The sequence below is a fragment of the Nicotiana sylvestris genome, chromosome 8, assembly GCF_000393655.2.
Source record: "Nicotiana sylvestris chromosome 8, ASM39365v2, whole genome shotgun sequence".
Taxonomy (NCBI): Eukaryota; Viridiplantae; Streptophyta; class Magnoliopsida; order Solanales; family Solanaceae; genus Nicotiana; species Nicotiana sylvestris.
Genome location: NC_091064.1, coordinates 89,985,672 through 90,129,850, shown reverse-complemented (window position 1 = coordinate 90,129,850; position 144,179 = coordinate 89,985,672). Strand labels below are relative to the sequence as shown.

General features: G+C 40.2%; 1 protein-coding gene across 1 annotated transcript; it reads left to right on the top strand.

The window, feature by feature from the left end:
* The first annotated feature begins 112,922 nt into the window (after nt 1-112,922).
* Nucleotides 112,923-113,369, top strand: LOC138875365 (uncharacterized). Its single transcript, XM_070154191.1, has one exon. The coding sequence runs from the start codon at nt 112,923-112,925 to the stop codon at nt 113,367-113,369; it is 447 nt and encodes a 148-aa protein (XP_070010292.1).
* Nucleotides 113,370-144,179: the final 30,810 nt, after the last annotated feature.

Sequence of the window (144,179 nt, the reverse complement as noted above, 5' to 3'; positions counted from 1 at the left end):
CCAAATCGAGGAAATTTTCGACTTTTCCGAATGAAGTCTGCGAACCAGAAATTCTAAGTAAGGAATTCTGTTGACCCGAGGGAAGGTGTTAGGCACCCTCGAATCCCGTGGTTCTAGCACGGTCGCTTAAATTGTTATAATGGCTAAATATCTGATTCAAATACATGTTATGACTTATGTGCTTCTGTTAAGTTTAAATCGCTTTTATTATTGTCATTTATTTTTTATAAAATTGCAACGTCGTGAAAATGCATCTCGAACCACGTCACAGTCAATGCACCCGTAGTTGTTAACACATTTCGGCTCCGTTGAGATTGGGATTTGGGTCACATCAATGTGCACCCGAATTTAAGAATGTAATTTAATTAAACCGCGCCTAAAAAAGTCTAACGCGTTATTGTCTTTTGAGAAGGCGGGGAAATTCACTGGACAGTCCATCACAAATTCTAAATATTTATTATGATTAATTATTGAGGGCCCCGCAATGTGTATCTTTATTTGCACGAGGCTCATCTCATTATTGTTTTTAAAAAAAAAAGGATATCCTAAAGTGGCTACATTTCTAATGTGTTTGTCTCTAAAAAAGTAGAAGAAAAAGATACATGCTAATTCAATTATATACTTTGGCCAAATCCGGATTCTTATTAATTATCTGATTAATTATTACTAAGTGAAGAAATATTATACCTCATGGAACATGCTTTTAATTTGATAAAATTACATACAAGCTGATGGAACACTACACTTACTCCAAACATTTCTCAAGTTGAATTTAAATAAACTCTTTTGGGCTAGATTAAGGGAAATAACTTCTAAACATTGTTACTAATGGGATTCGAACGTGATCCTACATACTGCCTAACGGGACCCGATAAAAGAAAATAAAAACAAAAACAGAAATGCGTTGTATAAAGTCAGAAGTATTCTATCCTATGCATATTATAGCAGAAAAGGAATCTAGTCAATCACTATGTCAACTATCCATGCATTCTATGGGTTGTACAATTACATACTTTGTACAAACAACTATAAACCAAAACACAAAAAAGGGACTAAAACTCAGTTAAGTATCAATTAACTATCCTTTCTTGCTTTTGAATTACAAACTAGTCAATTATACAAACCCATCAATATACCATGAGTATTACAACAGATATTTAAACTTCTTCAACATTTTTCATTTCATGCTTTCAAACTGTTTCAGTTACACCAATATGGGACTCAAAATGTGTACCTGGAATGTTGAAAATGCAGAGGAGAAGAGGAAAGAGATGGGGAAAATCAGCAGCAGCAGGGCACAAAGTAACAGCAGCATACAAAGTAACAGCAGCAAACAGAACAAACAGCAAAACAGGCTTAAGTGCAAGAATGCAACTATAGCCGATAGAAAAAGTAGACAAATGACAGCAGCACACAATGGAGTAGAATCAGAACTCCAGGCAGACCAAAACCAATAATAAACCAATGAAAACACTCAACCAATAAACTCAATTAGAACTTCAAAGAATCAGAATTGATTGAAAAGGCTGAAAACAAATGAAGCCCAAACAACAAATAGGAAGAAACAGTTTCTGAATTTTCTGTGTGTTTTTCTCTCTTGTGTATGTGTCTGTATCTATCTAACAATCAAGTCTCAAAAATTCTGAGTTCAGTCTAAAAATCTATCTGCCTTTTTCTTTTCAAAAATCAGTCTGAGTCCCCCCTTTCTAATGGAAGTTCTCCTGTTTTATAAGCCTAGCATCAGCCCTTTAACAGCCTGTTAGACAAATCAGAACCCCTCCCATGTGATCTGTTTTCTTTCCACTCAACTACTTAAAATAAGACCCTCCCATGATATTCCCTGACAAACCTCTTTTAATCACCTTATTAAACTAAAAAGCAGACATGGGCAGCAGGAATATAACCTGACAGCACATGCTGTCAAGTTATTCCTCATCTCAAAAGGGCCTTTATGCACATGTTGTGCACAAATGCACATGCCACCAATTCAGATGGCAGCTAACAATCCAATCTTTTTCATTTTCAGATTCAAATATAGCAACTATAAGTAGCCATACTTGATTCTTACTTTGATTCAAACAAAGTTCCAGCAGGCAATAGATCAAATTGTTACCATTCGAACAACTGAAATTAATCGACGACATATGTCGACTCGACTATACTAATCATAACATGTACAATCGAAAGCCATGATCAGACATCTAACAATATCAAACACATCATTCGAATTGTACTGACTAAGCAAAAATTGTACTGGGGAATCAATTAATCAGTCAAATTTAAAGTTCAATTGATTGCACAGCACATACACATATACACATTATCAGTGAATAGAAGAAAGACTCGATCAAACACAGAGGTTCAGGCAAGGCGGACAAGACACAGTCGACAAATAATTCAAAAATACAATCAACTAAACATTTTCGGGCAATAAACAAACGTTTAACTACAGCAAAACTCACGAACTGATAAAAAGGAAGACACAAATACCTGAAGTCTTGAAAAATCAGCAAACCCTAGTTCGGATTTGAATCGATCCTTCTTGGGGCTGAATGGACTTTAATCGAAGTGTTCTCTACTGAGAACACTTCGATTAAGGTCCATTAGACCCTAATCATTTAGTTCAAACGGCCACAGACCAAGCATCAGGACTTCTAGGGTTCCTAAGGGTAGATTTGGGATCTAAGTTTCCCTGGTTATATTCGGACCAAACCAAGCATGGTTTGGTCACGAGGGAGGTCCGGGGACTGTCTGGTGTGAAACTGGGGTAGATCGGGGTAAGTTGAGGTCCGACTTGAATCTTCAAATGAAGATTCGAGAAGGTGGGAGGGGATTCGAGCTAAATGGTTGATGGATTTAGGTTCAGGATGGTGAGGTGCATCTATGGTGTTAAGGCAGGGGTCACTGGCGTCCATGCCGCCGGGTTTTTGGTGAGGGGAAAGGGGGGCAGCTCTAGGGTTCCGGGGTTGGGGTCTGTGAAGGGGACGACCTAAGGCAGGGGGGTTTGGATAGGGGGCAGGGTAAGGTTTTAGGTTTATATAGTTAATGAGGGAATAGATCCTGGCCGTTGGATGAGGCGAGATGAAAGGCCAGGATCTTACAACTGGTGGGGAAACGGTGTCGTTTCAAATGCCAGGGTTTGGGTTGGTTTGGGGGTTGAACGGGTCGGGTTCATGGGCGTGACCTGAGGCCATTGGATGGGATCGGATTTAACGGTTGAGATTAGACGGCCTCATACGACGTCGTTTGAGTAAAGGATTGGCCAGATCTGGGCCGTTCCTTTGAATCAATCAACGGCTCAAGAGGTGATGCCTATACGGCGTCGTTTGGGCATCTTGCAGAGGGCCTGGCTGGACTGGGTCATTTTGGCTTAGGCTTTGTTTTTTTTTTATTTATTTGAATTGGATTGGCCCAATCCGAACACCCTTCTCTTAATTAATTTGTCAAGTAATACTATAAAAAACCAAAATTAACACATAATTAATATTTAATAAAAATAACATCACTTAATGACAAAAATGAAAGATGCATTTTTTGCGATTTTTCCTTTTAATAACCGGATTACGGTTCAACTACACACGACAGATTTTTTTGTATTTTGTTTTAAAAATAAAATGGGCAGAATCACAAATAATTAGCAAAATGCCACGTAAAATCCAAAAATTGTACAGAAAAACCATTTGCTATTTATTTTATTTCTTTTGGAGTGATTGTCGCGTAAAACAAAAATCACGTGCTCACAGTACCTGCAGTACCACCTTTTCTCCCTATCCGCAGTCTCTCTAGACTTGCCCGAAGCTAGTCCGTTCATGGTGCACTCTCTCTAGACTTGCCTGAAGCCTACTCAACTCCTCTTCCTTTCGGGCAGAGAAAGCCTTTGACTCCTTTATCTCCGAGGTGAGCTTCTCGAGCTCCTCCTCACGACATGAAAGCTCATCTTGAAGCTTAGAAAAAGCGAGGTCATACAATTTCTTGACCTACAACAAAGCAGAGAAGTTAAAAAGGCAAGGGTAAAAAACACTACTAGGGCATTGGTCAGACCGAACGACATAACCTGAAACTCAAAGTGCCCATATCTAGTCCTGAATGTTGTCTTCGGAATATCTTCATCCTTAACCCTTACTTGATGGTACCTGGACCTCAAGTCTATCTTTAAAAAACACTTGGCACCTTGCAACTGATCTAATAAATCATCAATTATCGGGAACGGTTACTTATTCTTGATCGTCACCTTATCCAGCTGCCTATAATCAATACACATTCGTAAGGAACCCTCTTTCTTTCTCACAAACAAAACAGGTGCTCCCCACGGTGACGTACTAGGTTTGATAAAACCTTTTTCAAGCAAGTCCTTTGGTTGTTCTTTCAACTCTTTCAGCTCTGCGGGGGCCATTCTATAGGGAGGAATAGATATTGGGTGAGTATCTGGTAGTAGGTCAATAGAAAACTCAATTTCTCGCTCTGGCGGGAGACCCAGAAGCTTATTGGGAAACTCCTTAACCACGGGGATGGACTGAATGGTTGGTGACTCTACTTCCACATCCTGAACCTGAACTAAGTGATAAATACATCCCTTTCTAATCATCTTCCTTGCCTTGAGATAGGAAATAAATCTACCTCTCGGCGATGCCTGTTACCTTTCCACTCCAAAATTGGCTCCCCTAGAAATTGAAATCAGACTATCTTTGATCTACAATCAACGTTGGCATGACAAGAAGCCAACCAATCCATACCCATTATAACATCAAATTCTACCATATCTAACTCGATTAAGTCTGTTATGGTAGGTCGACCATGAACTACTATTATGCAACCCCTATATACTTGCTTAGCTATCATCGAGTCCCCAACAGGTGTAGATACCTCAAAAGGTTTAACCAATTCAGGTTTTATTCCAAACTTACCAGCAACTAGTGGAGTAAAGTATAATAAGGTGGAACCTGGGTCAATTAGTGCATATACATCATATGAGGAGACTGATAATATACCTGTAACAATATCAGGCGATGACTCATGGTCCTGTCATCCTGCCAACGCATAAATGCAGTTCTGAGGGTTGCTCGAGCTAGATGCTCCGCCTCTGCCTCTACCACGACTCATTGGTGCTTGGGGACCTTGCCCAGGGGGATGTACTGATGATGACGAACCCGCTGCAGATATCGACGGCTGAGCTATGCTTGCATCACCTCTCATCGGACAATCCCTCATAACATGGCTCGGATAACCGCAAGTATAACAAACACCTAACCCCATACAGCACTGCCAGGTATGCTGCTTACCACATTGAGTACATTATGGCAAGGGTGGCCTCATCTGATTTGACTCACCCCTATACTGAGAACTTGAGGCCTTGAAATTCTGACTAGACCCTGAATATGTGGAACGGTCGGATCTCTTACCACCAAACTGAGGGGGCATGCTAGCCGAGGGTTGGGATGGATACCTCGAGTACTGCTGCCTCTGACAACCTCGAAACGCACCATAAGGACCCGAAGACCTTGCTCTCTTATTTTGGGCCCTATTATGCTCACGATCGACCCTCTATTTCTGTTTACGCTCCTTTACACCCTGAGCGTATGCCTGAATATAAGAAATATCCATGTCTGGCTGAAGTGAAATCGACATACAATCGTTAAGCAAGTGAGGCTCTAATCCCGTCACGAACTAGTGAACCCAATCCTCCATCTTAGATACAATAGTGGGAGCATACCTAGCCAACGAATCAAACTGAAGACTGTACTCCCAAACACTCATGTTACCATGTCGATGGGTCAAGAACCTATCAATTCTGGCTCGCCTAAGCTCTGGTGGCAAATAATGACGAAGAAAAGCTTCTGTAAACTCCTGCCATACCGCTGGAGGGGCATCCTCACCTCTGGACAATTCCCAAGACTCGTACCAATTAACTACAACATCTCGGAGTCTATAGGAAGCTAGCTCAACTGACTCGGTCGCAGTGGCCTTCATTACCCATAACGTCCTCTGCACTCTATCAATAAATACCTGAGGTTCCTCATTTGGATCTGCTCCAGTGAATACCGGAGGGTCTAAATCAATAAAGTCACGAACCCTCACACTCACAGACCTATCTGCGTGACCAATACATACTTCCTGATGCCAAGCCTATGCGGCTACTAATCGGGTCAATAACTGAATAACATCTCTCATCACCTGACCTGGCGCATCCGGCTGAGGTGCTGAATGTATAGGGGCGGGCGCTGGAGCTGGTTCCCCTTAGAGCTCTTCTGGAAAGGGCGAGGTATGTGAATTCTGTGATGGAACCTCACCATGAACTCTCCCCGAGCCCTGGTAACTTGTGGCGCTAGACTAGTAGTCTCACTGGCCACAGACTTTCCCTTCTGGGCAGCCATACTCTTTGGAGGAATTGCTGAAAATATAGCATATTGTTAGGTACATGAATTCTTGTATCGCACGATCTGAGATAAAAATAAAGGATAACATACTATATGTCTTGTAGCCTCCTGTCTATAAGTGTTGTGTACGACACACCCATAAACAAGACTCTACTAGACAAGGTCTGTAGACAACCCTAGGATAGAACCGCTCTGATACCACTTGTGACACGACCCAAACCGATAGACCGCGACGGGTGCCTGAGTCCTAACTGTCAAGCACCCGTAAGCATGTGTCTAAGATATAAACCTGAGTAACATCTGCTGAATTACGAAAGTAACATACAAGAAGGAAACCTGCCTTCAAGGCATATGTATGTATACATGCAGAATACAGTGGGCGAGCCAGCAAGGCTGCTATAGACAACTACATATCCAAAAACTGAAAGCCGACAAGGCCACATACAACCCAACAAGATATACTGTCTACAGACCTCTAATAGAAACATAACTGTACAAAGACGGGACTAAGCTATGTCATACCCATATACATATATATATATATATATATACAAACGTGTCGTACCAAAATCAAAGCAACTCCGCATCAAGTGGAGCATGCCAACTCTCGCTGATCAGGGATCCTAAGAAGGGGGACCATCAGCTTGCCTACCTACACATGCGGTCATGAAAAGCAAACCCCGTGAAATAGGGCGTCGGTACAAAAAAATGTACTGAGTATGTAAGGCATGAAAATTAGTACGTAAAAGACATAGATGAAACATAGAATACAGAAACACATATTTAAATCTGAATAACTTTATAAATTCTGAAACGTTTATAATTTCATGCACGTGCGTATAAATGTCGTGCCATGCATAGGTATGGGTGTACATAATATCATCAATCCACTGAGGGCATCCTATCATATCATCTCGGCCACTGTGGGCAACATCATCAACATATGTCAGCTGATCAGGTGGTGGTGCGTATATAACGCCGTAACCTTTTTCCATATCCCATATACATATATTTACATATATATGCGTATATAACGCCATATGGTTATGGGTAAATGCACATGTATAAATGAGTGAGGTGCATGAAAAATATGTAATAATCTCAATATTCCTTTCGGATAAACTTTTTCAACTGTGTATTATTCTAAGACCCATGAACAGACGATAATAATAATTCTCATGGGGAATCAAGAATACAGACACCCCTACTATTTCTTTGAATAGAGTAATTTATGAAAAATGTGTGTTCGCTCATTTCTTCAGTATAATTTGCACCATGCCAAAAGAAAAAAGGAAGGGCTTTAACATACATGTTCCTAGAATTATTCGAATGAAATGAAGCTTCTGATTTAGTGAAATATGTTGAACGAGATTTTTGCTTGAATCCTTTGAAATTTTTGAAACGAAATTGTTCCTGCTTTTCACGTCTTGGTGTAGTATGACAGTTAGCTTTTACTTTGTAAAATGTTTCTTGCTTTAGAACTTACACGTTCTTGGTTGATTTGTGTGTCCAAAATGAGTGGAATCAAGACTTTTGCATATTAAATTCAAAAAAAATCTTAGATAGCCACCTAGAATTATGACTACCTAGTCATTTTCTAGATTTGCGGCTTCTTGCCACGTTTGGGAGGAGAGGAGGGATTATTTTATTAATTATTTATCCACTTATTAGTTAACTGGGTAATGTCCTGTTATCAGTTAATTAATCAATTACCCGCATAATTTAAAAATTACCACAAATTACTTAAAATTCTATTTATTTTTAAAATACTTCATATATACTTTATACATATATACTATCGTGGTCATATGGTACCTTGCATGGTACTAGTTCATAATTATTGGATATTATCACTTGACCCATATTTTATTCCAAATTCGCTACTTTCAACAATACTCGTTTTCTTTAATTCGTGTACCCTTTATCCTTCATGACACTTATTTATCGCTTGTTACAAATAGCGTAAATACTTTAACCTTAAAATAATCTCATCCCCGAGTCTACATCGGTTAACTGAAAGCGAAGTTTTAACGTACGAAAATGCGAGATATAATAGAAATTCCCAAGGCATGTGGTTAGAGCTGACCAAGTCTACAAGAATAGTACAAGCCTGTACCGTGATATTAAATGGTTGCACCGGCCGTATATCTTTGTAATAAATGCATATGTACTATGTTGGGATTCCCTATCCTATATTAAGGGGACCTTTATCAGTTTGTAAGATATATGATATTCAATATAAGAACAAGAACATTCTCTGCTATCTAACTTAAACATTCTTCATTCTCTTTCCTTTGATTTATTGTTTACATTTATTATATTTTATTGATTGTTACTCATTTATTACTCATCATTGATCATAAAGCGCCATCATTGAGGCCCTTGGAACTATTAATCCTTCATCGGTCATCCCCACTCAAGCTTTTTAGCTCGACCTCGAGGCCCATCATAGGCTAGATCGGGACCCCGATTCACCCCAGTTCACGGCTATTCGATTTGCGTAACATACTGTCCTTAAGCCCTTATCTCATCTTCTTAACTCACATTTAACATCTATCGCTTAACAACTAGCATTAAACTAAATCACGTATTTTTAGAATCACAAAATCAAATTTAATTGTAATTACCATTTTCAAGGTAAACAAGATGAAAAAAAATGTTGTAAGTTGAAATTGTGTTTGGTGTATTTTATTTGAATAGAAGTTGAATTTGTGAGTAGAAAACTTGAAAAACTAGTCTAAGCTAGAGTTTGGCTATAGATTCCCAAATTTATTTTGCAAAATCTGATTTGGATGAAATTTAGTTTGAAGATGAAAATGTGTTTGAACATAATTTTTCAAAACATGTTTCACCTTTTTTTGTTGAAAAAACATGAAACATGACTTATACCCACAAGTTCTAAAAACTATCACAAATATCCAACAATACCTTCATCAATCACATTCTTTATCATTATCACAAATCATAGTCATGAACATAAATAAATTTAGTACAAAATTATTATTTTATAATGAACTACATAATGCACTATCGGATGACTGAGAAGATGAAGCAGCATTGTTACAAAATAATAAATGGTGGACTATTTTATAAAATATAAAAGTTTGGGTAATTTTTAAAAATTTAAAAAAAATGTAGTATTTAAATTTTTGGCCAAAATCAGCTGTTGAGTTGGTTTTGGGATTTGGAAATTTGCCAAAATATGGATAAAATTTATGAACAAACATGTATTTGCCAAAAAATGGAAAAGAATTTGCAAAATCTATGACCAAACGGGTCCTAAGCCACTTCTGAAACTTGAAAGTTTTGTCTTCAAAAACCGTCCAAGAACTGATCACTTTTTATACCCATATAATGTTTTCAATTTTTTTTAAAGCAAAGTAAACTAAAGTTATGATCAAACGGGAGCTAAGAATATGAATAATAACTAGTAAGCTTACTTAAAAATACTAGGTTGAACACATAATTCATCACCACAGTGCATTACAATAGATACACAACTTGTAACAACTTCATCACCACAGCTATATGTGAGGACCTTCTTCAAAAATTGTACAGTTTATAGGAATGTCAAATGTATTCCATATTTTAAAATCTGGGATACAAGTAGTTCTGAAGTCTAAACTATTCTTAACCAGGAAAATTGTAGTAAGTTATATGTTAAGATCCCAATTTTCCCTCCGTAAGATGCCGTGATGACACCTCGCTTCTAAGATTAGGTAAGCCTAACATACATGCAGAATTTAACTAAGACAATGACAAAACCTTCAAATTAAACAACAACTATCAATAAAAGGATTCTGCAACTCAACATAACAAACTCCCAAAATCCGGTGATACCAAGTCACAAGCTCTACAAGAGTGCACTGAACATCCCTATACAACAGTATCTATAAAAAAAGGAAAATGAGATAGAACTAAATAGAGGGTGACGGTTTGCGGATGCTGGCAGGTATACCTTGAAGTTTCCAAATCCAAGCTCGACTCACTGGTGCCTAGGCTAGTAAGAGATACCTAAATCTGCACAAAAAGATATGCAAAAGCGTAGCATGAGCATACCACAATGGTACCCAGTAAGTGCCAAGCCTAACCTCGGTAGAGTAGTGACGAGGTCAGGCCAAGACCCTACTGGAATAAATAAGAAGACTGAACAGGTATATGAAAGTGTAATGATGATAAACAATGGAAATGAAACAATGAAGAAATATACCAAGAATAGCTACACTGAACTAAGGCAATTAAAGCATCACGGAAGAAAAGAAGAACTAATATGCCAAGGAAACAAAGCAATCAAACATAAGCAATGTAATAGAAAAGTATCAACAAGAATTACTACTAAGGTACCGCCTCGTAGTCTCATATCACAAAACAAATCATAATCTTTTCTTATATCACCGCGGGAGCCTTGAATTTAGTTTTAAAAATTATTTTTCCGAAATAGCTACCTGCATTTTAGCCCACCTTATCACACCGCGTGACTTCAAATAGTTTTCCTACCAACAACATGCGTATCAAGCCCACCTTATCTCACCGCATGCATTTCAACCCCAAATCCTTATACCACCGCATGCGTATCAATATCACAACATATCACAATCACAAATCGCACCTCAAGTGCTCATATTATAACTTGCCAAAGAAGTCAAGAATAGTAGTGTTTCCACAAATAAAAAGCCCATGGCTCAACCACAGTATGTACAAGAGTCTCAACAATAGCAACCGAAAGTGAATAGTTCAACAAGAATGGTATTTCAACAATTTTACAACGTTGCCTCAATATGAATCATGACCTTTATAACTTCAACACCAAATTCAACATCAAGAATATTTCAAGAAATAACAACTTTAAGTAAAGGAACTCAATAGCTAAATAATAAATAAAAAATGGAGACAGCAATAACTTCAAGTAAATATGTAAAAATAATTAGCAAGTAAGAGATAAGACAAGTATTAATTATGCCAAGTAAGGCATGTGAAGATAGACTAATGATGATAAATATAACATATTATGACACTCAATTAAAGGCATGAAAGGAATTTATATAGCTAAAATCGTTCAATTATCACATCTATCCCGTATACACACTCGTCACCATGCGTACACGGCTTCCGCATATCGCAATTAACACAAAACAACACCAATCCTAAGGGGTAATTCTCCCACACAAAGTTAGGCAAGACACTTACCTCAAAATATACTAACTCAATCCACTAGTAAGCCTTTCTGGCAATTATCCAACTCTGAATGGCTCGAATCTAGCCAAAACAACTTCATACTATAGATACAAACTATAGGAAGCTATTCCGAACAATAAAGTTGCAATCTTTAAAGAGAAACAAAAAGTCAATTTAAAAAGTCAACCCCTGGCGCGTATTTCGAAACCCAACTAAACTTATAAAATCTGAACACACATTTGATAATGAGCCCAATCATACGAAAATTACTCAAATCCGACTTCAAATTACCTTTCAATTCCCCAAAATTTAGTTTAAGAAGTTTCACAAATTTTTCCAAAACTTTCCAACTCAAATCACTAATTAAATGACAAAATTAACGATGGATTCATGTAATATAGCCAAATCCGAGTTAGAATCACTACCCCGATGATTTCTTTGAGAATCTCTCGAAAAAGTCACAAACTGAGCTCTCTAGGTCCAAAAGATGAAAATGAGATAAAACCCTCGACCTAAGCCTTTTCTGCTCAGCAATATCCGCTTTTGCGGTCAAACAGTCGCACCTACGAAAAAATCCATCACAGATGCGGTCATCACTTAGGCCAGCTCTCTTCACTTCTGCGGAAAAATGGATCGCATCTACATTCCTTCACAACTCCCCCACAGTTCCGCTTCTGCGGAAGAACCCTCGCACTTGTGGATGCGCATCTGCGCCCAGGTGTCCACACCTGCGAACCCGGGCCTGGGCTGCCCCTTTTCGTTTCTGTGCTACATCACTCGCACTAGTGAGTCCGCACCTTCGTCAGTTCCCACTGCAGGTGCGATGACACCAGAACAGTTGAAGCTTCAGCAAACACCAGGTCCAAAAATCATTCCAATTTCAATCCTATTCATACCCGGGGCCCCCTAGACCCAGTCCGAATATACTAACAAGTTTCACAACACATAACAAACCTACTTGAGGCTAAAAATCACATCAAACAACATCGACTCTATGAACGACAACCCCATTCAAGCCTATTGAAACTATGAATATCATCAAACAAGATCGATTCTACGAACGGCAACCTCATTCAAGCCTATTGAAACTATGAATATCTGACTTCCAAAACTAATGTCGTTCATACCAAAACAACTCCGATTAACCTCAAATTTTTCACACAAGTCATAAATGACATGATGGACCTATTTCATCTTCCGGAATCGGAATCCGACCCGGATATCAATAAAGTCAACTCCTGGTCAAACGTCTCAACCTTCCAAACCTTCAACTTTCTAACTTTCGTCAATTCAAGCTAAAACGACCTACGGACCTCCAAATCAATATTCAGACACACTCCTAATTCCAAAATCACTATACAGAGCTATTGGAACCGTCAAAACTCCATTTCGGAGTCATCTACACAAAAGTCAAACTCCGGTCAACTCTTTCAACTTAGCCTCCAACTTAGGGACTATGTGTCCCATTTCACTCTGAAACTCACCCCAAACCAAAACCAACTACCCCCAACAAGTCATATAACCATAATACAACATAGAGGAGGCAATAAATAGGAGATCATGGGCTAAAATACTCAAAACGACCGGCCGGATCGTTACATCATCTTAACACCAATGGCGAAGCGGAGTGCTTCATCAATAGAGAAGAACACAAGCTATATATGAGCAACACTAATAACAGCGACAAACCAGCAAGAAGTGATCAAATTAATCCATCACTACAATTATCAAGTGAGTTCTAAGTGTTATACCCGTGGTGGAGTAGGAGATAAGCGAGCTAATTCCTCAAGGATCGTCCCTTCTTTCAGGCTGGGGTGTGCTGGACCAATATCATTACCGTCTTTAACTTTTGAAATTTTATGATGTAGAACATTAGCATTTAATTAAGGATGTATTATATATAAAAAAAATGTAATACTGTATATAAGGAAGATTTACCGCCGAAGACATTTAAGGGTGTTGGCATGAAGGAAAATATTTTTCAATTTTTTCCTTATTTGGTTAGAATAAGATGTAGGAAAACACTTTCTTTTAGTTAGAGGAAATGACTTTCCTTAAAATTCTAATTTACTTTTGTTCCAATAGACATTTATGGGACGGTCCTTTCTCGGACCCCGCGCATAGCGAAAGCTTCATGCACTGGACCGTCCTTTTTTTGTTAGAGTACTGAACTTCTTGTAACGCGATAATTACTAGAAGAGAATCAAACATATCTACTTAGATAAATATAGTGCAACGACTATTAATTCACAATATATTCCTATGTTAAATTTTTGGGAAAATGTTTTTCTCTTACCAACCAAACACAAGTAAGAGAATCACTTATTCTTTAGACAACATTTCCTTGGTTCGTACCAAACATTTCCTTGTAGATCCTCTTCATGCCTACTTCGTTCTACCTATGAGGATGGTTTCAATTTGATGTATTTAAGAAACAAAAAAAGGTGTGGACAATTTGTAGTGCAGAAATGCTTACCTTTACATATGTTGAGGATTTTTATCATAAAAAAATACTGCGCAATGTGAGATGAAGCCTTGCAAATACCTGTAATGACTTTCATGGTTGTTAGTACTATTGAAGTTGGCTTGCACGTAATCCGCTAAGGTTTTCATGCCTAAAAGTCTGAAGTAATTGTTAGTATATTAATGTTGGAGAACAAGTCAAGAAAGGCATATTAATAGTGTCTTGCCATGATTAAAGTACAGCTACTAATACTATTAGAGTTGCTTGCAAAAATCCACTAAGCTTTCATGCCCAACAATTCGAAGTGTTTATTCTTATGTTGGAGACCAATTCCAGAAAGAATAACAGAAGAGAAATATCTAAAACTAACTCAGACAAATTCTAAACGGATCATGTTGACAGTATTCCTAGTAGTTTTGAGACCAAGAAAGAAAACTAGAGTATAAGGTATGGATTCGGTCGAACTCAGTAATTTTGGTAAAAATCTTGTATTTGTCTAGAAAAAATCATTAGCATATAGACTATTAGTTTTAAATCCAACAACTTAAAAGAACTAGAATCTCAAACACATATGTTTGAAATCCTAATTCCGCCTCTAATTGAAATGGAGGATGACCAAAAAAGGAGTCCGGAATCCAATTGTGGTTCTTTTGGACTCAAAATACATAAATAGGTGATAAAAAAAGGTGACAATTTTATATATAGTGCCACAATACTTGGCGCTATACATTAACGTTAACTGTGTCGTTAATGTATAGCGCCAAGTATTGTGGCACTATACTGAAAAAGCTGACACGCCCAGGTATAGCGCCAAAATACCTGGCGCTATACATAAATTTTTATATATAGCGCCTGGTATTTTGGCGCTATTCTCCTTTTTCTTGGCCCCACCAATAATTTCTGGCTTCAATGATTCAAAAGCATATAGTGCCAACTTTTTGGGCGCTATATATATATAAAAAAAAATCCGGCTAATGATTCCCTATATAAAGAGGTTAGGATTGTATAGAAATTCATTCAAAAAAATTTTTAACTCTTGTTGAAACGTTTATTGTTGTTAAATTCTCCAGCTTTTTTTTATTATGTCTGAAGAGCGTAGAATAAGAGTTTCATTATATTGGGGGGTGAGGTTGTGATGGAGAATAACTCTGTGGGCTACAGTTTACCTACTCAGTGTCATGTTAAATTGCCACTTACAATGGAGTATGATAAATTGATATCGTTGTTATGCAAAAAAATGAGTGTGAGGAAACGTTCAGTGATACTTAAAGTAACCGGAAGATATTCGCATTATGTCACTCCGCATGGGGTTGCTTTTTACTCGGAGTTTAACATCGACGATGATGAAACTTTGATTGATTTTCAGAGGGCTCCGGACAAATGCCGGAAATTTCTTGTAATCACAATGTTGGAGATGTACGTGAAGGTCGAAGACGTTCCAAAAAACAAGGTTGTGCGTAGTAGAGATAACCCCTAGTCATCGGGTGGTTATTTTGGAGCAGTTTTTGCCGGACAAGTTCCGGATGAAAGAGTTTTCCTTGATTTAAACTTATCACCGCCGGCGAATGAGCAACGAGAAAATAATTTATACCCTGCTTTCCATAATTCACAAGAAGAGTGGTAAACTTCAATTTTCATTTGTGTTAATTATGTATATTTTTGGCGTATTGAATTTGTATTAACGCTCATATATTTAATAGGGGGTACCGGCCAGATATGAATTTTACAAGTGGCCCATCCGGTAGTCATCACCTAATTGAAAATGTTCATCATGGAATTTCATCACATTACGACTTGTAAGTGAAGTGATATAGCCATATGGAAAGCATTTATTAATTCAGTGGCTTATATTTTTGTTGGTTGTTCAGTAAAAACGAGCAAGTTGAACTACCCGTACTCACTCAATTGACTGAAAACGACGTATTACATCGGGATCTGGCAGATGCACAGAGTGAGGAACAGAACAGTGATTACAATAACAATGTTGATGAATCCGGAGACGAGACACCATTTCCTCGTGAGGATGGTGATGAGCAGGATGAGGAGGAAGGACCTGATTTGAAGAGAGACCCCCCTAGACGAAGAGTGTACGAGTCTGAAGTGTCGTTACATTCAAGGAAGATTCCTTACATTGATAACTTGCCAACCGTGCCGGATGTGTAAGCTCTCACAAGGGATTTTGATGAAATCCGGACAGCAATGTGGGATGAGTCTAGACCAACAGTGCTTGCAAAGGGGATGTTTTTTCGTGATAAAGCGCGCTTAAGCAGGGCTTGTAAAATGCACAACGTAAAAGAGTGTCGTGAGATGCAGGTACGGGAGTCAAGTCCGATGGTATATAAGGTTGTTTGCCACAGGTGGTTTTGGCCATGTAAGTGAATGTTGCATGTGACCAAGAAGAACACAGGTATGTGGAAAGTGGGTAAATACATTCCCACCCACACATGTGAAATGGACACATTCAACGGGAATCAATTCAACTTGGATATTGACTTGATTTCTCTTGTACTTATTCCGCACCTCGAAGCATCCATAATGTATACAATCAAAGAGTGCATTGCATCAGTCCACCAGGAATATGGCCATACCATTACGAAAAGAAAGGCATTTCTCGGGCGCAAACGAGCGTTTGAAATTTTCTACGGTAATTGGGATAAGTCATTTGCATCTCTGCCAAAGTACATGGACGCACTGCAGCACTTTAACCCCCGGACAGTGTTGAATGGAAGCTTGAGCAGAGTCCGGGAACACCAGAATACATAATCAATTATGTGTTCTGAGCGTTTAAGTCAGCAATTGATGGTTTTTCGCATTGCCGGCCCATAATATCCATAGACGGAACTCATGTCTATGGAAAGTACGATATCAAGCTATTGATAGCCGTGGAAGTGGATGCTAATGGACAGATATTTCCTCTATCTTTTGTTGTTTGTGCCAATGAAAGCATAGAGACGTGGACGTTATTTTTGAACCACCTGAAAGAGCACGTTGTCAAACAACATTCAGGTATTTGTCTAATATCTGATCGGCACGGTGGTATATTAAGTTCTGTGGAGAACTTGCCTGTATGGCAAGAACCTTATGCATACCACCGTTACTGTGTGAGGCACTTGAAGGCCAATTTCCAGAAGGCACATCCCAACAAGGATCTACATGATTTGATGTGGATGGCAGCAACAGACCACCAACAACATAAATTCCAGAGGCATATGGATTCTATCAGGCAAGAAGACGAGGTAGCCTATCGTTGGTTAATGCGACATGACCCTGAAAATTGGACGTAGCATGCGTATGGTGGCAGACGATGGGGAATTCTTACTACAAACGTGTCAGAGTCCTTCAACGGGTTATTGAAGTCGGCAAGAGGATTGCCAGACACAGCCATGGTGCGGATGTCGTTCAAGTAGATGGCGGAGAGGTTTGTTGAACGGTCTGCAACTGCAACGAAATTGATGGAGAGGGGTGTTGAATTTATGCCAGTGCCTATGAAGAGATTTGAGAAATACAGACGGCGAGCACATTGGCATTCATTTCTGCAGTATGATAACGAAAGAGGTATTTTTGAAGTTCGCACCGCTATCCATAACAATCGGGGTAATAATGTACATACTGTAAATGAATTTGCAAGGTTATGCTCCTGGGGGAAATGGTCCATCTACCACATGCCTTGTTCACATTCCATCAAGTGTTTTCAATGTGTTGGTTATGCGGAGACCAACTATGTTGATCAACAATATAGTGTTTCCAAGTACCTAAACACATATAGTGGTCAGTTGCAGCCAGTGGGTGCTGAGCATTATTGGCCTCCGGAACTATTTGAAATGGTGTGTAACAAGTCCTACTTGCGTAAAAGACAGGTGCAGAAGAGAACGCGTATACGGAACCAAATGGATGTTAGTGACACCGTTTATGCGCGCAAATGTGGTATATGCTCGCAAACAGGACACAACCGTTAGAAAATGTCCTTTGGGTGGCAACAGTAATCAAGCTCGGGGTGGGTGTTTTTCTAGTGTACCTAACTCATGAGTTGATGTTGTAATAATTAGTTGTTATGTCTATGTTGCAAGATTTATGAAATAAAATTATGCTTGTTAATTATGATTTGTACTTTCCCATTTTACCTATTTAAATAATAATTTAATTAAATTATCTGTATATTTATTATGTGTGTGTTGTCTTGTCGAACTGAAAAAGCTAACCAGCTGACATAAAGTTGTCTTGTCAACATCATGATATTTAACACGCAAAATATAGCGCTATTAGATAGTACGTTATGTGTGTGTTGTCTTGTCGAACTGAAAAAGCTGACCAGCTGACATAAAGTTGTCTTGTCAACATCATGATATTTAACACGCAAAATATAGCGCCATTAGATAGTACGTTATGTGTGTGTTGTCTCGCCTATAAATAACGGGCTCATTGTAGTTATTTTGTGTGCTCAAAATAACGGTGGTGAAGTTGGACGCCGCTACTGCCACTGTATGAACCAGTTTTATAAGGTTCCCGGCGAACCTATTTGTGATTTTGAGGAATGGGTTGATGAACCATGTTATCAGGAATGTTACAGAGAACAACTGCAGTTTCTTCATAATATGTGTTTAAGACAATGGGAATATGAAAAAGAAAGCAATAGAATTATTGCAAACTTGAGGGCAAAACTGAAGGATGTGGGAGAAGAAAAATGGAAAACATAATGGAATTGTGAAGCACAAAAGGAACGTAAAATAAATATAAACTGGAACTTGCGGAGGTGAAGGCTAAACTGAAAGAGGTAGAAGAAGAAAAAGAACAACTGGAAGAACGATATAAGTGGTTGGAGCGGAGAATAAATGGCAACCGGGTCTAAACATTGGCATATATGTGTTTAATGTATTTTTCATATTTCATGTATTTTTATTATGTTGGTCTGCTATGTTTGTGTTTGTGTTGTAGTAATGTTTTCCTTGTTTGTTGTACTAAATTTTATTTTAATTGAAGTGGAAGTTAAGTTTAAGTGCTTGTGTTGTACTAAATTTTATTTTAATTGAAGTGGAAGTTAAGTTTAATTGCTTGTGTTGTTCTAAATTTTATTTTATTGAACTATCAAACGAATGGAGAACTCAAAAAAGTAATGGGCATATTCGATTAAATATTATTGTTAATGTATACAAAAATATTGTTTACACCATGTCAATGTGTCCCGCATCCGGTGTGTCTCAATGAAGCCGCTGGCCTGAGGCGCATTCCCTCCCCCCGGGTACGCTATCAGGATCATCATCATCAAGTCGTCTTCTTATAGCCGGATGCGGCGCAGGATGACATGTATCGGTGGTGCTCTCAGCTCCAGTAGAAGGATACATAATAATATGAAACTTAGTATAGAAAACTACATAACAATTCACAACAACTTATATTGTCTTACCATCATCGTGTCTAGATCCTGAATGTAGTCATCTGTCACTGCATCGCATGAAGCCTTAAAAAGGGAACTAATAAAGTTAAAGAAAATAAATAAGTTACAGTTAAAACAAATTCAAATTCAATACTAATAAACTCATACCTGCGCATGTGATGTGAAGCCATAACTCAGTCGGCGCCCACTATAAAAATCTCGGGTCGGTCGATCCTCAACAGTGGTAGACGGGCCTGGGAAGTATCTACCCCAATCCACTCCTTGAATATCCGAGCCCGTGATCAATAATTGACCCGATGGGGTCACCTGCGATGGCACTGGAGTGCGATAAATTCCAAGGCTGTAAGACGGCATGTCCGTCTCATGCATGCCACCTGCCATATCAACAGCAACATCATCAACAGAAGCCTCAACGCCCCCTTGCTGGGGACCACCTCCTCTCCGCCCACGACCTAGTCGTCCGGCACCACCAGCTCGTCGGGCACCACCAGCTCGTGGGATACCACGACCTCAATGGTACTGCGCTGGGTCCATATAATCAGCCTCGTGTGTCAAACGCTGATCCGATTGGGCTCGCTGCAGTGTCTAGCCAACCACATCCATGAATCTACGACTATACTCCTGCATGGCCATAGGATCGTAGACATGACTCTGCATCTGCTGCCCCATATGATAGACGGTATGCAATCCAATCGCCTACACAAAGTAAAAATTATAAGCTACATATTTGGCACTAAATTATAGGTATATAATTAATAATAACAGAAAACATAGCAGGGCCTCATGTCTCTCAGCGTATGGGACATACCGACCGTGTGCCTGATGAACTGGGTTCCCGATAAGAAGTCGAGAAACAGTGCGGTACCATGCTCGTTAAGCTATGCCATAAATGTGTCGTCCGCCCTGGACCGATCATCCCTCTCATAATATAAAGCATGCCATGCAGGCAGAGTCGGTATAGGCTGCGGCAGGCCAAACTGACGAAATACCCGCTTGGAGGCATGATGCCCGACAATATCGAGGCATATGAGCGGGACAGAAGCCCTCCAAATATGTCGGCCGAACGTGTAATACACTGGCATGTTACCTATCACCTCATCATTGTACGACGTCCAGATGAACTATCAAATAAGAACCCAAACCGTTAGTATGCGCAACACTAAGTTAATCTATAACAGGTAAGTTTAGTTAGATATTCACCTATGCGTCCTCCAGCAGATCCAACATATCCCTACAGGGGGGGGGGATTATGATGGGCATCATACTCTCGTGCAAGAGTACGACGCATAACCCACCTACAGGCTAGAGGGAGTTGCGGAATTTCTACATTAGCCGGTAGTTGTGGTAGAGGTGGCCGAAACTGCAGAAATCGCTCCCAGACCCAAACCTAACATACAAAGTTGACGTAAAGTATAAGATTAACTATAACTAGGTAGAATTGTAACTAATGGACATATTATTTGAATATGTTGTCACCTGTAGAAGCGACAGAAAGGCACCAACGTCTCTCTGTGTGCCGATGCAAGCCCGACACATCTGCCTATACAGATATGAAATGACATCACCACCCCAGCTGTAGATGGATGTATCCTCGAACCGGGTAATATGATGCAGAAAACAGAGGCTCACTAGGTTCCCCGAAGTGTTCGGGAACAAGACCCCCCCCCCAAATAGAAGGAGCAACAGCAGCCTCGTATATCACTGTACATCCACCTCCGCTGACTCGTCGGTGATAGTATGGTGGATCTGCACCAGGTGGTCTCTAATGGGGACCAACTGTATACGACTGGACCTAGACGCTACCTCCTCGTCCTCCACCATGAAACCCGTGAGCATGTGCAGCATATCCCAATATGCCTGCCGCGAATAATATCTCATGGTCGCAGGCAGTAAAACTGGCAAGCCATCAGCGGACAGGCCATATAAAATCTCAGCGTCCTGGAGTGTGATGGTGGCCTCGCCGATGGGCAAATGGAAAGTGTGTGTCTTCGGTCGCCACCGCTCAATCAAGGCTGTGATCAAAGCATAGTCGAGCTGTATTCGGCCAATCCTAATAATCCTATATAATCCCATCTCCTCCAGGTAATAAACCACGCGGGGATGTAGAACGTGGGGAGGACTCAAAAACTCCCACAATAGATCCACTCTCCTGTCCCGGAAAGTCTGCGTAAGCAACTGTCCGTCCCATATATACTCGGATCTACGCTAGGGCTGTAGGGCTAATAGATCCAACATCCGAGGGCCAGGATGTATAGTCGCGTCCATGTCGTCAACTGTAAATTCATATTTTTTAATAACTTAATTGTACAAATTATATATATATATATATATATATATATATATGGGTTTATATATATATACACCTATGGGTTCCAAGCTCGATATTTTGAGGCCCAGTGGCACCAAACTATCATTAATAATTATGTATTTTTTATAATTTAAATTCATATTTTTTTAATAACTTAATTGTACAAATTACTAATTATGTGTGTTAATACAATTATTAACTTAATTGTACAAAGTTTGCATTTTCAACTACCAGTATAAGATACTTAAACAAAAGGATTCTAAGCTAAAATACTACACATTACTACGCTACAAGGCTCTAAATTTTACTACGCTAAAAGGGTCTACGTTTTGCTACGCTAAAAAGGTCTAGATTTTACTATGCTAAAAAATAATCTAAACAAAACATAAACAACAAATAAATTTAATTGCAAATAAAACACAAAACGGCATGAAAACACACATATATAAATCAGGATATTTTTTCATAAAACACTAATATGAAATCCGGATAAATTTAACATGCTAGTTTCGGAAAAAAAAACATAAACCGAAATAGAACACATACAAATCAAATAATATGCATTATTATAAAAGTTTCAACTAAAAATAAACCGAAATACCTCGATTTAGAATTTTCGGAAAGCAAATAGATTGAAATTTTGACTTCGGAAGTGTGAATCAACAATAATACGAAGCTCTACTCGAATGTGGGACCTGCATTCTACAACTTTTATGTGACGGGGGGCCCAGAATTTTTTTTTAACTCGTGGACAGCGGGTATGGGGGGACCAAAAAGAAAGAGAAGTAAAATATTGAGGAAGAGAACCAGAACGACGATGAAGAAGACAGTTCTATTTTTAAAAATTTATGTATAGCGCCAGGTATTTTGGCGCTATACCTGGGCGTGTCAGGTTTTTCAGTATAGCGCCAGGTATTTTGGCGCTATACCTGAGCGTGTCAGTTTTTTCAGTATAGTGCCACAATACTTGGCGCTATACATTAACGGCACAGTTAACGTTAATTTATAGCGCCAGGTATTGTGGCACTATATATAAAATTCACCTTTTTTTATCACCTATTTATGTATTTTGAGTCCAAAAGAACCACAATTAGATTCCGGACTCCTAAAGAAGGATACATGTATAGTTTCTTTTTATTTGAGAGCTTTATGAGTCGCAGGTATCATATCTTTTAGCGAAGACCCGATCCCTTCGGACTGTTGACCCTCTTTTTCTCTTCAAATATTTTGTGTCCTATTTAGGTTTATTTTTTACTGAGAAATTTTTGTCAATTTATTAATTATTATTATATAGCTTATGGTTGTATTTTTATCATAAAATAAATTATATTTGTCATAAAAAATATCTTATTTAACCACAGCTGTATTTAAAATAAAATGAAAAATATATTATTTTGTATTTGAATCGATTTAGAATCTAAAATCTTGAAGAAATTATGCTCTTATAAGTGTAAGCAGTTCTATGGTTATTTATATTATTTTAACAGAAAAAGAGTTTATCAGCACTATTTTACCAAACTCTGCAGCAACTTATTATTAATTTCAGCACTTATATTCAAACACGCAACTGTTTATCTATTATATCAGCATCAACACTTAAAAGTGCTTTTCAGCACATAATGCTTATCAGCTACTTTAAATCAGCTAATCCAAACATACTCATAATTGTCATTTACGACCGAAATATATCTTCGTGCTTTAGGCAAATGACCTTCGCACTATATTTTTGACTAATCAGTTAATTGTTGGAGACGCACACAAGCAGACTAAGAGCCTGTTTGGCCATGAAAATTGTTTTATTTTATTTTTTAAAAAAATTCACTTTTTTTTAAAATCAGTGTTTGGCCATAAAATTTTTCAATTTTCAATTGAAGATGAATTTTGAAAATTTTCGAAAATTTTAAAAATTTCAAAAATCTTTTTTTGAAAATTTGTCACTCACAAAAATTTAAAATAACCCAAAATTATATTCATGTCCAAACACAATACTAATTTTCAAATAATATTTTAACTTGAAATTTTTTCCAATTTTTTTTCCAGAATTTTACAATTCTTATGTCCAAAAGCCCACTAAATTTGGTATGTTGAGATACAACTTAATAGTCATTGCCAGAAACCATCTCGATGTAGGTTTTGCTTCAACATTTTTTTGTTGGAGCAAAGTTACGATTGAGATAAAATTAACGAATGACGGGTGAACGTTCGTATTGACACGTGGCAGTAATGACAGATAGAATATAAGTCAGTAAATAATTGACACCAGGTACAAGCATATGACCAATATTGTATGAGTTTCGAAGACATCAAAATCGGAGGGGAGAATTTGAAAGCAAGGTACCAGTTAAAGAAGACAATATTAAAGGAGCAACAGTTACAGATAATCATAGCATTTACACTCAGCCGTTATGCAGCTATCAAAAAGGCTCTTTATTCACCTTAAGAGGAGCTTGATTTGAGGATCCTTGTCTCTCCTAATTTAGTTATAAATAGAGAAATTCGTTGAAGGATACGAAATACTTGTACGGAAAAAGGCTAATATTACTTTCTTAGAGGGTGCTTCGATTGGCTTTTAAGCTGGTCAAATCAGCTTTTAAGTTCTTTTTAATTTTTTTTCAGTATTTGGTAAAGTCAAAAAGTACTTAAAATAAATTTAAAACTGCTTAAAACAAGCCAAAAGTAATAAGCTGGACAACCCCAACTTATTATTTTTTGGCTTAAAAGTAATTTCTGCTAAAAAGCTATGTTTTAAGCCAATCCAAACAGACTATTCTACTAAACATGTTCTGTTAGAATTTTGTTCTTGATATTGTTCTTGTTTATGGAGAAGTTCAATTCAAGGTCCAAACTTGCCTTTTCTTCAATTATTCTTATTTTATTTAATTTTATTTTTCATTACTTTATATTCTCAAATCAATTTAATTCATGTATCTGTAAACCACGTTATAAATTTAATTGTATCGTTTTACTAGTAAACAAGTTATGGAAACATATACTTACTATCTCGGAGAATTAGAGAGCTGGAATTCTGTATGTGAATATTGCAACGACAAACTCACAACTCGAAATTGACTTTATACGTATATCTACTTGTGTCTAATATATTGATATGAAAATATTATTTGAAGGAGCTGAGTTCCACGAAACAAAAATCAGACGGATCAGCGGATAGTATGTTTCCACCGAACGTGGCTACAACATGAACACGCCGAATTTACGCCGCAATTTTCGAACATTATTATTTCATGTTTGGGACTCACACGTGGATTCTATTCCAAACTTCCTAGAGTTGTGGAGATCCACCCTGCACCTTAAAATTTATTGAGAAAAGGGTCAAAATACCTCTCTACTATACTAAAAGGATTATTTATGGTCTTCTACTTTCTGTCCTCTATTGCCTCCAATGTTGTAAAACTAGTGCAAAATTATCATCCGGTTAAAGCCTTTCACCATGGACAATACCAACCCATTTAGCATGAAATATCCTTAAGATTGATGCCACATGGCATGCCACCTCACCACCTCAACCCATTTTATTCTCCTTCTTCCGCCACCACCTCCCGGCTCCCCCTTCACCCAATCACCATCATTCTGTGTCTATGTCCCAATTAAATCACACACCATCAAACGCTCACACCTTTTACGGCTTTACCTCAAAAAACAAAACCCGCAGATGAGTTTTCCCACTAAACCAAAACCGAGGGTTATACACATTTCACCAAACTTTAAAGTTTTCACTAAAAATAGCAAGAAGATGTAATGCATAGGTGAAAAGTCGAACCTTTAAGACTATATATACAAAAACAAGCAAAATCTTGATATAAAGAATCCAGAAAGACACAAGAGATAGAGAAAAAGAAGATCACGCAGCATTAAAGCTCACACCTTTACCTCAACAAACAAAAACCCAGATTGTTGTTTTCTACTAAAAGCAAAACCTATATACACAATTCACCAAGATTTATTGTGAAAAGGGTGTACCGGGCCTCTTTGTAGTGTAAGAGAATATTTAGATTAAAATTGGTTGGAATTAAGTTTTCCCCAAGTCACATCTACCCCTGAGATTAATGCAGTTCAATCTAAATATTGATTCTATGCCTCATCTAGTTGCTCACTTGCTTAAGCTTAAATCTGCCTTGGTATATCAATAAGCATGTTACATGTTTTGTAGCCATGAATTTCTACGGCATAGACATAGAGTGGGAGTGGTTAGGCGAAAGAAGTGGCGGAGGGGTAAAATGGCGCTGAGGTGGATGCTATTTCAGGCCACATGGGAGGAGAGGTACTTTTGCATTAGTTTTATAATGTCAGGGACATTATAAACATAACAGATGACATAAATAATCATTTTTTGCATAGTAGAAAGGTATTTTTGACTACTCATTTGCTACGTTTACGTGATAAATAAAAATAAAAATATGAATTTGTTTATGATATTGTGATAATAATGTATGTGAAAATACGTATCATCTCATTGAGTTAGCGTAAAAACCGGATGATAAGTTCATCCCCCCACATTTTTTATTTTGTACTTGAATTGTAATAATCTACTGATAACAACATTTTTGCCACTTGACACAGGATTTAACTCGTCGAAAGAAAAAAAGAAGAAGAAGGTTCCACTTGTTAACTCTGGAAAATACTTTGCTTCTGACAAAATTCGTGGTCAAAAGTTGGTTAGCTGCAGTTAAACTCTGTTCATGATAGAAAAATACCACATGAAGGACTCTAGTCATGAGGAGCATACACAAAAAGTACAAGGGTGATAAGAAGTGTTCCAGTAGAAAAGTCAAAAGGGCTGAATCATAATGAACATAAGAATAATCCATATGGAGAAAAGAATGCAATGATTATCGGAGCATCAAGATCTCTTAAAAGAATCTTCATAAAAAGGATAAAAAGGAAATTAATCGAAGATGCATGATGCTCAAAGAAAAGACACAAGCTACAACACTATGATATTTCTTTGGCTATACTTCACACTTGCCCCATCTTTCTTTCACTAAGCTCCATTATCCAAACCTAGGCAAATGATCATTTTCCATGAAAATTTCGTTAAATTTATTAAGGGTGTTAGGAGTCTTTAAGTGTTTAGCTTCCTATAGTTGCAAGAATTCTTTGTTTGTCGAGTCCTTCACGTCATTAGAATTTGTTAGACTCTAAACAACTTAGTTTTAGCTTTAGATGCCGGTTATGTAAGGCTATATATAGTCATATTTGTTGCAATAAAATATCACCGAATTTCTCTTTTTTATTTCGTTTCTCTGCATAAGTTTTTTCTCCTTTTCAACATTTGATATCTTCTAGGTGTTTTGCAATCCAAATATGACAACAGAGAATTTCTTTGTACAAATACTGGGGCCTTGTGAAGAATGGAATTGCTGCAGCAGCAAAACGTATGGCTGATACATAGAGGAAGAATGTTGACGATCCAAAGTTGAATGACTTGAAAGCAAAGAACTACCTGTTTCAAGCATTAGATCGTTCAATCTTAGAGACAATTTAGAAAAAGGATACGACAAAGGATATATGGGATTCTATGAAGCAGAAATATCACGGTAATGCATGAGTAAGCGAGCATAATTGCAAGCACTTCGCAAAAGTTTGAAATTTTGCATATGAAGGCAAAAAGAACAGTGAATCAATTTTTTGCCCGAACTCTCATCATTGCTAACAAGTTAAAAGCAAATGGTGAAGACAAGGGAGATTCAAGGGTTATGGAAAAGATCTTGAGATCCATGACTCCCAAGTTCAATTATGTTGTATGTTCCACTTAGGAGTTCTAGGATACAAACATGATGATTATTGATGAGTTGAAAAGCAGTCTGCTTGTGCATTAATAGTACATGAGCTCTTTAGTTGAGGATGAACAAGCCGTAAAGATTTTTCATGGAGAACGATTGTCACAATCCAAAGTCCCATCTTAAGGGCCGTATTGGCACCTAGTTCTTAAGACTAGGTAAGCCTATCACATAACGAGATTAAACAGAATTTAACAACTTTAATATTATATAAAGTTGAGAAATGCCATGGCATGCCGTAAAGTGAATGCAACTGTCAAAATTCCAAAACCCAGTAAGACTGAGTGATAAACTCTATAAGGAAAACATAATGAGTCTCAAATGCGTACATCACTATTTGAAATACATAAACAACAATAAAGCAATTAAATAGGACCTAGAGGCCTGCGAGCGACACATCATGTGTATCTTGAGGTCTCCAACATCTCTAGCACCACTCTCTAATGACTAGCACGATACGAGGTACCTGGGTTTATACAAAGAATGTGCATAAGCGTAGTATGAGTATACCTCAGTCGGTACCTAATAAGTATCAAGACTAACTTCGGTGGAGCAGTGATGAGGTTCAAGTCAAGGTCACAGTCGGTACCCAATAAGTATCAAGACTAATCTCGGTGAAGTAGTGATAAGGTTCAAGTCAAGACACTCACTAGTCAAATCACATGGGCAAGATATTAATATAGTAATACTAATACTAAGTTATTAATTTCAAAACTGATGCTTAATTAATCTATAGAAATAGGTACCTGGGTCTATACAAAGAATGTGCATAAGCGTAGTATGAGTATACCACAGTCGGTACCTAATAAGTATCAAGACTAACCTCGGTGGAGCAGTGATGAGGTTCAAGTCAAGGCCACAGTCGGTACCCAATAAGTATTAAGACTAATCTCGGTGAAGTAGTGATAAGGTTCAAGTCAAGGCACTCACTAGTCAAATCACATGGGCAAGATATTAATATAAAACCGATAATGAAAAACATAACAAAATAAATATCAACCAAGGGTGGAGCATGTGATAACAGGGAAAAATCGACCAACAGCTCATAATAACACAAAATGAACCCATTTAAGGAAAATAAGGATATGTTAAAAATATTAACCTATTCAAACACATGAATAACATACAAAATCACACTGAAATACCACATAACATCATCAACAAGCCACCTTATATCGCCACATGAGCTTCACAATGAAATAATTCCCCTTATATAGCTACACGCGCATAAGCCCCCTTATTTTGTCGCATGCGCTTTAATAAACACCTCCCTTATGTCGCTGCATGCGCTTCTCGCCACCCTTATACTCACACAATAACAATCAACATACACAACAAGCTCACATGTGACACAATTTCACAAAAAAGCAATAATATTCCAAAACCACATCAAGATATAGCCCACGGCTCGTATCAAGACGCACAATTACATTAAATTAGGATAAAGGTGCGGGGAATAAATATTAAAGCATGTTCATATAACAAAAAACACTAATTCGAGGCACATTAATAGCCTAAGGTCTAATCCGCTTGCAAATCACACATACGCCCGTGTACACACTCATCACTTTTGATGGCCAATTTTGACTCTCTATTTTAAAATTAATTTACATATACTTAATAATTTAAAATAAATATTTTAAAAGTATTTTCTATTAATAAATACCTATTTCTATAGATTAATTAAGCATTAGTTTTGAAATTAATAACTTAGTATTAGTATTATGTAATTATAAATACACTTACTATTTTAATATTATTAAATAACTTTTATATACAACACATAGGCCTTATAATTAATTTAACGAATTACTCCTTAATTTCTAGTTAATTAGACTACTATGTTAATAATTTGAAATTAAAGCTAAAAACGAAATATTTATAAACAATTAAATACAATAGTTAGTAATATATATAATAGTTAGTTATAATTTTACTGTATTTTATTGAAAATTATTGAGCTTATTTAATTTGATTATAAAAGGGATCAAAGGAGACTAAAGGCTATAATTGCAATCCTCTATCAAAGACCAAGTGCTTATCTTTTAAATCATCTGTAGCCCACTACCCAAGCCCAATCCGGAAATATCCCGTCCAAACAATCTATCCCTTTCCACTTTGAAAAGCCATGCCATCATGATATAGCCAATCACAGCATGCCACGTCGCCTTCCCATCCCCTCACAAAAGAAACATAGTTGATCTGAGTCGTCCATCCCACAGATCAACGACTCTGAATTTGTCTCCATTTTTCTTTTAATTTTAATATCCCCATCAAGCTTAATCTTGGCCATTGAAACCAAGGGATCTAACAGTCCTCAAATTTCGTCCATAAAAATGCTTAAATGCCAAATTATCAGGATCGTTGATCTAAAAGATCAATGGCCCAAATCCCTTCCCTTAAGTTTAACCTAAGAGAAGACCCCAACTATTCTCCTAACCCTAATCGTTTCCACATTGAACGGTCGTCTCTCTTTTCTCTTTTCTTCTCTTTTCTCTCAACCTCCAATGAATATCAATCAACAAACCTTGCACAAATTCGTGCAAGGTCATGAGATTTCTCAGCAAATCGTCTCTCCTGCTTCCCTCCATGAATCTCGCTGATATTTCCTTCTTTATTGATCAAATCTGAAATACCAAAGTCTGAACCTTAGAACCAAAACATCATTTCATCTTTGTTCTTTCAAATCCAAACTTGCAGAATCATCTGCTTTGTTTTAGGCTGTGAGGACTATGATTCTCTTTCCATTTTCACTGATTAGATTCAAAACCCCTCAAATCTGAAACCCTAGCTTGCTAATGTAACTTCAAATAGCTTAAATCCTCTCTCGCTCTATCAAATCGGAGCATGCATGGAGTTTTTAGAGTATTCATTACGAGGATTCTTTACTCAGAGGTCAATCGCATTGACGTGATTGACCTCTGGGTTTTAAGTCGTGACCGATGGTCTTGTTCCTTCAACAATCGATCTCTCTCTCCTCAGGTAAAAATCCTCGCTGTTTTCCCCTCTACTCTTCTCTGATTTCACTCAGTTTTCTCACATCAACAACTAATCGTCTTCCACTATCGAATTTGAATTTTGTTGAACCCTAAAGGAATTGAATGCCAATATAAAAGTATTCTTCAATGCTCTCACCTAACAGACCATACCTAACACGAACACAAAAGGCAACACTAAGATTTCATAAAAAGTTTAGGTTTCCTTACTGATTTTTGTTTTCTCTTTTCGTTTCTGAGTGCTTTCACAGCTCAAGCTTGAAGCTTTGGGTCCTAGGCAATTAAAAAGAATCTCTATCTGGTCTGCTGCCCTAGAGAAGGTCAGTACACCTCCGACTTTTCTCTTTTGATTGTTTTATTCAAGTATCACGAACATGTTATTGTCTTTTATTAATTGCATTCGTTTATGAAGTTTGTCATTAGTGTGTAGATGTTATTTCCAGTTCATGATAATGTGTTGTTAATTTGTGGTTATTTGTCATGCTTTTGAGTATCTCTAATTGGTATTGATTAAGTTGTTATGTGGCCTTAAGGACTTTCATTTCTGAATCCAAATAGTCAACATGATTAAGTTTCCCTAATATGCCTTAATGACTTCTCATGTTTGCCTAGGCTTCAGATTTTCTTTTAAAGATTCAGTTGTGATCTCTATCTCTACTACACTATTTTCATCATTCTATTGTTTTAAAGTTGAGATTGTTGTTTGATAATTCTTACTAGAACAAATTTGAAAGCTCATAGTTTAATCCTTCACTATTTATCTGAAGCATGTGAAGTTTAAGTGTTTAAATACTCTCCTTCTCTAAACAAGTGTTTGTTAACTCTAAAAGCAGCTTCCGAGTCATTACTATGATAGTTTTATGTTTGTGTCTAACTGTTGGTGGCATCTCTAGTTCTCTATATGAAACAGTCTCATTAAGGTAAACTTTTATGAACATCAGTAACCCTTCTGCATGCATTCTGTTATGATCGTGTTATCTTTCATAGGTTATAATCATGTTTGTTATATTTGAATGATAACTGGTTTAAGCTGAGTATAACTATATCATGTTTAGATGTTAATCTTAATCTGTACATCTGAGTTAAAAATGTTTGGTACAATATCTTCCGTGTCTTTAACCTCCCTTTATGACATTGTTGACCTAGTCTCATAATGAATGAAACTCATCCTGCTTTTTGTAAGATCCTAACCCTATTTGAAACATCTCTATGTAGTTGAATGAAAATGATGCATGTACCTCTATTTGTCTTCATGATTTCATATTCCGGTGTATTTTTTGGAAACTACACTCAATCCTCTTTTTCCCTGCTAATCTGAGTTGAATCTGGTCTGTAAATCCTAAGAAAAACTTATATTGCTACTGGATGGACATAATAGTTTGCTTAAGGTTAATACTATGATGAAGATGTGATTTTGCCCTCAATTCCAAAATGAAGTGAGATTAATAACCTATAATCCTGTTAAGCACCTTTAGGAATTCCATGCTTGAATCTGTAAACCTGTAGTCATGCTAAGAGTTCTGACAGTACTGTGGTATCCTTAATAACACCTGTAGAGGTCTCTAACTATGACTATTTGTCTGAACCTTTTTGGATGATTTAAGGAGTTCCAAGTAGTATTGTTAACCTATGTATGTTCTAGTGGCAAGACCTGAGCTAACCAATCTGTGATCAGTCTGCTAGGACAGAGGCATCTGTATTTCTGAGTTCTATGCTCTTTATCGATCCTCAAGATGTGATTTCACGTGTTTGGTTCTTTAGCAGTAACATTATAGTGTTCCCGCCTCTATGCGTGTTTGGAACCTGACCTTCAGACTTGTTTAATGTATGTTTCATTCATTTAGTATTGGAAATGTAGTTTTTTCTATGTCCTTATGTTATTCTGCTAAGAGAAGTATAATTCTGTGGTAGGGATTATTATGGTAGTTGGTTTACATTGAAAGAGCCTCATTGACACTTAAACCTATGGAGAAATATGAGTCGTTAGTGGTTAGGGGTATTTGGGAGTAGAGCTTAACTCTAGGTTGGGATGCTCTCCCCGGCACAAGCATTACCCTGGGTCTTGAGACCCTTGGGAATTTTGAAGTGTCGAGGAATTCAAAGGGGGCATCGACCTTGAGTGGAACTCTCTCCTTAGCTCTTAATTCATCGACACTTTTTATTCTCTTTGGGTTTAGTGTTTAATGATAATGAAAGATTTTCAATGTAAATTATTTACCATATATAACTGCCACATAGTATAAGTTATCATAGTATTAAAGTATTGATAACTTGTTATATTTTGCTCCAATCATCTACTTGTGTGTTTCATGCATGATTGAATATACATATATGTATCTAATGACCTTTTTTTTACATGTACATTTGTTTGGGCCCGTTGAGTTCTTAAGCAACTCAGGCCCAAGTCCATCACTGCTGTGTTTTTCTGGAAATTCGAAGTCAGTTGTCATCGTCCCTACTACTGTTGGGCCTGCCTCTTTGAGGCTCAAATACCATAGTCCAATCCTCTCATTTAACTCCTTTGTTATTTACTGCTTCATTGCCTTAGCCTTACTGTCTTGTCGCATTTTGCTACGTTCTTATTGTTGGTTTATCTCACATGTATACAACAATCATATATTGGATTAAATGCTTTACCTTATATCTTAATTCATATAAAACTTAGGCAAACCTTAGGATTAAAAGAAGTATTAGTTAGTAACTAATCTCTCATTCGCTAATTATAAGTTATTCTGCAATGTTTTCGCTAACTTTTTTTTCTTAAAATATTTTGAATCCCAAAAAGCTTAGCAAGAGATGGCATATCATCTTTCAAAAAAGAAAACCAGAACTGAATCGCAAGTTTGATCTTCAAAAGGAAAACCAAATCATTTCGAAAATAAGGTGTTGTCACCAAAAATAAAGATTTTCAAACAGTTTTTCTTCAAGTCTAAAATCCAAAGTATATCTTAGGCTTACTTTCATAACACCTTCATCTCATTAGAATAATATGCGCCTCCATGCTTCTTAAAAGGCAAAACGTTTTCTAACGTAACTCTTGCTTTCACATGTTTTCATACAAACATCATATAGACTCTTTTAAAAATGTTTTCAAGCGTATATGCACTAATATTATTTTCCTCAATGAATGTATAGCCTTTTAAACTACACCCTCCCTTTGTAAGAATTATGTCCTAATGTATAGTAAGTCGTACTTTTTTAAAACTAGTTAAGGCATAGTACAAATAATTAATTCTAAATCTAGTCTAAGTCTTATGGAGCTACCTCAGGTAGATTTTAAGGGGTGTCTTACACCTTCCCCTTAGAAGAATAAGAACCCTTATCCGTAATCTCACCAGTTAGCAGACTAATAAAGAATATGACTTAGTTATTAAATAGGTACCCTAGTATACCTTTAAATATTATGTGGCGACTCTCTTTCATCAGCAACAGAGAAATCACAAGTTGAACCTTGTTTTGTCTTGTGCAAAAATAGGGTGCAACAATCACCTCATGTATACATCTCTTCATGTATAACAAATAATGCAAATTAGACCAAATCCTAAGAGGAAATTTCCCCACACAAAGTTAGAAAAGATACTTACCTCAAATAAGCTACGTCAATACTCTAAAAAGCCATTCCCGCGTGAATCAACCTCCAGACGACTCGAATATTGCTAAAATAACTTTATAATATCAATAAAAGCCATAGAAATAAGACCAAACAATAAAGCTACGATCTTGGTTAAATTACACAAAGTCAACCCAAAAAATCAATCCCGGACTCGCACCTCGTAACCTATCAAAACTTATAAATTAAGAACATCCATCCCAATACGAGTCCAAATATATGTGTTTCATCAAAATCCAACCTCAAATCGACCCGCAAATCTTCAATTTTTACTTTAAAAAAGTTTTTACTAAAATATCCAATTTCTTAACTTAGATTCATCAATATATCGCTAAAATCAAGGTTGGAATCATGAATAATAAACAAATCCGAGTAAAAAAAAATACTTAACCTAATCCAAATCATGAAAATTTCCTCCAACCTCACCCAAATTCGAGATCTATATCTCAAAATATGATAAAATAACCAAAACCCTAAGAAGTAGAATACTTAAAGTCTGCCCAGGCATACCCTTCGCGATCGCGGGACCAGCTTTGTGATCGCGAAGCATAACTAAACGTTGCCTCCAAAAAACCATACGTGATACGAGTCCATGGTCACTAATGCGATGCACACCACCACTGTCCTATGTGAACACAGTCCTCCACACGCGATCACGAAGGCTAAAAGCTTGGCGCCCCAACCAGCCTTCTCTTATATGCTAACGCATCTCCCATCTAGTGATCGCGAATGCCACTACCTCGCAAAGCTCCACGAACACGATCACCCCTTCGCGAAAGCGAAGAACAAATACCACCTTCCAGCAAAATACACTCTACGAGCGTAATTGCCTTGTTGCGATTACGATGAAGGAAACCAGAAACCAGCATCAGCAGCCCAAATAAGAGAAAATGGTCTGATACCCATCTGAAATGCACCCGAGGCTCCCGGGACTACGTCCAATCACACTAACCAATCCTTAAACATAACATGAACATACTCCATGCCTCAAATCAAACAAAACAACATAAAAATACAAATCACACCTCAATTCAAGCCTAAGGAACTAATCCATCAAATTCAAAACTTACGCCGAACATGCCTAAACAAGTTAGAATGACCTCAAATTTTGTATGCAAGTTCTAAGTGAAACAATAGACCTATTCCAACTTCCAAAACCAAAATTTGTACCTGATATCAACAAAATCAACCCTCGGTCAAACATTTCAAACTTTCCAACTTTCTCCAAATAGAACCAAATCAACCTAGGAACCTCCAAATCAAGATCTGGACATACGCCAAAGTCCAAGATTACCATACAAATCTATTGGAACCATAATTATTTATGGATCGTCTACACAAATTTTAAACTTCAACCACCTCTTACAACTTAAGCCTCCAATCAAGGGACTAAGTGTCCCAAATCAATCCAAAACCTCCCCAGAATCAAACCAATCATCCATGCAAGTCATATAACCACACACACACATACACACATACATATATATATATATTAGGAGCTTCAAAAAGGTATACATGGCTAAAATACTCAAAATGACCTACCGGGTCGTTAGATTCTCCCTCTTTTAAATAAACATTCATCCTCGAACGAATATAGAGACAAACCTGAAGTGCCAAAAAGGTGAGGATATCGGCTTCGTATATCATGCTTGATCTCCCAAATCGCCTCTTTGACTGCTTGCTCTCTCCAATGAACCTTCATCGATGCAATATTCTTCGACCTCAACTACCAGACCTACATGTCCAAAATAGTCACCGGTTCCTCAACACAGGTCAAATCCTTGTCCAATTGTACTGAGCTAAAATCTAACATATATGACGGATCACTATAGTACTTCCGGAGCATTGAAATATGGAAAACTGTGTGAACTCCCAACAAACTGGGTAAAAATGCAAGTCTGTAGTCCACCTCACCAACTCTCTCATGAATTTCAAAAGGACCAATATACCGAGGGCTCAAAACTCTGAGTAGAACCCTTTCACCCAACATGAATACCACATCACAAGTCCTCCTATCAGCATAACTCTTTTGCCGGGATTATGCTGTACAAAGTCGATCCTAAATCAATTTCACGTTCTCCAAAGCATCATAGACCAAATTGGTGCCCAACAACCTAGCCTCCCCAGGTTCAAACCAACTAACTAGAGAATGACATTGCCTTCCATATAAGGCCTCATAAGGAGCCATCTAGATGCTCGACTAATAATTGTTTTTGTAGTCAAAATCTACTAACGGAAGAATATGATCCCACTGACCCCTGAAATCAATGACATAGTTTCATAATATGTCCTCTAAGATCTGAATACTATGCTCAGACCGTTCGTCCGTCTTTTGATAAAATGTCGTACTCAGTTCGCCCTGTGTTCCCAAATCACACTGCGTGACTCTCCAAAAATGAGATGTGAACTACGTACCTCGATTCAAGGTAATAGACATTGGCACACCACGAAGGTGAATAATCTCATAAAAATAAATCCAAGCCAGCTGCTTTGAAGAGTAGGTAGTCATGACTGGGATGAAATGTGCAGACTTGGTCAGTCTGTCCACAATGACCCACACAGCGTCGAATCTCCTCAAGGTCTGTGGAAGCCCAAATACAAAATCCACAGTGATACGCTCCAACTTCCACCCAGAAATATCAAGCCTCTAAAACAAACCACATGGTCTCTGATGCTCGTACTTAACCTGCTAAAAGTTCAAACATCGATCCACATACTCCACAATATCTTTCTTCATTATTCTCCACCAATAGTGGTGCTTTAGATAATGGTACATCTTCGCGGTGCCCGGATGAATGGAATACCGCAAACTATGGGCCTCTGCAAGAATCTGCTCCCGCAACCCATCCATATTGGGCACACAAATTCAGCCCTAAGGCCTTAATACCCTATCATCATAAATAGTTACCCCATTGGCATCACTGTGATGCATCGTGTCCTTAAGGACAAGTAGGGGATCATTATACTGGCGCACCCTAATACACTCAAAGAAATATGACTGTAAGACTATGCAAGCAAGAACCCGGCTAGGCTCTGAAACATCCAACCTCACGAACCTGTTGGCCAAAGCCTAAAGATCCAAAGCTAATGGTCTCTCCCCGACTGGAATAAAAGCAACACATGCTCTCAACCTTCCTACTCAAAGCGTCGGCCACCATATTCGCCTTCCTAGAATGATAAATAATGGTGATATCATAGTCATTTAGTAGCTCTAACCACCTTCGTTGCCTCATGTTCATATCCTTTTGCTTGAATAAGTGTTATAGACTCATATAACCCGTGAACACCTTGCAAGACACGCCATAACTATAGTGATTCCAAATCTTAAGCACGTGAACAATAGCTGCCAACTCCGAATCGTGTACTGAGTAGTTCTTCTCATGGGGCTTCAACTGATGTAAAGCACAAGCAATCACTCTACCCTCCCGCATCAACACACACCAAATGCCAATCCTTAAAGTATCACAATAGAGTGTATAAGAACCTGATGCTGAAGGCAAAACTAGAACTTGAGGGCTGGTCATGGCAGTTTTGAGCTTCTGAAAGTTCTTCTCGCACTCGTCAAACCACATGAATAGGGCACCCTTTTGAGTCGGCTGTTATATATGAAAACCCAACCACAAATCGATGATAATACCCAGCCAACCCAAGAAAACTCCAGATCTCAGTAGTAGTAGACGGTCTGGGTTGACTCTAAATTACTTCAATCTTCTTCGTATCCACCTTAATCCCCTCACCGGACACCACGTGGCCCAAGAATTCCATTGAATCTTGCCAAAGCTAGAAATTGGAGAATTTAGCATATAGCTTCTTCTCCCTTAAGGTATGGAGCACGATCCTCAAGTGTTGCTCATGTTCCACTCATCCGCGAGAATACACCAACATATCATCAATAAACACAATAAATAAGGAATCTAGGTAGGGTTGAAACACGCTATTCATCAAGTGCATGAAAGTTGTTGGGGCATTGGTTAGCCCAAAAGACATTACCAAGAGCTCATAGTGCCATAACAGGTCTTGAAAGATATCTTCGGAATATTTGAATCTCGGATCGTCAACTGATGGTACCCCTATCTCAAGTCCATCTTCGAGAATACTCTATCACCCTAAAGCTGATAAAAAAATCATCAATAAATGGTAGTGGGTACTTGTTCTTGACGGTAACCTTGTTCAACTGCCTGCAGTCAATGCATCCTCATAGAACCGTCCTTCTTATTCACAAATAAAACTGGATCACCCCAAGGCAAAATATTCGGCTTGATGAAACCTTATCAAGCAATTCCTGAAGATATTATTTTAATTCCTTCAACTCTATTGGTGCAATGCAACATGGCAGAATAGAAATAGGTTGAGTGCCTAGCACCAAGTCAATACCAAAATCAATATTCATATCGGGTGGCATGCCCAATAGGTTTGTTCGAATCATATTTGGAAACTCACTCACTACCGAAACTGACTCAATGGTAGGAATATGAGCACTAACATCCCTAAAAAAGGTTAAGTATGCAAAACACCCCTTCTTAACCATCTGACGTGCCTTCAGAAAGGACACCACCCTACTAGGAACATGACCCAAATGAACCTCTCCACTCTAACCTTGGCAATCCCAGCATAGCTAACATCACGCTCTTAGCATGACAATCAAGAATAGCGTGATATGGTGACAACCAATCCATGCCCATAATTACATCAAAATCTACCAAATTGAGTAACAGAAGGTCAACCCTAGTCTCATAGCCTCTAATAGTGATCAAACAAGAATGATAGACACGGTCCACCACAATAGAATCCCCAACAGGTGTGGACACATAAATAGGAGTACCCAAAGAATCACGAGACATATTCAAATATGAAGCAAAATAAGATGACACATACGCATAAGTGGAATCCGTATCAAATAAAACTGATGCATCTCTATGACAAACCAAAACAATACCTATAATGACAACATCTGATGCAACTACCTCAGGCCTACCTGGGAAAGCATAATAACAGGCTTGGCATGCCCCTCTAGGACGTCCTCTACCCACCTGTCCTCCACCTCTAGCTAACTATGCAGGTGGAGTGTAACTGGAGTAGAAACCATAACCTGAGTACTTTGTAGAGGTACACCTCTTCGAAGTCTAGGACAATCAATCTCCATGTGCCTAGTATCACTACACTCAAAACAACATCTCTGTCGTCGTTGCTGTTGGTATTGAGGCTGACTTGGATGGCTAGAGTAACCGCTATAGGAACCCCATGCAGAAGGTGCACTGAAAGATGGTTGTCCAACATTAGTACCCTAAGGTCCCTGACTGGTTGAAGCACTACAAGTACCCTGAAGTACAGAGTAAACTGGTCGACTGACAAAGCCTCTACCGTGACAAACTAAAACCACAAAACGGGAACCACTAAACCCTCCAAAATCTCGAGGCCTTTTGACCTCCCTATCCCCTATCTCCTGATCGTGGATACGCTCCAACCTCCTTGCGATCTCTACAGCCTGATGGAATGAAGTCTCAGTCTCCAACTCCCGTGCCATTCCAAATCTGAGGCTATAACTGAGTCCCTCAATAAATGGACACTCCCTATAACAAAAGAAACCAAAGCAGGTGCATGACGATATAATTTAGTAAGCCTTATAGCATACTCGGATACAGTCATACTCCCCTGGTGTAACTACTCGAACTCAATGTGCAACGTATCCCTGAGTGTCTGTGGAAAAAACCCCATCAAAGAAAAATCAGGGAATTAGGACCAAGTAAGTGACGATGTACCAGCTGGTCTACTCTCCTCATAAGTCTACCACCATCCATATGTCAGCCCCGTCAACTGAAAAGTAGTAAGGTCGACCCCGCTCAGCTCCACTATGCTCATAGTGCACAGAATATGGTGACACAAGTCTAGGAAACCATGTGCATTATTAGAATCTCCGCCACTGGAATGAGGAGGATGATACATCTGGAACCTCTCTAACCTCTTTTGCTCTTCCTCTAACACCACTAGCCTGACCTCAAGCTGAACCGCAATCACAAGCTATACCAGTATAACGCCCAGAGCTTGATAAACATGAGCCCACTGTACTAGAGTACGAGCAGCGGGAGTCTGAGCTCCTCCCCCATCCTGAGAAGTAACTGGTGCAACCGGGATCAACCCCGCTTGAGCCAAAGTACCAAACATGCTCAGAAAGTGTGCCAGTCTCCTATGTCCAGGAGTAGCAACAGGCGCCTCGGGTGCCTGCACCTCAGTCGGAGCTACTGATGGCTTCTCAGTCGCGACCCTAGAATGGCCCCTTGTCGCATCACGTGCTCCACCTCTACCTTGGCCTCTAGCAACACAGGCACCGGAAGAAGCATCATTGGTAACTAAAGCTCGTGTCCTCACAATCTTTGAGAAAATAGAAAGACAAAGGCTCAAATTCCAAAATCAATAAATACGCACGATAAGGAATGAAAGAAGTAAAATTTTCTAATAGTTTTCTAGCCTCCAGAAGATAAGTACAACGTGTCCGCACCGATCTGCAAGACTCTACTAAACTTGCTTATGACTCGTAAAACATATGAACCTAGAGCTCTGATACCAACTTGTCACAATCTAAAATCCCACTTTAAGGGTCGTGATGGTACTTGGTTCCTAAGACGAGGTAAGCTTATTACAGAACAATATCAAATCAATTTTAATATTATTTAAATCCTAAGAAATGCCATGACATAGCCATTAAGTGAATACAACAATTAAAATCCCAAAACTCGGTAATATTAAATCATAAGCTCTAGAAGGAAAACATAATGACTCTTAAATGTATATATCACTATTTTGAATACATAAACAATAATAAAGCAACTAAAGAGGGTAACTCCAAGGCCTGCGAATGGCACGATAGGTATACCTTGAAGTCTCTAACAACTCTTGCACTACTCTGTAATGACCAGCACATTCTGATGTACCTGGATCTGCACAAAAAATATGCAGAAGCGTAGTATGAGTACGCCACAATTGGTACCTAGTAAGTATCAAAACTAACCTCGGTGGAGTAGTGGCAAGGTTCAAGTTAAGACACTCACTAGTCAAATAACTTGTGTAAGATATCAATATAAAACTGACAACAAAAAATATAATAGAATAAATATTAACCAAGTGTGGGGCATGTGATAACATGGAAAAATCGACCAACAACTCATAACAACACAAAATGAAGTCATTTAAGGAAACAAGGATATGTTCAAAACATCAATCCGTTCCAACACATGAATAACGTTAATAATCACCCTAAAATATCTCATAACATCATCAACAAGCCACCTTATATCTCTGCATGAGCTTAACAATGAAATTATTCTCCTTATATTGCTACGCGCACATAAGCCCGCTTGTCTCACCACATGCGCATCAATAAACACCACCCTTATGTCACCGCATGTGCATCTCACCACCCTTATGATCCACACAATAATAATCAACACACATAACTGCCCACATGTGCCATTATATCACAAAAAAGCAACAAATCACAAAGCCAAATCAAGATATAACCCACAACTCAACAACAAGATGCACAATAACGTAAAAATAGGATAAATGTGCGGGAAATAAACAATAAACCATGTTCATATAGCAAACAACCCCAATAAAAGGCATATTAATAGCCTAAGGTCTAATCCGGTCACATACCATACATACGCCGGTGTACACACTTGCCACCTCATGTACATGCCGCTACACATATCACAAATAATATAAATTAGACCAAATCCTAAGGAAAAATTCCCCTACACAAAGAGCCCGTTTGTACATAAGATTTTTTTTTTATTTTTTTTTGAATTTTTTTTACTTTTTTCGAAATTAGTATTTGGCCATAAAAATTTTAATTTTCACTTGATGATGAATTTTTGGAATTTTTTGAAAATTTGAAAAACTCTAAAAAACTATTTGTCAAAATTTTCACTCAGATCACTCACATAAATTCAAAAACAGCCCAAAATTATATTCATGTCCAAACACAACTCTAATTTTTAAATATCATTTTTTACTTGAAAAAACAAATTCATTGTTTTTTTTGGAATTTTACAATTCTTATGTCCAAACGCCCACAAAGTTAGGCAAGATACTTACCTCAAACAAACTACGTCAATACTCTAAGAAGCCCTTCCTGCTTGAATCAACCTCCCGGCGGCTCGAATCTAGTCAAAACAACTTAATAATATCAATAAAAGCCATAGGAGACATGACCAAACAATAAAGCTAAGATCTTGGTTCAATTATGTAATGTCAACCCAAAAAACAACCCGAGGATCACATCCTGGAACCCATAAAAACTCTTAAATTTTGAACACCTATTTCAATGCGAGTTCAAATATATGTGTTTCATCAAAATCCGACCACAAATCGACCCTCAAATCATCAATTTTTACTTTAGAAAAGTTTTTACACAATCTTCAATTTCTTCACTTAGATTCATTAATAAATCTTTAAAACCAGGGTTTGAATCATGAATAATAACCAAATAAGAGTAAAAAATCTTTCCCCAATCCAAATCATAAAATTTTCCTCTAAAATCACCCAAATCCGAGCTCTATATCTTAAAATATGATAAAATAACCAAAACTCTAGAAAATAGAATACTTAAGGTCCGCCCAGGCATAACCTTCGTGATCACGTGACCAACTCCACGATCGCGAAGTACAACCAAACTTTGACTCAAAAAAACCCTATGCAAAAACTAGTCCCTAGTCGCGAACGCGATGCATAGCACCGCTGAGCCTACGCGAATGCGTCTCCCTTTTCACGTTCGTGAATGCCACTGCCTCCCCAAGCTTCGCGAACGCGATCACCCATTCACGAACACGAAGAAAAAATACCACATGCCACCAAAATACACTCCGTGAATGTGTCATGATCCAAATTTTCCTCCGCAAGATGTCGTGACTGCACCTAGTCTCTAAGACTAGGTAAGCTTAACAATTGCGGAATAACTGAAATAATAATAGAAATAACGACTATGCTTCACAGATATATATATATATAAATACTAAAAAATGCCGCTCGAGATATACAAGTAAAACTAACAACTCGAGTATAAACAACTCCCAAAAACCCGGTAGTCACAAGTCACAAGCTCTAAGGGATGTACTAACTGTTTCTATACATCAACATCTAATAGAATGAATAAGAAAGACAACATAAGGATAGAGGGGGGATCCGAGGTCTGTGGACGCTGGCAGATATACCTTGAAGTCTCCACATACTCAATGCTCACTGATATCGGGGCTGGTAGGAGGTTCCTGGGTCTGCACAAAAAGATGTGCAGAAGAGTAATATGAGTACACTACAATGGTACCCAGTAAGTGTCAAGCCTAACCTCGGTAGAGTAGTGACGAGGTCAGGTCAGGGCCATACTGGAATATAATAATTAAGGCAGAAGATATGGTACTATAATGAAAAGACTTAGAATTTAACAATGAGAAATTATAGAGTGGTAACAACACAACACATAGGGATAAACAACAAGGGTGCTCCTGAGGTACCGCCTCGTAGTCCCAAAAGTAAATACTCAATAGGGGAGCTCCCGAGGTACCGTCTGGTAGTCCCAAAGTAAATACACAGCTTTTAACCGATGGAACAACGAATTCACAACAAGAAATCCTACATTTAAAGACTAAATATAAAAAAATCAAGGAAAAACAGGAATTCAACTAAGCATGTTGTACAAATTTCAAATAAGCATTTAAGATACGTAGACATGCGATATTAGGCTAAACATGATAACTACACATGCTGGGATAAATCATTTAAGATATAACAGGTTACTATTCAGTAAAACCTAGATTTTCAAAAATTAGCCCGTGTACGCACTCGTCACCTTGCGTACACGACACTCACATATCACAAATTGTTACAATAATACCAAATACTAAGGGGATTTCCCCCACACAAGGTTAGGCAAGTCACTTATCTCGAACCAAGCTCAATCAGTCAATAAGAATTCCTTTTCCTCGACTATCCGACTCCGAATGGTCCAAATATAGCCAAAAACAATTTCATACTATAAATATAACTATAAGAAACTAATCTAATTAACGAAATCAATACTTTAACAAGAAATTAGAAGATCTACCCAAAATGTCGACCTGGACCCACGTCTCGGAATCGGGTAAAAGTTAAAAAATCCGAACAGCCATTCAACCACAAGTTCACCCATACCAAAATTACTCAAATCTGATACCAAAATCTTGATGAAAACCCCAAAATTCGGCCTAAGAACGTTTCTCTAATTTTTCATAATTTTTCACCCCAAATCACTAGTTTAATAATTAAATCAAAGGCATAATCGTGAAAATTAATCAAAACTAGGTAAGATTCACTTACCCAAAACACCCACGTGAAAATCTCTCAAAAAATCGCCTGATTCCGTGATCTCGAGTCCAAATGGTGAAAAATGACATAAACCCTCAATTTTGAACTTTTAAAATCTGTCAGGTAATTCCTTCTTCGCGAACACGGAAGTTTTCTCACGTTCGCGAAGCACAAAAATGCTTCTGCAATAAAACCTTCTATGCAAACGCGAGGCCATCTAGCGAACGCGGTGAACACTACCCCCAGGCCTTCGCGAATGCGGAGCTTCACTCACGAACACGTAGGCTAAAAGCTTGAGGCCCCAACTAACCGATCCATTATGCAAATGTGAATCCCCTCACGTGAAAGCGTAGACCTCAGACTTCTCAGCTTCGCGAACGCGAAGACAAAAATCCCAGCAACACTTAACTCCTCTATGCGAATGAGGGAGAACCATCACAAACGCGCAGAAGGAAACCAGACACCAGATCTCCTGAAGCTTCAGCCATCATCCAAATCAAAATTCTAATCCGTTAACCAACCAAAATCACTTGAGGCCCTCGGGACCTCAACCAATTATGCCAACAAGTCCTAAAATATCATAAGAACTTAGTAGAACCCTCAAATCACAATAAACAACGCTAAAAACACGAATCGCACATCAATGCAAGCTTAATAAATTTAGGAAATTCCAACTTCTACAAGTGATACCGAAACATATCAAAACACGTCCAATTGACCTCAAATTTTTCATACAAGTCAAATTTGACATTACAGACCTACACCATCTTCTGAAATTGGAATCCGACCCTGATATCAAAAAGTCCACTCCCGGTCAAACTTTTCCAAAAATTCTCAAATTTCTAACTTTTGCCAAATGACGTCTAAATGGCCTACGGACCTCAAAATCAACATTCGGACGTGCTCCCAAGACCAAAATCATCATATGGAGCTATTGGAATCGATGAAACTCCATTTTGGAGTCGTCTTTATACAGATCAAACTACGGTCAACTCTTACAACTCAAACTTCACACTTAGGGACTATGTTTCCCATTTCACTCTAAAACTCTCTCGAACCCGACACCAAACACCCCAGCAAGTCAATTAAGCATAAAATGAAATAAAGTGAGTAATAAATAGGGGACCGGGGCTTATACTCTCAAAATGACCGGTCATATCGTTACACTATGCGACTGCCTTGTCGCTATCGAGATAAAGGAAACCAGACACCAGCATTAGTAGTCCAAAACAAGAGAAAATGGTTTGAAACCTATCTGAAACACACCTGAGCCCCTCGGGACCACGTCCCATTACGCCAATCAATCCTAAAATATAACACAAACCTAATCGAGGCCTCAAACCACACAAAACAACATTAATATCAGGAATAGCACCTCAATTCAAACCTACTAATCCATATTTCCAAATTCAAAACTCATGCTGAACACGCCTAAGTCTAAAATTACCATACAAACCTATTGGAACTATATAAATACCATTTCGGGATTGTCTACACAAAAGTCAAGCTCCGATTAAATCTTACAAGTTAAGTGTCCAACCAAGGGACTGAGTATCCCAAATTAATCCAAAACCTCACTGAAACCAAATCAACCATCCCCACAATTCATGTAACCATAAATACATATATGGGGAGCTTCAAAAGGGAAAATACATCTAAAATACTTAAAACAACAGACTGGATCATTACAACAATCTGGTAGAAGGGGTTGAGGCTTTGGAAGAGGAGGTCGTGGAAGGGAAAGTGGTAGATTTGACAAAGCTACGATAGAGAGTTACAACTGCCACAAGCCTGAGAATTGTCAAAGGGAATGTCCGCAAAAGGGAAAAGCGGCCAATTATGCAGGAACTCATAAAGAGATGTTGTTGATGGTGTATGTTTACTCAAGTGATGCTAACAATGAGGGCACATGGTTTTCAGGATGTAGTAATCATATGCGTATAAAAAGGAATACCTTTTTCTATTTTTTTATGGAAGTTTTAGAGATTCTGTGAAGTTGGGTAATAATTTAAGCTTGAGTATGATAGAAAAGGGAAGTATGAAGATTCAGGTGAAGGAAATAATACATGTCATCACAAGTGTGTTTCATGTACCATAACTGAAAAATAATATGTTAAGTGTTGGACAATTACAAGAAAAGGGGATTGATGTTTTGAAGAATACATGAGCTACGATTAGGATAATAAGTATGAAAAAGCAATTATGTGTGATCTGTAATGGGATGGATGTGATGCGGAAGCAGTTCAATCGGATCGTGTTGCCGAGATAAGGGAAGACAATGAACCTGGTTCAGAATTGCCTTCATATGATCTTTTATCTTCACACCATCAACCCTCTACTTCTGATGCAGCAGAGGAACCACCGATTTGTATGCAAGACTATGAAACAGGTGACGCCATCTCGGATGAAGAAAGTGATATGGTTATGTCTACAACTACTAATACTGATCCTATTTACTTTGAAGATGCGGTAAAAAGTGAAAAGTAGAGGCATGCCATGGATGTAGAAATAAAAATAATAGAAAAATGCCACATGAAAATTAGTGAATATGCTTGAAGGAGAAAAAAATTTGGAGGTAAGAGGGTTTATAAAACTAAACTTGGCAAAAAAGGAGAAGTAAATAAGTTCAAGGCCAGACTTGTAGTGAAGGAGTATGCCCAACAACATTTGGTAGGAGGGGAAGGAGGACAGAGCTTTCGATTAAGCATTTGTGTGGGTCTAGCTCTGCTTGGGTAGACTACACAAGAATTTACATATGTGGCGCATATGGAGACAATTCAATTGGTAATTTCACTTGTAATTCTAAGAGGATGGCCTTTGTACCAGCTAGATGTAAAGTAGCATTTTTACATGGAGTGTTGCATGAATTTTTTTTTTGTAACAACCTTGTGCTTACGTGCAGAAGGGAATTGAACAAAAAGTATATAAGTTAAAGAAGGTACTTTACGCGCTTAAGCAAGCACCGCGAGCATTGTACAACGGAATAGAAGCCTACTTCATGAATGAAGGTTTTGAAAAGTGTGACTACGAGCATACCTTATTCATCCAGACAAGGAAAAATGAAAAAGTATTAATTATAAATTTATATGTTTTGTTGGGAATAAACCCCGTAAAAATAGTATTCACGGTATTAGTGATAAACGCATAACACTAAGTTATGGTTAAATCAGCAAGAATAGAAATGCAGCAATAATGACACCAAGATTTTATGTGGAAACCCTTATGAATAAGGGAAAAAACCACGGCCAAGAAGAGCAATTGATATCACTATAGCGAGGAATTTTACACTGTGTAGTAACGAGTAAAAAATACTCCTAAGACCACTACACCCTCAAAAGAAATAAACACTTTTTTGCTTTTTCCACCTCACTACAATATCTCTCACACTCTATTTTTCTTCACAAATTATTTTCTTATAGTTTATGGAATACCTTGATCTCTCTTTTCTCTCTTTGTTGGTGTATCGAAATGAGAGTTAAAGCTCTCCTTTTATAGCCAAAACCTCACTCTAAAGCCTACAATATTTGACAATTTACACACCCTTTTCACAATTTCAACAAGGTTGGCTATCAAACCAAACCAAGTCAATAAAATTGGCTACCAAATTATACAAATTCAACAAGGTTGGCTACCAAACCAAACCAAGTCAACAAAATTGGCTACCAACTCATTTGAATGAGATGGACACCATATCAATCTCCCCCTCCAGCCTCATCCATCTAGAGGAGGTAGCACTGTCTTCTAGTTTGAGTGCATGCCGACAAGTTCTTTGCATAGCTCGAACTTGTCTCTTGGTACCACCTTGGTCAACATATCTGCAGGATTTTCACTCGTGTGAATCTTTTTGACTTGAAGTGATTCGTTCTCCACTTGCTCACGAATCCAATGATATCTGACGTCAATGTGTTTTGTTCTCGCATGGTACATGGAGTTTTTGCTCAGGTCTATTGCATTCTGACTGTCGCAATAGACAACATACTCCATCTGTGGCAATCCAAGTTCTTGAAGAAATCTCTTGAGCCATATCATCTCTTTTCCAGCTTCAGTAACCGCAATATACTTTGCTTCAGTTGTAGATAGTGCGACACACTTCTGCAACTTCGACTACCATGATATAGCTCCCCCTGAAAAAGTAAACAAATATCCAGTAGTGGATTTTCTGTTATCAAGGTCACCTGCCATATCAGAATCTGTATAGCCCTTCAAAATTGGATTTGATCCTCCAAAACATAAGCATTCACGTGAGCTTCCTCTTAGATACCTGAGTATCCACTTTACAGCTTCCCAATGCTCTTTTCCTGGATTTTCGAGAAATCTGCTAACAACACCGACTGCATGAGCAATATCTGGCCGAGTGCATACCATTGCATACATCAAACTTCCAACGGCAGAGGAATAAAGAATCTTGGCCATTCTCTCTTTTTCCTCCGTTGTTGTTGGACACATCTTCTTGCTCAACTTCAGATGACCAAGAAGAGGTGTGCGAACCAACTTAGCACTTTTCATATTGAAGCGCTCTAGTACACGTTCTATGTACTTCTCCTGTGACAAGTAAAGCTTCCTTTCGTTTCTCGAATGAGTAATTCTCATGCCCAAAATCTGCTTAGCAAGACCCAAGTCTTTCATTGCAAAAGACTTATTCAACTGTTTCTTCAACTCGTCAATCTTAGAAGAATTCCTGCCCACAATCAACATATCATCCACATATAGCAAGAGGATGATAAAATCGTCATCAGAAAATCTTTGTACAAACACACAGTGATCTGAAGAAGTCTTCTTGTAGCCTTGCTCCCCCATAACAGACTCAAACTTCTTGTACCACTGTCTGGGAGCTTGCTTCAATCCATATAGACTCTTCTTAAGTTTGCATACAAGAATTTCTTTACCTTTTGCCTTGAAGCCTTCAGGTTGTTCCATATAAATCTCCTCTTCTAAGTCACCGTGAAGAAAAGCAGTATTCACATCCATTTGCTCAATCTCCAAACAAGGACTAGCAGTCAAACCAAGAACTGTCCGAATGGAGGACATTTTCACGACAGGAGAAAATATTTCGTCAAAGTCAATACCTTTCCTTTGACCAAATCCCTTGACAACCAATCTAGCTTTGTATCTGGGCTTCAAACTATGTTCTTCAGCTTTAACTTTGAACACCCACTTGTTCTTCAAAGCTCTCATGCCCTTAGGCAATTTCACCAACTCATAAGTATGGTTCTCATGCAGAGATTTCATCTCATCTTGCATGGCTTCAATCCATTGATCCTTGTGCTCATCTTCTATGGCCTCCGCATAACATTCGGGCTCTCTCCCATCAGTGAGTAATACATATTCATTGGGTGAATAATGGGAGTAAGGAGTACGAGGTCTAGAAGACCTCCTGAGTGGAATATCTAACTCGTCCACAGCTTCGTGAGTAGGAGCATCTACCTCATCAACATTAGCATTGTTATCCCCATCACCATCAATATGTTGATCTGGAATATGGTTCTGGGCATCACCATCATCATTGAGCCCACCAGTGTCATCCCCATTTGTATGAGGAACTTGATCAAGATTAACTAAACCTTCAGAACTTGAAGATTTTAACTTCTCTGCTTTGTTAATATCTTCAATGGTTTGATCCTCCACGAAGATAACATCACGGCTTCTCACAACCTTCTTCTTAATTGGATCATATAGCCTGTAACCAAACTCATCAAGGCCATAACCAATGAAGATGCATTGCCTTGTCTTGGCAGTTAATTTTGACCTCTCATCTTTAGGCACATGTACAAAAGCTTTACAACCAAACACTTTCAAGTGGTCATAGGAGACATCCTTGACATACCAAACTTTGTTTGGAACATCACTTTGCAAAGCAACCGCAGGGGATAGATTAATAACATGTGCGGCGGTCAACAAAGCCTCACCCCAAAAGGAATTCGGCAATTTTGCTTCAGAAAGCAAACATCTGACTCTTTCCATCAATGTCCTGTTCATCCTTTCTGCTAAACCATTAAGCTGAGGAGTCTTTGGAGGAGTCTTCTGGTGTCTGATACCCTGTTGTTTGCAGTATTCGTCAAACGGTCCACAATATTCACCACCGTTATCAGTACGAATACACTTCAGCTTCTTTCCAGTTTCTCTGTCAACTGAAGCCTGAAACTGCTTAAAGACACCCAACACTTGGTCTTTAGTCTTCAAGATGTAGACCCAAAGTTTCCTTGAACAATCATCAATAAAGGTAGTAAAATAAAGTGCACCACCCAAAGTTCTTGTCTTCATTGGACCACATAAATCTGAATGCACCAACTCAAGCAACTCTGTCTTTCTTGAAGGAGGATGAGACTGGAAAGAAACTCTTTTTTGTTTTCCAGCCAAGCAGTGCTCACATTTTTCTAATTTTGCACTTTCAAAATTTGACAACAATTTCTTCTTGGCCAGAACATTTAGTCCTTTCTCGCTAATGTGGCTAAGACTCTTATGCCATAACGTTGAAGATTTATGGCTCTCAACGGCATTCACCATATCAACACAGGTAGAGGCCGTAGTCCAGTATAGACCACGACACTTTTCCCCACGAGCCACAATCATGGAGCCCTTAGTGAGCTTCCACTTTCTAGCACCATTGGTACTGACATATCCCTCATCATCCAAAACACCAACAGAGATCAAGTGCAAACGAACATCAGGTGCATGCTTTACATTGTTTAAAACTAGTTTAGTTCCAATACTAGTCTCCAAACAAATCGTTCCAACACCAGCCACCCTAGATACAGTCTCATTACCCATACTCAGAGTTCCAAAGTCACCCTGAGTATATGATGAGAAAAATTCCTTCCTTGATGTCACATGAGATGCGGCACCACTGTCCACAACCCATCTTGACTCATCACAAGCAATATTTATCAGATCCGCATCAAGGACTGTAACAAGATCTTCTGTAGTGACGGTGGCCACACGATTGCCATCTTCTTTCTGTTCTTCCTTGTCTCTATTCTCCTTTTTCAAAATCCGGCAGAACTTCTTTGTGTGCCCTTTCTTCCCGCAATGATAGCACTCAATATCTTTAAGTCTGCTTCTGGATTTGCTTCTATTATGTTCTCTATTTTGAGAACCCCGATTCTTGCTTCTCCCCCTAGAGTCAGTCACCAAGACATCTGATGAGGAGGAACCCTGAGATTTTCTTCTCATCTCTTCATTTAGAAGGCTGCTCTTGGCAAGATCCATAGAGATCACACCATCCGGAGCAGAATTTGATAATGAAGTTCTAAGAATTTCCCAAGAATCTGGTAGGGAACCAAGTAGAAACAAGCCTTGAATTTCTTCATCAAATTTAATGCCCATAGCAGATAACTGGTTCATGATCCCCTGAAAATTATTCAGATGATCTGTCATCGCGGAACCATCGTGGTATTTTAAACCCAACATCTGCTTTATCAGAAACATCTTGTTGTTTCCAGTTTTCCGAGCATACAAACTTTCAAGGTGCTCCCATAGGGTCCGACCATGTGTCTCCCCAGAAATATGGTTCAAAACATTATCGTCAACCCACTGTCTAATAAAGCCGCAAACCTGCCTGTGTAACAGATTCCACTCTTCATCTGATTTATTATCAGGCTTTACAGTGGCGAAGACAGGTTGATGAAAATTCTTGACATAGAGTAAATCTTCCATTTTGCCCTTCCAAATGGCATAATTTGTGCCATTCAAGGTAACCATTCTACTAGTGTTGGCTTCCATCGTTTATCACAAATACAAATACTATTTATTAGGAGACCAAAGTAATTCTTTTCTGATGTGGAAGTTCAGACTGTGCTGCAACCACAGAGCATACTCAGATAGAACCTTGGCTCTGATACCACTTGTTGGGAATAAACCCCGTAAAAATAGTATTCACGGTATTAGTGATAAATGTCACACCTCCTTTTTGTGCGCCCGGCCCCGAAGGGTTAAATGCGCGAGGGGAGTTTTTCCAATTTAAGTGACAATATTCGAAATGGGATTATTTATTCAATTCAGAGTCGCCACTTGGGAAAGGTTTGGTTTTTGGTGTCCCAAGTCACCGGTTTATCTTGAATCCCAAATCGAGGAAATTTTCGACTTTTCCAAATGAAGTCTGCGAACCAGAAATTCTAAGTAAGGAATTCTGTTGACCCGAGAGAAGGTGTTAGGCACCCTCGAATCCCGTGGTTCTAGCACGGTCGCTTAAATTGTTATAATGGCTAAATATCTGATTTAAATACATGTGGTGACTTATGTGCTTTTATTAAGTTTAAACCGCTTTTATTATTATCATTTATTTTTATAGAATTGCAACATCGTGAAAATGCATCTCGAACCACGTCACAATCAATGCACCCGTGATTGTCAACACATTTTGACTCCGTTGAGATTTGGATTTGGGTCACATCAATGTGCACCCGAGTTTAAGAATGTAATTTAATTAAGCCGCGCCTAAAGAGTCTAACGCATTATTACTTTTGGGGAAGGCCATGAAATTCACTAAACGGCCTGTCCTGAATTCTAAAATATTTATTATGGTTAGTTATTGAGGGCCCCGCAATTTTGCATTTTTATTTGGCGAGGCTCGTCTCTATTTTAGAAAAGATATCCTAAAGCTACTACATTTCTAACTGCGTTTGTCTAAAAATAGAAGAAGAAAGATACATGTTAATTCAAGTATATGCTTTGGCCTAACCCGGATCCTTGTCAATTTCTGATTAATTATTTATAAAATGGAGAGACGTCATACCTTGTGAAACATGCTTTAATTGGACAAAGAAGTTACATACGAGATTGACGAAATACAACACTTAATCCGAACAACATTCTTAAGTCGGATTTAAATTAACTTGCTTAAGCAGGATTAATAGAATTCCTTATTAAAGGAAAAACTAGTCCTATAAACTGCCTAAAGAAATTGAGACTGGGTGATTCAAAACTGTATTATATTTGGCTAGATTTAACAACCATTTGCCCCTACCTATTCAAAACATGTTGAAAGAGTGAGTTCAATTTTAACAATCATATTAAATAGTTTCACATTCCATGAACTGTATTTACATCCTGTATGCTTCTAAACGAATCAAATACCACAGTTTCAGATCAACATAAACATTAATTAAGTACAAACTTACTAATGTATTCTCTATTAGGCTACATATAAAAGGATTTATACAACTTTAACAATATTCGCAAAGCTGTAAGTAAGGCAACAAATGATTAAAAATTCTTCAGATCTTTCGATTCAACTTTCATTGCGACATCAGTTACATCAGACAGATTCGAAGTGTGTACCTGAGGAGATGCTTACAATGAAGAAATCAAGAGAGTTAGTTGAGCAGCAGTGCAAGCGAAACAGCAGCAGTAACAGATAACAACAGCAGGACAAATTCCGGTGCAAGATACAATTATAGACAAGGAAAAAGTGGAAAAATGACAGCAGTAGGCAGCGTAGCAGAAACAAAACTCTAGGCAGACCAACTCAAAGAAAGCTAAGTACAAAACACCACCAGTAATCTCAATTGAGACTTGGGAGAATCAATACAGCCTAAACAGGTTGACGGCAAATGAAATCCAAACAAAAAAACAGTTTTTCCTGAAATTTCTGTATATTCTCTGTTTCTTGCTCACTCTCTATCTGTATATATATCTTCTCAATGTGTCTGTATGTGCCTCTCTATGATATCCCTCTCACTATCTCTTTTCTTTTCAAACAAAACAGTGCAAATTTTCAGTCTTGAAATCTATTTGAGTTATCAAAAGAACTCCTCTCAGTTTTTCTGTTTTTTTTTTCCAGAACTTCAGCCCTCAATGTTCCCTCTCAGTGTATCTCTCTCTGTGTATTATCCAATCTTCTTCTTAGTTCTCTCTCTCTATCTCCCCCTCTGTATCTGTGTATTCCCCCCTTTTATAAGCTTTAACATCAGCCTTTTAATAGCCTGTTAGACCAATCAGACAACCTCCCATGTGCTCCCTTATTTTCAGATTCCACTTAGCTATTTAAGTATAAACAAACCCCCCATGATATTCCCTGGCAGACTCACTTTTAAGTAAGGTTTAATATTTCTGAACTAAAGCAAAATATAATCTGACAGCATATGCTGTCAAACTATTTTAATTCAAAAAGGGCCTTTATGCACATGTTGTGCACAAGTGCACATGCCATCAATTCAGATTGCAATTACAGACCAAACCTTAGATTTCTGAAATCAAATTAACAACTATAAGTTACTAAACTCAGTTCCTAATTGATTCAGGCAATGCTTAACAGAAGTAGGTCAATTGGTTATTGTTCGGACAACTGAAACTAATTGACGACATATGTCGACTCGACTATACTAATCATAACATGTACCATCGAAACCATGATCAGACATTTAACAGTATCGAACACATGATCCGAATTGTACTGACTAAGCAAAATTATACTCGAGGAATCAGTTAATCAGTCAAATTTGGAGTTCAACTAATTGCACAGTACACAGACATATACACATTATCAGTAAAAATAGCAGAAGGACTCAATCAAACACAGAAGGGTACAGGCAAGGTAGACAATCAACAGTTGATAAAAATTCAAAGACACAAATTAAACAAAACATGAACAGACCTTTAATCAGCACATGGACTAAAAATAAAGGAAAAAGGAAAACAAAACTCACCTTAAATCCCGAAAAATCAAAAAGTCTTGGCTTGGATTCGAACAGGCCCTTCTTGGGGTTGAAAGGACTTTAATCGAAGTGTTCTCACTGAGCAGTGACGGATACAGACCAGTGACGAGGAACCCTAGGGTTCCAAAAATCAGATCTGGGATTCATGTTTCCCTGGTCAGATTCGGACCAAACCAAGCATGGTTTGGTCACGAGGGGGGTCTGGGGGCTGTCTGGTGTGAAACTGGGGTCAATCGGTGTAAGTCAGGTTCCGACTCGAATCTTCAAATGAAGATTCGAGATGGTGGGAGGGGATTCGAAGTGTGTAGTTGGTGGATTTGGGTTCAGGACGGTAAGGAGCATCTATGGTGTTAAGGATGGGGTCACCGACGTCCATGCCGCCGGCTTTCATGGTGAAGGTATACAGGGGCGGCTAGGGTTTGGAGGTCTGAAGTCTGTGGAGGGGACGACTAGGGCCTGGGGGTTCGGATAGGGGGGGCAGGGTAGAGGTTATAGGCTTATATAGTTAATGAGGGGTTGATTCCTAGCCGTTGGATGGGGTGAGATGAAGGGTCAGGATCTTTTGGCTGGTAGGGGACGGTGTCGTTTCATCCTAAAGGGGTTTGGGTCTGTCCGGGTGGAATGGGTCGGGTTCATCAGTGGGTATGGGGAATGTGATCTTGGTCGTTGATCAATCTGAGATCAACGGCCTACATCAGACTAGGTCACTACGACGTCGTTTGGACGCTCTGGGTGTTAGCTGTTGTGGACCGGGTTACACATGGGGTTTTGGGTTTGAGTTTGGGCCTCGAATTAAAATGAAATAGGCCCAAACTGATTTCAGCCCAATTTTGCACTCTCTTTTTATTATTTTTTTTATTTTAAAAACAAAACCTAAGTAAATCAAATTAAAATTAAATAAACACTTAATACAATTATTTGCACACGTATATTAAAATATTTAAAGCAGGTAAAATCAAACAAAACAAAAATCACGGACAAAGATGCCTATTTATGATTTTTTTTCTATTTAATAACCGGATTACGGTTCAAACTACGCATGACACATACATTTTTTTTGTATTTTGTTTTAATAAAAAATAAAAATGGGAAAAAAGTCATAAATAATTAACAAAGTGCCACGTAAAATTCAAAAATTGTACAGCAGGACCATTTGTTATTATTTTTTATTTCTTTTGGAGCGATTGTCGCGTAAGACAAAAATCACGTGCTCACAGCTGCCCCTCTTTGTTCGGAAAAATGAAGAGTTTTCGTGCAAAGATAAAGTGAGCGGATATGAGCGATTTTTGTCTATGGACTACTCCGTGTGAAGCATGTTTTTGAAAGATTTGACCGAATCTTTGCTTCAAAGATTTTCTACATATCCTGGGCTAAACAGGAATCAGGTCAATGTAGTTCGGGAAGTTTTGGTAGCTGGGACTACCATGGTATTGCAATGCTTGTTGTTACTGCTGTTGCTGTTGTTACCGTTGCTTTACTGACCGCCTTATTACAACCAAAGGAAAATTGAAACTGAACTAAATACTTAATATGCATGTCAACTGCTAGTTACAAGATCCCTATCTATGATTCTTTTGCGACTTGATCTTGGGTCTCAGCTGATTTTGCTTCTAGACTTCGATCCGAATCTTGATGCTTGCGAGTTATAGGTGCTTGCTTACTCTGGGATACTCAGTGAGACGTGACTGGCGGAGTTCTGGACTTTAACCAAAACTTGGAACGATCCGCCTTCCATTTTCTCAGGTATCTCGGGACATCTTCTCTTTTTCTTCTTTGACTCTGAGTTGAGACTCATCTCGTGGGTCATTTCGATCCGTGTGGCGCGAGGTTAGACCTGCGGGAAAAAACAAACGAACGAAATTTTCTGCCCCAGTTTTACTAGGAAAATTTCGTGAATTATTCGCCAGGAAGTTCACAAAATTGATGAAGGAAGATATGAATGCTCAGTTCAGGGTTGGAGCCTTAGTACCGACTAGCTGGGGAGAAGTTCAGTTTTAGAGTTGAAACTCCAATACTGACTAACTGGGAAAAAGTTTAGTATGCTGATTAAGAGGAAAAGTTCAGTTTAGGGTTTAAAACCCTAATGCTGATTAAGAGGAAAAGTTCAGTTTAGGGTTTAAAACCCTAATGCTGATTAAAGGAAAAAGTTCAGTTTAGGGTTTTAAAACCCTAATGCTGACTGAAAGGAAAAGTTCAGTATAGGGTTTAAAACCCTAATGCTGACTGAAAGGAAAAAGTTCGGTTTAGGGTTTAAAACCCTAATGCTGACCGAAAGGAAAAGTTTAGTTTAGGGTTTAAAACCCTAATGCTGATTAAAGGAAAAAGTTCAGTTTAGGGTTTAAAACCCTAATGTTGATTGCAAGGAAAAGTTCAGTTTAGAGTTTAAAACCATAATGCTGATTGCAAGGAAAAGTTCAGTTTAGGGTTTAAAACCCTAATGCTGATTAAATGGAAAGTTCAGTTTAGGGTTTAAAACCCTAATGCTGATTAAAGAGAAAAGCTCAGTTTAGGGTTTAAAACCATAATGCTGACTAAAGGAAAAAGTTCAGTTTAGGGTTTAAAACCCTAATGATGACTAAAGGAAAGAGTTCAGTTTAGGGTTTAAAACCCTAATGCTGACTGAAAGGAAAAGTTCAGTTTAGGGTTTAAAACCCTAATGCTGACTGGCGGGAAAAGTTCAGTTTAGGGTTTAAAACCCTAATGCTGACTAAAGGGAAAGTTCAGTTTAGGGTTTAAAACCCTAATGCTGACTAAAGGAAAGAGTTCAGTTCAGGGTTTAAAACCTTAATGCTGATTAAAGGAAAAAAGTTTAGTTTAGGGTTTAAAACCCTAATGCTGACTGAAAGGAAAAGTTCAGTTTAGGGTTTAAAACCCTAATGCTGACTAAAAGGAAAAATTCAGTTTAGGGTTTAAAACCCTAATGCTGACTAAATGGAAAAAGTTCTGTTTAGGGTTTAAAACCCTAATGCTGACTGAAAGGAAAAAGTTCAGTTTAGGGTTTAAAACCCTAACGCTGACTAAAGGAAAAAAGTTCAGTTTAGGGTTTAAAACCCTAATGCTGACTGAAAGGAAAAGTTCAGTTTAGGGTTTAAAACCCTAATGCTGACTAAAGGAAAAAAGTTCAGTTTAGGGTTTAAAACCCTAATGCTGACTAAAGGAAAAAGTTCAGTTTAGGGTTTAAAACCCTAATGCTGGATGAATGGATAAAAGTTCAGTTTAGGGTTTAAAACCCTAATGCTGATTAAAGGAAAAAGTTCAGTTTAGGGTTTAAAACCCTAATGCTGACTGCATGGAAAAGCTCAGTTTAGGGTTTAAAACCCTAATGCTGGCTGAATGGAAAATGTTCAGTTTAGTGTTTAAAACCCTAATGCTGACTAAAAGGAAAAAGTTTAGTTTATGGTTTAAAACCCTAATGCTGGCTGAATGGAAAAAGTTCAGTTTAGGGTTTAAAACCCTAATGCTGACTAAAGGGAAGATTCAGTTTTAGGGTTTAAAACCCTAATGCTGACTGGCTGGGGACAAAGTTCGAGAATACTAACCGACCTCTTTTTTTTTTGAATTTTCTTGTTTTAGTAGAAGATAAAAGGGAGTCTCGTGGAAACTTACCTTTCGAGTGAATTCCTTATTGCCAAAATATTTCTTGTACCCATGTACCTTCTTCTTTGGGCGACACCTACTTCTTGCACGGTTGTCTTGGATTATACCTGTTTCAACTTTTCAGACAAAGAATAATTGTTAGTTCGGAAATGACGGTTGGTTCGGTGACCTTGATCGTTCACGGTTGCTTTGTTGCGTCTTTATTTCTGTTGCGAAGTCCCGCTATTGATTTGATTCAAATGGCGAAACCCTTTAGACTGCTCAGGCTTGTATTTCCAAATTCTGTGATGATTTGCCTCGTAAGGCTCTCTTTTTTTTTCTTTTTTTTTTTCCTTTTTTTTTGTTGTCCCGTTTTGCTTGGAGATTCTCAACGGGGATTTTATTGGAGGTATTTTGTGGGGATTTGTACAAAAGGCAGCTTTGTGGGGAAATATTTACAAAGTGGATTCTTTGTGTGGATTTTTGTACAACGGGGCATACTGGGGATTTGTTTCAAAGCGGGCTCTCTAGGACTTGTTGGGGTAAGCTTGTTGGGGAATTTTTTTACAAAGGGACTCGCCGGGGATGTGATGAGGATTTGTGTCCCCATTTTTATTAACAAAGAGAAGACCCTGTGGGGATCTGTACAAGAGAAAATCTGTGTGGATTTCGCTGGAGAAGACCTTTTGGGGAATATTTACAAAGTGGATTCTTTGTGCAGATTCGTACAAAGGGAAGCCCTGTGGGGATTTATCCGAGGCGGACTTGCTGGGGAAATTTCTCTCGTTCCTCTTTACTTCTAACGCCATCAAGCATCATGTCTCATCAAGTTTGGACAGACGTACCAACTAAACGGAGGGTTTTCCTTCATGAAACGGAATTCCGTGAAACCAAACCTGCCACCTGTCCTTTCCGGTGTATCTGGAACTTGGGGTTAAACATAAAAAGGGATTTGAAGAAAAACAAAGAAAGGAGAAAACAAATTTCAGGAAAGGAGTGTCCCTTTCGGGACGAGAAAGGCTTATTTGAGGAAGATAATGCTGGCTTTAAATGACATGACATGCTCTTTGGACTGGACGTCTGACCTTCCATGAACTTGCGTTTCCCTGAACCAAAATGGATCTGTGATTCCAAACCGGTGGAACTTTGCCGAGACCTTCTTGGGTGGAGTCATTCCTTCGGCCAACAGCGCCCTTTGCGGGTTTTCGCTGGCTGACCTCTCTCATTTCTCTTCCTGTCATCGCTTGATAGCACTCTTTGTGAGTTTTTACTAAACAAGCTCTCTCATTTTGGTCTCTCTACTCCCGTCGCCTCGTGGTGCCCGAAGGTTTTCACCAACGAGACTCTCTCATTTTATCTCTCAATTTAGAGTGTGCCGGTCTCCATTCGTGACGCTTATTGGCTTCCCACTATCTTTGGTAATTTGATCTAAAAGCTTGTGCTTGGCAAAGAAAGGCAGCTGATACTAACTTCTAGGCCGCTTGACGTGCCCCAGTTTCAATTTCAGGGTGAATGGGATTTTATTGTTGGTGTGACTGAACCTCAGGGAGAGGCTGCCTACGTATCCTTTCGGAATCAAGTCAAACGTAGTTCAGGCCTCAATCAATGTTTTGTTTTTTTTTTATTGGTCGCCGAAGAGATATGACCGGCTCAAATGGCTTGTAGAGAGAATTGGTAGTGTTTGGGAGTAGTGGGGAATAAAACCTTCGTCATTTCAAATGTGTCAAGACCACTGAAGTATAATTCAGACGCGTAGTATCTCTTGACTGCATCCGCATTTACTGCTGTTTCGGGGTCATTTCCTTCGATATCACATAGATACAATGCTCCTCTCGGCAATATCTTCCTTATGATGTATGGGCCTTTCCTATTTGGAGCAAACATCCCTTTTGCTTCCTGGTGATGTGGCAGAATACGCCTCAGTACCAGCTGACTTACTTCGAAATTCCTGGGTCGGACTTTCTTGTTGTAAGCACGGGCCATTCTTTGTTGGTACAACTATCAGTGACAAACTGCGGCCATTCGCTTTTCATCGATCAAAGTCAACTGCTCCAATCGAGTCTTGACCCACTCGCTGTCTTCGATTTCTGCTTCAACAATGGTTCGAAGAGAAGGAATTTCTACTTCTGCTGGTATCACAGCTTCAGTCCCATAAACCAAGAGATAAGGGGTTGCCCCTACTGATGTGCGTACCGTAGTGCGATATCCCAATAATGCAAATGGTAGTTGTTCATGCCACTGTCGGGAACTCTGGATCGTCTTCCTCAGAATCTTCTTGATGTTCTTGTTTGCCGTTCCACTGTGCCATTGGCCTTGGGCCGATAAGGGGTGGAATTCCTGTGCACTATCTTGAATTGCTCGCATACATCTCCTATCAAGTGACTGTTCAGGTTTGCTGCGTTATCTGTGATGATAGTTGCAGGAATACCGAAACGACAGATAAGATTTGAGTGCACAAAATCCACTACGGCTTTTTTGGTAACTGACTTGAGAGTGACAGCCTCCACCCATTTTGTGAAGTAGTCGATGGCAACCAGTATAAACCTGTGTCCATTCGAAGCCATTGGCTCGATTGGTCCAATGACGTCCATGCCCCAGGCGACAAATGGCCAAGGTGCAGACATGGGATGCAGTTCCGTGGGAGGTGCATGAATCAAATCACCGTGCACTTGACACTGATGACACTTCTGAACGAAGCTAAAGCAGTCCTTTTCCATGGTCATCCAGTAATAACCTGCTCGAAGAACTTTCTTCGCTAAGACATACCCGTTCATGTGAGGTCCGCACACACCTGCGTGTACTTCATGCATGATCTTTCTCGCCTCCTCGGCGTCGACACATTTTAGTAGGTTGAGGTCCGGGGTCCTTTTATACAACAATTCACCGCTCAGAAAGAAACCACTTGCATGCCGCCTAATGGTTCTCTTTTGGTCTCCAGTAGCATGCTCGGGGTATTCTTGCGTCTTTAAGAACCTCTTGATGTCATGGTACCAAGGCTGCGTATTTGATCCCGCCTCGATTACATTGCAGTAACCATGTCTTTCCTTGATTTGGATTTCCAAAGGATCGACGTGGGCGTCGCCCAGGTAGGGTAGCATTGAAGCCAAAGTAGCAAGTGCGTCTGCCAGTTCATTGTGACACCTCGGGATATACCTGAACTCTATTGATGTAAAGCGCTTGCCGAGGTCCTCCACATGTTGTCGGTAAGGGATAAGTTTGACATCTTGAGTTTCCCATTCGCCTTGGACTTGCTGGATAATCAGGTCGGAATCTCCCATAATCAGTAAATCTTCGACATCCTGATCGATTGCCATATGCATGCCCATGATGCAGGCTTCATACTCAGCTGTATTGTTTGTGCAAAAGAAATGCAGTCTAGCTGTGGCGGGATAATGCTGAACAGAAGGCGAAATCAAAATTGCCCCAATCCCTACACCTTTGGCATTCACGGCTCCATCAAAGAACATCTTCCAAACACGAGCATCCTCCGAGACCACTTCTACGGTGTTTACTTCTTCATCGGGAAAGTAAGTACTCAATGGCTGGTATTCCTCATCGACCGGATTTTCAGCCAAATGATCTGCTAGTGCCTGGGCTTTCATTGCCGTGCGAGTAACATAGACTATGTCGAATTCGGTAAGCAAGATTTGCCACTTGGCCAGTCTCCCAGTAGGCATTGGTTTCTGAAATATATACTTCAAAGGATCCAGCCTGCTTATGAGGAAAGTCGTGTGGGCTTGGAGATAATGTCTCAGCTTTTGAGCAACCCACGTCAGAGCGCAACATGTCCTTTCTAGCATAGTGTATTTGGCCTCGTAGCCGGTGAATTTCTTGCTCAAGTAGTAGATTGATTGCTCCTTCTTTCCGGTTATATCGTGTTGCCCGAGGACGCAACCGAAAGGGTTTTCCAAGACTGTCAGATACAAGAAAAGTGGTCTCCCTGGCTCTGGAGGGACCAAAACCGGGGGATTCGAAAGGTATTCTTTGACTTTATCAAAGGCTTCTTGACACTCAGTTGTCCATTCGATTGCCGCATCTTTCCTTAACAGCTTGAATATGGGCTCACACGTGCTTGTCAGCTGGGCAATAAATCGACTGATGTAGTTCAACCTGCCCAACAAACTCATCACGTCTTTCTTTGTTCTCGGGGGAGGTAGATCTCTGATAGATTTTATCTTAGTTGGATCTAGTTCGATACCTCTCCTGCTTACGATGAAGCCCAAAAGTTTGCCCGATGGAACTCCGAAAGCACATTTGGCTGGGTTCAGCTTCAAGTCATACTTCCTTAGTCTCTCGAAGAACTTCCTCAAATCTTGGATGTGATTATCCTGCGTCCTGGACTTGACTATCACGTCATCCACGTACACCTCTATTTCCTGATGCATCATGTCATGAAAAATGGCAGTCATGGCCCTCATGTAAGTAGCCCCGGCATTCTTCAGACCAAACGGCATGACCCGATAACAGTAGGTGCCCCAAGGCGTGGTGAAGGCAGTTTTCTCGGCGTCCTCTTCATCCATCAATACCTGATGATACCCAGCGTAACAATCTACGAAAGACTGTATTTCGTGTTTGGCGCAATTATCAACGAGGATGTGGATGTTGGGCAGTGGGAAATTATCTTTGGGACTTGCTCTATTCAGATCTCGGTAATCTACACATACCCGAGTTTTCCCGTCCTTTTTCGGTACTAGAACCACATTTGCCAACCACGTCGTATACTGGACTACCCGAATCACTCCCGTTTTCAGTTGTTTGGTGATCTCCTCTTTAATCTTGTCACTGACCTCAGTTTTGAACTTTCGTTGCTTTTGTTGAACTGGAGGACAATCAGGATGAATCGGCAATTTATGAACCACTAGATCAACACCTAGTCCCGGCATGTCATCGTATGACCAAGCAAACACGTCTTTAAATTCAAAAAGAAGTTGAATTATCGCATCTCGCGTTTTCTTGTCCGTGTGAATGCTTATTTTGGTCTCCCGGATTTCTTCAGGAGTTCCTAAATTAACCGGTTCGGTGTCATTCAGATTTGGCTTAGGTTTATTCTCAAAATGTTCCAACTCTCGGTTTATTTCCCTAAAAGCTTCTTCTTCATCATATTCTGGTTCTGGGTTCATTAATTCACAGTTAAATAGCTCGTTGTGATCTGGGCGTGAAGTCCGCAAGTATGTCATATTTAAAGCCGCATTATTATAACTGAAAGGAAAGATAAAAGGAAAAATAACAAAAAATCAGAACAAAAAGAAAAAACAAAATAGGAAAGCAATGATGATTTTTTTCTATTTTCTTTGGAAAGTTGGGAGACAACAATGTTTACAACTTAGGAATTCAGAACAACAATTGAAAGGAAGGAAACGTTCAAGTTATGTCCTGGAGACAACTTGCGACACAGGAAAGGTGGCAGGACAGGTCTACCCGGACTTCCGTCTAGTCGGGAATGGCGTGGCCTCCCAGTTTCGAAGTTTGGCATTCGGCCCCACGTACAGCATCTCAGCAGTGCTTGTGCCTTCATCTGTTTGAACCATGTGAGTCTCGTAGAGCATTTCTCTCATCGCCCCACATATCTCCTCGATTTCCTCCGCTGTGAAGACCTCATCGTCTTCTTCTTCGGCGTACCTTGGCCTGATGAAAGTTGCATATAAATCCGGCAATGGTCGAGGTAACTTCCAACCCTCATTTTTCCTTTCCTTTGCCCATTCTTCGTCCGCTGGAGTAGGTTTGAAACCTAGTCCAAAAGGTTTCTTGGTGACTGGCAAGGTGATGGGTTCTGTTATTCCCTGAAGGGTTCGTCCAAGCCCTTTCCCTGGCCTAAATCTGTGCTGGATCATCTCTTTGGACACCATAATCGAGGCGTTAGACAAGAAAGGCTAGGGGCAGGGTATTCCCTCTTCGTGCTGCTCTGCCAGTACAATCTCGAAAGCTTGATAGACCGTATGTTCGCTCCCTTCTCTCGGTTCAAGATATGGGATGGATGGGTCCCGATAAATAGCATGCTCGTCTTCTCCATGGACCACGATCTCTCGGTCTTCGTACTCGAACTTCACCATCTGGTGAAGAGTGGAAGGCACGGCTCCTGCCGCATGGATCCAAGGTCTGCCGAGGAGAAAATTGTAGGATGTATCCATGTCGAGCACCTGGAAGGTTACTTCAAATTCGACTGGCCCTATGACCAACAACAAGTCTATTTCCCCCATGGTATCTCTCTTGATGCTGTCGAAAGCTCTTACGCAGACATTGTTGGGTCGGATTCTTCCGGTCCCAATTTCCATTCTTTGTAGCGTGGAGAGCGGGCAAATGTCAACACCTGATCCCCCATCCAACATTACCCGCTTGACATAGTAGTCCTCGCATTTAACTGTTAGATGCAAGGCCTTGTTGTGTGCCGCTCCTTCCGGGGGTAAATCGTTCTTGCTGAAAGAGATTTGGTTGACGGCGAAGAATCTTTCTGTCATCCGCTCTAGTTGTTCAACCGAGGTTTCAACTGGCACGTATGCTTCATTCAGGGTCTTTAGTAAGATATTTTGATGCTCGGTCGACCTCATCAACAATGATAGCATGGACTCTTGCTCGGGGCAGTTGCGCAGTTGATCTATCACTTCGTAATCCGGCATTTTCATTTGTTGGAAGAACACTTCCGCTTCTTCAACGCTTACAGGCTTCTTTGGTGGGAAGCGCCTTTGTGTGGCGTTGTTCAGCTCTTGAGTATTTGAATACCTTCCAATGAAAGTATTTTCTGGAAGTTCTCCCATGACCTCTTTACCTTTGTACATTACCAAAGTCTTTTGATAATTCCACGGCACTGTGGACGGGTTGGTCATCGGCTTTTATAGCACGCGTCCGATAACCACTGGCTCATTCAGCCGAGGTGGTTGAATCGTCCCCGGACCACATAGGCCCCTTTTGGCACGTACATAGGTTTTTCCTTTTTGATCTCGAAGTTCTGCGTCTTCTCAGCTCGACCTCGTGGTATGTAAAGAACTCCATCCTTTACCGGTACCACTTTCTTCTCCACCTTCTTTTCAGGCTCTCTCTTTATAGCTTTGGCCTCCTCCCCCTTTTCTGGTTTCTGGTTTGTCTCAGGCCTTCTCCCCGTGTCGACAATGGCGATTATAGCTTTCAGAGCAGGGTCGAATTCTTTGTCTTCACAAATCATTACGATCAGCGGCCCATTATTATGAGCAGGCAATGGATTGTTAGTCACATTTGGGATCTCCTCGTCCCTTAGCACTATTTTCCCTTGCTCTATCAAATTCTCGACCACTCTTTTCAACGACCAACAGTCATTCGTATCGTGTCCCTCGGCCCCTGAATGATAGGCGCATCTGACTCCAGCTTTGTAAGAAGGTGACGTCGGGTTTTGCCTCGTTTGAGGGATTGGTTGCAAGAAACCCAACTGGACTAGCTTCGGGAACAAAGTAGAGTATGGTTCGCCGATGGGCGTGAAAGTCCGCCTTCTAGGTGGCTCCTGAGGGCGGAAGTTATTCTGCGGGGGTTGTGGGTTATAGTGGTTGCGGTAAGGAGGCTGATTTCTGGGAGGTGGAGCTGGGCCTCGGTTGGCTTGTTGCAGCGGATGGGCATAAGGCTGGGCATTCATGACCATATAGGGTTGATGAGCATATGCCAGATTTGAGTGGGGATAGTAGTGTTGTGGGGTTCTTTCTGGGAAACGGGGCCTGGGATGACGATATTCCCTTGCTTCCGAGGCTGCCATGGTCGTTTCTTCCTTTTTCTTCCCTCTTGACATTCCGCCGGACCCGCTTTGGACGGCTTGGGAGGTCGCCCTTATGGCTGCTTGACTCAGGATCCTACCTGTTTTCAGACCATTCTCCACCATCTCTCCAATCTTAATCGCTTCCGCGAATGGCTTTCCCATGGCTGACATCATTTTTTTGAAATAATCGGACTTTTGAGCCTGGAGAAAAGTAGTGACCATTTCTACTTCATCCATGGGAGGCTTCACCCTTGACGCCTGCTCACGCCACTTAATAGCATATTCTCTGAAGCTTTCTGAAGGTTTCTTCTTCAAATTCGATAGAGAATTTCGGTCTGGTGCAATGTCGATGTTATACTGGAATTGTTTCACAAAATCTCTGGCGAGATCATCCCATATATGCCATCGGGACATTTCCTGGTCCATATACCATTCCGAGGCTATCCCTACTAGACTTTCCCCAAAATATGCCATTAGCAGTTCTTCTTTTCCACCGGCTCCCCGAAATTGGTTGCAATATTTCTTAAGATGTGCGATGGGGTCACCGTGCCCATCGTATTTCTCAAACTTTGGGGTCTTGAAACCCACTGGCAGGTGCACGTGAGGGAACATGCATAGGTCGGCGTAAGAGACGCTCTTCTGTCCGCTCAAACCTTGCATATTCTTCAAACTTTGTTCAAGGCTTCTCATTCTTTTGACCATCTCATTTTGTTCTGCAATTCTGGGGTTCTGATCCTGCCCGGGTACAAGCTCGCACTGATTCGGTGGAGGATTAATGCTGGTAGTGAACCTATTTGGTTCCATTGAGAACGAAGGTGCTTGGAATGTAAAAGAGGATGAGTCAAAGCTTGGCTTGTACGCAGCAGGCTGTGCCGTAATCGGGCAGGGCAGCGCAGTAAAGATGTTCGTGTTTGCATCAGTGGCTGACATTCGGGGATGAGGCTCAGAAGGTGATCCAGCAGAGAAAGCTGAAGTGGCTGGGTACCCGAATGGGGCAGCGGGATAATTTATGGGGACATTAGAAGTCCCGCATGACCTGGAGAATAACTCAGGGAATCCGGGGACGACACTTGGCGGTTCTTTTCCGTTATTCCAGTCGTCCAACATTTCCAACATACGGAGTCGTAAGATTCTATTTTCTTCCGCAGTTGCGGATTCAAGTATGAGGATGGCTGAGATCGAGCTCTCCTCGGAAACAAAGATTGTTTGCAACGGAATTTCTGAAGACATTTCCACACTTCCTTTTGACCTGGTGAAGTAAGTGTGAGTACTGCTTCCGGTCTTAACAACAGGTAGTTGAACACCTCTCTTTGACCTCGTGAAGTATGAGTGCGAGGCCAGACTTTCACCAAACCAACCGTCTTTTCCAAAAACCTGGAGGAACTCAATCGACAATCGAGCGGTTAATTCGAAGTAAATAACAGATAGGCAACTTCACGTTGAGCATGATGCACCTATACAGTTAAGTGAATTCTACATGTTTGCGACGAAAGCATGCGTCATTCTGGCATTCTTTTTAGGCTTCCCTTTTCTTATCATTTTTCTTCTCTTTTTTTTTTATGTTTTTTAGTTTGCGGAAAAAAAATGCGACCGGATCCGATGAGGATTGCCTACGTATCACGACGCCACGTGAATCAGATCATTACGTAGTTCAAAAACACAAATGAGCGTAAAAGAAGCAACCTTTTTATTGTTGAAATGGTCTATTACAAACTACATTTTGCAAAAGAAAGAAGCAAACTTTGAAAATAAACCTAGACTCAAAATAGAAAATCACTCTGATGGGGAAAACAGGCAGAAGATGCTAAGATACAGACTTGACTTATGAGTACATTATGGTTTTGAAAATTGGTGTCCGCGGGGCATCGTTCGGCCTCGCCGCGGTCCTAGGTGTGAGATCCCTCTCAAGTTGCTCCAGCTCATGCATAGTCTGCTTGACATAACCCATCACTGCCGAGAGGACGGTAACGCTGGTCATGTTCTCACATCGTAGACATCGTCTGGTGATGGCATGGGCAGTGGCCTTGATCCTATCTCTGGTTTGCTTCTTCTCTATGAGTAGGCGTTTTATCTGATCACTACATATCTTGAATACCTGAGCATCCTGCATATGCTGATGCTTCAGTTGCCGTACTTCTAACTTCATCTGGGCCAACAAGTCGTACCAGTATCTGCTCTCAATTTGGAAATCCTTGGCCTGATTAGTTGCTTTGATCTCAAGTGTAGCCATCTCTCTCTTCATTTTAGCAACAGTTTTCTCGTGGTCGCCTTCCAATTGATTCAAGTGTCGGCGATGCTTATCTGCTCTTGTATCCCACTGTGCCCTGAGCTCTGCTATGACGTTTTTAAATTTCTCTAAATCCTCTTGCCATTCTCTGACTTTGCTTTTTAGCCTTTTTATCAACTGCTCATCTGATCGACGCCTTGGCTGTTTATCCGCATCCATCCTTATCTGTTTGATCTGGGCTTTGAGCATTTCGTTTTCCTGAATCAACCTGTTCCATTCTCCCAGATTGGTAGCAACTTGCACGTTGTGATCATATTTCAGGCTTTCCACTTGTTGCTTCAACCTGCTGATTTCGGCGCAATAGCCTCTTTCTTTTGCTAGCCAATCCCACTGCTTTTGCGACGATTCGGCGAAATTCAGGATGTGGGGTCTCTTAGCCGGCCTTTCATGCTCAAGTTCCCTTCTATACCATGCAAGGTAACCTGGTGCCGTCTCACCTTTGGCTCGATCCCGCACGCAAGTATCTGATTTCAAATATTGACACTCACTCCAGATTTGGCGAATTTTTGCTTCTGGAAACTGTCCGTTAGGACTTATCTCGACTGATTGAGTGCTAAGATCTTCCTCATGAGGTACTGTCTGGCATCTTCCGAGTTGTCTCAAAACTCAGCAGGGCGCGTAAGGTTGAATGCTCTTAAGCCCCATTAGTAAGAAATGAGTTTTAGCTGCCGGCATATATATGACATCATCAACAGGCAACCATCCCAGCGTCCATTGTATTTGGCTGGCAGTAAGAGCTTGAAAGAATGAGGTCCATTCCAGGACTCCTTTGGGCAAACTGATCTCTTTGGTTCTCGTGTAAAATTCTTCTATGCAAGTCTTTTCCGGGGAACCATGGCTCAAAATCTCGGAACGATGGCAGAGGTGCTCGGTCATCCACATTTGTAGGAGCAAGTTACAACCTTCGAAGAAATTTCCCCCAGCTTTACAAGCTGTGAGAGCTCGGAAGATGTCAGACACCACCATAGGCACGAGAGTACTGTCACTTTGCGTGAGTAGGGTGCTGACGACCCCGGATATCTTCAAATCAATGTTTCCGTCTTTCCTTGGAAATACCAGAAGGCCCAGGAACATCATCATGAAGGCTACCCGTCTGTGTTTGTCCCACTTCTGACGTATACCTTTGCTGCACAGTTTGTTGATTGGATTATTGAATCCCTCTTCATGACCGTACCTATCATATATGAAGCATGGAGTGCAAAAACCGGCAGCCAAATCCGGGTTATGGACCGTTTTGGGTATCTTCAGTGAATCTAGGAACCGATGCACCGTGACAGCTCTTGGGGTGACCAAGTATTTTTGCTTTAACGGAAGTTCAGCAATTCCGATGTACCCAGCCATTTCTTCCAAAGTCGGGGTGAGTTCAAAATCAGAAAAATGGAAAACATTGTGCGCCGGGTCCCAGTAGGTAACCAAAGCTCTTATGATATCTCCCCGAGGCTAGATTTCCAGCAAACCCACGAGACCTTTCAGATATTTCTTGACCTCATTTTGTCCTTCAGCACCTAGATCATTCCACCATAGCCGTAACTTGACAGGGATTTTGGTCATTATTGAAAAATGTTCATTTCGCATTGTGCTCATCCTGCACATTTATTAAGGTGTTCTTTAACAAAAATAACTTGACTCAAAATATTTTACAAGGATGATCAAGTTTCGAACACGGCCTTTCAGCACTTCGGGGACGAAGATTTTGAGGCTGTGTGGGTCAATTGGATGAAAATCCTAAAAAATGACCCGAAGGTGGTTATTTATGCAAAGTCAGCCTTCCGGCGTCCCTTTCGGGAACATTCGACTATTTATGACAAAACAACATCACCTGATTTATTCGTGACAGAATTAAAATTTTGACACATTTTTATTATTATTATTATTACTATTTGTTCATTTTTTTTAGTAAAAGGAGGGGTTGAACCCGATGGGGGTTGCCTACATATCTCACATCCGGTGAGAATCAAACCGGCGTAGTTCGGCAAATCGTGAATAGAGGAAATCAATTGAACCCAGAAAGCAAGAATATTTTTTCATTATTTTCTTTTGAAAAGAGATAAAGACCAAAGAATTTTTTTTTTAAGGAAATATTTGGACTATTAGTCTGAAAAAGAGGTACTACAAAAGAAACAACATTTTTTTTGAATTATGAATTTTCCATTTTTTTTTAAAATAAATACCCTTTTGAAAGTGATTAAAAAGGAAATTTTATATTTTTTTTAATAAATCGAACAAGAAAACAAATCCCTTTTTTTTAGAAAAATTCCGGCGAGGTTTTGACACTACTTGGACATTGGTTTTATTTTTCCAAAATAAGTAATTATCTCCCTACGCAGCTATTTTTCCCTTTTTTTAGAAACCGGTCAGCATGCGAAACTGAAGCAAATAAATGCGCAAAACAAATAGGATGCAGCAGGATGGTCTTTTCATTTCAGGTTGCTTGTCCTAGACAGACCCAACCCCTGTGTTGAGTCTCCTAAGTCAAATGCAACATGATGCAAATAAGCGTTCCTACTAGGGATCCGACATGAAGTTTCGTTATACTAGGTTTATAACCTGGGTATTTGTTCTAGACTGTGTACCCGAGCGGACAACTCGAGTCGAGGAGGGGGCTACGTACCGGGGACCCGCGAGATCGTCCGGCTTTGTAACTTGTCCGACCTCTTTCTTATTTCAGGTATTGACACTAACAGAATAGGGAGTCTCGACCAGCGAGCTTCTCCCCGGAGGTAAGAAGAGAAAGGTTTCGGCACAGTTTATATACAGTTCAGATAATATCAAAGCGGTAAAAGACAACATTTAGCACGTTATGCCAAAACATGTAATAAAGATCAGATAATAAAGCCAAATATAACAATTATTCTAAGCTCGAATTCTTGAACCCTGAACCAGTGGTTCTGGGTTAAATAAAATCCCCAGCAGAGTCGCCAGAGCTGTCACACCTCCTTTTTGCGTGCCCGGCCCCGAAGGGTTAAATGCGCGAGGGGAGTTTTTCCAATTTAAGTGACAATATTCGAAATGGGATTATTTATTTAATTCAGAGTCGCCACTTGGGAAAGGTTTGGTTTTTGGTGTCCCAAGTCACCGGTTTATCTTGAATCCCAAATCGAGGAAATTTTCGACTTTTCCAAATGAAGTCTGCGAACCAGAAATTCTAAGTAAGGAATTTTGTTGACCCGAGGGAAGGTGTTAGGCACCCTCGAATCCCGTGGTTCTAGCACGGTCGCTTAAATTGTTATAATGGCTAAATATCTGATTTAAATACATGTTGTGACTTATGTGCTTTTATTAAGTTTAAACCGCTTTTATTATTATCATTTATTTTTATAGAATTGCAACGTCGTGAAAATGCATCTCGAACCACGTCACAATCAATGCACCCGTAGTTGTTAACACATTTCGACTCCGTTGAGATTTGAATTTGGGTCACATAAATGTGCACCCGAATTTAAGAATGTAATTTAATTAAGTCGCGCCTAAAGAGTCTAACGCATTATTATTTTTGGGGAAGGCCATGAAATTCACTAAACGACCTGTCCTGAATTCTAAAATATTTATTATGGTTAGTTATTGAGGGCCCCGCAATTTTGCATTTTCATTTGGCGAGGCTCGTCTCTATTTTAGAAAAGATATCCTAAAGCTACTACATTTCTAACTGCGTTTGTCTAAAAATAGAAGAAGAAAGATACATGTTAATTCAAGTATATGCTTTGGCCTAACCCGGATCCTTGTCAATTTCTGATTAATTATTTATAAAATGGAGAGACGTCATACCTTGTGAAACATGCTTTAATTGGACAAAGAAGTTACATACGAGATTGACGAAATACAACACTTAATCCGAACAACATTCTTAAGTCGGATTTAAATTAACTTGCTTAAGCAGGATTAATAGAATTCCTTATTAAAGGAAAAACTAGTCCTATAAACTGCCTAAAGAAATTGAGACTGGGTGATTCAAAACTGTATTATATTTGGCTAGATTTAACAACCATTTGCCCCTACCTATTCAAAACATGTTGAAAGAGTGAGTTCAATTTTAACAATCATATTAAATAGTTTCACATTCCATGAACTGTATTTACATCCTGTATGCTTCTAAACGAATCAAATACCACAGTTTCAGATCAACATAAACATTAATTAAGTACAAACTTACTAATGTATTCTCTATTAGGCTACATATAAAAGGATTTATACAACTTTAACAATATTCGCAAAGCTGTAAGTAAGGCAACAAATGATTAAAAATTCTTCAGATCTTTCGATTCAACTTTCATTGCGACATCAGTTACATCAGACAGATTCGAAGTGTGTACCTGAGGAGATGCTTACAATGAAGAAATCAAGAGAGTTAGTTGAGCAGCAGTGCAAGCGAAACAGCAGCAGTAACAGATAACAACAGCAGGACAAATTCCGGTGCAAGATACAATTATAGACAAGGAAAAAGTGGAAAAATGACAGCAGTAGGCAGCGTAGCAGAAACAAAACTCTAGGCAGACCAACTCAAAGAAAGCTAAGTACAAAACACCACCAGTAATCTCAATTGAGACTTGGGAGAATCAATACAGCCTAAACAGGTTGACGGCAAATGAAATCCAAACAAAAAAACAGTTTTTCCTGAAATTTCTGTATATTCTCTGTTTCTTGCTCACTCTCTATCTGTATATATATCTTCTCAATGTGTCTGTATGTGCCTCTCTATGATATCCCTCTCACTATCTCTTTTCTTTTCAAACAAAACAGTGCAAATTTTCAGTCTTGAAATCTATTTGAGTTATCAAAAGAACTCCTCTCAGTTTTTCTGTTTTTTTTTTCCAGAACTTCAGCCCTCAATGTTCCCTCTCAGTGTATCTCTCTCTGTGTATTATCCAATCTTCTTCTTAGTTCTCTCTCTCTATCTCCCCCTCTGTATCTGTGTATTCCCCCCTTTTATAAGCTTTAACATCAGCCTTTTAACAGCCTGTTAGACCAATCAGACAACCTCCCATGTGCTCCCTTATTTTCAGATTCCACTTAGCTATTTAAGTATAAACAAACCCCCCATGATATTCCCTGGCAGACTCACTTTTAAGTAAGGTTTAATATTTCTGAACTAAAGCAAAATATAATCTGACAGCATATGCTGTCAAACTATTTTAATTCAAAAAGGGCCTTTATGCACATGTTGTGCACAAGTGCACATGCCATCAATTCAGATTGCAATTACAGACCAAACCTTAGATTTCTGAAATCAAATTAACAACTATAAGTTACTAAACTCAGTTCCTAATTGATTCAGGCAATGCTTAACAGAAGTAGGTCAATTGGTTATTGTTCGGACAACTGAAACTAATTGACGACATATGTCGACTCGACTATACTAATCATAACATGTACCATCGAAACCATGATCAGACATTTAACAGTATCGAACACATGATCCGAATTGTACTGACTAAGCAAAATTATACTCGAGGAATCAGTTAATCAGTCAAATTTGGAGTTCAACTAATTGCACAGTACACAGACATATACACATTATCAGTAAAAATAGCAGAAGGACTCAATCAAACACAGAAGGGTACAGGCAAGGTAGACAATCAACAGTTGATAAAAATTCAAAGACACAAATTAAACAAAACATGAACAGACCTTTAATCAGCACATGGACTAAAAATAAAGGAAAAAGGAAAACAAAACTCACCTTAAATCCCGAAAAATCAAAAAGTCTTGGCTTGGATTCGAACAGGCCCTTCTTGGGGTTGAAAGGACTTTAATCGAAGTGTTCTCACTGAGAACACTTCGACTAAAGTCCATTAGACCCTAAATACCTTGGCTCAAACGGATACAGACCAGTGACGAGGAACCCTAGGGTTCCAAAAATCAGATCTGGGATTCATGTTTCCCTGGTCAGATTCGGACCAAACCAAGCATGGTTTGGTCACGAGGGGGGTCTGGGGGCTGTCTGGTGTGAAACTGGGGTCAATCGGTGTAAGTCAGGTTCCGACTCGAATCTTCAAATGAAGATTCGAGATGGTGGGAGGGGATTCGAAGTGTGTAGTTGGTGGATTTGGGTTCAGGACGGTAAGGAGCATCTATGGTGTTAAGGATGGGGTCACCGGCGTCCATGCCGCCGGCTTTCATGGTGAAGGTATACAGGGGCGGCTAGGGTTTGGAGGTCTGAAGTCTGTGGAGGGGACGACTAGGGCCTGGGGGTTCGGATAGGGGGGGCAGGGTAGAGGTTATAGGCTTATATAGTTAATGAGGGGTTGATTCCTAGCCGTTGGATGGGGTGAGATGAAGGGTCAGGATCTTTTGGCTGGTAGGGGACGGTGTCGTTTCATCCTAAAGGGGTTTGGGTCTGTCCGGGTGGAATGGGTCGGGTTCATCAGTGGGTATGGGGAATGTGATCTTGGTCGTTGATCAATCTGAGATCAACGGCCTACATCAGACTAGGTCACTACGACGTCGTTTGGACGCTCTGGGTGTCAGCTGTTGTGGACCGGGTTACACATGGGGTTTTGGGTTTGAGTTTGGGCCTCGAATTAAAATGAAATAGGCCCAAACTGATTTCAGCCCAATTTTGCACTCTCTTTTTATTATTTTTTTTATTTTAAAAACAAAACCTAAGTAAATCAAATTAAAATTAAATAAACACTTAATACAATTATTTGCACATGTATATTAAAATATTTAAAGCAGGTAAAATCAAATAAAACAAAAATCACGGACAAAGATGCCTATTTATGATTTTTTCTATTTAATAACCGGATTACGGTTCAAACTACGCATGACACGTACATTTTTTTTGTATTTTGTTTTAATAAAAAATAAAAATGGGAAAAAAGTCATAAATAATTAACAAAGTGCCACGTAAAATCCAAAAATTGTACAGCAGGACCATTTGTTATTATTTTTTATTTCTTTTGGAGCGATTGTCGCGTAAGACAAAAATCACGTGCTCACAGCTGCCCCTCTTTGTTCGGAAACACGAAGAGTTTTCGTGCAAAGATAAAGTGAGCGGATATGAGCGATTTTTGTCTATGGACTACTCCATGTGAAGCATGTTTTTGAAAGATTTGACCGAATCTTTGCTTCAAAAATTTTCTACATATCCTGGGCTAAACAGGAATCAGGTCAATGTAGTTCGGGAAGTTTTGGTAGCTGGGACTACCATGGTATTGCAATGCTTGTTGTTACTACTGTTGCTGTTGTCACCGTTGCTTTACTGACCGCCTTATTACAACCAAAGGAAAATTGAAACTGAACTAAATACTTAATATGCATGTCAACTGCTAGTTACAAGATCCCCATCTATGATTCTTTTGCGACTTGATCTTGGGTCTCAGCTGATTTTGCTTCTAGACTTCGATCAGAATCTTGATGCGTGCGAGTAGTAGGTGCTTGCTTACTCTGGGATACTCAGTGAGACGTGACTGGCGGAGTTCTGGACTTTAACCAAAACTTGGAACGATCCGCCTTCCATTTTCTCAGGTATCTCGGGACATCTTCTCTTTTTTTTCTTTGACTCTGAGTTGAGACTCATCTCGTGGGTCATTTCGATCCATGTGGCTCGAGGTTAGACCTGCGGGAAAAAACAAACGAACGAAATTTTCTGCCCCAGTTTTACTAGGAAAATTTCGTGAATTATTCGCCAGGAAGTTCACAAAATTGATGAAGGAAGATATGAATGCTCAGTTCAGGGTTGGAGCCCTAGTACCGACTAGCTGGGGAGAAGTTCAGTTTTAGAGTTGAAACTCCAATACTGACCAACTGGGAAAAAGTTCAGTATGCTGATTAAGAGGAAAAGTTCAGTTTAGTGTTTAAAACCCTAATGCTGATTCATAGGAAAAGTTCAGTTTAGGGTTTAAAATAATGCTGATTAAAGGAAAAAGTTCAGTTTAGGGTTTTAAAACCCTAATGCTGACTGAAAGGAAAAGTTCAGTATAGGGTTTAAAACCCTAATGCTGACTGAAAGGAAAAAGTTCGGTTTAGGGTTTAAAACCCTAATGCTGACTGAAAGGAAAAGTTTAGTTTAGGGTTTAAAACCCTAATGCTGATTAAAGAAAAAAGTTCAGTTTAAGGTTTAAAACCCTAATGTTGATTGCAAGGAAAAGTTCAGTTTAGGGTTTAAAACCCTAATGCTGATTGCAAGGAAAAGTTCAGTTTAGGGTTTAAAACCCTAATGCTGATTAAAGGGAAAGTTCAGTTTAGGGTTTAAAACCCTAATGCTGATTAAAGGGAAAAGTTCAGTTTAGGGTTTAAAACCCTAATGCTGACTAAAGGGAAAAGTTCAGTTTAGGGTTTAAAACCCTAATGCTGACTGAAAGGAAAAGTTCAGTTTAGGGTTTAAAACCCTAATGCTGACTGGCTGGAAAAGTTCAGTTTAGGGTTTAAAACCCTAATGATGACTAAAGGGAAAGTTCAGTTTAGGGTTTAAAACCCTAATGCTGACTAAAGGAAAGAGTTCAGTTCAGGGTTTAAAACCCTAATGCTGATTAAAGGAAAAAAAGTTCAGTTTAGGGTTTAAAACCCTAATGCTGATTAAGGAAAAAGGTTCAGTTTAGGATTTAAAACCCTAATGCTGACTGACTGGAAAGAGTTCAGTTTAGGGTTTAAAACCCTAATGCTGACTAAAAGGAAAAAGTTCAGTTTAGGGTTTAAAACCCTAATGCTGACTGACTGGAAAAAGTTCAGTTTAGGGTTTAAAACCCTAACGCTGACTAAAGGAAAAAAGTTCAGTTTAGGGTTTAAAACCCTAATGCTGACTGAAAGGAAAAGTTCAGTTTAGGGTTTAAAACCCTAATGCTGACTAAAGGAAAAAAGTTCAGTTTAGGGTTTAAAACCCTAATGCTGACTGCATGGAAAAGCTCAGTTTAGGGTTTAAAACCCTAATGCTAGCTGAATGGAAAAAAGTTCAGTTTAGGGTTTAAAACCCTAATGCTGATTAAAGGAAAAAGTTCAGTTTAGGGTTTAAAACCCTAATGCTGACTGCATGGAAAAGTTTAGTTTAGGGTTTAAAACCCTAATGTTGGCTGAATGGAAAAGGTTCAGTTTAGGGTTTAAAACCCTAATGCTGACTAAAAGGAAAAAGTTCAGTTTAGGGGTTAAAACCCTAATGTTGACTGCATGGAAAAGCTCAGTTTAGGGTTTAAAACCCTAATGCTGGCTGAATGGAAAAAGTTCAGTTTAGGGTTTAAAACCCTAATGCTGACTAAAGGGAAGATTCAGTTTTAGGGTTTAAAACCCTAATGTTGACTGGCTGGGGACAAAGTTCGAGAATACTAACCAAACTCTTTTTTTTTTGAATTTTCTTGTTTTAGTAGAAGATAAAAGGGAGTCTCGTGGAAACTTACCTTTCGAGTGAATTCCTTATTGCCAAAATATTTCTTGTACCCATGTACCTTCTTCTTTGGGCGACACCTGCTTCTTGCACGGTTGTCTTGGATTATACCTGTTTCAACTTTTCAGACAAAGAACAATTGTTAGTTCGGAAATGACGGTCGGTTCGGTGACCTTGATCGTTCCCGGTTGCTTTGTTGTGTCTTTATTTCTGTTGCGAAGTTCCGCTATTGATTTGATTCAAATGGCGAAACCCTTTAGACTGCTCAGGCTTGTATTTCCAGATTCTGTGATGATTTGCCTCGTAAGGCTGTCTTTTTTTTTCTTTTTTTTTGTTGTCCCGTTTTGCTTGGAGATTCTCAACGGGTATTTTATTGGAGGTATTTTGTGGGGATTTGTACAAAAGGCAGCTTTGTGGGGAAATATTTACAAAGTGGATTCTTTGTGTGGATTTTTGTACAACGGGGCATACTGGGGATTTGTTTCAAAGCGGGCTCTCTAGGACTTGTTGGGGTAAGCTTGTTGGGGAATTTTTTTACAAAGGGACTCGCCGGGGATGTGATGAGGATTTGTGTCCCCATTTTTATTAACAAAGAGAAGACCCTGTGGGGATCTGTACAAGAGAAAATCTGTGTGGATTTCGCTGGAGAAGACCTTTTGGGGAATATTTACAAAGTGGATTCTTTGTGCAGATTCGTACAAAGGGAAGCCCTGTGGGGATTTATCCGAGGCGGACTTGCTGGGGAAATTTCTCTCGTTCCTCTTTACTTCTAACGCCATCAAGCATCATGTCTCATCAAGTTTGGACAGACGTACCAACTAAACGGAGGGTTTTCCTTCATGAAACGGAATTCCGTGAAACCAAACCTGCCACCTGCCCTTTCCGGTGTATCTGGAACTTGGGGTTAAACATAAAAAGGGATTTGAAGAAAAACAAAGAAAGGAGAAAACAAATTTCAGGAAAGGAGTGTCCCTTTCGGGACGAGAAAGGCTTATTTGAGGAAGATAATGCTGGCTTTAAATGACATGACATGCTCTTTGGACTGGACGCCAGACCTTCCATGAACTTGCATTTCCCTGAACCAAAATGGATCTGTGATTCCAAACCGGTGGAACTTTGCCGAGACCTTCTTGGGTGGAGTCATTCCTTCGGCCAACAGCGCCCTTTGCGGGTTTTCGCTGGCTGACCTCTCTCATTTCTCTTCCTGTCATCGCTTGATAGCACTCTTTGTGAGTTTTTACTAAACAAGCTCTCTCATTTTGGTCTCTCTACTCCCGTCGCCTCGTGGTGCCCGAAGGTTTTCACCAACGAGACTCTCTCATTTTATCTCTCAATTTAGAGTGTGCCGGTCTCCATTCGTGACGCTTATTGGCTTCCCACTATCTTTGGTAATTTGATCTGAAAGCTTGTGCTTAGCAAAGAAAGGCAGATGATACTAACTTCTAGGCCGCTTGACGTGCCCCAGTTTCAATTTTAGGGTGAATGGGATTTTATTGTTGGTGTGACTGAACCTCAGGGAGAGACTGCCTACGTATCCTTTCGGAATCAAGTCAAACGTAGTTCAGGCCTCAATCAATGTTTTGTTTTTTTTTTATTGGTCGCCGAAGAGATATGACCGGCTCAAATGGCTTGTAGAGAGAATTGGTAGTGTTTGGGAGTAGTGGGGAATAAAACCTTCGTCATTTCAAATGTGTCAAGACCACTGAAGTATAATTCAGACGTAGTATCTCTTGACTGCATCCGCATTTACTGCTGTTTCAGGGTCATTTCCTTCGATATCACCTAGATACAATGCTCCTCTCGTCAATATCTTCCTTATGATGTATGGGCCTTTCCTATTTGGAGCAAACATCCCTTTTGCTTCCTGGTGATGTGGCAGAATACGCCTCAGTACCAGCTGACTTACTTCGAAATTCCTGGGTCGGACTTTCTTGTTGTAAGCACGGGCCATTCTTTGTTGGTACAACTATCAGTGACAAACTGCGGCCATTCGCTTTTCATCGATCAAAGTCAACTGCTCCAATCGAGTCTTGACCCACTCGCTGTCTTCGATTTCTGCTTCAACAATGGTTCGAAGAGAAGGAATTTCTACTTCTGCTGGTATCACAGCTTCAGTCCCATAAACCAAGAGATAAGGGGTTGCCCCTACTGATGTGCGTACCGTAGTGCGATATCCCAATAATGCAAATGGTAGTTGTTCATGCCACTGTCGGGAACTCTGGATCGTCTTCCTCAGAATCTTCTTGATGTTCTTGTTTGCCGTTCCACTGTGCCATTGGCCTTGGGCCGATAAGGGGTGGAATTCCTGTGCACTATCTTGAATTGCTCGCATACATCTCCTATCAAGTGACTGTTCAGGTTTGCTGCGTTATCTGTGATGATAGTTGCAGGAATACCGAAACGACAGATAAGATTTGAGTGCACAAAATCCACTACGGCTTTTTTGGTAACTGACTTGAGAGTGACAGCCTCCACCCATTTTGTGAAGTAGTCGATGGCAACCAGTATAAACCTGTGTCCATTCGAAGCCATTGGCTCGATTGGTCCAATGACGTCCATGCCCCAGGCGACAAATGGCCAAGGTGCAGACATGGGATGCAGTTCCGTGGGAGGTGCATGAATCAAATCACCGTGCACTTGACACTGATGACACTTCTGAACGAAGCTAAAGCAGTCCTTTTCCATGGTCATCCAGTAATAACCTGCTCGAAGAACTTTCTTCGCTAAGACATACCCGTTCATGTGAGGTCCGCACACACCTGCGTGTACTTCATGCATGATCTTTCTCGCCTCCTCGGCGTCGACACATTTTAGTAGGTTGAGGTCCGGGGTCCTTTTATACAACAATTCACCGCTCAGAAAGAAACCACTTGCATGCCGCCTAATGGTTCTCTTTTGGTCTCCAGTAGCATGCTCGGGGTATTCTTGCGTCTTCAAGAACCTCTTGATGTCATGGTACCAAGGCTGCGTATTTGATCCCGCCTCGATTACATTGCAGTAACCATGTCTTTCCTTGATTTGGATTTCCAAAGGATCGACGTGGGCGTCGCCCAGGTAGGGTAGCATTGAAGCCAAAGTAGCAAGTGCGTCTGCCAGTTCATTGTGACACCTCGGGATATACCTGAACTCTATTGATGTAAAGCGCTTGCCGAGGTCCTCCACATGTTGTCGGTAAGGGATAAGTTTGACATCTTGAGTTTCCCATTCGCCTTGGACTTGCTGGATAATCAGGTCGGAATCTCCCATAATCAGTAAATCTTCGACATCCTGATCGATTGCCATATGCATGCCCATGATGCAGGCTTCATACTCAGCTGTATTGTTTGTGCAAAAGAAATGCAGTCTAGCTGTGGCGGGATAATGCTGAACAGAAGGCGAAATCAAAATTGCCCCAATCCCTACACCTTTGGCATTCACGGCTCCATCAAAGAACATCTTCCAAACACGAGCATCCTCCGAGACCACTTCTACGGTGTTTACTTCTTCATCGGGAAAGTAAGTACTCAATGGCTGGTATTCCTCATCGACCGGATTTTCAGCCAAATGATCTGCTAGTGCCTGGGCTTTCATTGCCGTGCGAGTAACATAGACTATGTCGAATTCGGTAAGCAAGATTTGCCACTTGGCCAGTCTCCCAGTAGGCATTGGTTTCTGAAATATATACTTCAAAGGATCCAGCCTGCTTATGAGGAAAGTCGTGTGGGCTTGGAGATAATGTCTCAGCTTTTGAGCAACCCACGTCAGAGCGCAACATGTCCTTTCTAGCATAGTGTATTTGGCCTCGTAGCCGGTGAATTTCTTGCTCAAGTAGTAGATTGATTGCTCCTTCTTTCCGGTTATATCGTGTTGCCCGAGGACGCAACCGAAAGGGTTTTCCAAGACTGTCAGATACAAGAAAAGTGGTCTCCCTGGCTCTGGAGGGACCAAAACCGGGGGATTCGAAAGGTATTCTTTGACTTTATCAAAGGCTTCTTGACACTCAGTTGTCCATTCGATTGCCGCATCTTTCCTTAACAGCTTGAATATGGGCTCACACGTGCTTGTCAGCTGGGCAATAAATCGACTGATGTAGTTCAACCTGCCCAACAAACTCATCACGTCTTTCTTTGTTCTCGGGGGAGGTAGATCTCTGATAGATTTTATCTTAGTTGGATCTAGTTCGATACCTCTCCTGCTTACGATGAAGCCCAAAAGTTTGCCCGATGGAACTCCGAAAGCACATTTGGCTGGGTTCAGCTTCAAGTCATACTTCCTTAGTCTCTCGAAGAACTTCCTCAAATCTTGGATGTGATTATCCTGCGTCCTGGACTTGACTATCACGTCATCCACGTACACCTCTATTTCCTGATGCATCATGTCATGAAAAATGGCAGTCATGGCCCTCATGTAAGTAGCCCCGGCATTCTTCAGACCAAACGGCATGACCCGATAACAGTAGGTGCCCCAAGGCGTGGTGAAGGCAGTTTTCTCGGCGTCCTCTTCATCCATCAATACCTGATGATACCCAGCGTAACAATCTACGAAAGACTGTATTTCGTGTTTGGCGCAATTATCAACGAGGATGTGGATGTTGGGCAGTGGGAAATTATCTTTGGGACTTGCTCTATTCAGATCTCGGTAATCTACACATACCCGAGTTTTCCCGTCCTTTTTCGGTACTAGAACCACATTTGCCAACCACGTCGTATACTGGACTACCCGAATCACTCCCGTTTTCAGTTGTTTGGTGATCTCCTCTTTAATCTTGTCACTGACCTCAGTTTTGAACTTTCGTTGCTTTTGTTGAACTGGAGGACAATCAGGATGAATCGGCAATTTATGAACCACTAGATCAACACCTAGTCCCGGCATGTCATCATATGACCAAGCAAACACGTCTTTAAATTCAAAAAGAAGTTGAATTATCGCATCTCGCGTTTTCTTGTCCGTGTGAATGCTTATTTTGGTCTCCCGGATTTCTTCAGGAGTTCCTAAATTAACCGGTTCGGTGTCATTCAGATTTGGCTTAGGTTTATTCTCAAAATGTTCCAACTCTCGGTTTATTTCCCTAAAAGCTTCTTCTTCATCATATTCTGGTTCTGGGTTCATTAATTCACAGTTAAATAGCTCGTTGTGATCTGGGCGTGAAGTCCGCAAGTATGTCATATTTAAAGCCGCATTATTATAACTGAAAGGAAAGATAAAAGGAAAAATAACAAAAAATCAGAACAAAAAGAAAAAACAAAATAGGAAAGCAATGATGATTTTTTTCTATTTTCTTTGGAAAGTTGGGAGACAACAATGTTTACAACTTAGGAATTCAGAACAACAATTGAAAGGAAGGAAACGTTCAAGTTATGTCCTGGAGACAACTTGCGACACAGGAAAGGTGGCAGGACAGGTCTACCCGGACTTCCGTCTAGTCGGGAATGGCGTGGCCTCCCAGTTTCGAAGTTTGGCATTCGGCCCCACGTACAGCATCTCAGCAGTGCTTGTGCCTTCATCTGTTTGAACCATGTGAGTCTCGTAGAGCATTTCTCTCATCGCCCCACATATCTCCTCGATTTCCTCCGCTGTGAAGACCTCATCGTCTTCTTCTTCGGCGTACCTTGGCCTGATGAAAGTTGCATATAAATCCGGCAATGGTCGAGGTAACTTCCAACCCTCATTTTTCCTTTCCTTTGCCCATTCTTCGTCCGCTGGAGTAGGTTTGAAACCTAGTCCAAAAGGTTTCTTGGTGACTGGCAAGGTGATGGGTTCTGTTATTCCCTGAAGGGTTCGTCCAAGCCCTTTCCCTGGCCTAAATCCGTGCTGGATCATCTCTTTGGACACCATAATCGAGGCGTTAGACAAGAAAGGCTAGGGGCAGGGTATTCCCTCTTCGTGCTGCTCTGCCAGTACAATCTCGAAAGCTTGATAGACCGTATGTTCGCTCCCTTCTCTCGGTTCAAGATATGGGATGGATGGGTCCCGATAAATAGCATGCTCGTCTTCTCCATGGACCACGATCTCTCGGTCTTCGTACTCGAACTTCACCATCTGGTGAAGAGTGGAAGGCAGCACGGCTCCTGCCGCATGGATCCAAGGTCTGCCGAGGAGAAAATTGTAGGATGTATCCATGTCGAGCACCTGGAAGGTTACTTCAAATTCGACTGGCCCTATGACCAACAACAAGTCTATTTCCCCCATGGTATCTCTCTTGATGCTGTCGAAAGCTCTTACGCAGACATTGTTGGGTCGGATTCTTCCGGTCCCAATTTCCATTCTTTGTAGCGTGGAGAGCGGGCAAATGTCAACACCTGATCCCCCATCCAACATTACCCGCTTGACATAGTAGTCCTCGCATTTAACTGTTAGATGCAAGGCCTTGTTGTGTGCCGCTCCTTCCGGGGGTAAATCGTTCTTGCTGAAAGAGATTTGGTTGACGGCGAAGAATCTTTCTGTCATCCGCTCTAGTTGTTCAACCGAGGTTTCAACTGGCACGTATGCTTCATTCAGGGTCTTTAGTAAGATATTTTGATGCTCGGTCGACCTCATCAACAATGATAGCATGGACTCTTGCTCGGGGCAGTTGCGCAGTTGATCTATCACTTCGTAATCCGGCATTTTCATTTGTTGGAAGAACACTTCCGCTTCTTCAACGCTTACAGGCTTCTTTGGTGGGAAGCGCCTTTGTGTGGCGTTGTTCAGCTCTTGAGTATTTGAATACCTTCCAATGAAAGTATTTTCTGGAAGTTCTCCCATGACCTCTTTACCTTTGTACATTACCAAAGTCTTTTGATAATTCCACGGCACTGTGGACGGGTTGGTCATCGGCTTTTATAGCACGCGTCCGATAACCACTGGCTCATTCAGCCGAGGTGGTTGAATCGTCCCCGGACCACATAGGCCCCTTTTGGCACGTACATAGGTTTTTCCTTTTTGATCTCGAAGTTCTGCGTCTTCTCAGCTCGACCTCGTGGTATGTAAAGAACTCCATCCTTTACCGGTACCACTTTCTTCTCCACCTTCTTTTCAGGCTCTCTCTTTATAGCTTTGGCCTCCTCCCCCTTTTCTGGTTTCTGGTTTGTCTCAGGCCTTCTCCCCGTGTCGACAATGGCGATTATAGCTTTCAGAGCAGGGTCGAATTCTTTGTCTTCACAAATCATTACGATCAGCGGCCCATTATTATGAGCAGGCAATGGATTGTTAGTCACATTTGGGATCTCCTCGTCCCTTAGCACTATTTTCCCTTGCTCTATCAAATTCTCGACCACTCTTTTCAACGACCAACAGTCATTCGTATCGTGTCCCTCGGCCCCTGAATGATAGGCGCATCTGACTCCAGCTTTGTAAGAAGGTGACGTCGGGTTTTGCCTCGTTTGAGGGATTGGTTGCAAGAAACCCAACTGGACTAGCTTCGGGAACAAAGTAGAGTATGGTTCGCCGATGGGCGTGAAAGTCTGCCTTCTAGGTGGCTCCTGAGGGCGGAAGTTATTCTGCGGGGGTTGTGGGTTATAGTGGTTGCGGTAAGGAGGCTGATTTCTGGGAGGTGGAGCTGGGCCTCGGTTGGCTTGTTGCAGCGGATGGGCATAAGGCTGGGCATTCATGACCATATAGGGTTGATGAGCATATGCCAGATTTGAGTGGGGATAGTAGTGTTGTGGGGTTCTTTCTGGGAAACGGGGCCTGGGATGACGATATTCCCTTGCTTCCGAGGCTGCCATGGTCGTTTCTTCCTTTTTCTTCCCTCTTGACATTCCGCCGGACCCGCTTTGGACGGCTTGGGAGGTCGCCCTTATGGCTGCTTGACTCAGGATCCTACCTGTTTTCAGACCATTCTCCACCATCTCTCCAATCTTAATCGCTTCCGCGAATGGCTTTCCCATGGCTGACATCATTTTTTTGAAATAATCGGACTTTTGAGCCTGGAGAAAAGTAGTGACCATTTCTACTTCATCCATGGGAGGCTTCACCCTTGACGCCTGCTCACGCCACTTAATAGCATATTCTCTGAAGCTTTCTGAAGGTTTCTTCTTCAAATTCGATAGAGAATTTCGGTCTGGTGCAATGTCGATGTTATACTGGAATTGTTTCACAAAATCTCTGGCGAGATCATCCCATATATGCCATCGGGACATTTCCTGGTCCATATACCATTCCGAGGCTATCCCTACTAGACTTTCCCCAAAATATGCCATTAGCAGTTCTTCTTTTCCACCGGCTCCCCGAAATTGGTTGCAATATTTCTTAAGATGTGCGATGGGGTCACCGTGCCCATCGTATTTCTCAAACTTTGGGGTCTTGAAACCCACTGGCAGGTGCACGTGAGGGAACATGCATAGGTCGGCGTAAGAGACGCTCTTCTGTCCGCTCAAACCTTGCATATTCTTCAAACTTTGTTCAAGGCTTCTCATTCTTTTGACCATCTCATTTTGTTCTGCAATTCTGGGGTTCTGATCCTGCCCGGGTACAAGCTCGCACTGATTCGGTGGAGGATTAATGCTGGTAGTGAACCTATTTGGTTCCATTGAGAATGAAGGTGCTTGGAATGTAAAAGAGGATGAGTCAAAGCTTGGCTTGTACGCAGCAGGCTGTGCCGTAATCGGGCAGGGCAGCGCAGTAAAGATGTTCGTGTTTGCATCAGTGGCTGACATTCGGGGATGAGGCTCAGAAGGTGATCCAGCAGAGAAAGCTGAAGTGGCTGGGTACCCGAATGGGGCAGCGGGATAATTTATGGGGACATTAGAAGTCCCGCATGACCTGGAGAATAACTCAGGGAATCCGGGGACGACACTTGGCGGTTCTTTTCCGTTATTCCAGTCGTCCAACATTTCCAACATACGGAGTCGTAAGATTCTATTTTCTTCCGCAGTTGCGGATTCAAGTATGAGGATGGCTGAGATCGAGCTCTCCTCGGAAACAGAGATTGTTTGCAACGGAATTTCTGAAGACATTTCCACACTTCCTTTTGACCTGGTGAAGTAAGTGTGAGTACTGCTTCCGGTCTTAACAACAGGTAGTTGAACACCTCTCTTTGACCTCGTGAAGTATGAGTGCGAGGCCAGACTTTCACCAAACCAACCGTCTTTTCCAAAAACCTGGAGGAACTCAATCGACAATCGAGCGGTTAATTCGAAGTAAATAACAGATAGGCAACTTCACGTTGAGCATGATGCACCTATACAGTTAAGTGAATTCTACATGTTTGCGACGAAAGCATGCGTCATTCTGGCATTCTTTTTAGGCTTCCCTTTTCTTATCATTTTTCTTCTCTTTTTTTTTTATGTTTTTTAGTTTGCGGAAAAAAAATGCGACCGGATCCGATGAGGATTGCCTACGTATCACGACGCCACGTGAATCAGATCATTACGTAGTTCAAAAACACAAATGAGCGTAAAAGAAGCAACCTTTTTATTGTTGAAATGGTCTATTACAAACTACATTTTGCAAAAGAAAGAAGCAAACTTTGAAAATAAACCTAGACTCAAAATAGAAAATCACTCTGATGGGGAAAACAGGCAGAAGATGCTAAGATACAGACTTGACTTATGAGTACATTATGGTTTTGAAAATTGGTGTCCGCGGGGCATCGTTCGGCCTCGCCGCGGTCCTAGGTGTGAGATCCCTCTCAAGTTGCTCCAGCTCATGCATAGTCTGCTTGACATAACCCATCACTGCCGAGAGGACGGTAACGCTGGTCATGTTCTCACATCGTAGACATCGTCTGGTGATGGCATGGGCAGTGGCCTTGATCCTATCTCTGGTTTGCTTCTTCTCTATGAGTAGGCGTTTTATCTGATCACTACATATCTTGAATACCTGAGCATCCTGCATATGCTGATGCTTCAGTTGCCGTACTTCTAACTTCATCTGGGCCAACAAGTCGTACCAGTATCTGCTCTCAATTTGGAAATCCTTGGCCTGATTAGTTGCTTTGATCTCAAGTGTAGCCATCTCTCTCTTCATTTTAGCAACAGTTTTCTCGTGGTCGCCTTCCAATTGATTCAAGTGTCGGCGATGCTTATCTGCTCTTGTATCCCACTGTGCCCTGAGCTCTGCTATGACGTTTTTAAATTTCTCTAAATCCTCTTGCCATTCTCTGACTTTGCTTTTTAGCCTTTTTATCAACTGCTCATCTGATCGACGCCTTGGCTGTTTATCCGCATCCATCCTTATCTGTTTGATCTGGGCTTTGAGCATTTCGTTTTCCTGAATCAACCTGTTCCATTCTCCCAGATTGGTAGCAACTTGCACGTTGTGATCATATTTCAGGCTTTCCACTTGTTGCTTCAACCTGCTGATTTCGGCGCAATAGCCTCTTTCTTTTGCTAGCCAATCCCACTGCTTTTGCGACGATTCGGCGAAATTCAGGATGTGGGGTCTCTTAGCCGGCCTTTCATGCTCAAGTTCCCTTCTATACCATGCAAGGTAACCTGGTGCCGTCTCACCTTTGGCTCGATCCCGCACGCAAGTATCTGATTTCAAATATTGACACTCACTCCAGATTTGGCGAATTTTTGCTTCTGGAAACTGTCCGTTAGGACTTATCTCGACTGATTGAGTGCTAAGATCTTCCTCATGAGGTACTGTCTGGCATCTTCCGAGTTGTCTCAAAACTCGGCAGGGCGCGTAAGGTTGAATGCTCTTAAGCCCCATTAGTAAGAAATGAGTTTTAGCTGCCGGCATATATATGACATCATCAACAGGCAACCATCCCAGCGTCCATTGTATTTGGCTGGCAGTAAGAGCTTGAAAGAATGAGGTCCATTCCAGGACTCCTTTGGGCAAACTGATCTCTTTGGTTCTCGTGTAAAATTCTTCTATGCAAGTCTTTTCCGGGGAACCATGGCTCAAAATCTCGGAACGATGGCAGAGGTGCTCGGTCATCCACATTTGTAGGAGCAAGTTACAACCTTCGAAGAAATTTCCCCCAGCTTTACAAGCTGTGAGAGCTCGGAAGATGTCAGACACCACCATAGGCACGAGAGTACTGTCACTTTGCGTGAGTAGGGTGCTGACGACCCCGGATATCTTCAAATCAATGTTTCCGTCTTTCCTTGGAAATACCAGAAGGCCCAGGAACATCATCATGAAGGCTACCCGTCTGTGTTTGTCCCACTTCTGACGTATACCTTTGCTGCACAGTTTGTTGATTGGATTATTGAATCCCTCTTCATGACCGTACCTATCATATATGAAGCATGGAGTGCAAAAACCGGCAGCCAAATCCGGGTTATGGACCGTTTTGGGTATCTTCAGTGAATCTAGGAACCGATGCACCGTGACAGCTCTTGGGGTGACCAAGTATTTTTGCTTTAACGGAAGTTCAGCAATTCCGATGTACCCAGCCATTTCTTCCAAAGTCGGGGTGAGTTCAAAATCAGAAAAATGGAAAACATTGTGCGCCGGGTCCCAGTAGGTAACCAAAGCTCTTATGATATCTCCCCGAGGCTAGATTTCCAGCAAACCCACGAGACCTTTCAGATATTTCTTGACCTCATTTTGTCCTTCAGCACCTAGATCATTCCACCATAGCCGTAACTTGACAGGGATTTTGGTCATTATTGAAAAATGTTCATTTCGCATTGTGCTCATCCTGCACATTTATTAAGGTGTTCTTTAACAAAAATAACTTGACTCAAAATATTTTACAAGGATGATCAAGTTTCGAACACGGCCTTTCAGCACTTCGGGGACGAAGATTTTGAGGCTGTGTGGGTCAATTGGATGAAAATCCTAAAAAATGACCCGAAGGTGGTTATTTATGCAAAGTCAGCCTTCCGGCGTCCCTTTCGGGAATATTCGACTATTTATGACAAAACAACATCACCTGATTTATTCGTGACAGAATTAAAATTTTGACACATTTTTATTATTATTATTATTACTATTTGTTCATTTTTTTTAGTAAAAGGAGGGGTTGAACCCGATGGGGGTTGCCTACATATCTCACATCCGGTGAGAATCAAACCGGCGTAGTTCGGCAAATCGTGAATAGAGGAAATCAATTGAACCCAGAAAGCAAGAATATTTTTTCATTATTTTCTTTTGAAAAGAGATAAAGACCAAAGAATTTTTTTTTTAAGGAAATATTTGGACTATTAGTCTGAAAAAGAGGTACTACAAAAGAAACAACATTTTTTTTGAATTATGAATTTTCCATTTTTTTTTAAAATAAATACCCTTTTGAAAGTGATTAAAAAGGAAATTTTATATTTTTTTTAATAAATCGAACAAGAAAACAAATCCCTTTTTTTTAGAAAAATTCCGGCGAGGTTTTGACACTACTTGGACATTGGTTTTATTTTTCCAAAATAAGTAATTATCTCCCTACGCAGCTATTTTTCCCTTTTTTTAGAAACCGGTCAGCATGCGAAACTGAAGCAAATAAATGCGCAAAACAAATAGGATGCAGCAGGATGGTCTTTTCATTTCAGGTTGCTTGTCCTAGACAGACCCAACCCCTGTGTTGAGTCTCCTAAGTCAAATGCAACATGATGCAAATAAGCGTTCCTACTAGGGATCCGACATGAAGTTTCGTTATACTAGGTTTATAACCTGGGTATTTGTTCTAGACTGTGTACCCGAGCGGACAACTCGAGTCGAGGAGGGGGCTACGTACCGGGGACCCGCGAGATCATCCGGCTTTGTAACTTGTCCGACCTCTTTCATATTTCAGGTATTGACACTAACAGAATAGGGAGTCTCGACCAGCGAGCTTCTCCCCGGAGGTAAGAAGAGAAAGGTTTCGGCACAGTTTATATACAGTTCAGATAATATCAAAGCGGTAAAAGACAACATTTAGCACGTTATGCCAAAACATGTAATAAAGATCAGATAATAAAGCCAAATATAACAATTATTCTAAGCTCGAATTCTTGAACCCTGAACCAGTGGTTCTGGGTTAAATAAAATCCCCAGCAGAGTCGCCAGAGCTGTCACACCTCCTTTTTGCGTGCCCGGCCCCGAAGGGTTAAATGCGCGAGGGGAGTTTTTCCAATTTAAGTGACAATATTCGAAATGGGATTATTTATTTAATTCAGAGTCGCCACTTGGGAAAGGTTTGGTTTTTGGTGTCCCAAGTCACCGGTTTATCTTGAATCCCAAATCGAGGAAATTTTCGACTTTTCCAAATGAAGTCTGCGAACCAGAAATTCTAAGTAAGGAATTTTGTTGACCCGAGGGAAGGTGTTAGGCACCCTCGAATCCCGTGGTTCTAGCACGGTCGCTTAAATTGTTATAATGGCTAAATATCTGATTTAAATACATGTTGTGACTTATGTGCTTTTATTAAGTTTAAACCGCTTTTATTATTATCATTTATTTTTATAGAATTGCAACGTCGTGAAAATGCATCTCGAACCACGTCACAATCAATGCACCCGTAGTTGTTAACACATTTCGACTCCGTTGAGATTTGAATTTGGGTCACATAAATGTGCACCCGAATTTAAGAATGTAATTTAATTAAGTCGCGCCTAAAGAGTCTAACGCATTATTATTTTTGGGGAAGGCCATGAAATTCACTAAACGACCTGTCCTGAATTCTAAAATATTTATTATGGTTAGTTATTGAGGGCCCCGCAATTTTGCATTTTTATTTGGCGAGGCTCGTCTCTATTTTAGAAAAGATATCCTAAAGCTACTACATTTCTAACTGCGTTTGTCTAAAAATAGAAGAAGAAAGATACATGTTAATTCAAGTATATGCTTTGGCCTAACCCGGATCCTTGTCAATTTCTGATTAATTATTTATAAAATGGAGAGACGTCATACCTTGTGAAACATGCTTTAATTGGACAAAGAAGTTACATACGAGATTGACGAAATACAACACTTAATCCGAACAACATCCTTAAGTCGGATTTAAATTAACTTGCTTAAGCAGGATTAATAGAATTCCTTATTAAAGGAAAAACTAGTCCTAAAAACTGCCTAAAGAAATTGAGACTGGGTGATTCAAAACTGTATTATATTTGGCTAGATTTAACAGTCATTTGCCCCTACCTATTCAAAACATGCTGAAAGAGTGAGTTCAATTTTAATAATCATATTAAATAGTTTCACATTCCATGAACTGTATTTACATCCTGTATGCTTCTAAACGAATCAAATACCACAGTTTCAGATCAACATAAACATTAATTAAGTACAAACTTACTAATGTATTCTCTATTAGGCTACATATAAAAGGATTTATACAACTTTAACAATATTCGCAAAGCTGTAAGTAAGGCAACAGATGATTAAAAATTCTTCAGATCTTTCGATTCAACTTTCATTGCGACATCAGTTACATCAGACAGATTCGAAGTGTGTACCTGAGGAGATGCTTACAATGAAGAAAGCAAGAGAGTTAGTTGAGCAGCAGTGCAAGCGAAACAGCAGCAGTAACAGATAACAACAGCAGGACAAATTCCGGTGCAAGATAATATTATAGACGAGGAAAAAGTGGAAAAATGACAGCAGTAGGCAGCGTAGCAGAAACAAAACTCCAGGCAGACCAACTCAAAGAAAGCTAAGTACAAAACACCACCAGTAATCTCAATTGAGACTTGGGAGAATCAATACAGCCTAAACAGGTTGATGGCAAATGAAATCTAAACAGAAAAACAGTTTTTCCTGAAATTTCTGTATATTCTCTATTTCTTGCTCACTCTCTATCTGTATATATATCTTCTCAATGTGTCTGTATGTGCCTCTCTATGATATCACTCTCACTATCTCTTTTCTTTTCAAACAAAACAGTGCCAATTTTCAGTCTTGAAATCTATTTGAGTTATCAAAAGAACTCCTCTCAGTTTTTCTGTTTTTTTTTTCCAGAACTTCAGCCCTCAATGTTCCCTCTCAGTGTATCTCTCTCTGTGTATTATCCAATCTTCTTCTTAGTTCTCTCTCTCTATCTCCCCCTCTGTATCTGTGTATTCCCCCCTTTTATAAGCTTTAACATCAGCCTTTTAACAGCCTGTTAGACCAATCAGACAACCTCCCATGTGCTCCCTTATTTTCAGATTCCACTTAGCTATTTAAGTATAAACAAACCCCCCATGATATTCCCTGGCAGACTCACTTTTAAGTAAGGTTTAATATTTCTGAACTAAAGCAAAATATAATCTGACAGCATATGCTGTCAAACTATTTTAATTCAAAAAGGGCCTTTATGCACATGTTGTGCACAAGTGCACATGCCATCAATTCAGATTGCAATTACAGACCAAACCTTAGATTTCTGAAATCAAATTAACAACTATAAGTTACTAAACTCAGTTCCTAATTGATTCAGGCAATGCTTAACAGAAGTAGGTCAATTGGTTATTGTTCGGACAACTGAAACTAATTGATGACATATGTCGACTCGACTATACTAATCATAACATGTACCATCGAAACCATGATCAGACATTTAATAGTATCAAACACATGATTCGAATTGTACTGACTAAGCAAAATTGTACTCGAGGAATCAGTTAATCGGTCAAATTTGGAGTTCAACTAATTGCACAGTACACAGACATATACACATTATCAGTAAAAATAGCAGAAGGACTCAATCAAACACAGAAGGGTACAGGCAAGGTAGACAATCAACAGTTGATAAAAATTCAAAGACACAAATTAAACAAAACATGAACAGACCTTTAATCAGCACATGGACTAAAAATAAAGGAAAAAGGAAAACAAAACTCACCTTAAATCCCGAAAAATCAAAAAGTCTTGGCTTGGATTCGAACAGGCCCTTCTTGGGGTTGAAAGGACTTTAATCGAAGTGTTCTCACTGAGAACACTTCGACTAAAGTCCATTAGACCCTAAATACCTTGGCTCAAACGGATACAGACCAGTGACGAGGAACCCTAGGGTTCCAAAAATCAGATCTGGGATTCATGTTTCCCTGGTCAGATTCGGACCAAACCAAGCATGGTTTGGTCACGAGGGGGTCTGGGGACTGTCTGGTGTGAAACTGGGGTCAATCGGTGTAAGTCAGGTTCCGACTCGAATCTTCAAATGAAGATTCGAGAAGGTGGGAGGGGATTCGAAGTGTGTAGTTGGTGGATTTGGTTTCAGGATGGTGAGGAGCATCTATGGTGTTAAGGATGGGGTCACCGGCGTCCATGCCGCCGGCTTTAATGGTGAAGGTATACAGGGGCGGCTAGGGTTTGGAGGTCTGAAGTCTGTGGAGGGGACGACTAGGGCCTGGGGGTTCGGATAGGGGGAGCAGGGTAGAGGTTATAGGCTTATATAGTTAATGAGGGGTTGATTCCTAGCCGTTGGATGGGGTGAGATGAAGGGTCAGGATCTTTTGGCTGGTAGGGGACGGTGTCGTTTCATCCTAAAGGGGTTTGGGTCGGTCCGGGTGGAATGGGTCGGGTTCATCAGTGGGTATGGGGAATGTGATCTTGGCCGTTGATCAATCTGAGATCAACGGCCTAGATCAGACTAGGTCACTACGACGACGTTTGGACGCTCTGGGTGTCAGCTATTGTGGATCGGGTTACACATGGGGTTTTGGGTTTGAGTTTGGGCCTCGAATTAAAATGAAATAGGCCCAAACTGATTTCAGCCCAATTTTGCACTCTCTTTTTATTATTTTTTTTTATTTTAAAAACAAAACCTAAGTAAATCAAATTAAAATTAAATAAACACTTAATACAATTATTTGCACATGTATATTAAAATATTTAAAGCAGGTAAAATCAAATAAAACAAAAATCACGGACAAAGATGCCTATTTATGATTTTTTCTATTTAATAACCGGATTACGGTTCAAACTACGCATGACACGTACATTTTTTTTGTATTTTGTTTTAATAAAAAATAAAAATGGGAAAAAAGTCATAAATAATTAACAAAGTGCCACGTAAAATCCAAAAATTGTACAGCAGGACCATTTGTTATTATTTTTTATTTCTTTTGGAGCGATTGTCGCGTAAGACAAAAATCACGTGCTCACAGCTGCCCCTCTTTGTTCGGAAACACGAAGAGTTTTCGTGCAAAGATAAAGTGAGCGGATATGAGCGATTTTTGTCTATGGACTACTCCATGTGAAGCATGTTTTTGAAAGATTTGACCGAATCTTTGCTTCAAAAATTTTCTACATATCCTGGGCTAAACAGGAATCAGGTCAATGTAGTTCGGGAAGTTTTGGTAGCTGGGACTACCATGGTATTGCAATGCTTGTTGTTACTACTGTTGCTGTTGTCACCGTTGCTTTACTGACCGCCTTATTACAACCAAAGGAAAATTGAAACTGAACTAAATACTTAATATGCATGTCAACTGCTAGTTACAAGATCCCCATCTATGATTCTTTTGCGACTTGATCTTGGGTCTCAGCTGATTTTGCTTCTAGACTTCGATCAGAATCTTGATGCGTGCGAGTAGTAGGTGCTTGCTTACTCTGGGATACTCAGTGAGACGTGACTGGCGGAGTTCTGGACTTTAACCAAAACTTGGAACGATCCGCCTTCCATTTTCTCAGGTATCTCGGGACATCTTCTCTTTTTTTTCTTTGACTCTGAGTTGAGACTCATCTCGTGGGTCATTTCGATCCATGTGGCTCGAGGTTAGACCTGCGGGAAAAAACAAACGAACGAAATTTTCTGCCCCAGTTTTACTAGGAAAATTTCGTGAATTATTCGCCAGGAAGTTCACAAAATTGATGAAGGAAGATATGAATGCTCAGTTCAGGGTTGGAGCCCTAGTACCGACTAGCTGGGGAGAAGTTCAGTTTTAGAGTTGAAACTCCAATACTGACCAACTGGGAAAAAGTTCAGTATGCTGATTAAGAGGAAAAGTTCAGTTTAGTGTTTAAAACCCTAATGCTGATTCATAGGAAAAGTTCAGTTTAGGGTTTAAAATAATGCTGATTAAAGGAAAAAGTTCAGTTTAGGGTTTTAAAACCCTAATGCTGACTGAAAGGAAAAGTTCAGTATAGGGTTTAAAACCCTAATGCTGACTGAAAGGAAAAAGTTCGGTTTAGGGTTTAAAACCCTAATGCTGACTGAAAGGAAAAGTTTAGTTTAGGGTTTAAAACCCTAATGCTGATTAAAGAAAAAAGTTCAGTTTAAGGTTTAAAACCCTAATGTTGATTGCAAGGAAAAGTTCAGTTTAGGGTTTAAAACCCTAATGCTGATTGCAAGGAAAAGTTCAGTTTAGGGTTTAAAACCCTAATGCTGATTAAAGGGAAAGTTCAGTTTAGGGTTTAAAACCCTAATGCTGATTAAAGGGAAAAGTTCAGTTTAGGGTTTAAAACCCTAATGCTGACTAAAGGGAAAAGTTCAGTTTAGGGTTTAAAACCCTAATGCTGACTGAAAGGAAAAGTTCAGTTTAGGGTTTAAAACCCTAATGCTGACTGGCTGGAAAAGTTCAGTTTAGGGTTTAAAACCCTAATGATGACTAAAGGGAAAGTTCAGTTTAGGGTTTAAAACCCTAATGCTGACTAAAGGAAAGAGTTCAGTTCAGGGTTTAAAACCCTAATGCTGATTAAAGGAAAAAAAGTTCAGTTTAGGGTTTAAAACCCTAATGCTGATTAAGGAAAAAGGTTCAGTTTAGGATTTAAAACCCTAATGCTGACTGACTGGAAAGAGTTCAGTTTAGGGTTTAAAACCCTAATGCTGACTAAAAGGAAAAAGTTCAGTTTAGGGTTTAAAACCCTAATGCTGACTAAAAGGAAAAAGTTCAGTTTAGGGTTTAAAACCCTAACGCTGACTAAAGGAAAAAAGTTCAGTTTAGGGTTTAAAACCCTAATGCTGACTGAAAGGAAAAGTTCAGTTTAGGGTTTAAAACCCTAATGCTGACTAAAGGAAAAAAGTTCAGTTTAGGGTTTAAAACCCTAATGCTGACTGCATGGAAAAGCTCAGTTTAGGGTTTAAAACCCTAATGCTAGCTGAATGGAAAAAAGTTCAGTTTAGGGTTTAAAACCCTAATGCTGATTAAAGGAAAAAGTTCAGTTTAGGGTTTAAAACCCTAATGCTGACTGCATGGAAAAGTTTAGTTTAGGGTTTAAAACCCTAATGTTGGCTGAATGGAAAAGGTTCAGTTTAGGGTTTAAAACCCTAATGCTGACTAAAAGGAAAAAGTTCAGTTTAGGGGTTAAAACCCTAATGTTGACTGCATGGAAAAGCTCAGTTTAGGGTTTAAAACCCTAATGCTGGCTGAATGGAAAAAGTTCAGTTTAGGGTTTAAAACCCTAATGCTGACTAAAGGGAAGATTCAGTTTTAGGGTTTAAAACCCTAATGTTGACTGGCTGGGGACAAAGTTCGAGAATACTAACCAAACTCTTTTTTTTTTGAATTTTCTTGTTTTAGTAGAAGATAAAAGGGAGTCTCGTGGAAACTTACCTTTCGAGTGAATTCCTTATTGCCAAAATATTTCTTGTACCCATGTACCTTCTTCTTTGGGCGACACCTGCTTCTTGCACGGTTGTCTTGGATTATACCTGTTTCAACTTTTCAGACAAAGAACAATTGTTAGTTCGGAAATGACGGTCGGTTCGGTGACCTTGATCGTTCCCGGTTGCTTTGTTGTGTCTTTATTTCTGTTGCGAAGTTCCGCTATTGATTTGATTCAAATGGCGAAACCCTTTAGACTGCTCAGGCTTGTATTTCCAGATTCTGTGATGATTTGCCTCGTAAGGCTCTCTTTTTTTTTCTTTTTTTTTGTTGTCCCGTTTTGCTTGGAGATTCTCAACGGGTATTTTATTGGAGGTATTTTGTGGGGATTTGTACAAAAGGCAGCTCTGTGGGGAAATATTTACAAAGTGGATTCTTTGTGTGGATTTTTGTACAACGGGGCATGCTGGGGATTTGTTTCAAAGCGGGCTCTCTAGGATTTGTTGGGGTAAGCTTGTTGGGGAATTTTTTTACAAAGGGACTCACCGGGGATGTGATGGGGATTCGTGTCCCCATTTTTATTAACAAAGGGAAGACCCTGTGGGGATCTGTACAAGAGAAAATCTGTGTGGATTTCGCTGGAGCAGACCTTTTGGGGAATATTTACAAAGTGGATTCTTTGTACAGATTCGTACAAAGGGAAGCCCTGTGGGGATTTGTCCTAGGCGGACTTGCTGGGGAAATTTCTCTCGTTCCTCTTTACTTCTAATGCCATCAAGCATCATGACTCATCAAGTTTGGACAGACGTACCAACGAAACGGGGAGTTTTCCTTCATGAAACGGAATTCCGTGAAACCAAATCTGCCACCTGCCCTTTCCGGTGTATCTGGAACTTGGGGTTAAACATAAAAAGGGATTTGAAGAAAAACAAAGAAAGGAGAAAACAAATTTCAGGAAAGGAGTGTCCCTTTCGGGACGAGAAAGACTTATTTGAGGAAGATAAAGCTGGCTTTAAATGACATGACATGCTCTTTGGACTGGACGCCAGACCTTCCATGAACTTGCGTTTCCCTGAACTAAAATGGATCTGTGATTCCAAACCGGTGGAACTTTGCCGAGACCTTCTTGGGTGGAGTCATTCCTTCAGCCAACAGCGCCCTTTGCGGGTTTTCGCTGGCTGACCTCTCTCATTTCTCTTCCTGTCATCGCTTGATAGCACTCTTTGTGAGTTTTTACTAAACAAGCTCTCTCATTTTGGTCTCTCTACTCCCGTCGCCTCGTGGTGCCCGAAGGTTTTCACCAACGAGACTCTCTCATTTTATCTCTCAATTTAGAGTGTGCCGGTCTCCATTCGTGACGCTTATTGGCTTCCCACTATCTTTGGTAATTTGATCTGAAAGCTTGTGCTTAGCAAAGAAAGGCAGATGATACTAACTTCTAGGCCGCTTGACGTGCCCCAGTTTCAATTTTAGGGTGAATGGGATTTTATTGTTGGTGTGACTGAACCTCAGGGAGAGACTGCCTACGTATCCTTTCGGAATCAAGTCAAACGTAGTTCAGGCCTCAATCAATGTTTTGTTTTTTTTTTATTGGTCGCCGAAGAGATATGACCGGCTCAAATGGCTTGTAGAGAGAATTGGTAGTGTTTGGGAGTAGTGGGGAATAAAACCTTCGTCATTTCAAATGTGTCAAGACCACTGAAGTATAATTCAGACGTAGTATCTCTTGACTGCATCCGCATTTACTGCTGTTTCGGGGTCATTTCCTTCGATATCACCTAGATACAATGCTCCTCTCGGCAATATCTTCCTTATGATGTATGGGCCTTTCCAATTTGGAGCAAACTTCCCTTTTGCTTCCTGGTGATGTGGCAGAATACGCCTCAATACTAGCTGACCTACTTCGAAATTCTTGGGTCGGACTTTCTTGTTGTAAGCACGGGCCATTCTTCGTTGGTACAACTGTCCGTGACAAACTACGGCCATTCGCTTTTCATCGATCAAAGTCAACTGCTCCAATCGAGTCTTGACCCACTCGCTGTCTTCGATTTCTGCTTCAACAATGGTTCGAAGAGAAGGAATTTCTACTTCTGCTGGTATCACAGCTTCAGTCCCATAAACCAAGAGATAAGGGGTTGCGCCTACTGATGTGCGTACCGTAGTGCGATATCCCAATAATGCAAATGGAAGTTGTTCATGCCACTGTCGGGAACTTTGGATCGTTTTCCTCAAAATCTTCTTGATGTTTTTGTTCGCCGCTTCCACAGCACCATTGGCTTTCGGCCGATAAGGAGTAGAATTCCTATGCGTTATCTTGAATTGCTCGCATACATCTCCCATCAAGTGACTGTTCAAGTTTGCTGCGTTATCTGTAATGATAGTCGCAGGAATACCGAAACGACAGATAAGATTTGAGTGTACAAAATCCACTACAGCTTTTTTAGTGACCGACTTGAGAGTGACAGCCTCTACCCATTTTGTGAAGTAGTCGATGGCAACCAGTATAAATCTGTGTCCATTTGAAGCCTTTGGCTCGATTGGTCCAATGACGTCCATGCCCCAGGCGACAAATGGCCAAGGTGCAGACATGGGATGCAGTTCCGTGGGAGGTGCATGAATCAAATCACCGTGCACCTGACACTGATGACACTTCCGAACGAAGCTAAAGCAGTCCTTTTCCATGGTCATCCAGTAATAACCTGCTCGAAGGATTTTCTTCGCTAAGACATACCCGTTCATGTGAGGTCCGCACACACCTGCGTGTACTTCATACATGATCTTTCTCGCCTCCTCGGCGTCGACACATCTTAGTAGGTTGAGGTCCGGGGTCCTTTTATACAACAATTCACCGCTCAGAAAGAAACCACTTGCATGCCGCCTAATGGTTCTCTTTTGGTCTCCAGTAGCATGCTCGGGGTATTCTTGCGTCTTCAAGAACCTCTTGATGTCATGGTACCAAGGGTGCGTATTTGATCCCGCCTCGATTACATTGCAGTAACCGTGTCTTTCCTTGATTTGGATTTCCAAAGGATCGACGTGGGCGTCGCCCGGGTAGGGTAGCATTGAAGCCAAAGTAGCAAGTGCGTCTGCCAGTTCATTGTGACACATCGGGATATACCTGAAGTCTATTGATGTAAAGCGCTTGCCGAGGTCCTCCACATGCTGTCGATAAGGGATAAGTTTGACATCCCGAGTTTCCTATTCGCCTTGGACTTGCTGGATAATCAGGTTGGAATCTCCCATAATCAGTAAATCTTCGACATCCTGATCGATTGCCATATGCATGCCCATGATGCAGGCTTCATACTCAGCTGTATTGTTTGTGCAAAAGAAACGCAGTCTAGCTGTGGCGGGATAATGCTGACCAGAAGGCGAAATCAAAATTGCCCCAATCCCTACACCTTTGGCATTCACGGCTCCATCAAAGAACATCTTCCAAACATGAGCGTCCTCCGAGACCACTTCTACGGTGTTTACTTCTTCATCGGGAAAGTAAGTACTCAATGGCTGGTATTCCTCATCGACCGGATTTTCGACCAAATGATCTGCTAGTGTCTGGGCTTTCATTGCCGTGCGAGTAACATAGACTATGTCGAATTCGGTAAGCAAGATTTGCCACTTGGCCAGTCTCCTAGTAGGCATTGGTTTCTGAAATATATACTTCAAAGGATCCAGCCTGCTTATGAGGAAAGTCGTGTGGGCTTGGAGATAATGTCTCAGCTTTTGAGCAACCCACGTCAGAGCGCAACATGTCCTTTCTAGCAGAGTGTATTTGGCCTCGTAGCCGGTGAATTTCTTGCTCAAGTAGTAGATTGCTTGCTCCTTCTTTCCGGTTATGTCGTGTTTCCCGAGGACGCAATTGAAAGAGTTTTCCAAGACTGTCAGATACAAGAAAAGTGGTCTCCCTGGCTTTGGAGGGACCAAAACCGGGGGATTCGAAAGGTATTCTTTGAGGGTATGTATGCTAGGGAGAGGAATGAGAGGGAGGCCAAGAGATCTCGAGAGTCGGGCCATTATTCTGGTGCCCGTACCCCAGCTGTAGGTCGTCATGATAGGGGTTCTATGAGTCGCCCTGTTCATTCAACTCTTCCAGCAGCCAGTAGTATTCCAGCTCCTCCTAAGCCTCAGGAGCCTTATTATACACCTCCGGTTTCTAGCGCGCCTCCTGCGCGGGGTGCTTTCAGAGGTTAGCCCAGCAGATGTGGTCCGAGCTAGTCACAGCCACCATGTCCTCCTAGATCTTGTTTTGAGTGTGGTGACACACGCCATATAGTGAGGGATTGCCCCAAACTTGGGAGGGGTACACCTCCACAGACTTCTCAGCCACAGCTTGCCCCGCAGGGTTCTCAGGCTATGATCACAGCACCAGTTGCTACCCCATCTACTCAGCCAGCTAGAGGTAGAGGTTGGGGAAGTAGAGGTCGCCCTAGAGGGGGAGGCCAGGCCAGATACTATGCCCTTCCTACCTGTACCGAGATTTTTGCCTCCGATTTTATCATCACAAGTATTATATTGGTTTGTCACAAAGATTCATCGGTTCTATTCGATCCAGGCTCCACTTATTCTTATGTGTCTTCTTATTTTGCTCCGCATTTGGGTGTACCTCGGGATTCTTTGAGTTCTCCTGTTTATGTTTCTACTTCTGTGGGAGATTCTCTTGTTGTGGACCGTGTTTATCAGTCGTGTTTGGTTGCTCTTAGTGGCTTTGAGACTAGAGCCGATTTATTGTTACTCAACATGGTTGATTTTGATATTATCCTGGGCGTGGATTGTTTGTCGCCCCATTATGCTCTCCTTGATTGTCATGCCAAAACTGTAACGCTGGTTATGCTAGGTGTACCACATGTTGAGTGGAGGGGTACTTTAGATCACACTCCCGGTAGAGTCATTTCTTTTCATAAAGCTCAGCGTATGGTTAAGAAAGGGTGTGACGCGTATCTAGCTTATGTGAGAGATGTCAGTATTGATAGCCCTTTAGTTGATTCAATTCCAGTAGTACGAGATTTTCCCGACGTGTTTTCAGCTGATCTTCCGGGCATGCCGCCTGATAAAGATATTGATTTTGGCATTGATTTGTTGTCGGGAAATCAGCCCATTTCTATTCCTCCATATCGTATGGCTCCTCCTGAGTTGAAGGAGTTGAGAGATCAGTTACAGGAGTTGCTTGATAAGGGTTTTATTCATCCTATTGTATCACCTTGGGGTGCTAATGTCTTGTTTGTGAAGAAAAATGATGGTTCTATGCTTATGTATATTGATTATCGCCAGTTGAACAAAGTTACAGCGAAGAACCGTTATCATTTTCCTGTTATTAATGATCTGCTTGACCAACATCAGGGCGCACATGTGTTTTCTAAGATTGACTTGCGCTCAGGTTACCATCAGTTAATGATTTGGGAGCCAAATAACCCGAAGACTGCCTTCAGGACTCGGTATGGTCATTATGAGTTCCTTGTTATGTCATTTGGGCTAACCAATGCCCCATCAGCCTTTATGCATTTGATGCACAGCGTGTTCCGACCATATCTTGATTCGTTCATCATTATCTTTATTGATGATATTCTTGTATACTCTCGGAGTCGGGAAGATCATGAGCAGCACCTGAGGACAGTGCTTCAGACTTTGAGGGAAAAGAAGTTATATGCAAAGTTCTCGAAATGTGAGTTTTTGATGGATTTTGTGGCTTTCTTGGATCATGTGGTGTTGACTGACGGTATACGGGTGGATCCGAAGAAAGTAGAGGCAGTACAGAGTTGACCTAAACCATCCTCAGCTACAGAGATGCACAATTTTCCTGGCTTGGCGGGTTATTACCGTCGATTTGTTGAGGGTTTTTCATCTATTGCAGCACCTATGACTAGGATGATCCAGAAGGATACTCCGTTCTAGTGGACAGAAGAGTGTGAGGCGAGCTTTCAGAAGATCAAGACAGCTTTGACTACAGTCCCAGTTTTGATATTGCCTACAAGTTCGGGTTCTTATACTGTCTACTGTGATGCCTCAAGAATTGTCCTTGGAGCGGTTTTGATGCAGGATGGTAGGGTGATTGCCTATGCGTCCAGACAGTTGAAAGTACATGAGAAGAATTATTCTATCCATGATCTTGAGTTAGCTGCTATGATTCATGCCTTGAAGATCTGGCGTCATTATTTGTATGGTGTGCCTTGTGAGATTTATACGGATCATCGGAGCTTGCAGCACCTGTTCAAGCAAAAGGATCTTAATTTGCGCCAGAGGAGATGGTTAGAGTTGCTGAAGGACTATGATATCACTATTTTGTATCACTCGCGTAAGGCCAATATGGTGGCCAATGCTTTGATTCGTCGGGTGGAGAGTTTGGGGAGTTTGGCTTATTTACCAGCATCGGAGAGGCTTATGGCGATGGATGTTCATGCATTAGCCAGCCAATTTGTGAGATTGGATCTTTCGGAGCCCAGTCGGGTTCTAGCTTGCGTGGTTTTTCGGTCTTCCTTATTTGATCGTATCAGGGAGCGGCAGTATGATGAACCTCATTTTCTTGTCCTCAAGGACAAGGTTCAGCATAGTGATGCCAGAGATGTGACTATTGGTGATGACAGGGTATTGAGGATGCAGGGTCGGATTTGTCTACCCAATGTTGATGGCATTCGGGAGTTGATTTTAGATGAGGCCCATAGTTCGCGGTATTCCATTCATCCAGGTGCCGCAAAGATGTATCAAGATTTGAGGCAGCACTATTGGTGGAGACGGATGAAGAAGGACATAGTTGGATTCGTAGCTCGGTGCCTCAATTGTCAGCAAGTGAAGTATGAGCACTAAAGACCGGATGGGTTGCTTCAGCAGATAGAGATTCCGGAGTGGAAGTGGGAGAGGATCACCATGGACTTCGTAGTTGGACTCCCTTGGACCGTGAAGAAGTTCGATGCTATTTGGGTAATTGTGGATCGGCTGACCAAGTCCGTGCACTTCATTCCTAGGTGTACTACTTATTCCTCGGAGCGGTTAGTGGAGCTTTATATCCGGGAGACGTCTGCATGGTATTCTAGTTTCCATCATTTCAGATAGAGGTACTCAGTTCACATCCCGATTCTGGAGGGTCGTTCAGCATGAGTTGGGTACTCGGGTGGAGTTGAGCACAACATTTAACCCTCAGACGGACGGACAGTCCGAGCGCACTATTCAGTTTCTTGAGGATATGCTCAGTGCATGTGTGATTTAGTTTGGAGGGTCGTGGGATCAGTTCTGTCACTAGCAGAGTTTGCTTACAACAACAGCTATCAGTTCAGCCGTACGAGGCCTTATATAGTAGGTGGTGTAGATCCCTGGTGGGTTGGTTTGAGCCGGGTGAGGCTAGATTATTGGGCACAGACTTGGTTCAGGATGTTTTGGAGAAGGTTAAGGTGATTCAGGATAGACTCCGTACAGCCCAGTCCAGATAGAAGAGCTACGCGGACCAGAAGGTTCGTGATATTTTCTGCATGGTTGGAGAGCGGGTTCTACTTTGGGTTTCACCTATGAAGGGCGTTATGAGATTTTTGAAGAAAAGGAAGCTGAGTCCGAGGTTTATTAGGCCTTTTGAGATATTGAGGCGTGTTGGGGAGGTAGCTTATGAGCTTGCCTTACCTCCTAGCTTGGCAGGAGTTCATCCAGTATTTCATGTTTCGATGCTCCGGAGGTATCACGGTGATTCGTCGCACATGTTAGATTTCAGTTCAGTCCAGTTGGACAAGGATCTATCTTATGTTGAGGAGCCAATTGCGATATTGGACAGGAAGGTCAGAAAGCTGAGGTCAAAGAAAATTGCATTAGTGAAGGTTTAGTGGTAGGGTCAGCCGGTCGAGGAGGCGACCTGGGAGACCGAGCAGGATATGCCCAGTCGTTACCCTCATTTTATTATTATTTCAGGTATGTCTCTCTATGCTCGTTCGAGGACGAACGAATGTTTAAGTGTGGGAGAATGTAACGATCCACCCAGTTGTTTTAAGAATGTACTCCCCGATCCCCTATTATCTTCTTCCCTTGCGTTTATTTCTGCTATTTTGATTTTCCGGGACGTTCGGTTTTGAATTTCGGAGAGTTTTGGGACACTTAGTCCCTAAATAAGAGCTTAAGTGTTGGAAAATTGGCCGTAGATGGAACAGTGTGAAGACGGCCTCGGAATGAAAATTTGATGGTTCCATTAGCTCCATTGGGTGATTTCGGGCTTAGGGGCGTGTTCGGATTATGTTTTGGAGGTCCATAGCTAATTTAGGCTTGAAATGTCGAAAGGTCAAATTTTGAAGTTTCTGGTTTGATAGTGAGATTTTGATCTGAGGGTCGGAATGGAATTCCTGAAGTTGGAGTAGCTCCGTAGGGTTGAATGTGACGTGTGTGCAAAATTTCAGGTCATTCAAACAAGGTTTGATAGACTTTTTGATCAAAAGCGTATTTTTAGAGTTTTTGGAATTCTTAGGCTTGAATCCGATGAAAAATAGGTGTCTTGATGTTGTTTTGAGCATTCCGAAGGTTGGAGCAAGTTTTAATGATGTTTTAAGATCGGTTGGCAGGTTTTGTTGAGGTCCCGGGGGTCTCGGGTGTGTTTCGGATGCTCAACGGGTCATTTTTGGACTTAGAGGATTGTAGAAAATGTAGCAGGTCTCCAGTTCTGGTTTCCTTCTTCGCGTTCGCGAGTGGGGTCTCGCATTCGCGAAGAGGAGTTGGGGCTGGTGGAAGCTTAATGCTTCGTGTTCGCGATGATGGTCCCGCGTTTGCGAAGCTTAGAGGTCGTATACTTATGCGTTCGCGAAGAGGGTCCTTCCGTGTTCGCAAAGAAGGAATTACCTGGGCAGATATAAAATTTCAAAGTCGAGGGTTTAACCATTTTTGTGAAAACTAAAGCTTGGGAGCTCGAATTTGAGCGAGGTTTTGAGGGATTTTCAGAGATAACGATTGGGTAACGATTCTTAGCTCCTTTTTGCTTATAACCCATTCATCTAAACATGAATTCATCATTTAATTTCGGAATTTGTATGAAAATTGGGGAAAAGTTCTTAGACCAGGAATTTAAGTTTTGATTGGGGATTTGAAATTGGATTGGGATAAAATTGATATGGTTAGACTCGCGAGAGTGTGAGGATTCTGGAAATGTAAATTTTATCCAATTCCGAGACGTGGGTCCGAGGGGCGTTTTGGTCATTTTACCTAATTTCGCATATTAGCTTAGAATTTAATTGTAGAATCAGTTACTTGAAGTGTTATTTATATTATGCAATTGAATTGAATAGATTTGGGCCATTTGGAGTTGAGTACTCGTGGCAAGAGCGTGATTTCGGGTTGATTTGAACTAGTTCGAGATAAGTGGCTTGTCTAACCTTGTGTGGGGACCTTCTCCTTAGGATTTAGTATATTTGATAATTGAAATGCCTTGTATGTGAGGTGACGAGTGCGTACTTGAGCTAATTGTTGAAAATTCGATTTTCTTTAAGTTATTTCGATCATTTTTCTTTTTCCTGTTTTATACTACTTGCAAGTTAAACCTGTTGTTAGCTTAGAAAAAGCATGTTTAGTTGACTTAATTGCTTATTTGCTTAAACTGCCTTAATTGCATTATGTGAATCATGTTTAGGGTAGAGTTACCTGTTTACTTTGTATGAACTTGAGCTTATTTAAGTATTTTCCTTGCGTTGTTGCTGCGTGTTTTACTTTGGGACTACGGGATGGTATTCCGGGAGATCTCCCTGCACTTTTACATTGGAACTACGGGACTGCACCCGGTAGATTCCCTCTTTACTGAGTATTTACATTTGAGGCTACGGATCAGTATTTCGGAAGACCTCCTTACATTATGAGTTGGACTACGGGACGGTATCCCGGGAGATCCACTAATATTTACATTTGGGACTAAAAGACGGTATCCTGGGAGATCCCCGGTTGTTATCTTTGTGCTGAGTTGTATTCTCCTTCCGTGTTTACTTTGCCTCTGTAGTAGTTGTTGATGTCCTTTATATCCGTATTACTTTTACTGTTGCCTTAATTATACGGTTTTGTTCTTCACTGTCAACTTATTATTTTATTTAATCTCAGAAGGGCCCTAACCTTTCTCGTCACTACCCGACCAAGGTGAGGCTTGGCACTTACTGAGTACCGTTGTGGTGTACTCATGCCCTTTCTGCGCATATTTTCCATGTGTAGATCCAAGTACCTCTACTCAGTCCTACCACCTGTGAGGCGAGGCGACTGCTCGAGAGACTTCGAGGTACATCTGTCGCGTCCGCAGACCGATGAGTCCCTTTCTATTCTCGCTTTTAAACATTTTTTCTTCTGTATTTCTTTTCCTTGTTATATATTCTGGAGTTAGATATTGTTAGATATCCAAAGGCTTGTGGTTCCGTGAGTTTCCGGATTTTGGGATATGGTATTAGATTCTGAGAAGTTGTGTTGTATATGTCGAGTGGCATTTTAAATATTGTTTTCATTCGGTTATTTTGGCTTTTGATTATTTCTTCCGCAAGTTTCGTTTATGTTCCGCATTTGTTAGGCTTACCTAGTCGTAGAGACTAGGTACCGTCACGACAGTTCATGGAGGGAGAACTGGGGTCGTGACACAATACATGTCTGCCCCAAGTATGCCTCATTTGGATGCAGCCTATCATGTGCTCAAGTACTTGGCTGGGACCACTACTCTAGGTTTGTTATTGTCCAATTCTTCTAATCTTGCTCTTCATGGATTTTGTTAATCTAACTGGGCTAGTTGTGCTGATTCTCGAAGGTCTGTTATTAGTCTGATCCTCTTCCTTGGTGGCTGCCCTATTTCCTGGAAATCTAAGAAGCATCCCACCATTGCCCTATCCTCTGTTGATGTTGAGTATAGGGCCTTGCGGCTGCTAGTTGTTGAAGTGACTTGGGTTCTCAGGCTATTGATTGAGCTTGGTGTTTCTAATCCTACTCTTGTTGCTATTCATTGTGACAGCCAGTCTGCGACACATATTGCAAAGAATCCTATTTTCATGAACGGACGAAACATATTGAAATAGACTATCATTTTGTAAGGGATGCTCTGAAGTCAGGGGTTATCACTTTACATTCTATCTCTACTTCCTTACAAGTTGCTGACATTTTTACTAAATCTCTGTTGGGTGTTCATCAACAGGTATTCATCTCCAAGCTTGGATTACCCTTACAACTTGATTGGGGGGGGGGGGGGGTTTGTTGAAGCCCATGAAGAGAATGAAGAGAAGAGGCCAAAAGTTACGAGCCTATATTTATTACACTCCATTTGTAAATATTATAAATAGAATATTTCACATTATTTTGTATAGACAGAATTTCATTCTTTCCAGATAATAAAATATTTTCCATTTACTCTCATTTCTATTAGCTCATAGAAGCTTCTAGGTTTCCTTCTCTAAGCTTGTGCACCGTGAAGAATCCGTAAATTTTCACATTTTGGACCCCTAATATGTGCTTTCTTTGTGATTTACATTCTGACATGTTAGTTTAAATGATTTGCACCCAAATCTTTTTGTTTCCTTGCAAAACAACAAAACAACTCTTTTTCTTGAAATATTGATGAGGGAAAAATAGAAAAATACCATTTAAAAGATATCGTGCAAAATAAAATAACTAGTTCACTTCTTCCTGATCTCCTTCAATTGTTATCTACATCGAAGCCAACCCCATCAATAAGAATAATCCCTCAAAAAATGGTATTTTGTTGGAAGTGGCAAATGGAAATTGATGGCGAACTGAAACATATCAAGTTTAAGTCAAGTTAAAACTGCGAATATGAAGTAATAACACTACCTATATTAAGATCATGACCATCCACCCGGAGTATTTTTCATTTCTTTCAATTACTTTATGTATAATGTTGAGTATAAGAGATGTTATTTGGTTGGTCTAACTTTAAATGGACTTTTGGAGTATGGCATTTTCGTTCTGCGAGTAATGAATGAGTTTTGGAATTGACGCATGGATCATTTGGGAAACGATACGTCAGCATAAAATGGTGGCTCATCTGGAAATAGTGAAGGATAGGAAGTAGTTACATCTCCATCCTGGAAGACCCCTTCCAGAAAACGGTGAAGTACATCCCAAAAAGGCTGAATAACACTGTTGACCCAGTCCTCAAGTGCCTATGTGATAATTAAAATCCACTTTCTTCCAACATTCATCTTATAGTGGGCGAAGATCTCGGTTTTGTTAGTAACCAACCAAACAATGTAGGAGTCAATTGGGGTTAAACATAGAACCTAAGCTATAAATACCCCATATCCATATTTGTATGGCATCTAATCTTTCACTGCGCACTTTTCTTATATGCCAAAATATTAGTTCTTTATCAGCTTTGTAGTTCATCCCTCTAGTTTCAGAAGTCTGTTTGGAGACTACATCAATAAAACTTCTGTATTTTATTTTTGTTATTATTTTCATCTCCTATCTGTTGTTCATTTACGTATACTTTGGATCAATCATGTTGCTAGAGGCTCTAAAAATATAAATTTAATTGTTTAATCTGAAATCAGTTTTGGGGTCAAAAAGTTTGGCGCCCCGGTGGGCTTAGCAACAAGCATTTGATCCAAAGCTTTTTACTATTTTTCCTAAGATTTCTTGATAATCTCACTTGTTAATTGTCTGTTTAAGGGAAAACATTATGTCTGGAGTCAACAATCAACCAAACATGGATATTATCCCTCACATGACTGAATAGACTGATGGGTCATGAATTGTGAATGATCAATCAACCAGATTTTCACCAACACGATCTTGTTCCTGGGATTCACTACTAAAAAGTAAATGGGCACGGTCGCATGCAATATAATATACCCAACTATGAGTTGGGGTCGAATCCCACAGAAAATAATATATAGGCGATGAGGCAATGTAAGAGAATTATCGCTCATTATGTTAAGCCAAATACTTAAATGGATTTTGAAAAAATATTTATGTTTAAATGCAAAATATAAACTAACCAGAAAGCGAGTAAATGATCAATGGCTACAAGCATAGATGCACGGGAATTACACTCAAGTAACGATTCAATGTATTTTACGATTTTACAAACATGAGCGAATTTATGTTAATTAACCTTGGCTAATAATTCTATATTAGCTTCTTTCAAAGACTAACAAGACTTCCTAATTGAATTATCCCTAAAACAATTAAGAGATTAAGTACAACCGAATATGGCTACAAGTAGTTCAATCCTATTCCTAGGTAGAATCTATAAAAATGAGGGTAACGCCTCAAGTTCTTGTTAATTAATCTTTTTCAACCCCTAATTATCTTTTCCAATATTTATTCGAAGTTAATGGGCGAGCCCTGGGGTTAGCTAATTCCTTTAGAAACATTAAAGAACAAGAATAATTAAAGAAATATAAACTCACTTCAATATTTACAAAAATCATTCAATACATAAGCACAACAAGATATTTAATCTACACTTTAAATATGAATAGTCCTATAAACAAGATTCAATCATTGAAAAAAATACTACACACTTAAATATTTAATACAAAGCATGGATATAAAGAAATGAACATAAATGGATAAGAAATTCTCAGCCAAGAGCTTCAAATCTTCAAGTCCCAAGTGTGTGTGTGTTAGACCCTAGCTCCCAAGATTGTTTCTCTTAGTGAAGATACTGAAAAATAAGCCAAAGATGTATTTCTAATAAGCTAGGTCATGTATTGAATAGCTTGGGGATCAAAAACGTGAAATTTCATTTCTGCCTGGAATCTGTCCATTTAATGTGCTATGTGATCGCGAAACAAGAACCGCAATTGTGGTGACCAACTTCTGCAAAGCTACACAATCGCCGAGCAAGATACGCGTTCGCGTAGAAAGTTTGACAAGTGGTTGTCCAGCTTTACTTCTTCGCGGTCGCATGACTTCTACTGCATTTGCGATGGCTTAACTGCTAAAATTACGCGACCGCATGGAATTCTCCGCGATCATGAAAAGCATTCACTGGCAGCAGTTAATTTTTCCCTTTTTAACACATTTTGACTTGTTTTCTTTTGTATCTTCTCTTAATCACTTGATACCTGAAATGTGCCAATAAACCTCAATAAATGCCTTAGTTTCTCAACAAAATCATACAAAAGCTAAGTATAAAGAAGAGATAAGTTGGTAAAATACCAACTTATCAATGACCCAGATATGATCCACTAGCAGCCGCCCTAATGATTGTGGTTTGGAGGAGATGGTGAAATTTTTTATGATGAAGGAACATAAGCCGAACGCCAAATGCAAAGAAGCATTGTTGGCCTTAACGAGCGGAGCAACTATTGTAACACCTACTCCGCCACCGAGAACAAACCCCTAATTCCAAAATGCTGCACACAGCAGCTCGAGAACATTAAAACAAAGACGAATCCGGAGGTTCATATGTGATTGTAAATGCTAAGTTACAAAATATAATTCTAACCTTTCAGCAATAGCTTAAGGAACAAAAGGAGAGGATTGAGCAGATCCTAGGAGTCCTGTCTATCGTAAAAGGGATTGACGTGGATAAATATTCCCAATAACCATGGAAGCCTAGTGCGACTTCGTTGTCGATTTTGAAGAAATTAAAAATGCTAGAAATTTTGAAATAAGACGGTACCAGGGATGACCAGGATCAAAGGGAACTCCCTCATAAAGAAGGAGATCAGATTGATGCTTATCAAAAGATTTGGGGAGACTTTGGCCAAAGGGACTTTAACATGATACAAACATTTACTTGAACATTTTATCAATTCTTTTGTTGAACTTGCAGATGCTTTCATCAAAGCCTAGTCCAGAGCACAAAAGGTGGAATATATCTTCAAAATTGTATAAAGAAGGACAGAGTCACTCCGAGATTTCATTGATCGGTTTCAGAGGGAAAGTATGGTGCTTCTGAAAGTCGACGACAATTGGGCACCTATGGCTCTTACCAGGAACTTGAACCGAGAGAGGTGGAAAGCCTCGAAGAGACTTAAGGAGTGCCTACGGGAATTTCCTACCAAACACATGGAACGATATGCACCACTGAGATAGCATGAAGCTTCGCATAAAAGAGGATATCTCAGTACTCCCCTTTTTTAAGGGAGAGATACCGCTGGGCATAGTCAACAGCCAAAAATGACGCACATACGGGATGAACCCATGCGCGGAGATTCCAGGTTGCAGTATGAACCATACCCCATACCTTTACGTCGAGAAAATAATCAACAGCCAAGATTCGCTCAAGAAAAAAAGTTCCCCATCAGAGAGATTACTCAACAACACGCCGAACCAGGAAAGAACTAGATACGTCGAAAGTATTTAAGGCCAAAGTTTCACGACTACAGCTTCAGCATAAATGTAACAAAATTGATAGTAGCACGCAGAGATATGGGCGATAAAATGAGATGGTAAAGGAGATGAAAACGGACCCAAGCAAGCGAAGCGAATAATTCTGGTGTGAATCCCATAATGACCATGGTCACAAAATCTCCGACTGAGGATCCTTCAAAGTGAGGTTGATCGCCTGCATAAATAGGGGTACATTATCGAGCTCTTTAATAAAAAAAGGAAAGCAATCAAAGATGAAGCACAAAAATAAGGAAGATCCACCAAGGTCCTAACCCCCCAAACAAATAGTGAACATCATTTTTTGAGGAGAAGAAATGAAAGGAGTAACCTTCACTGCTGTAAAAGAAATTTGCAAAGATGTCTATCTCTCATAAAAAGCATACTCGACAGATGCTGGCTGGGAAAAGCATAAATTTTGATGATGAGGATGAAAATGGCATGACCATATCACACTACAGTACACTGTTAATCACTTTTCAAATTTTTGGTACTGACATAAGAAGAGTTTTGATTGATCCAAGTAGTTCAGCAAACAAAGTTCAACTGCGCGCGATCGAGGAAATGGAACTAATGGGTCAAGCCATTTCAAAGTTGCACCTTCTTTACAGATTTAACAGCTCTAGTGAGATGACTAGGTGCGAAGTGACTCTAACAACCAATGTCGAGGAAGTGGTCAATGGTACTCACTTCCATGTGGTAGCAGGTGATATGACCTACAATTCCATCCAAGGAAGGCCTTGGATCCATAAGATGGATGCAGTTCCCTCAACCTTACATCAAGTGTTTAAGTTCCCATCAAAATGAGAAATACGGGAAATCCGAGGAGAGCAAAGAGCATCCCCGAAGAAGAAACTATTCAATAGCAACCACAACAATTGGGAGTCAGGGATACATCTATCGGAACTAATTTAGATAGTCCTGAAGATACACCTCTTCCATATAAGATCACCAAGCCATAAGAGGATGATGTCTCCACACCAACTGTGGAAAAGTTGGAAGAAGTGAATCTCTTCATCCTTTAGCCAGAGAGGAAGGTCTATATCAGCTCGAGACTGACTTCCGAGAAAAAATGTAAGTTAATTGATTTTTACGAACTAATGTAAATTGCTTTACTTGGTCTCATGCAGATATGAAAGGTATTCCGACAGACAGCATAGTAGAAAAATTGAATGTGGAGCTGAATTATCGTCCCGTAAAATAAAAAAAGAGGAATATTAGACATGAATGAGTTTGAGCCGTAGAAGAAGAAGTCACCACGTTACTGAACAACGGATTCATCCAAGAGGTAAAATACGTGGAGTGGATGGCCCATATTTGGTGATACCCAAAAAGAATGGAAAATAGAGATTCTGTATCGACCATAAAGATCTTAACAAAGCCTGCCCGAAAGACTATTTTTCGGTACCAAACATTGATCAGCTCATAGACTCCATTGTTGGTCACGAACTGTTGAGTTATCTGGATACATATTATGAATATAACCAAATAAAATAGATCCGTAGGATAAGGTGAAGACATCTTTCTTAAACGGCATGGGACTTATTGTTACAACACTATGTCGTTCAGGGTTGAAAATACCAGAGCTACATATCAAAGACTCGTTACCCGAATGTTCAAGGATTATATAAGTATGTACATGTAAGTTTAGATTGATGATATGTTGGTAAAATCTATCCAAGCGGATGATCATCTAACTCACCTAGAGGAAGTCTTCAAGGTCCTCAGGAAGTACAATACGAAACTGAACCTAGAGAAATGCACCTTCGGAGTCGACTCGGGTAAGTTCCTTGGTTTACTAGTCTCTAATAGAGATGTAGATGCTAACTCTACATAGATAAAGGCCATTGAGGACATAGAAAAGATATTGAAGAACCAAAAATAAGTAATGAGGCCGACAAGGCGAATAGCGACACTCGATCGGTTCATATTTCGCTCCTCGAAAAGATGCCACAAAATCGTTATTGCACTAAGAAAGAAAAAAAAAACCTTTGACTAGACCCAGAATGCCAATAGTCACTATTGGACTTGAAAAAGTATCTATCAGACCCGTTGTTATTGTCAAAACCTCGATTGGAAGAGCGATTGTTGGTGTATTTAGCCATGTCTGAAATTGCTATTAAGTGTTGTATTGGTACGAAAAGATAAAGGTATGTAATCTCCAATCTATTATGTTGGTAAGTCACTTTTAGATGCCATAACCCAGTACCCGCACTTATAAAAACTTGCACTAACAATTATAGTGGCGGCTCTAAAATTAAGATTATGCTTCCAAAGTCGCCCCATTTTAGGGGTCACTACTTTCCCGTGCAGAGTATCCTCCACAAGTTGGAGCTCCGACTTTCCAAATTGGTATTTGAGTTGAGTGCATACGACATATCATATCAACCCCTAACTACTATTAACTCACAAGTATTAGCGAACTTGTTGCTGACTTTAGCACATGCATACTTTTGAGGTAGAAAAGGAAGCGATAATCGCTTCCAAAACTGTCGCATGAACCTGGACCTTATTCGTAGATGGCTCATCCAACATGAAGGGTTCTAGACTTGCAATATTGTTTATCACCCCAACTGGTGAAACGGTATAATAATTCATTAAGTGATATTCAATTACTAACAATAAAACGGAGTATGAGACTGTTATTGTAGGACTTGAATTAGCCCGGGGACTTGAAGATAAATGAAGATAATTGAAAAATGACTCCCAGTTGGTCATAAATCATGTGCACGAAACTTATGTAGCATGAGAAACCCGCATGCAACAATACATGGCTAAAGTAATGCAACTCCTAAGCCAATTCCAGGAGCGGAAAGCAACTCAAATACCTCGAGAGGAAAATGCCAAGGCGGATGCTTTGGCCAACTTGTGGTCAACCGCAAACATTACCGACTCCAAAACCAATTCAGTGGTTCATCTATTTTGCTCAACCATCGATCAAAACCAAGAAAATGTAAACGCCACAAATTTGATCTGTGATTGGCGCAATGAATTTCTCGATTACTTGCAAAACAAAATGATACCCGAAGACAAAAAAAGATGGTCGACAGCTCAGAGCTCGGGTTGTAAGATATTACCTCATTGAGGGACATTTTTATGGAAAAACATTCAGCGATCTGTTGGCTAAATGCCCGGGGCACGGGGATACAGACTACATAAGTAGAGAAGTCTAAGAAGGACACTTTGGGAACCATTCCAGAGATCAGTCATTAGTTAGAAAATTTATTAGGGTCGGGTAATATTGGCCCTGAATGGAATAGGATGCAACTGAATTTGTCAAGAAATGCGACAAATGCCAATGGTTCTCTCATCGGTTGCATCAATCTGCAGAGCCACTACATTCCAATACTTTCCCCTTGGCATTTCATGAAGTGGGGAATAGCTATGATGGAGGAACATTATATACATATTTGGACCACATTTCATTGGAGCTAAGTAACAAAAATTTTCGTAGAATGGCAAAAGAAAAGAATCGCCTCCACTCCATGCTATCCGAAAGCCAACGGGCAGGGCGAATCTTTAAACAAAGTTCTACTTAATTGCCTAAAGAAAAGGTTAGAGGCAGCAAAGGGGAAAAGGATGGAGGAGCCACTCGGGGTGTTATGAACTTACCGCACAACAACAAAGTCGAGCACCGGAGAGACCCCGTTCACCTTAGTATATGGGTTGTAAGTACTCATCCCGGTTGAAATACGAACCAAGTCTAAGGTTGACGTACGCAACCGAGGATTAGAACAATGAACATCCCTTGCAGCTTGAATTTGGTGGAAAGACGATAAGAGATGTCTCTGATTCGGATGGCTACACAAAAGCAATGAATTGAGAAATACTACAACAAGAAATCCAGCCTCGGCATTTAAAAGTGGGTAACTATGTGCTCCGAAGCGTATTCTCAGAGACACAAGAGGTTAATATGGGGAAGCTCAGGGCCAACTAGGAAGGATCTTACAGGGGCGTAGAAGTAACCATAAAAGGATCCTACAAACTCGAAGAAATGGATGTGAAATTGGTGAAGTCCAACTGGAATGCGGCCCCCCTCAAACGATTCTGCTTCTAGAATTGCCATGGTTTCATCTCCTTCCTCATGGATGAATTGTTAATTAATTCTCTTGTATTATTACTAACATTTTTGGATGATAGGATAGAAGCTTGCCCAACGATAATGATGACCATGGCTACTAGCAAACTCTTGGAATCTCTATGAGTTCCTAGTCATAGTCGAACAACTTCTGACTAAAAAGGGCTTCATCAGTGTCATCGTCTAAAAAAGAATGCCCCACGCCTTTTCTGCGCTTCCTTTTACAGGAATAGGACTGCTGAATTAGAAAATCTCAATAGGCCAAAAAAATCGCAAGAAACAGTCAGTCTGACGGTCTGCACCAGTATGTCACAACCTTATGCAAGGTGACTGTACCATACCGAAACCAGATCAGATGCACCAACTCGGAACTTGGAGCCGCCACCTCTGAAGATCACCCCGGTAAATGATTATTACCGAAGCTAAACTCGAGCACAAAAGGACGGAAGAATGCTAATAAGACATCGAAGGATGAATTAATGTGGGCAAATGACAAAATAATCCCTTGATTCTTGTACGGGCATCATCGCCCCATAAATGAAATCTAGGTAACGGGGATGTATTGCACAATCACCCTGTTTGTAAACTTGGGTCAATAAGGTTATTAATCTGTCTGTAGTTGTTGCGGAAGCCAAATGTATATAGTGTAAATAAGTCACAACTACTATACCAAAAATTATGACAGCCACCAAATAATAAATGAGACAATAAAGCAACAATAAAGGGAACACCAGAATTTACGAGGTTCGGCTAATTTTGCCTACTCCTCGGACACAACCAATATTTTATTTCACTCCAAAAATACAAGTGAAATAATACTAAAGAGAGAAGATACAAATGCCTTAAACAGATGAGAAGGCAAATGAGAGGTGTGTTTAAATCCTAAACATTAGGCCTTCTTTTATAGGGGGAAAATCCCCCCAAAACTCAAGAGCCCACCGATGTGGGACAAATTTGCCAAACTTCAACAAATCTCCACCTTGGCAAAATTCCACATCTTCAATTTTCTCTCAATAACAAATTTTGATTGTGTCTTCATCTTTAATCTTCAGTTTTCAACAATGTTGATCAAATCCAAACAATGTTGAAACTTGACCGCAGTCACCACCTTTGTCAGCATATCAGCAGGATTCTCTGTAGTATGAATTTTCTTCACCGTGACTCCACCTTCTTCTATGATTTCTCGTACGAAATGATACCGAACATCAATGTGCTTCGTCATTGCATGATAAACTTGGTTCTTCGCTAATTGAATAGCACTTTGACTATCACAAAAAATTGTGATACCTTTTTGTTCAACACCAAGCTCCTTTAGCAATCCTTAAAGCCAAATTGCCTCTTTCACAGCCTCTGTAATAGCCATGTACTCTGCCTCTGTTGTAGACAAAGCAACTGTTGACTGCAAAGTAGACTTCCAACTAACTGGTGCCTTTGCAAAAGTAAACACATAACCAGTAGTTGATCTTCGTTTGTCCAGATCACCCGCAAAATCTGAGTCACAATATCCAACTACAGACTGATTGTCTTCCTGCTCAAAAACTAACCCGACATCTACAGTATTATGAATATACCGTAGAATCCACTTCACAGCTTGCCAATGCTCCTTCCCTGGATTGTGCATATATCTGCTAATAACTCCAACAGCTTGTGAAATGTCAGGCCTTGTGCAAACCATTGCATACATCAAGCTACCAACAGCATTTGCGTATGGTACCTTTGACATATACTTTCGTTCAGCTTCATCCATTGGCGACATAGTAGTACTTAGCTTAAAATGGGAAGCAAGTGGAGTACTAACTGGCTTAGTCTTGTCATCTATGCCAAAACGTTGAAGTACTCTCTTCAAATATTCCTTTTGAGATAAACAGAGTTTCTTTGAACGTCTATCTCTAATTATCTCCATGCCAAGAATTTTCTTTGCCTCACCCAAATCCTTCATCTCGAACTCCTTCTTCAGTTGAATCTTCAACTTATCAATTTCTTCCAAATTCTTGGAAGCTATCAACATATCATCAACATATAGGAGAAGATATACAAAGGAACCATCTTTAAGCTTGTGCAAATACACACAATGATCGTATTTGCTTCTCTTGTACCCTTGCCGCAACATAAACTCGTCAAATCGCTTGTACCATTGTCTAGAAGATTGTTTCAATCCGTACAACGATTTTTCAAGTTTGCATACCATATTTTCTTTTCCAGCAACTTTGAATCCTTCTGGCTGAGTCATGTAGATTTCCTCCTCCAAGTTTCCATGTAAAAACGCAGTTTTTACATCCATCTGAACTAGTTCCAAATCCAATTGTGCTACCAAAGCCAACATAATTCTAATGGAGGAATGTTTTACAACTGGAGAAAACACTTCATTGTAATCAATTCCCTCCTTTTGAGCATATCCTTTGGCCACCAATCTTGCTTTGTAGCGAACATCTACTTGGTTAGGAAATCCTTCTTTCTTTGCAAATACCCATTTGCACCCAATTGCTTTCTTTCCCTTCGGGAGATTGGCCAATCTCCATGTATGATTCTGATGAAGGGACTGTATTTCATCATTCATGGCAATCCTCCACTTATCTTCTTCTGAACTTTGGACAGCATCTTTATAAGTGGTAGGAACATCATCAGCTACAATTGAGGTTGCACAAGCAACCGTCTCTATGAGACGAACAGGTTTCGTTATTGTTCTTTTTGGCCTGCTGGTTGCTATTGATTCAAGTTGTTGTTGAGGTTCCTGAGTTGGAATCTCCTCTACTGGCTCTCCTTCCAGAGGGTAATCTTCATTTGTTTCCTCCTCTGCTTCTTGTGTAGGAAAAATAAATTTTCCCTCAAACTCCACCTGCTTAGAAGCACCTTCATTTTGTTTGGTATCTTCTGTTACCTTATTTACCATAGCAGATTCATCAAAGGTAACATCCCTGCTGAATATTACTTTCTTTGTCATAGGACACCATAAGCGATATCCTTTGACTCCAGAAGTAATTCCCATAAAAATAGCCTTCTTTGCCCTTGGATCCAATTTTGACTCCGTCACATGATAATATGCAGTTGAGCCAAACACGTGCAAAGAGTTATAATCTACAGCAGGTTTTCCATACCATTTTTCAAATGGTGTCTTGCCATCAATAGCAGCAGATGGTAAGCGATTAATGAGGTGGCATGCATATGTAACTGCCTCAGCCCAAAATTCTTTGCCCAAGCCAGCATTGGACAACATACACCGTACCTTCTCCAGCAAGGTCCGGTTCATACGTTCTGCCACTCCATTCTGTTGTGGTGTATGTCTAACAGTGAAGTGTCGGACGATGCCATCATTTTCACAGACCTTATTGAAATGATCATTTTTGTATTCACCTCCATTGTCTGTGCGAATACACTTGATCCTCTTGCCTGTTTGATTCTCCACCATCGTCTTCCATTTGAGAAAAATTCCCAACACTTCATCTTTGCTCTTCATTGTATACACCCATACTCTTCGGGAAAAATCATCAACAAAGGTTACAAAATAGTGCTTCCCACCCAATGAAGGTGTTTTGGAAGGACCCCAAACATCAGAGTGTACATAATCCAAAATGCCTTTAGTATTATGGATCGCTGTACCAAATTTAACCCTTGTCTGTTTCCCTTTGACACAATGCTCACAAAACTCCAAGTTGCAAGCCTTTACTCCTTTTAACAATCCTTGATCTGATAGAGTTTTCAAGGATTTTCCTCCAGCATGTCCCAAGCGCATGTGCCATAGCTTGGTTGCTTCTGCCTCTTTGTCGTCACTGGATGTCACTGTCGCTGTCCCAATAACTGTACTGCCACGACAGCGGTACATATTATTATTCTTCCGATTAGTCTTCATTACCACTAGTGCACCGGAGCATACTCTCATCACTCCATTTTCTGCAATGATTTTGAACCCTTTTGATTCTAGGGCTCCCACAGAGATGAGATTCTTCTTCAAATCCGGTACATATCGAACATCTGTTAATGTTCTGATCATTCCATCATGGTTCCTTAATCGTATTGAACCAATGCCATATGAGGTAAGAGGGCTGTTATCCGCTGTGTGGACGACTCCATATTCTCCTTCTTGAAATTCCACGAACCAGTCCCTGTTGGGACACATATGATAGCTACAAGCCGAGTCCATCAACCATATGTCTGATGATGTTGATGACTCTGTTGTAACTAATGAGAAGTCTGAATCATCACAATCAGCTACATTTGAATCCATAATGGCCTTTCCATTGTTATGTTTGGCCTTATTCTTCAACTTCGGACAGTCTTTCTTCCAGTGCCCTTTTTCTCGACAAAAGGCACATTCATCTTTGCTGGGTCTGGATCTTGACTTGGATCTTCCCTTCTTTGTCCTCGTTTGATTTTGAGGACGACCCCTCACAAATAGTGCTTCTCCTTCTCCGCCCTTCTGTTTTTCTCGCTTTCTTTGTTCATAGCTGTACAAAGCCGAACAAACTTCTCTAAGAGAAACTTCGTCATTTCCATGGAGTAGAGTAGTTTCAAGGTGCTCGTACTCATCAGGAAGTGACGCCAACAACATCAAGGCCAAGTCACCATCATCATAAGTTGTATCCATATTTTGCAAATCTGTGACCAACTTATTGAAACTGGTGATATGTTCATTCATCGTGGTACCAGGAACATAGGTGAAGTGAAACAGTCTCTTCTTCATGTACAATTTATTTTGACTGTTTTTCTTCAAAAATTTATCCTCCAGTGCTTTCCATAATTTACTTGCAGAAGTTTCCTTTGTGTATGGATATTTCTGCTCTCTAGCAAGGTAGGATCGAATGGTACCGCAAGCAACACGGTTGAGAATCTTCCAATCTTCTTCTCCAATAACATCTGGTTTCTTTTCTTCAATGGCCAGATCTAGCCCTTGTTGAAAAAGGACATCTAGAACCTCGCCTTGCCACATCCCAAAATGCCCGGACCCGTCAAAAATTTCTACCGCAAATTTCGCATTTGACACAATTCTTGTCATAAGCGAAGATGCCAATGATGACGTATTGTTGACACTTGATGTAGATTCTTCTTGTTTATTGTCTCCCATATTTGACACAAATATTATTTAATAGCTGACGACACAAATCAAGATTATTTCCTTTCTGATGTAGAAGATCAGACTAAGCTGCAACCACAGAGCATACTCAGACAGAACCTTGACTCAGTTACCAAGATAAATCTTTTCTGATGTGGAAGATCAGACTATGCTGCAACCACAGAGCATACTTAGACAGTACCTTGGCTCTGATACCAATTGTTGCGGAAGCCAAATGTATATAGTGTGAATAAGTCACAACTACTATACCAAAAATTATGACAGCCACCAAATAATAAATAAGACAATAAAGCAACAATAAAGGGAACACCAGAATTTACGAGGTTCGGCTAATTTTGCCTACTCCTCGGACACAACCAATATTTTATTTCACTCTAAAAATACAAGTGAAATAATACTAAAGAGAGAAGATACAAATGCCTTAAACAGATTAGAAGGCAAATGAGAGGTGTGTTTAAATCCTAAACATTAGGCCTTCTTTTATAGGGGGAAAATCCCCCCAAAACTCAAGAGCCCACCGATGTGGGACAAAAATTTGCCAAACTTCAACAGTAGTGACATTGTGTCCTTCTGTGAGTTGCATTCATTCTCTGTTTATTGCGGATTTATTGGCTTAACCCCAAAATATATATATAGTAGAAAGCAAAAATCATAGAGTAAGAAATGAGCAAAATAGTAGTGATATATTGTTTTAAGCCCGAAGGCTGACAAGCGAACAGATATCCCGAGGGATATAAACAAAAAAACCAAACTTTACTGGTCACTTCTGGGACCCATCAATAGCCACTAGAAGAAGGAGAATCTATCATAATATCCCGAGTGCTTGGCAGATCAGAGGTAGCCGGTGGGCTTGCATGGTTAGAAAGAGTAATTGGAAAAATATTTGAAAGGAGAACAACTTGGGAGGTTGAAGGAAGAGAACTTGCATCACTGATACCTTTGCCTACGCCATCCTCTAGCGTTCTCAAATCCGATTCATCCCCGGAATAATTATTATCGATTTCATCCAGCTCCAGTTCAGTTCCAATTGAGCGACTCTCCATGTCTTCTTAGCCTTCTTTATCTCATTGTCCAATTCTAGATCGCCGTCACGAACAACCCTCAGTGTCTTTACCTTGGATTCCAAAAATGCAGCGTGTCGAGAAAGCTTGAAATGAATCTCAAACTCCCGAAAGTCGAAGGCTTTATTATCTCTTTAGAGTTTGATTTTCTCTTCCTCAGTCCTCAAATCAGCAGGTTGCACCTCAAGGGCCTTTAGTCTCTCCGCCATAATGTCGCATTGTTCGGTAGTTCGACCTAATTGGGACAAACGCTCGCCCAACATTACTTCCACTTGAAATGTCCTCTTAGTAGACTGGGCTAGCTCAGACTTCACCCATTCCAGTTCCTCTAATGTAGCTTTGAGTTGGGATTCACGATCCATCTTCTCAAAGCATTCTATTTCAACCTCAGCCTGTGCGGCCCCGAGAAGACCCTTTAGTCTGGAAATCTCTCCTTCATAATGACTGTTGACCACTAATTTTTGCCCTCCCTTTACTCAATTAATTTATTATTCTTCCGGGTTGATAATAATTTGATAGATATATTTAACCTATTTTTTTTAATTATTATCCAAATTACCTATCATAATGTTTTCCAAAAAAGTAATAATAACTAGTATTAGTAATTTTCTTATTATTATAGTTCGTAAACTAATTTTGGTAGTTATTAATTGTGTATCCATTATCTTTCAACTACTTGATCACTTGGCTATTTACACAATGGATAATATATCCATGATATTAATTCTTTTAAAATTATAAAATTCATCCTTAAATATATATAAATTTGTCCTAGTCATAGAGCACGGGCTCAGGGCTTGCGACCGTGGAGAAGGATTTTGACCAGATGGGCTTTGTACATTGTGTTCGCGGACTAGAGGTCGCGGTCGCATAGTGGTGTGGAATTGATCTTCCCGTTCTCGAAGAGGAGGTGCTGGCTAGGGAGGATTTGGCCTTCGCATTCATGAAGGACATCTTGCATTCGTGTAAGTGGGGGGACTGTTGGCTTTCACGATTGCATAGAAGGGTTGGTCAGCTAGCAGATTTTGTGCTTCATGATCACATAGAAGTGGATCGCGATTGCGAAGGGTACCACTAGGCAGACCAGTTAAGTCGTGAATTTCGAGATTTTGCTCATTCTTTCAAATTTTGAACCCTAGACTTGGAGAGTAGAGATTTTTCAAGGAGATTTTCATACAAAATAAGATAGTAAGTGATTTCTACTCATTTATGATTATATTTCAAGAATCTACATTGATTACAAATCCCTAAAATAAGGATTTAAAGTGTAAAATTAGGATTTTTTGTATGAACTTAATTGAGTGATATTGGGGGTTTTATAGAACTAGAACCCGATTTGAAATTGTGGAGTAATGGGTAAAATATATCTATGATCAATTTCAGATTCCAGGCCCGGGGCACGAGATTAAATTTTTGTTCACTTTTTGATTGGGGTTAAAGATTGAATCTTTTTTTATGTGGAATCAATTCCTAAAGCTCGTATGACTTACTTGGGTAGTATTTGACTAGATTGAGTTGTTTGGAGTTGGATTTGAAAAGAAAGATGGTTGTTGTTGATTTAAGCCTTCCTCAAGATACTAGCATCCATACCAATCTCAATGTGTTGTACATACCAGCGACACATGTCGCCACTCAAGAGAGATATGTTCCACATGTATATGCAACCGAAGAACCAACCTTCACAGCACAATGTCACGGTCACAATGCCTTTTAAGATAGATCAGTATGCCAAGATGGGGAAAGATACAATGATTAATGAAAGTGATTCAATGACAGAATAAGTGCGCAATTTGAGAAAGTAGATAAAAAGTCTACAGGTTGCTCGAGGGAGCCAGAGCCTTGACTATGAGGATTTTTGTACCCACAGAGACATTGACATGCCAGTAGGTTACAAACCACCAAAGTTTGATATGTTCGATGGGTCAGGTGAACCTCATGCTCATTTAAGGGCATATTGGACAAACTTGTAGGTGTTGGAAGGAAGAGAAACTGAGGATGAAATTGATCATTAGAAGTTTGACTGTGAAGCACTCACATGGTATACCAGGAAAGATCTTCGAAGCTAGAGAGAATGGAAAGACATGGGCGAAGACTTCATAAATCATTTCATATTTAACATTGAGATAACATCGGATAGGTTCGCTCTAGTAGACATGCAAAAGAAGCCTTCTGAACGTTCGAAGAATACACACGTAGTGGGAGGATCGAGGTAGCCAGAGCTCAACTGCCATTGGACGACAGTGAGTTGAAAAAGTACTTCATCTATTCCCAAGAATGTGTCTACTTCGAGAAGATGATAGGTATGATGGGACAAAAGTTCCCCGAGTTAGTCAAACTGGGCAACTTTCTGGAAAGAAGGTACAATCTATGGCCACACTACAAGCTGTAAGCAAGGCCATTCAATCTGGTTCCCTCAGTGGGACAAAGAAAAGAAAAGAATAAATAATGTCAACAGTGGTTGCTTTCTACCAATCAAAAGAGTCATCTCAAAACAATCAATACCCCACAAACCCCAAAGTTCCAGCTTACCCTACTTAAACTCCCTTTTACAATGCACAACCTCATTATAATCCACCCCGAAACATAGCCTATCAAAACCCCCTGTGATCTTATATCCTCGTCCAAGCACCAATTCATCAAAATAGGTCTGCTTATGCACCTAGACCACGCCTAAACATTGAAGTCCGGAATATCTCAAATTATACCCCTGTTCTTGGAGCCCTAGTCCAATTATTCGAGACGTTAAAAAAAGCATGACTATTTTGTCCAATTGAAGGCAGAGTCTCTGATCCACTCCTAGTAAACTTCAGTACAAACAAGCATTATGTTTACTACTCACAATGAGGGAAACGACACCATGTCGGTGCATGATTGGCAGTACCCTCGACAGGTTAGGGAGAAAACTCCCGATGATGCTAATGAGGAGCATGTCGTTGATGCATTAAGGGTCCTACAAGAGCAACAGGCGATCATTCTGGGCCATCTCACATAGTAGGATAAGGTTATGACAGAGCTGAAACAGGCGCTGTTGGGGGCATCGAATAATGCAAACAGGCGAGATCCAATTCCTCCTGGTGTTCCTGCAAACCAAACAACGCAGAGAGTCGATAACAACACTCCCAGGGGTGAAGTTGGCTCTGACGGGGTTGGGGTAAGCGGATCCGGTCTCAACAACGAGAAATACCCATTCAAGAATGAACTTTTACGGTTTATAAGGGAAGTAATCGCCCGCATGGACTAAATCCTGAGCGCACCACCAGTATTGAAAGGCTTGGACTCAAAGAAGTATACTCAACTGTTGTATAAGCCGAGTGTGACACAAGAACTAATCCCAAAGCAGTTCAAAACGCCTGAAGTGCCAAAGTATGACAGGACTTCAGACCCACATGAGCATATTACCACTTACACAACAGCGGTAAAAGGAAATAATTTAGCTCCTCATGAAATTGAATACGTATTGCTAAAGAAATTTGGAGAAACTCTCATGAGGGGAGCTCTAACATGGTATTCATTATTACACGAGCATTTCATAGATTCCTTTGAGATACTTGCAGATCCTTTTATCAAGGCTCTTACCGGGGCCAGAAAAGTACAAGCCCGGAAGGCCGATATATTCAGGATCGCACAGGGAGAATCCGAATTATTATGAGAGTTCGTTACCCCATTCCAAAGAGAAAGAATATTTCTCCCCGCTGTCCTGGATGAATAGGCAGCTGACGCATTCACCAAAGGATTGAATCTGAGAAGCTCAGACGCTTCCTAGAAGCTGAAGGAAAGATTACTTGAGTTCAAACAATAACTTGGGCAGATATCCACAACTGGTATGAGTCAAAAATAAGGATAAAAAATGTTCAGGTTGGATTTCCATCATCGATCAAAGGACACAAGAAGAACAGAGAAAAATCAAAAGGTGATTACGACATGGAAAGACCGACGGTGAGGGGCCGGCTTTTGCCCTACGAGCGAAATGAAGGTCGTGGCAGAGGCTTCCGGACAGCAGACAAGTTTGCCGTTTACAGAAGGATCGATCATGGCTGGAATAATAGATCGCTGCAAGATAAAGAAATGTCAGGGTCACGAGATCCTTCTTACCCTAAGTTATCGGAATATAACTTCAATGTCAGTATAATGGAGATAGTGTCAGCCATGAGAAACATCAAAGAGGCATGATTTCCGAGACCTATGAGATTCGCTTCCAACCAGAGGGATCCCAACTTATGGTGTGAATACCATGGGAATAGGGGACTGCAGACACCTACGGGAGGAAGTGGCAACACTATTGAAGAATGGTCACCTTAGAGAATTCTTGAGCGACCGAGATAAGAAAATTTTGGTGGTAACAGAGACAACACGGAACCTTCAAAAACGGGAGAAGAATCCCCATGACAGACGATCGATATGATCTTTGGAGGGAATGAGATTAATAGTGTCACCTCTTCTGCAGCAAAAAAGACAAAAGTATCAATAACTCATAGCAAAAGACTTCAGTAAGACGATATCACTTTCACGGAGGAAGACGCACAAGAATTGTTGTTCCCACACAATGATGCACTGGTAATTTCTTTAAATGTGTTAGATTTTAAGATTAAACATGTTCTAGTGGATCTAGCAAATTCAGCTAATATCATACAATGGAGAGTATTGGAGCAAGCTAATCTCACCGGAAGCATTATTCTGGCAATAAAGCTCCTTGCTGGATTCAACCTTGCGAGCGTGATGACTCGGAGAGAAATTTTGCTGCTCTTGATTGCTAAATGAGTAATAAAAACAACTCTCTTAGAAGTTGTAAACGTGACATGAGATACAATATCATCCTGGGAAGGCCATGGTTACACGAGATGAAAGTTGTGCCCTCGAAATATCACCAATTGCTAAAGTTTCCAAAGTCCAAAGGAATCAAGAAAATAAGGTTTGCTCTAACCAACTGAGCTACGAGAGCTTGTTTTGCATGGTCGCCCGAGGAATTAAGCAAATAAGGGTTGCTTGTTTTGGGAACATGACTACACCTGGAACTCAGGTCTGATTTTATTGAATTTCTTAAAATTAACGCTAATTGTTTTGCATGGTCACACGAGGATATGACAAGTATCTCGGTGAAGGTAGCCATGCACAAGTTAAGCTTGGATCCCAACATACCTCTAGTAAGGCAAAAAAGTGCCCTATTGCTGAAGCCAGGAATAAATTCGTCAAAGAAGAGGTAACTCGTTTACTCAATATCGGTTCAATCCGAGAGTTAAGATATCCAGATTGGCTAGCTAATATAGTAGTAGTTCCTAAGAAGAACAATAAATTTCACATGTGTGTAAATTATAAGGATCTTAATAAGGCGTGCCCGAAAGACTCGTTCCCACAATCGAATATCGATCAAATGATTGATACCATAGCCGGGAACGAGTTAATAAGTTTCCTCTATGCTTATTTTGGGTACAATTAAATCAAGATAAACCCGAAATATCAGGAAAAGACTTTGTTTATAACAAATTTCGGTACATATTGTTACAATGTCATGCCCTTCGGGTTGAAAAACACCGGAATCACTTATCCACGACTCGTGAATAAGATGTTTGAAAAGAAAATAGGAAAGGCTATGGAAGTTTATATAGACGATATGCTCTTTAAGCCTTTGAATTCAAGTGACCACCTTAAGCATTTGCAAGAAACATTTGACATCCTGAGGAAGCATAACATGAAACTTAATCTCGAGAAATGCGCGTTCGGAGTTAGTTCTAGTAAGTTTCTAGGATTTTTTGGTCTCACAAAGGGGAATTGAGGTAAACCCCAGCAAAATCAAGGCCATAGAGGATGTCCTGGATCAATTGTCGAACGTAAAGGAAGTCTAAAGGCTCATAGGGAGATTAGCAGCTTTGAGCAGGTTCATTTCCCGATCGTCGGAAAAATGTCATCGCTTCTTTGCACTACTGAAAAAGAAAAATAATTTCGAATGGACACCGGAGTGCTAGCAAGCCCTGAGGTATTTGAAGAGGTACCTGTCAAGCCCTCTATTACTCTCAAAACCAAAAGAAGGTGAAACATTGCTAGTCTACCTTGCGATTTCAGAAATTACGGTAAATGCAGTTTTAGTCCGAGAGGATTAAAACATGCAATCTCCCATTTATCACGTTAGCAAAATTTTTATGGAAGGAGAAACTCACTACCCACTTTTGGAAAAACTGGCCTCAACTTTCGTAGTTGCTGCTCGGAAGCTAAGGCCCTACTTCCAATGCCACCCGATAGCTGTGGTGACTAATTTCCCTTTGTGGAACGTCCTCCATAAACCTGAGCTCTCCGGTAGATTGGCCAAATGGACTGTTGAAATGAGTGTGTTCAACATAGAATATAAACCGAGGACTGCAATTAAGTCACAAGTCTTGGCTGACATCGTGGCCAATTTTAGTTTGGGACTACTGCCTCTGGAAACCAAGGAGGCAGTAATGGTGTTAGAATCAACACCGGGGATTTGGGCCTTATTTACGGATCGGAGCTTCAAACGTAAAAAGGGTCCGAACTCGAAATAGTCTTAATTGTGCCTTCGGGGGAAACCTTAAGGCAAGCCATCAAAATGATCCCTTTAACTAACAATGAAGCAGCGTATGAAGCTTTGATTACAGGGCTCGAATTGGCCCGGGGACTTGACTCTGAGGTCATCGAAATCCAATATGATTCGCAGCTGGTGGTAAATGTTACACCCTATGTTTTCGTATGTTAGAGTATCCGTAAGTCAATTGATGTAAGCTCAGAAATGAGATCAACTTTGAAAGTACGTAAAGTAAGTTAATCCTTTTATAATGGAGGTTACAAATCTTTATGATCATGAATAACGAGTACCAAAAATGTTGGAAAGCTTAGGCGCTAAATGAATTAAAGAAAATAAGTTTTGTCGAATGTCGACAAGTTTGGAATGTTATAACCTATACTTTTGGGGTGAGACAAGGGTGATTAACATGATGATGAGGTTATGTTATGAGTTAGTTTAGTTGTATGATAGTCGTGTGTTATGTTTTTAAGTCAAGCAAGTTGTGGAACAAAAGTTGGAAAAGGTCATCACAAGTTACATTCAAAAATGAGTTGAAACTTAGGTTAAATGTAGCTGAGTTTTTACAGGTTACAGGTTGTATCTCCTCTATATCTCTCTTTACATTACTGTTCTTATTTAAGATTTCCTGCCTAACATACTCGGTACTTTATTCGTACTGACGTCCCTTTTGCCTGGGGATGCTTCATTTCATGCTCGTAGGTCTCGATTTATAGGTTGACAGCCCTCCTAGTAGGCTATCAGCTCAGCGAAGGTGTTTGTGCACTCCACTTGCTCCGGAGTTGCCTATTTGGTCAGTATGCTTTGGATATGTATCGATTGGTGTGGCGGGGCCCTATCCCGACCTTTATGATTTTATGTACTCTTAGAGGCTTGTAGACATATGTCAGGTGTATGGATAATTGTATGGCCTTGTCGGCCTATGTTTCGAGTTTACTAATGGTCATGTCGGCCTTATAGGCCCGTATGTCACATATATTAGTTTGTATATCATGTTGGGTCTTCATATGTTGACTATTCCCTTATGTTTTATTCTTGTTATCTCAGGACGAGTTTTCTAGCTCATTTACTCATGATAACATGATAAGAAAGATATGTTACGTTGGTACTCGGTTGAGTAAGGCACCGGGTGCCCGTCGCGGCCCTTCGGTTTGGGTCGTGACAGAAGTGGTATCAGAGCAGTTCTGTCCTAGGGAGTCTACAAGCCGTGTCTAGTAGAGTCTTGTTTATGGGTGTGTTGTGCACCACACTTATAAGCAGGAGGCTACAGGGCATTTAGGTCTGTCACTCTTTCTTCTTACTCTAGATCGTGCAGTAGAGCTCAGTTGTAAGAATTCAAACTCCTAAATTCGACTTTAGTCGTAATACAATGATACCTACATCCACAACGACAGTTGGTAAGAGATTGCATGTGGGTGTGGAAGAGTTGAGTCAGAGGAACTCGATTTCACATCATGCTTATGATGAGTAAATGTGAGGTCTTCAACAGATCATGTGTGTACTAAGATGTGTATGCTTCTTAATAAGGAGACTTAAGGCAAGGATATTTATTCACGAATATGGTGAAAATCTATGAGGAATTCAAAAGCTAGATACAAGTTTTAACAAGTAAAAGAAGTAAGGTGAAGAGGGGTACGAGGCACCCAAATAATGAAGATTATCAGTATTTTCAAATCAGGCAGAGAAATATAAGCATTTTGGTACCTTCATCAATGACAGAGGTAAGTACAATGGGCCACACCCATCTCAGTTATGTTCTATGGGAGTTAACAGATATTATTTAAGAGAAAGATGGGATATCAGGATCCAGTTGGAGTTAGAGTAACCCAAAAATTGTGGATAGGTTGTTATCATTAACTAACGTTTCCGAAATATGGTGCACATGTGGTAATAGATCTCCTTCTAAGACACCCAGATGGTGAACTCTAGAGTAGTACAATCAAATACGAATACTGGAATATTCAGAAATTTCAGAAGATAGGCAGTGGGATCCTAGAAGGGACAAATATTTATCTTAGTATGACTCTAGCCCCGAGTAAAAAAAGAATGTTAGGCATTCCCAAGAGCCAGTGAGATGAAGCTAGGGGAGCTTATAGGGAAAGAACTTTTTGTTGAAGTTTTCAGAATAAAGTGATCAACAAAAAAATATTATCCGAAGAATAAGAAGAAAATAAATAAAGCATCATGAGTAAGATGTGATATAGGGGTGATAACAGTAAATCAAAATATGACACGATGGCAGAGTCTATAGTCAAAGTGAAGGAAAATACAAGAGGTGACAAGCCTTAAGGCAATAAAAGAGTATAAGTCATAAAGTCATATTCTTATTTCGAGAAATGAGATGGTGACTTCAACGTGATTACCATGAGGAAAGGTTAGACCCCAGAGTAATAAAAATCAGTATGGGCTGGTGAACAAGATAAAACCGAACATGAATTAGGGATCGAAGGATTTGATAATGGTCGACATCATGAGAATTTCAAAGATCGTGCTCCAACAATAATAGAATAGACAATAGATGAATAACCTTTAAAGGCTATTTAGGAAGTCGCTTACCTAAAGCAAACACTCTGAGCAGAGTTAATCTTAAGGGACTAAGTGTGCCAGTTACAGTAGGTGTCACCTTCGTGCGTAAGAAATTTAGTTATCCATGGTACAGAAGGTTACCTTAAGGTGATTAAGGTTCATTGTAAATGTGAAAAGATGCCGAATATGAAAAGGTAAAACAACTATAGGTAGATCGTCGTAGTACTAAATCTTAGTACTCCCTTGAAGGGGGAATATGGTGTGATATGGTATTAAGTCGGAGTTAAGCGGTTCAGTTAACTATGGAATGGTAAAGAAAGAATGTGGTAAAAAGGAGAAAGGGATGATGTTGCATTTATTCAGTTCCTGCAGATATGTTACGACTCCAGAACCTTATACAAGCACGACACCGGAGAGAGGCAGTAAAAGTTTCCGGCCAGGATGTTATTGATAAATAAGTGTGAATGGACACTTGATACATTAGGAGCTAGTGGAGAGAGATAAGTTAAGACAAAGGATATATCCTAAGAGGGATTATGCAGAATATATATATATATATATATATATATATATATATATATATATATATATATATATATATATGAGAATGGACCAACGAGTAATTAGTAGTTGATTCAGGAAGAGCCCAGTTATGGCTAGACAAGAGGTCACAGATAAATCAATAGATCATGCAAGATAAATGTAGTGAATCGCAGCATAGTGAATTCAGTCTCGCAAATATGACGTCATAAACCTTGAGAAATGCTCAGATAGGAGTTGGGGTATTTAAAGGTATTGTATAAGTATTACGGGAATAATGGAGGGTGCCACTAAGGAGATAATCAAAATCTGATTTTACAAGTAATCCTACGAGCACAACGGCATGGAGGTATGTAAGTAAGGATGTTTGTAGGCGAGTAAGAATATCAAAAATTCCTTCGAGTATACAGTATAACAAGATCACAACTTTACAAGATCAAAAAGGTCTCCTAAGTACTACCACGAAAGATTAGCTGAGGAAATAAGGAAGAAGGTTTCCACCTAAGCATAGTGAGCTAAAGAGTAAATGATCCTGTAACAACAGTTTCACTACAATATTGTATACACTCCATAAGAAAGTGGCACCTATCATGGCTAATGAACAGAAAAAAAGGAAAAAAAACATCAAAGGTGATACTTGAGAGCATACGAGTTACAGGGAATTTCAGTGTTCGTGGGCACTATGATAAGCCAAGTATCCATGTAGCAAGTGGCAGAACGACCAGAAAAAGTAATTATTTACATTTAAAGACAGCTGAGAAAGCGCAAAAGGGAATCTAAGGTGCTAGCAAGTTAAAGGAAGGTTCTGAGTAGAATAAATAAATATGTGTAGGTCGCAAGCGAAAGTATAGTATAGTGAAAAGATTTTGGGTAGATGTGAGTAAGGGTGAGAAAAGGTGAGTTAAAAGCTGATAAGAATAGGTAAGACCTCGGTATTAAGCCCATCAAACAAGAGAGCTAATGGTTTATATATGTTATAAAAGGCTCAGTATAGCTTGAATGAACACAGAAGAGTCTGAGACTAGGTGCATTTGGAAGAGATGGAATGCTTCCCTGGCAATAGAATAAGGGTCTAATTGTGATATATAAGAGGATGATGCTTAGGCCTTTGATTGAGTAATGATTTAATGAGAAAGGGATTTCATTAATTGCACGGGAATAGAATACCCCCATAAAACGAATCACATTGGGATGCTATGAAATACGGTTATTGAAGTATAGTATTGTCCCTAGGTGGATTAGGAAAACCACTTCAAATGTTCCCCGATGAGACGTGAGACTTGTGGCAATGTATTACGTAAGAGGTTTCAGGTTATCAGTGGTGGATTATAGATTAACATTAAGGTAAATCAATAATAGATGGATAAAGATTCCAAAGTATGAGAGGAAATTATGATATCATTCTTTAGATGAACAGTAATAAGGATTATACATATATGATAAGCGATGAGAGAGTAACCTGGAGTTGGGTGGAAGACCTCGGTAATAGTAAACCGAAATAAGAGTTATTGTATAATATGACCTACCTAGTTGTATTAAAGCCATTAGCATAGATAACTGAGGCTATGAAACAGGATATAGCAAAAGTCGTAAGTTTAATATAGTACCGAGTGAAGAACTTCAGTATACCCATAGATGCCCAGACGGACAACATATCAAGCTTTGTATATGTTTACAACGTGCTACCTAGAGATTGGATAAAAGCTGGAGAGAAAAAAAGAGTCACATTTGCACACATACAAGGAAAAAGTCGTACAGGCTGCATGACAAAAAGGAGCAACAGTTACGAGATTGGAAGGGATTCGACCACAAGTTGTGGTATGAGAAGGAGGACTAAAGAGGGAATACCCTAGACTTTGGATTTATTCAAAGAATAGTTGCCTATATGGCTAGAAGAGTATTAAAGTGTTCACAAGAGCTATGGGTTATGAAAATGATAAGTGGATCAGTCAACATTCGAGGACGAATGTTCCAAAGGGGGGAATGATGTTACACCCTATGTTTTCGTATGTTAGAGTATCCGTAAGTCAATTGATGTAAGCTCAGAAATGAGATAAACTTTGAAAGTACGTAAAGTAAGTTAATACTTTTATAATGGAGGTTACAATTCTTTATGATCATGAATAACGAGTATCAAAATGTTGGAAAGCTTAGGCGCTAAATGAATTAAAGAAAATAAGTTTCGTCGAATGTCGACAAGTTTGGAATATTATAACCTATACTTTTGGGGTGAGACAAGGGTGATTAACATGATTATGAGGTTATGTTATGAGTTAGTTTAGTCGTATGATAGTCGTGTGTTATGTTTTTAAGTCAAGCAAGTTGTGGAACAAAAGTTGGAAAAGGTCATCACAAGTTACATTCAAAAATGAGTTGAAACTTAGGTTAAATGTAGCTGAGCTTTTCTCCCAACATACTTTGAATCAAGGGATTATCTACATATGGAATTTACGATCTATGAGTATATTTTTCAACTCATTAAACCGTTTATCAATACGATCTCGGAGTATAGAGATATTCGCATTTTCGCGAGACCGCGCAGCTAGTAGGTGACAAGTAGGTGCATCAACTACTTGCCAAAAAGAGAGGCCTCAACTAAGTCGGTCAAGAGGGGACTTTTAAGGGATTATAAACTAAGTTATTTCACCTATTATTCAGACCAAGAAAACCTAATTTAACCCCTGCAACTCCTCCCCAAAAATCCCACACAAACCCTAGGGTATTCCGGGTGTTACGACGCGATTCTAGTGCTGAAACGTCCGGACAGCTTGCTAGTTTCTCTTCTCCTTCTTGTAGCTGTGTTGAGGAACTTATATTTGATGAAAAAGGAATAGGTTTCGTGGGTTATACTCAGTACAATGTAAGTTTATGCTTCTCCTTCCATTATCTATGCGTTTGCGAGTTGTAACTCGATCGTAAAGAATAGACCTAGCTAGTTTCGAAAGAATGGTATGTTGTTTGTTCTTGTGTAATGGTTGGCTGGTTGTAAACTTATTTTTAAGTTGAATTCATGGCTGGTTTATTGTATAAGAGGTATAATGATGTACTTTTTATTGTATTTCCCAATTTGAAAGAAAAGAAGTCGAAACGTGTTTAAGTAAACTGAAAGTTATTTTTGAGTTGATGAACTTGTGGGAATATTTTTGGGCTGTTTCGTGTTGGTATTGGGTTGTCTCTTTTACTACTATTTTTATGGAGTTGAGAGGAGGAAGGTTGTGGAGAAACACCACATAATGTCAAGGTTGTTTGTTGGTCGTTTGTCGTAACATTTTCGGGTTGGTTGACACTATTATGGTTGTCATGTTGTGTATGAAGTGATAGGGGTATGTTGGGCTGTTTATGATTGTCTTGACTAGTGTGAAGTAATATATATAGGGGAGGTTCTGTCCATTTCATTGTAAAATAGGTTGTGGTCGATACATAATAGTTACGACGCTTAAACGATAACGAGAGTGTCATTTCTCTTATTGTAGACTAAGGAGCCGTGAAATTGCATAGCTTGAGGTTGGGAAGAATATACAAGGTATGTTAAGGCACTTACTTCTTTCTTTTGGCATGATCTAAAGTGACATGAACATAAACGGTACGCTAATTCATAACGGATCTACTCCTAGAAACTAAGGTTGTCCATGTTGTTCTTTCCTTATAAAGTTATTCTGAACAAGTGTGTATGATCCTTAAATCCCACTAAGGTTCATATTGATGGTAGGGATGTCCATAATGTTAATCGAAGGTGCAATGACCTTACATCACTCCAAAAGGGTTAGAACATGATTCCATGAGTCGAGCATGCATTATATATATGTGTCTATTTTACTCTACCGAGCCGCGCTATAGTCGGCCGGGTATGGCACCTATTGTGCAACCACTGATCAGTTGGGTTTACCGAGCTCCACGTGGCTGGGTACGATTCTACCGAACCTTATGATGGTCGGGTACGCTTTTACCGAGTCCTCTTTGAGGCCGGGTACGATATGATGATGATGATGCCTACATAGGTGAATGTTTTAAAAATTTTAGGTATATATATGTATTATGCATTTCATATCAGTAACCCCCAGAGGCACTCAGATGTTACAGGTTGTATCTCCTCTATATCTCTCTTTACATTACTGTTCTTGTTTAAGCTTTCCTGCCTAACATACTCGGTACTTTATTTGTATTGACGTCCCTTTTGCCTGGGGACGCTGCATTTCATGCCCGCAGGTCTCGATTGATAGGTTGACAGTCCTCCTAGTAGGCTATCAGCTCAGTGAAGGTGTTGGTGCACTCCACTTGCTCCGGAGTTGCCTATTTGGTCAGTATGCTTTGGATATGTATCGATTGGTGTGGTGGGGCCCTGTCCCGACCTTTATGATTTTATATACTCTTAGAGACTTGTAGACAGATGTCAGGTGTATGGATAATTGTATGGCCTTGTCGGCCTATGTTTCGAGTTTACTAATGGTCATGTAGGCCTTATAGGCCCGTATGTCACATATATTAGTTTGTATATCATGTTGGGTCTTCATATGTTGAGTATTCCCTTATGTTTTATTCTTGTTATCTCATGACGGGTTTTCTAGCTCATTTACTCATGATAACATGATAAGAAAGATATGTTACATTGGTACTCGATTGAGTAAGGCACCAGGTGCCCATCGCGGCCCTTCGGTTTAGGTTGTGACAGTAAATTAGGTCTACGGGATCTTTAACACCAAAGAGGAACATATGCAACAATACGTGGTAAAGGTCCAGGCTCTGTTGTACGATTCCGGGAGTAGTCAATTACTCATATCCCAAGGGAGTATAACACGAAAGCAGATGCATTGGTAAACTTGGGCTCATCGACAGAAATAAAGGGATCGGAATCAGGATAGTAGTACAACTAATGAATTTAGTCTTGGATACAAATGGTTACTGTGAGGTGAATTCAACTAGTTTGGTCTGGGACTGGAGAAATGAAACAATCGACTATCTCGAGCACGGGAAGTCGCCCGTAGACCCCAAAGCATCACGGTCATTACGCGCCAAAGCTACATGTTATAGCTTAAGAAAGAACAATTGTATAGAAAATCCTTCCAAGCGGTTGGCTCGGTGCTCAGGAGCGTCAGAAGATAATTATGTCACGAGAGAGGTCCATGAAGGGATATGCAGAAACCACTCGGGCGCAGATTCTTTGGTGTTGAAGCTAGTTCAGGCAGGATATTACTGGCCCCGCATGGAATAAGACGCCAAAGACTTCGTACGAAAATATGATAAGTGCCAACGCTACGCACCACTAGTACATCAACCGGCAAAACCCTTACATTCGGTTCTGTCCCCATGGTCGTTCATGAAATGAGGGATGGACATCGTCGGACCACTACCACCAGCTCCTGGAAAGGTAATGTTTCTTTTAATTCTGACTGACTATTTTTTAAATGGGTGGAAGCAGGTCCTTATCAGAAGATCAGAGAATGCGAAATGGTCGACTTCCTGTGCGAAAATATAATTTGTTGGTTCAGAATACCAAAAGAGATAGCATGCGACAATGGGCCACAGTTTATCAGTGCAAAAATTACAAAGTTCCTCGAAGATTTAAAGATAAAAAGGATCATATCTTCACCTTATCATCCGAGCACAAATAGTCAAGCGGAGTCAACAAACAAAGTGATTATTCAAAACCTTAAGAAAAGGTTGGAAGTAGTAAAACGCAATTGGCCCGAAGAATTACCCGGAGTTCTATAGGCCAATCGAACAATGGCCAAGTCGAGCAGAGGAGAGACTCCTTTTTCCCTTCTGTACAGTGCAGAAGCTCTAATGCCGGTGGAAGTAGGGGAACCCACCTTGAGATATTTCTAGGCAGATGAAGAATCGAACAACGAAGCAATGTTAATCAACTTGGAGCTGCTCGACAAACGTAGAGACTTGGTGAGTGTAAGAATGGGAGTCCAAAAGTAGAGAATGGAGCGATATTATAATCTAAGAGCCAACTTCCGTAGTTTCAAAGTAGGAGATTTGGTTATGAGGAAAGTAACTCAAAGTACCCGGGAGCTCAACACGGGGAAGCTGGGTCTAACGTAGGAAGGTCCCTACCGGATTTCGGCTATCACTGGAAAAGGTTCGTACGAGTTGGAGAACCAGAATGGAGACAGATTGCCTAGCAACTGGAACGTGGCACACCTCAAAAAAATTATTGCCGATGAACATTATCTGAGTGGAAAGTATGTGCTGCACTCTTTTTCCCTTCGTTCAGCTTTTGTGCCAATTAGGTTTTTCTGGCAAGGTTTTTAAAAAGGCAGCTATAGAAAGCATACTACGAAGACAACATCAATAAGACCTTCGATAGCAAGCCAAACAAACAAGCTTCCACTTGGGGACGGTTAGATAATCTTTGGCTTGATAGCAAATTCCCACTGGGAAGTTAAGTTTGCTATCGAACAAAGGTTACCCGACCTTTCACGAGAACAAACCACTAGAGGATTGTTAGATAGTCTTTGCTCGATAGCATGGGTTCCTAAGGGGAATAAGGTATGTTGCCGATTTAAGGAATATCTAGCAATTCATTGGTGGAATCTTTGAAGGCACAAGACTTCCAGTGTTCCAATTCGCATTTTTCACATTCGAAAACTGGGGGGAGGGGAAATGATATGAGGACAATATTGACTACCACGTCAACTGGGGAACAAAAATTTGAAAACAAAATGCATCATCGGGGCCAGAGACTGCGCAGCCAACCCTGTAAAAACAAGTTTTACAAGATAGCCACAAGTAATGCCAATATCTTTTTGGCATAATAAATGCTTGTGTACTTTTGAAAATAAAAGGAATTATATGAAATGAAATCTTTTGTTTTTATCTTGTTCCTTGTCTGAACGATAAACTAACTTGGTCATTTGAAAGTTAAACAAGTACTTCAAATGTTAGAGTCGTAATTAACAGGAGACGTCCTCTTCAAGATCACCATAAACATAAGAGGGCACTCTCTTATGAAAACCCTCACATTAAAAGTTTGGTTTCAGAAGAATTTATACCCGGAATCAAAATGCCTCCAAGGAAAAATGCACCCAAAGACGTACACGAAAGGATGTAAAAAAGTAAACTTGCGCAAATTCTTATGAAAACCCTCACATTAAAGGGTTGGTTTCGGAAGAATTTATGCTCGGAATCAAAATGCCTCCAGGGAGAAATGCACCCGAAGACGTACACGAATGGATGCAAAAAGTAAACTTGCACAAATACTTATAGAAACCCTCACGTAAAATGGAAAATTCTTGGAACCAAAGTGCTTCGAGGAAAATGCATCTGAGACTACACATAGTAAAACACGAACAGAAAAATGTGCGCAAAATTCTTAAGAAAATGCAAAGGTTAAAGAATTGCATGGATATTCAAACGAAAAGTAAGACTCAAACTATACTTGAGCCAAAATATGTCTTATTTACAAGAACATGTCAAAACGGTAAAAATACAAAAGGGGAAAAAGAAAAGCTAAACTTTAATATCTTCGGAACCTGGAGGAAGAGAAATGTCTGCATCCCCGGGAGAAGTAGGTAAGTCCACTGATGGCTCAACGTTTTCTCCAGTTTGGTCTTCAACATCGTCACCCTCCGATTCCTCTTCAGTTCCCAAAAACTCAAAACCGGAACCAGAAGAACCAGGAGCATCAGACTGCACTGGGAGTCGATTTTTAGCAGTCAACTCAAGCTGTCAGGCCTTAGAAATTTCGGCATTAAAGTCAATGATACCTGTTTTGGCCTCTTCCAAGGGTTTTCTCCTCATGTTGTACATGGCATAAGTTTTCTCAATAACGAGGGAAGCTGCTCGGTGCTTGAGTTCTTCTTTGAGTTGGGTTACCTCGGCAGAGATACATTCCTGGGCGGACCTAACAGATCGGAGGCTAACATCAATATTACGGACAGTTGAACTAAAGAGCCTATTATGCTCGATATTTTTTCTATACTTCTCTTCCAACTGGGCATGTTCTATCCCCGCAGCAGCAAGCTCTTCAATTTTGGAATTCAAGGCCACCTCAGCGGAGGTAGCCTCGCGCTCGGTTGCAACAAGAACGGCGTCCTAAACTTCAGCCCATTTGGCCTTGGCTTTATCAAATCTAATCCTCAGCATGCCAATTTCTTAGCTAAGGGTTACCACCTCTTGATTGCTTTATTGCACACGAGCATCCAAAACAACGACCTCAGTAGCTTTGGTTTCCAGTTCCGAGAGGCAGAGAACAGTTTGGTCTCGTTCCACCAAAAGTTGATTCTGTTCAGAAGTAAGTTCCTCCTCTCATGAATCAACCTCTGAAGGCCCTTGGAAGCAAGAAAGTTGGCCTATAAAACAAGAGAAGTAAAACTTAGAATACATTCATACAAAATTCAAAAAACTAACAAAGGAAGAAAGGAACGCACCACTGCGGCATTATGCATGGCATTGTTCAACAAACACTCCCCCGAGAGTGTGAATCTTTTCCTAATCTTTCTTTGAAGCCCAAAGCTTTAGATAGTTAGAAAGCTCCACCGGCTGGAAAAGCAAGTTGCACCCAAAAGAGACCGAGAGGGTAACATTCCTCCTCCTCTATGGATCTTCAGAAGGGGCAGCATAATTTTCCCCCAAATTCCCATGAAATGGGGACTGCGGAAAAGGAACATCTTCTTCATGGGCAGCTGCCACCGGCAGAGATGATGTAGCAATTGATGGGGGAAGCATGGATGAAGATGGAGGTGATGTTGCAGTTGTCGGTGCTGGTGAAGATGGGGATGAAGCTGATGGAGTTAAAGGATGTGAGGCAGCTGCATCAAATGCAGTGCTACTAGTTGGATACTCGCCAACCAGAGACGACAGGGACTTGGTACTCAGCCCCGTAGTACCGGGCACAATAGTTGGGATCCGATAATGGGAGTTGGCATTTTCTACCAAATCAAACTCCCTCTAGAGCACTGAGACAACGCCCTCGGTTGGTGTAACTAACTCAATAGGTTGAGCATTCTGTTGAGTTGATGATGATTGTCGTCTTCTGTGTAGAGAAGCCCCATCATCACTAGCTTATCCATCTTGGTCGACCACCATGGTGTCTATGACCGGCCCAAAAGGAAGGCTAGTGATCACAACCTTCGGAGACGACTCCAGGGGCAATAGTCTTCGACCTCTTATTCTTTTTCCCGGCCACAGAAGAATGCCTTCTTTTTGGTTACTTGTTCTCCAGCCGGGGACTCCTTAAAGAAGCGTTTGTACCCAAAGCAGGCCCGAAAATACCTATTCAAGTAAGTGCCTCCTGAAGCAGCCTCACTACATCAGCAGGATCAGCCAAGACGTCCTCCTCAGGGACAGCAACAGAGCCTGCAGGTAAAACTAATTTCATAAACAAGTCAGAAGAGTTCAACCAAGTTCTTCGCACAAAAAGTCGAAGTAAGGTAAATTTAAATTACCATAATTTTTGGCCTTCCACACATCCAAGATCTTCTTAGCCCACCGGTCCAAGCCTTCCACCACTGGTGGGATCCATCGAGTTGCTAAAACATACAAAGGGTGAAGAGTTAATATGGCCATAAAGGGATATTTAGTAAAAGGAAATAGTGATTGAAGATCTTACGAGTGCGGTTCCAAGCGGCCAGAAAGGATGAAGCCGTTGTCGGAATGATATTATCGGTGGCAACTGCAACGAACCGTTCCATCCACTCACGATCGTTATCATTATCCATGCTAGTCAACAGAGCACGGTGGCCACATTTGTAGAGGTTTATCATTCCCCCACGGAAAATCTTGGGAGAGTAGAGATTCATCACATGAGCTAAGGTTAGCTCTTCTCCAGTCTCCTAGCACAAACGCTGAAGGCAGGCGATCGTCCTCCATACAGAAGGACTTACTTGTGCCAAACATACTTGGTAGCAGAGGCAAAACTCAGCAATCACAGAATCTAGCTCTCCACTCAAAGAAAATGCACCCAAAGTAAAGGGATACATGTAAAAATATGTAAAACCCTCCTTGGGAAGGGTCACCCGCTCCGAGAGATCAGGAGCAATAATATATATAACTCATGGAAGTGGTGGTCTTCCTTCTAGTATATATAACTCATGGCAGTGGCAGTCTTCCTTCACAGTAGGGATACTGGAAGGACGAATGGAAGAAGGATACCTACTAACAGCCCATGTACGAGGGTTAGTAGTGGGAAATTTCTCTTCGAAGTCTTTTGTGTTATTAAGACTTCTTGGGATGATGGAACCCACCGTTGGAGGAGCAGAGTCTTCAGTTTTGTTCTTATTCTTTGAAAAACCAGTGCGTTTTGAAGAAGAAGACATTGAATAAAAGAAGAAAAAGATTTTTTGTTTGAAGAGAGTTAGAGAAAAGATGCAAATCAAAAGCTCAAGAAATTATGGAGTGCATAGGAGAAGGATGATGCGTATAAGTAAAATTTTGGCGGCTAAATTCATGGTGATGATTACCTCGATAATCGGCAAAAGCTGTGCTGAATCGTGGGATGACGCGTGTCCGGGGCATTAAATACGGAGAGACGTGTGTCTAATCAACCGTTAGAAGCTTTTAGAGGGACCTATAGAAATTCCAGCCAAAAGAGTGTTTCTACCAACTCCCGGTAACACAAAGTTATATCACCAAAAAGCAGGGGGACTATCTGTATAGGGTAAAATATGATATGACACGTGGTCATCTGAAGGAAAGACAAGTGGAATCCAAAACGGGGATGGCCGAAGACCGAATGCAGCTATTTTGCATGTCATAAGAAGGGATAATATACATAAAGGTATATTAAATGCTCTGCGTCGGGTAACATTTAATAAAGAATATTCTGCAGCATTAAGAGCGATGGCCCGTTACAGAGAATTTAGCATTTATGTTCGCCGTTACATCTTCATCAATGACCCTCATAATTGACATTAAAGGAGGGCACGATCCTAGGACCTCCTTCGCTAGACACAACTATGAATAGTTAGCCCAATTATCATTGTAAAGGACATGAATTTTCTGGACTTACACTACATTCTATACAAAGCTTAATACAATTTTACTTTCTCGCTTTTTGATCTCATCATTGTTGTACCGGGAAACCTTGTTCCTGGAATTATCATCTCTGCTGTTTCATCTACATTGTAAGGGTAAGTATTGTATAATTCTTCAATTATTTCGTTAGTTCACTTGTCTAGAAAACCGTTTTACGGGTAAACACATGTGATCAGAGCTTTGCCTGATCTAGAATACGGATTTTGCAGATTTTTTTGTATATTCCCCGTTTTGCCCTCATAATTATTTAAGAAAAAGAGTTTTTGTTGTTTTGCAAGGAAACGAAGATATTAGAGTGCATATCATAAAAATTAATAGGACATGGTGTAAATTACAAAAAAGTTCACATATTAGGGTTATAAAATGCAAATAGCTCTTTTGCCGAACCAAACAAAAATAGTCTTTTATGTAGAGAGAAACACAGGATCTCCCGATATTTTTAATTTACTAGTCTCCGGGTGCGCGCTTTGCGCGTGTACCCTATATATGAGTGTAATTTTCTTTTAAAATTATTCAAATTTCATTAAAACATTGCATATGAGTTATTAAGTATAAACTAAAAAAATAGTATAAGCTCTTGAAAATAATATAAATCGAATCTATTTAGCTAGCTCAATAAAAGAAGAAATTATGCCCTACTGTAATCACCAAATGCATTATTGTAGCTCAATAAAAACTGAAATTTTGCAGTGGCACAATATGTTGACGTGTATTCATATTGCTCAAAATAATGTTTCAGTCCTTTTATGAATTTTAGTCTTTTCTAAGGAAATAATTTGATGTGTTTAAACTTTGCTTCTTAAAGGGTAGCCTCAATATAGTTTTTTTTGCATAA

Excerpts from the sequence above, each read along its gene's own strand:
- LOC138875365 (XM_070154191.1), top strand. The coding sequence starts at position 112,923 with ATGTCTATCTCTCATAAAAAGCATACTCGACAGATGCTGGCTGGGAAA.